Below are 107,918 nucleotides of genomic sequence, written 5' to 3'. Positions count from 1 at the left end.
ATATACAGTTTCTAGCTGCAAATCAAGATGATTGTTATTGTCTATTCATCCAACAAATATCACAGTGTTTAGACTAGGTATCTTTCAATGATTTGGATTTTAACCAAGAGCCTAGGAGTCTTAGCAGTATTGTCGTAGCACATAGCATAGGAGAACATTTTGGAGATCATTTGTACCAGGAACCAGCACACAGTTCCACTGAAATACAACTTGTTTGCTTCAATACCAAAGGCGAGAAACAAGCCTAAAATAGGCAGGGATGCAACCAAGGGTCGTAGATGCAAAAGATGAAGTGCAACACTGAGCAGGAAGATCACAAGCAATGAACATTCAGTTCCTGTTCATAGGAGAAAGAGAAACAAGAACAAAAGAAAGGGAACAATTTTTTAGAGATGTTTAGAGTGATCTGGGAAGTGGGAAATTCTAGTGCTCTGATTTGTTGGTGGTTTCTATGACCACAGAGGGTTCATATTATTTTCATGCCATGTAAATGAGAGGAAGAAGGATCACACCTTTTCAAAAGAGAGAGCAGCACTGGAAAACACCCTTTGTTTTCTATGTTAACAAGGGATGGAAAATTGGGAGATAAGGCAGGTGTCCTCAATTTAGAAATAGAATGTATGGGGGTTTCCCCCCAGCCTCCTTGTTGCAATTCCCTTATTAGGTCTGCTGCTAGGTATAGCAAAGGCTGGATCTTCGCTGTCTTTTGTTGATTTTATCCCGGTGAGTAATACTTCTTTCCTTCTAGCCTGGCATGATAGAGGGAGCGTTGTTTTAGGACAGGAATAATCTCTTCAGATCTGATGGGATGATGTTCAGGAGAGTGGATAATCACAGCTTATTCCTGATCTTCTTTTTGAAGTCCTGGGAGAATGTTATATAAATAGCTTCTGGATTACCTGGGATATAGGTGCAGCACTCCTTTCCAATTATCACAGGAACATTACCTTTGGTAGCTTAGAGAAGATCTAAAGCAATATGATTTCCATGCCAATTGTCTAAACCAGGATGTTTTCTCTGCAACCCTCATAAGGGCATCCACTGTGCTATTTGCCCCCTTTTCCAAAGTTGAGGCTACTTGATGCAAAAGAAAACCGCAGCTCCTGAGACAGCCATGCATTGTCAATTGCTTCAGCTGGTGCAGAATGCAGCGGCATGGACAGTTCTGAATGCCCCTGGGGGGCCCACATAACACCACTGTTATGTTAGCTGCACTGGTTGCCAGTTTGCTTCTGGGTCCAATTCAAGGTGCTGGTCATCACCTTTAAAGCCCTTCATGGCACAGGACCAGTTTATCTGAGAAGACATCTCATCCCTGTTATCTCAGCCCGCCTCACTCAGTCCAGCAGAAGGGGCATGTTGCAAACTCCACCAGTCAAGGAATTTCAACTAGTGGGATCTAGGAAGAGGGCCTTTTCTGCCATGGCCCCCGCTCCATGGAACAGCCTACTTCCTGAGGTGCAGTGCGCCCCCACTCTCATGGCCTTCAGGAACAGCATGAAATCCTGGCTATGCCAGATGGCCTGGGGGCCGCATGGGGGCTCACACCAGTAGAAGTGGCTTGCAGGACAATTGATGTTACTTCCCTGTCGTCTTGAATGTTTTTTAGTTTTCATGTATAGGGCTTGTTTCTGTAGTTAGACTTTTAAACTTATTTATTTATTTATTTATTTATTTATTTATTTATTTATTTTAATGAAAGGGAGTATTTATTTTTTAACTGTTTGTGGTTTTTACTTTTATTGTGAGCCGCCCAGAGTCACCCACTGGGGGAGATGGGCGCCATACAAGTTAAGAAAGAAAGAAAGAAAGAAAGAAAGAAAGAAAGAAAGAAAGAAAGAAAGAAAGAAAGAAAGAAAGAAAGAAAGAAAGAAAGAAAGAAAGAAAGAAAGAGGAATACCATGAGTCATCTGCGTATGTGTGGCAGATAGGGCAGTGATTAGGGCAGCGATTAGGGCAGCGATTCCTTGAAAATGTGAGGGGGGTTGTATCCTTTTACCCAGAAACCCAAGAGTGTCCTGCACCCGATCAGGAGGGGTACTGAGAGCACAGTAGGATCTTTGAATGTATCCTCCCTCCCAAGAATCAAAGGATACCATCAGATTTAAAGTACACAACCCTGTTTTTCATTACCCCCTTTCCCAGTTGGAAATGCCACCATTAGAGTGCTCCATTCTATCCCAGGCATACAGGAGTGATGAAGTTGGGTTTTGACTCAGTTACATTACAGTCAAAGTCTGCCCAAGCTTTCATTCCTGCTTCTCCCTTGTCATGAAGCTGCTAAGATTTCAGTGGCATGTAGAGAGGCAATTAGCAGAGGAATTCCTTCACTGATGTGAATGGGGAAGGGTGCACACACCCAACCATCGGAAGCATTAACTTCTCTGGTATATTGGGCTTCTGGTGTGGAATTATGGCAGGCTGATGCTCTCCAAGGCATGGAGAGCCACCGCAGCTGAGAATGCCGTCTGGGAGGCAGATTCTGGCTGGAACAACTGCCTCATAGAATAAAAAAAGATATAAAATATTTGCCTATAAATCTTTGGGTAAAGAATTTATTTCAGCAGATATTAAAAAGAAAAATGGAGTTGTTTGTATAATAACCCTCAACTAAACCCAGAACATGTATTAACTGATGGACATGGTAGATTTGTTGCAGCAGAAGCCAATTTATATGGGGTTAAAATGATGGTCCTTGAAATGAGTTTATGCCCCAAATGAAGATAGTGACTTTTTATAAGCAACTTATAAATGGAGTTTTCTTATGAAAGTTGATGTTTGATGGGGGATTGAATTGGAGTGCTTTCCCCCAAATGGACAGAACTTCTGAGAAAGATATTAAAATTATTCAGGGTAAATTACCAGAATTTTTTTTTTTTTAACTTGATGGACAATTTAGGGTTGGTTGATGTATGAATGGTAGTTCAAGAGAGTCAACCTATTTTCTAGAAAGACATAGATCTGTTTCAAGAATAGATATTATTTGTATTTCAAATGATTTGGCTACTAAAGTTTCTAAGGTAGAGATTTTACCTAAAACTTTTTCAAATCATAATCCTTGCATCTGGCTTATAAAAGAACATCTAGAACTTTTAGATGGAGACCAAATTAAGTGCAGTTACAGAATGATAAAATTGTTGAGGACTGTAAAAAGAAACTAAAAGAATGTTTTGAAAATAATTTAAATAAAGGCACTGATTTGAGAATGTTTTGGGATGCAAGTAAAACCTTTATCAGAGGTTATCTGATACAACATAATTCTGAACTTAAAAAGAAGAGGCAAGACAAAATAGAACCTATTTTGGATGAAATAAAAAGGAAAGAAGCATTAAGGAATTCCCCAAAGAATACAGGTATCTCCCAACAAATTCAGATTTTACGGCAGCAGTATCTACGTTAACAATAAGAGAGATGGAAATAAAGCTGAGTTACACAAAGCGAAGACATTTTGAATTTGCAAATAAACCAGGGAAATAATTGGCTTACAGACTGTGACATAAAAGAGAAAAGAAAACGATATTGAAATTACAAGAGGGAGATACTGTATTAATGGATAATGTGGCTATATAAAAACATTCTATCAATATTATTCTAATTTGCATAAGGGACATGACATTCTGTTGGAGAAAATAGATGAATGTCTCAGAAAACAAAATTTACCAAAGATTGCCGAAGAACAAAGATAAATTATGAATGGACCTATAATGATAAGGGAAGTTTCAGAAGCAATTAAAAAGAGTAAACCAGGAAAGGTGCCTGGACCAGATAGACTATCGAGCTTGTATTATAAGTGTGTTGAGGGTGAACTTTTACAACCTTTACAAATACAATGAATTCTATTCTACAAAGAGGAAAGATGCCAGAGACTTGGAAAGAGGTTACTACAGCATTAATATCTAAAGAGGGACAAGATTTGACTTCAGCAAGAAATTACAGACCAATATCTTTATTGAATAATGCCTATAAATTGTTTACAACTGTTTTAGCTGAAAGATTGAAATAATTTTGCAAGAATTTATTCCTGAGGATCCATGTGGGTTTTTACTTAAAAGACAGTTGAAAGATAATGTTAGAGCTGTGTTGGATATTTTGGAATATTTGGAACAACATAATGAAAAACAAGCCGCATTGATCTTTTTAGATGCAAAGAAGGCTTTTGAAAATTTGAACTGGACTTTCTTGTTTAAGGTTTTGGAAGATATGAATTTTGGAGGGAATTTTATAAAGTGGATTAAATCAATTTATACTTCACAGACAGCACAAATAATAGCTAATGGAGATTTAACCCAACCCTGTGAGATACAAGAAGGAACAAGACAAGGTTGCCCACTGTCTCCTCCTTTGTTTATCTGAGTTCTTGAAATATTGCATAGAGATATTAGAGGATCAGGGGCATAAAGATTTAAAAAGAATTATATCAGTTAAGAGCTCTTGCAGATGACTTGGTTTTGGCCTTGGCAGATTCCTTAAGGGAAATCGAACTTCTAATGAGTAAATTAAAAGCATTTGCGGTATTAGCAGGGTTCAAGATTAGTAAACAGAAGACAAAGATGTTAACGAAAAATATGAAGATACCAGATTAAACAGAGTTAATGAATAGAATGGGTTTTCAGATTGAGAAGAAGGTAAAATACTTGGGTATAACTATGACAAATATGAATTGTACGTTATTTCAAAATAACTATGTTAAGACATGAAATGAAGTTAAAAAGATATGTCAAGATGGGATAAACTACAGTTGTCATTGCTGGGTAAAATATCTGTGATTAAGATGAATGTCTTACCTAGAATGTTATTTTTGTTTCAGGCGATATCTGTTTTGACAACTGATGTACCATTTAAACAATGGCAGAAGGACATAGCTACATTTGTATGACAGGGGGAAAAAACCACAAGTTAAATATAAGGTACTTCAAGATGCAAAAAAAGAAGAGGATTAGATCTTCCAGATTTGAAATGATACTTTGCTGCCTCTTGTTTAGCTTGGATGAAAAGTGGGTGTTGCTAAGAAATAGACGGCTACTGGAGTTAGGACATGATCTGAGATCTGGGAGGTATGGATATCTATAGTATGAAAGGTGTGCAATCCTGGCTATGCCAAAAGGCCTGGGGGCTGGATGGGGGCTTGCATCAGTGGAAGTGGCTTATGGGGTAATTGATTTTGCCCCCTCCCCCGTCATCTTGAATTTCTTTACTATTTATATATAGGGTTTGTTTTATAGTGGTTTTTATGGATTGAGTAGTTTAATTGTTTATGGAGTATTTTAATTGTTTAGGGGCTTTTGATTTTAATTGTGAGCCACCCAGAGTCATCCATTGGAGGAGATGGGTAGCATAAAAATTTAGAAATAAATAAATAAATAAATAAATAAATAAATAAATAAATAAATAAATAAGGCCTCATCTGTCAAGTGTAAAGGTAGATCAGTCTCACTTACTCCAGCCACTACTTGATGTATCCATGGTGCCTGCCCCATGGCAAAATTTTAGCTGTTACCCCCCAATTTGCTTGCATGTCCCATAAAACAGATTAAGCAAGCAAAATACAGAAGGAAGGCCTTGGATAAAGCCGGCTGATTAGTAGGAGTAGGATTTCTCCAAACCACAGACTCAGCCATACTTCCTCTGTGTTAAATTTTTGCAGGGAGATAATATTGTATTCCAGTTCATACATTTCCGTTGCAAAGAAATTCTGAGGCCTATGGGTTCCCAACATCAACAATTTGTCTGCTTCTAAAGCCATACATTTTAACTTTAAAAAAATCAGAGAGATTATACCTGTCAGTGGAGGATCTTCTGAATTTTCCCCTTAAATAAGGATTCGATTTCATTTTTTGATTTTCCATACATCTTCAAATCATCCAAGTACAACAGGTGGGATATTTTTCCTCTTTATTACAGCAGTTCATATTCTGAGTTTTGTTTTATTCAGGACATAAGTCAAGAGGAGACTTCCGGGAGAGGCATGGTGAACTAAACACATCTTTGAAAGAGTGAAAACAATGATTGTGGCAAAGACCGAAGAACCGGTCAACTTGCCGGATAAGGAGAGATCAGGAGATCACCCACATGTGCTCTGGATGGCTGTGTGGGAGATCAAGGCTATCAGGAAGGAGGGGCAGCATTCCAGCAGGGGAAAGGAGGCAAAAGACAACACAGTCCACAGGGGGAGCATGAGAAGAGTAAGGGATTCAGGATAGCCACTCCCTAGAATCTCACAGGGTATATCCCTAGTTGCTGTAGTATAGATTTAGTCTGGCAAGATTCTGTCTATAAGGTGTAAGCAAATAAAGGAACTGTACTCGACTGGACTGTTTCATTGATGTAATTGGGCTGGGCCAGGCCTGACATAGTCTTGCCAAACTCATACTCCCAAGAGAAGGGAGGAAAATTTGAACATGGCTACGGATCCTCAGGGAGCACCATTAACTCCACAGCATCTAGCAGCAGCCTTACTACAGCACCAGCAGCAAGTGAACACACAGATCAATACTTTACAAGCCACAATGATGCAGTTGGTGCAACAGCCCAGGCAAAATGCCCAACAAGCCATAGCCAGACCACTAGTGCTCTTGTGTTCTCATGTTAGCTTGCCAGAGGAATATGGAGGGGGCGTGGACCAGTTAAGAACCTTCTTTACACAGTGCGAGATGTTCATGGACAGCAGAACTGCAGAGTTCCCAACAGACTGCATTAAGGTGACCTTTGTGTTAAGCTTCTTAAAAGGGTCAGCAGCGAAATGGGCCATCCGCAGGATAGAAGGCAACGGCCCGACGCTCAACAACTATCAGCAAAAAGCTAAATAAGATTTTGATCTAAGAAAATGATAAACATATTAAGGGTCCAGACAAACTTGGAACATTGAGGCTTTTACTATAAGATTTTGGAAATAATTAAATAAAATAAACAGCATTTCATGGGAACCAGATTGTTTTGTCTGTCTCAAGTCATCACAGAAATTTGAGACTTTATGATTTCAGAAATTGGAGACCAGAGGGGACTAAAGATTCCAGACAGAAAAGGAAAAAAAAAAATGTAAACTTGCCTTTTGTTTTTGATTAGTAGGAGGATTTACAAAATGACACAAAACATTTTAAATATTTCAGGAGATTTTCAAAGAATGGGGCTAGACATTACTAGTTACAATATCAGAAATGTCAGTAATGATGTCTGCTTTTATGGATAGGCTATGTCCAAAAGATGCAAAATCTGATGCAGAAATACTAGAACCAGAAATGCTGGATAATACTTCAGTTCCTTATTACTGATTACCCATTAGGCCATATCAGAATGCAGAATATAAATGCAACTTTTTAAATCTGACATGGCTAATATTTCCCACTTATGAAGTAGCCCAAGAAGAACTGGGTTAATTTCTGGCTGCATTTTCACAACTTGCTTTATCTGGTTATGGAAAATAAAGAACAACTTTATCATGCTGACCATAGTTGAAAACCACTAGAAAAGAAGTAAATATCCAATACATATCTATTTCAAAACTAAGTTATAAAACACCTGAGCCATACATTTATTACTTGCAGTTCCTTTTCACATTTAGTTAGATGAATACACTAAGACCCTGGATTTTTTTATCATCAGATACATACACTAACTTAACTGTAGCCTAGAGGGCACAGTCCATGTTTTCAAAACTGATCATTGAAGTCCGCAGATGCGTATCTAATACAGCTTTAAGACTAGAACTAGGAATTACAAGGATAGAAGCCAGAAGCTGGATTGTTTTCTTTAATTACTGGCTAAAACTACTGTTTAAACCAACAGGCCTGACTTTCCTCGTTAATGGAGATAATTTCCAGTCCACTTGGAAGATATCCATTAGAGAAAAACTGGCAGCCTCTGGCTTCTCCAATGAGGCAATACAAAGGATGGGAAACAGCCATGCGAAAAGATCATTGAAGGAGCCTTGATACAGGATCCGTTCGGCACCAAGGCTGCATAAGTCTTGGAGACTGTCTTTTATCACCGAGCCAGGTGATTATTCTCATACCTTCATAAACAGTGGACTGAGCAGGTCATTTGCTCTGGCTAGATACAACGCACTCCCTTCAGCAGTTCTTGGTGGCAAACACCAAAAACGTCCGTTCCGCCAACGACTCTGGCCCTGTGACTCCCACGCCGGAGAGGACGTTCAGCAGGTCCTCTTGCAATGCGGCTTCTACCTGGACCTGTGCGAGGCATTAATTCAGCCTCTCATAAAAGTTCCCAGGGAGAGACGACCGATGGTACGTCTCCTATCTTTCAGCAGACTGTAAAATCACTGCCACTATAATGTAGCCACATTTTGCCTCGCTGCTACAAGAGTGAGGCAGCAAATATTGGCCAACAAAACTGCATTTCTTTCACACCTTTAAAATTTTCTTCCCTTCCCTTCCCTTCCCTTCCCTTCCCTTCCCTTCCCTTCCCTTCCCTTCCCTTCCCTTCCTCTCTAACTCGTTTGGCTTCTTTTAATTGCCTTTTTAAAAATGTGTATATATTATATGGCTATACACACACACATATGTAAATACACATATTGGTCAACATGTGTATGGTCAAAGACCACAATAAAGGTTTACCTCATCCTTTCTTTCCTCTCCTTTTGTGAGGTACAGAGCAGGCCAAGAGGTCAGCCATGACCTTTCCCTCCTTTGGGGCCGCTTGGGTGGCAAATGAGGCTCCCAGAGAGCAGGGAAGGGCTATATGTCGCCCGCCATTCCCCAGAGGCGCTCAGAGGTTCTTTTTCTTCCCGCCATTTTCCCCTCAGCGATGTCTCTGGCTGAGGAGCTGCTCCAGTTTCCTCAGCCACTCCGAGAGGCAGCATGAGCAAGATGGTAGAGGAGAGAAGCCCTCCGGCTGGAAAGGCCTCCCTTGTGCAGCTGGGCCCCCTTTCCTGGGGGAAGAAGCCATGGGCCCTGATTTCCCCCGGCCTCTGATGCACTAGAGGGAGGCCATCTTGCTTCCCTTCTGACAGAAATCCAGCAAGAGGGAGGTTTTCGTGGCTCTGGCGTTGCTCCCACCGTGGCCTTTTGCCAGAGACCCAGGATCAGGACTGGCACCGTTGCGTTTCCCAGTGAGGCACCGACATGGTTCTTCAGCATTAATTCCCTTTATTAAAGTGTTTTCATTCCCCTCACAAAGGAACCCAAAGAAAGAAGGTGATATTCACACTGCAGAAACTCGAGAGCCCAATTTTCCCCTTAATCAGCCTTTTTCAAGAACAATCTCATAACATTGCCTCAGCCTCATAATGGGAAGATTGAAGACCTTTGTCTTTGTTAAATATATATCTCACATAACCTGAAGAGCTTCCATGGAGAATCTCCCTTCATTTGCTCCCTTCAGTTGCTGCCCACAGCAGCAGCCTTGCCAGCAGTTCATTTCCCCTAAATTTCATTCGGACTTCTTGAAATTTAGTATGTTGTAAGATCCTAGCAGCTTCAACAACTTATGTTTCATTGTATTTTGCAAATTGAGAAATGAGTTAATTCAGTAACCAGATTAACAAAGCCTCTTATATCAATGCAGCCATCACCAACCCATTTTCCGATTTTGCACAATCTACAATATACTGAGCCACGCACACACACACACAAATGAAGATTAACCCTAATCAAATTTTGTATATTTGCTACTGCAACTGTTAAGTCCTTAAATATCACAGCAAAGAAAGAATTAGTGATGAATATTAAGAAGTTATATAGCTTTCTTGCAAATTGCCCTGCTTGCGCCTATATTGATTTTGCAACTCCAGTTAATACTAAGAGGGACATTTTATAATATGTCTGCAGTAAGAACTGGGATCTCCTATAATTTCGGCTGTTTTAAAATATGAGAAAGCAACTAAAATTGCATTAGGTAACATTATATGCTATGCACATTTCTAGATGTAGAGAAACAGGAGGTTGAACTGAGTGGCTTAAATGGTCCTTTCTATCAGCATAACTCTATGAATAAAATGATGCCAGCATTTTTCAACTTCTCTTAGCTGCCAGTTCATTTAGGAAGGCCCTGAAGACGTAGCTTTGCCACCACGCTTGGGGGTCTGGTAATAGTGGAGAACTTTTACAATGGCTGTCTTGAATCTGATGTAGTGACTGACGTAGCCGCTGATTATGGCTGATTTTGTTTTAATGTGGCTTTATTGACGGTTTTGTGTGTCTGTGTGTCTGTTCCTTAACCTGTTTTTGTTTTGGTTGTTGTTTTTAACTGTTGTGAGCTGCCCAGAGTCATTTAAGTGAGATGGGCAGCTATACAAACCAAATAAATAAATAAAATATCCCAGCTGAAATAAAAATTAAATTTAATTCATTAATCTTAAGTGTGAATCTGAAACTAATTTGAGGGCACAGTTCTTAAAGAATTCTAACTTTTTTGCATTCACCAGCACCTAGATGACCATTGCTGATCACAGAAGCTAACCAGGGATAGACCTCAGTACTTGTTCAGGCTCACTAGTGCCTGGGAATTTCAGGGCTTTTCACCAGACTGAGAAATTGAAATTAATTATGGAAGAAGGCCATGGCAAACCTCTAGAATACATCCAGAATAGACGTAAGAAATATAGGGATACACTAGAGTTAAATGAGAGCAATGGTTAAGAAACGTAGCCTTTCGGTATGAATGTGACAGAAGACAATCCCACGAATTTGGTCCAAAATCACTTGCTTTCCCAAGGAACAGCCCAGTATCCCATGAGCCTTTGCAACAGGACAGTTCTGCCAAGGTTTCGTTTCAACCTCAGTCAGGCAGCAGGAACCACACAGCAGTCAGCGTGAGAGATCTAGCTTTCTGCTGCCGGGACTGGATGGGAAGCTGACCAATCCTGGGAGATGCTGGGAGGAGTCATTCAGCAAGATCTGATGAGCCAGCCTTGAAGGTGATCAATCTACAGACATGTTGAACAAGAGAGAGATCATAACATGTAACAACCAAGTCCTTCTTGTTATTTCTCCTTATTATGGCGTCTTGATACGAGGAAGAGCACAAATCTTGTAAGGAGAGGGATGCACAGACAACCCTATTACAGATTCTTCACTGAGCTTTTCCACCCCTTCTGGTGGCTCCAACCTAAACTGCCTCAGCAGGCTGGTAAACATGTTGAAGAACTCGATCTTTGCAAGGAGTTCCCCCAAGCAGGAACGAGCTCCTACAAAAATGAAGGAAAAACAACAAATCAGTAATAATCCATTTTGCCTATTCATTAAGCATTTGCCCCACTTTCAAATGATCATGTGAAGGGTATTTGAGCTGATGGGTGAAGTCCTCCTCCTTCGAGGGGAGCATCCTAACTGTTCCTTAAATGCTAAAATGCTACGTTTGGTTAGCATTCAATGTGCCCCGTGTTTCTGTGTTTTATCTCACTGTGTGAACTCAGCCAACTGGGTAATTCATGTTTTAAAAGATGAAGTGAATCTAGAAAATGGGTTAATGCACTAACCAAGTTAATCATGCTTTGTTAATGAGGCAAAATGTTGGTGGTTTTCCTTAATTCTACGGCTTGCAGTGCTGGATCAGCTGCTTTGGCAATTCATTTCTATTAAATATAAAATTTCTTAGGTCCCGTTCATAACATGGAGAATAATGGGATGTTTTTTACCCATTAGCCTTGCCTTTTTCTGTTATGCAGAGTTCAGATATGACCACAGTTCATGCCAAAAATACATGCCAGCGTTAGAGAGATTTAAAGAATGCAATGTCCTTATCTTGTTCTCCAAAGAAATCCAGCCAGAAGGTATAAAATATCTGGTTGTTTATTGAGAAAAATAAAAACTACATAAAATACAAGTTTCATGCAAAAAATAGAAAAAATCACTTCTTCTCATATACAGTATGTGGCATCCAAGATTTATCTACTACACAAGTTTAACAAAGTCTCTAGCCAAAAACTCTCAGAGAAGAGGTATACTACTTGGTTATTAGTTACTACTACATAACCTATAAACCCCTTCATGGATCACTGCCTTGTCGTGGCGAAGGGGCTTGTGTAACTCAGTGAAGCCATGAGCTATACCGTGCAGGGCCACCCAAGACGGACAGGTCATGACAGAGAGTTCTGACAAAATGTGGTCCACTGGAGAAGATTTAGAGGATTAGATTTGGTAGACAGAGTGCCTGAAGAACTATGGACGGAGGTCTGTAACATTGTACAGGAGGCAGCAACTAAAACCATCCCAAGGAAAAAGAAATGCAAGAAAGCAAAATGGCTGTCTGATGAGGCTTTACAAATAGCTGTGGAAAGAAGGAATGTGAAAAGCAAGGGTGAAAGGGAAAGATATAAGCAACTGAATGCAGATTTCCAGAGAATAGCAAGGAGAGATAAGAAGGCCTTCTTAAATGAAATAATGCAAAGAAATTGAGGAAAACAATAGAATGGGGAAGACTAGAGATCTCTTCAAGAAAATTGGAGATATCAAAGGAACGTTTAGTGCAAAGATGGGCATGATAAAGGACAAAAAAGGCAGGGACCTAACAGAAGCAGAAGAGATTAAGAAGAGGTGGCAAGAATACACAGAAGAACTATACAAGAAAGATCTTAATGTCCCTGATGTCCATGCTGGTATGGTCACTGACCTTGAGCCAGACATCCTAGAGAGTGAAGTCAAGTGGGCCTTAGGAAGCATTGCTAACCACAAAGCTAGTGGAGATGACAGTATTCCAGCTGAGTTATTTAAAATACTAAAAGATGATGCTGTTAAAGTGCTGCACTCAATATGCCAGCAAGTCTGGAAAACGCAACAGTGGCCACGGGATTGGAAAAAGTCAGTTTACGTTGCAATTCCAAAGAAGGGCAATGCCAAAGAATGCTCAAACTATCGCACAATTGCACTCATTTCACATGCTAGCAAGGTTATGCTCAAAATCCTACAAGCTAGGCTTCAGCAGTACGTGAACCGAGAACTACCGGATGTACAAGCTGGGTTTCGAAGAGGCAGAGGAACTAGAGATCAAATTGCCAACATTCGCTGGATCATGGAGAAAGCACGAGAGTTCCAGAAAAACATCTACTTCTGCTTCATTGACTATGCAAAAGCCTTTGATTGTGTGGATCACAACAAACTGTGGCAAATTCTTCAAGAGATGGGGGTACCAGACCATATTACCTGTCTCCTGAGAAATCTGTATGCGGGCCAAGAAGCAACAGTTAGAACCGGTCATGGAACAACCGATTGGTTCAAAATAGGGAAAGGAGTACGACAAGGCTGTATACTGTCACCCTGCTTATTTAACCTATATGCAGAGTACATCATGAGAAATGCCAGGCTGGAAGAATCACAAGCCGGAATTAAGATTGCAGGGAGAATCATCAATAACCTCAGATATGCAGACGATACCACCCTAATGGCAGAAAGTGAAGAAGAACTAAAGGGCCTCTTGATGAGGGTGAAGGAGGAGAGTGCAAAAGCTGGCTTGAAACTCAACATTAAAAAAACTAAGATCATGGCATCTGGACCCATCAATTCCTGGCAAATAGAAGGGGTAGAAATGGAAGCAGTAACAGACTTCATTTATTTGGGCTCCAAGATCACCGCAGACAGAGACTGCAGCCATGAAATTAAAAGACGCTTGCTCCTTGGGAGGAAAGCTATGGCAAACCTAGATAGCATATTAAAAAGCAGAGATGTCACCTTGCCGACAAAGATCCGCATAGTCAAAGCTATGGTTTTTCCAGTAGTAATGTATGGCTGAGAGAGCTGGACCATAAAGAAGGCTGAGCGCCGAAGAATTGATGCCTTTGAACTGTGGTGCTGGAGAAGACTCTTAAGAGTCCCCTGGACTGCTAGGAGGTCAAACCAGTCAATCTTAAAGGAAATCAACCCTGATTGCTCATTGGAAGGACTGATAATGAAGCTCAAGCTCAGATACTTTGGTCACCTAATGCGAAGAGAGATCTCTTTGGAAAAGACCCTGATGCTGGGAAAGATTGAAGGCAAAAGGAGAAGAGGACGGCAGAGGATGAGATGGTTAGATAGCATCACTGAAGCAATGAGCATGAAACTGAGCAAACTCAGGGAGGCAGTGAAGGACAGGAAGGCCTGGCGCAATATGGTTCATGGGGTCACGAAGAGTCGGACACGACTTAACGATTGAACAACCAACAACAACCAACGCCAGGGGTTTACTTTTCTGGGTCAATTAACTCTTTCTAGAGTTCCAGTGAACATTAATCTCTCCTTCCATTGATCCAGTTAAGCAGGTTGAGGAAAGAGAGCCCTTCATTTTACACTGGCCAAGTCCCCACATGTCCCAGACCAATTTTTCTTTTCTTTTTCATACACATCCCTCCTAAAACCATTAACTCCATTATTACAATTTACCTGCTCCAAAGGGAAGAAATGCTTCTTTTAGTACAAAATGTCCTTCTTTGTCCAAAAATGATTTGGGTTGAACTCTTCAGGTGTCTCCCAGTGTTCAGGATCCAAAAGAACAGAACGTAAGTCTGGAATAATAACAGCTCCCTGTAACGACAAAATTAGCATATTTCAACATCTGGACAAACCAATTGTTTCTGGCGATCCCATTTTTATTCTTTGTATTATTCAACCCCATATGCACTTAATTGAGAAGACACTAGCACATTTAACAGATTTGGGAGTTAATCATCCCAAATGATCCACGCATGAATCCCACCACAAACCTGGACCCAATATTTTTCCTCTATTTATAACTGTTCATATACTGAGCTGATAATAGCCTCGACTGAATCAAGTATCTTACCAGGGTGGCCAGCTGCTTGGAGACAGAAACAAATTTTTTCCATTGCAAAGGACATAGCAAGTAGATCGCTGCACCACTCTGAAAGCTCTCTTTCAGAGAGAAATATACCAACGGATACACAGACAACTCAATAGCACCTTTGTTGCTGTTAGCCCTGCCTTTGATTCAGTTGGCAGGTCCCTGTTATGGGGTAAATTTGCAAAGACAGACACCGATAGGCACCTTCTCAAACTAATAATTCAATTACAAACTGATCTCATGGCAAGAGTAAGAAAGGGCCCGCAAAGGTCTCTGTCAGATCCTATTTCTTTGGACAGAAGAGTCAAACAGGGCTGTTTACTTGCCCCTTTTTTATTAAATTTTTATATTAAAGATATTGTAATAGCCATAAAGTCACAAAGCTTTCCCTCCCTCACTCAGCGAATGGAAAATCTCAATTTCAGTCAATGCTGATCGAAGGCTAGCAGGGATGGGGCCACCTCACCTTGATGGGAATGATGTTCCCGAGGGTGGGAGCCACCTTAAAAATAGCACGTCTTCTGGGTCCCTTCAGATGGAACCTTTTAGCACACAGGACCTGCAACATATCCTTGCTGCTGGGCCTCATAGGACAGATACATGTAGTCAGGAAGAGGCAGTCCCTCAAATAACCTGGCCCTGTGCCATGTAGGGCTTTAAAGTCAAAACCAGCACCTTGAATTGCACCTGGAAGCAGCCCGGCAACCAATGTAGCTCACAGAACAAAGGTGTAACGTGTGCCATCCTGGGGACATCCATAACTGTCTGTACAGCCACACTCTTTACCAGTTGAAGCTTCCAGCTGCTCTTCAAGGGTAGCCCCATGTACAGTGCATTACAGTAATCCACTCTGGAGGTGACCAGGGCATGCGTAACTGTGAGTAGAGCCCCATGCTCCAGGAAAGGGTGCAACTGGTACATCATACGAAGCTATGCAAAGGCCCTCCTAGCCACGGCTGCTTGAGCAAGAGTCATGAACTTAGAAGGAGACCCAGATTCCATCACTAGGTCTGTCAGGTAGTGCTGCCTCATCCAGTACCAAAGATGGTAAAGTCGCAGGTCCAGAAGGCCCAAAAACTCAGAGCCACTCAGGCTTGCCAGGGTTCAGCTGAAGCCTGTCCTTCCCTTTCCAGACACTCACAGCCTCCAGGCACTGGGATAAGATGGAACAGCATTGCTTAATTCACCAGGGGCAGAGATATATTTTATTTATTTGTTTGTTTCTTTGTTTCTTTATTAAATTTCTCACCTGCCCATCTCCCCCCAGTGAGGGACTCTGGGTGACTCACATAAAACATTAAAACCATAAATACATATAAATACATAAAACATCAAAATTTAAAAACATTACTAAAAAAGAGGAAAAGGAGAGTCCAAGAAGATGAAGAATCTGGGGCTGAAGACAGCAGGCCTCTATGGGGCTAGCCATCCCCACGCTTGAAGTATTCCCTCCCCACCCCAGGCCAAGTGACAGAACCAGGTCTTCAAAGCCCTTCGGAAGGCCAGGAATGAGGGGGCCAATCACACCTCTGGGGGAAGAATGTTCCAAAGAGTGGGGACTACCACAGAGAAGGCCCGCCTTCTGGACCCCGCTAATTGGAGTTCTTTTACTGAGGGGTTCCGAAACATGCCCTCTCTGTGTGATTGGGTGGGACGGGTCAAAGTCATGGGGGAGAGGCGGTCCTTTAGGTAACCTGGTCCCATGCCATGTAGGGCTTTAAAGGTGATAACCAACACCTTGAATTGGACCTCGAAGCAAACTGGTACCCAATGCAGCTCGCGGACCAATGCCGTTACATGGACCCTTCTTGGGGCTCCAAAAATAGCCCTCACGGCTGCATTCTGGACCAACTGAAGCTTCCGGATACTCTTCAAGGGTAGCCCCATGTAGAGTGCATTGCAGTAGTCTATCTGGGAGATAACAAGGGCATGAGTGACTGTTCGAAGGGCATCCCGATTCAGGAAAGGGTGTAACTGATGCACAACCCAAAGTTGCACAAAGGCCCTCCTGGCCACGGCTGCCACCTGCTCTTCAAGCAGGAGCCGTGAGTCTAGCAGGAGCCCCAGATTATGCCCTGGGTCTGTCTAGGGCAGTGCTACCCCATCGAGCACCAAAGATGACAAAGTCCCAGATACAGAGGAGCCATTAACCCACAGCCCCTCTGTCTTACCAGGGTTCAGCTGAAGCCTGTTCTTCCCCATCCAGACCCTTACAGGCTCCAGGTACTGCAAAAGGGTGGTCACAGCACCACTTACTTCACCTGGGATCGAGATGTATCATTGCGTATCATCAGCATACTGATGATACCTCATCCCATGATGGTGGATGGTCTCACCCAGTGGTTTCATGTAGATGTTGAGAAGGAGAGAAGAGAGTACCAAACCCTGCAACACCCCACAAAGGAGGGGCCGAGGATGGGACCTCTCGCTCCCTATCACCACCGATTAGGATCGGCCCTGAAGAAAGGAGGTGAACCAGCACAACACTGTGCCACCTACCCCCACTTCCCTGAGTCATCCCAACAGGATACCATGGTTGACAGTATTGAAAGCCACTAAGAGATCAAGGAGAGCTAGGATGGTCGCACTTCCACCATCCTGCTCCCACCAGAGATCATCCATAAGTGCGACCAAAGCCGTTTCCGTTCCATAACCGGGCCTGAAACCTGACTGGAAGGGGTCCAGATGATCCGTTTCCTCCAGAACCCTTTGGAGCTGTGATGCCACCATTTTCTCAACCACCTTCCCCAAAAAGGGGAGGTGGGAGACTGGACGAAAATTGTCCAGTACAGTAGGATCCAGGGAGGGTTTCTTGAGGAGGAGGTGCACCAACGCCTCCTTAAAGGCAGCTGGAAACACTCCCTCCTGCAAGGATGAATTAACCATTGCCTGGATCCAACCACATGTCACCTCCCAAGCTGCTTTCACCAGCCAGGAGGGGCATGGGTCAAGATGGCTAGTGCTGGCCTTCACAGTCCCTAGGATCCTGTCCACTTCCGCAGGATCAACAGGATCAAACTGTTCCCAGATAACTGGGTAAGAATGGTCCCCCGGTATCTCCCCAGAGCCTGCCCCACACTTGGAGTCTAACTTGGAACAAATCCGAGTGACTTTGTCCTGCAGACGCTCTGAAAATTCCTCCACATGGCCCTGCAAATAAACCCCCACATCCCCCTTGCCAAGATGGGACCTAGTGATTTGGGACAGGGCCACCGGGCAGCATTCTGCGGACGCGATAAGGGCGGAGAAGTATTTGCGCTTCGCCGCTCTTATTGCCACAATGTAGGCCTAGATAGCGGCTCTAACCTGTGTTCGTTTAGATTCGGTCTTTGTCTTCCTCCAGTGGTGCTCCAGATGTCTCCTCACCCTCTTCAGCACCCTCAACTCCTCCGTAAACCACATGGACTATCGGGCCTGATGTGGCAAAAGAGGTCGCATAGGGGCAATCCTGTCCAAGGCCCCAGCCGCCTCCCTGTTCCAGGCAGCAGCCAAGGTAGCCATGAACTCCTGACCCGCCTCCGAGGACCGTCCCAGGGACAGCAGTTTCAAGTCCCCCAGAACTATAAGCCTGGGGAACTCCACCACCAGCCCCGAGGTGGCCTCCAGCAGCTCAGGCAGGGAGGCTGCCATGCAGCAGGGAGACTGGTACAATAGCAGAACTCCCAACTGTTCACAGGAACTCAACCTAATGAACAGGGTCTCACAGCCAGAAACTTGTGGAGCAATGCCCCTGAAGGCCACTAGAGATTCCCAGATCACAACAGCCACCCCTCCTCTCCTGCCCTGGCATCTCAGCTGGTGCTACACCATGAACTCAGCTGGGCACATTTATGAGGGGTATCGGCCCCTCGGGCCTCAGCCAGGTATTGGTAATGCATGCCAGGTCTGCCCCCACCTCGGTGATCAAGTCACATATGGGGGGGGGCTTGTTGTTAACCGACCTGGCATTAAGCAGCAGCAGCTGAAGGACAGGACTCCTACGAACCTGCTGACCAGGTCCTGGGAATGAGCCAGGAGGGCTGGAACATGCCACCGGTAACACACACCGGGGGCGTCTTCCCCAAAGATGGCCCACCCTCCAGCTCCCACCATATATAACTGGGTATCATCAGCATAGTGATGATATTTCACCCCATGGCGATCGATGAGCTCACCTAGGGGCCTCATGTAGATGTTCAAAAGGAGAGGAGAGAGCACCGAACTCTGTGGCATCCCACATAGTAGCGGCTGAGGGCAGGACCTCTCCTCCCCAATCACCACTGACTGGAATCGACCCTGGGGAAAGGAGGTAAACCAGATCAACACCGTGCCATCCACCCGTAGTCACCTGAGCCGATCCTGGATACCATGGCTGATGGGTTCGAAAGCCACCCAGAGGTCAACTAGGGCAAGGACAACGCACTATCTCTGTCCCCTACTGCCAGAGATTATCCAAAAGCATGACCAAGGCCGTTTCTGTCCCATGCCCTGGCCTGAACCTGACTGGAAAAGGTCCAGATAATCCACTTCATCCAGGACCCGCTGAAGCTGCTGCGCAACCACCTTCTCCGCAACCTTCCCTAGAAAGGGAAGTTAGATACTGGATGAAAATTGTCCAATAGGGTGGGATCCAGCGATGGCTTTTTGACAAGGGGGTGAATCAAAGCCTCCTTAAGGAGCAGCAGAACAACCCCCTCTCTCAAGGATGAATTAACCACCACTAAAACTCAACTACACAACATCCCCCAGGCAGCCTTAACTAGCCAGGAGGGGCATAGATCTAAGACAGCAGGTGGCTGAGTTCACGGTCATAAGGATCCTGTCCACTTCCTCAGTCCCAACAGATTCAAACCGTTCCCAGATAATCAGGCAAGACTGTACCCCTGGCATCTTCACTGGACCTGTATCAAACAATAGGGCTGTATTCTGAAGTCCTGGAGTGTTGCAAGTGTTAAAGAAGCAAGCCCAGGTGGGAAAGAAGGAGATGCAATATATTTTAAGGGTGTCTGCCTTTTCTCACGTCTAATCAATGTCTTTTATTGTATGACAGGTCCAGGTATCAAAGTTGGTACATAAGAACGCTTCTCCTCCCTTTTCATAACCATTCTTGGTTGGCTTTACTTCCAGACGTCCTCCACCAGTACTCCAGACACTATTTGGTGCTTCATCTCCAGTAAACTGAGGAGCTGCCCCCCAAAATAAGTTGTTTTGTTTTATTTTGTTGACCTGTAAGGAATACATTCCATGAGGTCAGTATTCCTACTGGTCACCACTGCCATCTCCCACCTTGGCAATCCCTGCCCTCACCCTCCGGCCCACAGCTCTTGGCTCACAGCTGCACGCATGCTACCTATCATAGATCTAGGCCTTTCAGAGATGATCTTTTCTGCAGATTCTCTGGCTGGAAGGATCTGCCCTTGGCAGGGGAGAGAAGCAAGGATTCCCACTCTCCACAAGACTCGTACACATTCACAAACACTTCCCTTGCAACACTTGTGGGTAGCACTTGCTTGCTGGAGAGGAAAACAGCCACACAACACTCCACCACAAAATATCTCAGCCAGTGTATCATGCCATGCAAATCCATCTGCTAGGTTTTTACCTGAGTGCTTAAACTTGTTCTGTGAACCACAGCCACTATCTGGAAAATGTATACTTGAGGTTCTGACACAGCTCTGTTCATTTGTGAAATTAAAAAATGAGTGAACATCTGCTGAGTCAATACATTGTGCTAAGTATAGTTTGCTCAACCATGTTTTACTGACTTAGCTCTAATTGCTTGGATTCACACAATGCACTAGGCCCAATATATGTATTACACACAATATATATATTACACACACTACACTTGACCTTAGCCAAAAGGCCAAGAAAGGATTGGAAAGTAAGGGCCAAAGTGGTCCCAGTGGTGGAAGGAACACTCAGGGCTGTGACTCCTAAGCTGGGAGAGTGGCTCCAACTGATCGCAGACAACCTCAGAGCTCTCTGTCCAGAAGAGTGCAGTGCTAGGAAAGGCTAAGATGCTGCACAGAACCCTCAAGCTCCCAGGCCTCCAGTAGAGGAGCTGAGATTGAGGAAGACAGATACCACCCAAAGGGGTCAGAGGGGATAGATAGATACATATATCTGTAATCCTGGAAACGCTTGGCTACACAATCTTGGAGAACAGCAGTACATACCCCTCCTGTAAAAGGAGATTGGAGGCTAAGATCAAGACAACTCAGAGAGAAGTCAGTCAGCTAGTGGAACTACAGAAGGGTGTGGAGATTAAGGATAAGTCTCGGCTACTGAAAAAATATCTGGGCCTGACTCCATCTGAACCCCAAGAGACTGCTAAACAAAGGCTCACAGCACTAAGGAGATACACTAGAGAAGCAGAGGCCAAGAAGATAAATGCCCTGTTCTCCAAAGAACCATCCAAAGTGCACTCCCAGCTGCAGTGGAACCACACAGTAACAGCTGAGCCACCAGCAGCGGAAACTGAACAGTAGTGGAAGGACATATGGGAGAAAGAGAAAACACATAACACCAGTGCAAAGTGGCTGCAGAACCTGAAAGCAGACCACAGCAATCTCCCAGCACAGGAACCAGTCACCATCACAGTAGCAGACATCCAACAGCGGGTCAAAAACATGACAAGCTGGACAGCACCTGGCCTGGACATGATCCACACCTACTGGCTAAAGAAACTAGCAGCAGTGCATGAACGCCTAGCAGCACAGATGAACCAACTGCTAGCAGCAGGCTCCCACCCAGACTGGCTAACACAAGGAAGGACAGTGCTGATCATGAAAGTCCCTCACAAGGGAACAGCACCATCCAACTACTGGCCAATAACCTGCCTCTCCACAACATGGACAGTTCTATCAGGCATCCCAGCCGCCAGAGTTTCAAAACACCAGAGGCTCAAAACACCAGTTACTCACAGATAGATAGCTGTGACTCCTAAGCTGGGAGAGTGCCTCACACAGATACCAGGAACAACATCAGAGCTCTCTGTCCAGAAGAGTGCAGGGCTAGGAATACTGCACAGAACCCTCAAACTCCCAGGTAGAGAACCAGAGATTGAGGAAGACACATACCATCGATAGGGGTGAGAGATTAGATAGATAGATAGATAGATAGATAGATAGATAGATAGATAGATAGATAGATAGATAGATAGATAGATAGATAGATGGATAGATGGATAGATGGATAGATGGATAGATGGATGGATGGATGGATGGATGGATGGATGGATGGATGGATGGATGGATGGATGGATGGAGCTAAGTCACATTTCCTACATGAGGGTGGAGCCCTTAAACTTTGCAGTAAGTTTAAACCCCAGGAACCCAGAAAGATCCATATTCTGTACCTTGGAAATGAGAAAACCATTCAGATAGACATCCTTCACACATTTTCTTGGAAGTCCATGAAATAGCACATATTTACTTCGCATGATTTCATGAATGACAGCGTTGGTGTATGGCATTCTCTTCCGATCTTCATAACAGATTGAGTGAGATGAACCAAAGACTTCTTCCAGCTCCATGTAGACTTTATCTGAGAAAAAGAGTAAAAAAAGGGGTTTAATTTCAGTCCCTTCAATTTCTCTTCCAAAAGAAAAAGGTAAACCGAGAGCTATTATTCTGCATATCAAAGGGTTTCATATGATCGCCATTAAAAGCAAAACAGCCCTGAATAGTAAGTGACCTGGAGAGTAAAATCCTGGCATCAAGGGAAACTTGCTTGCTTATGTAATTATGTAATTATTTATTTATTTACTGATTTAGTAGATGACCCTAATCAGTGAAAATTCTGGCAGTGTACAACAAAGAAATCAAACAGAGAAAATAATCTAAAAAGAAGAGGTTATAGTAAGGACCTCCTGTCTACAATGGATGCCCACAATCTACAAGACCAATGGGATGCTGAATAATGAGGAACTTCCTTGCAAAATGAAGGAGGGATGGGGGGGCGATGTAGAATGTTTCAAAGCACGGGAGCCAGGACAGGCCTCCCCACATGCCACAACCCATATACTTATACTGGTAAATTTGTTTACTCTGGTGACAATTGGATTGATCCCAGACTCAGAGACACATCAAGTCTTGGATTCCAGATGTGTTTAATATTATCTCCCTCCAGAGTAAGGGAGAATTTTATTACACAAAGTCAAGTCTGAACTTGATAAGTACTACTGTATACTAACAGATCTATATTGATTTCTAACTTAGATCTTATTTCTAATTCTTCTTTCCAGATCCCTAAAATTAAATGCTAAATCTATGTGAGAAGAATAGGAGAAGTTGTGAGAAGGATGTGCTCATGGCTGATTGGCTTTCTTTGACTTGTTCACTTTCATTGTTCCATCCATGGAATTTATTTCTATAAATCTGTTGATGGCTAATTAGTCAGAGTGCCAGGCTTTGAGGAAATCTCTTGCATTCTTAGAGCTGGTTTGGTCTAACCTGTATCCAGTTTCCCAACCTTAACTGGGGTTGCACTTGTCTATGTGCTATGAAATTAAGAAATCTTCCTCATGTCTTTTGACAGCCGAGTCATATTTATGGATGTGTTCTGACATTTTCTATCTGTTGGTCCTACAAAGTGGTTTTTGTAGTCCTTGTATTGTATGAAAGTTGAATTAAAGGTAATGCTTTCTCCTCCATAGCATTAATTTAAATAGGAACACTGTAATAAATAAACAAAACATAATCCCTGGAATGAGCTCTTTTGTTCTTATTGTCACCACTGCATCACTCTGCCTCACCTTGGATCTCCAGATGATTGGCCATGAGAAGCAATGCCCATTGGAGAGAAGCTGAGGTTGTGTCTGTCCCAGCAACAAAGAGGTCAACAATACAATGAGCCAAGTTGTCTTCATCATAGGTAGAATTGGGATCATCCTTGCTCTAGAATTAACAGTAATAAAGCTGAAATGGCATTTTCCTACTGTTGCCAGTACTTGCCAACTTAAATATCTCCCTGTTCTCCTCCATGGCCATCTTGTCTGGGGACAATGGCGCTATTGCCCAAACCATCAGGGTGGTATTGAGGAGGATGAACGTAAAATTCGGATTAGTTCTAAATTGAAGACATCAGTAGAAGGAAGCATTAGAAGCAGTTGGGACACCTTAGTTAATCTCTGAATTGAGAATGCTATACAAAATGGCTCTGGTAGGATGATCATTAGAGGAAGAACGTTTCTACCCATTTCAGTGTTCTATGTGGATAATGTAATCTTGCAGGGTGAAAGGAGATATCTAACTTAGCTTTGTATTGGAGAACCAGCCTATCCATCACAAGTGGAAGCGAATTTCATAAACATGCAGTTCCATCCCTACTGGCTAGGTTCATAAAATGCAATAAATCCTATACCCCAGCTAATGAAACAGAATACCTCTGTTCACACAATATGTTATATTCCACTGCCCACCTCCCCTGAATATTCTATATTATGGCTTAATAGGATGGTCTTATTCATATTTCATTTGAAAACAATCAGTGGATTTCATGGACCACCACAAACTTCCCAACCCCATCTAGCGTGTGAAATAATGTGTTCTTAATGTCAGTTAAATATCTAGTAGCTGCTTTCACTCAACTTGCTAATTTTGCTTAGTGTTTACCCTTGTCTGGGGTTTATTTTTTAGGGAATGCAGTAATGGTTCATCATCATCATCATCATCATCAATTTACTCAAAACCCTTTACTAAGGAACATTATCAAATGCTTTTTGTAACAACTTTATTCTTATCTTTATATGTATAGTATGTATCAATTTACCATTTTTTATTATAGCTCACCCTGGGAATCTTATGAATGATTCTATAGAAGAATGCTCAGTAATAAATGGGAGTTATGCACTGATTCTTGATCAAGCAGTATTCCCCTACAATGCAAATGCTTACTTTATCCATTTGAAATAAATAGAAATCAGTGAAGTCCTGTGGTTCATGCAGGTTCTGGTTCTCCTTATGCTGTTTAATCTCCTTCTTTACAAAAGAAATGATCAAATTCCCAGCAGATATGACAGCCTGGTGAGGACCTGGCAAATGTTTCATGATACATGGGAAACCTTCATAGAACTACAAAAGAGACAGAGGAGAACAAATCCAGTTACAACAAAGGAGGTGTTTCCACCTGGGCCATCAACCACCTTCTAGGAATTACTATATCAAGCTAAGGGGCCAAACTATACCAGATGGCCAGCAAACATTCTTGATCTTTTGTCCATGAGAGGTAGGACTCGGGGCGATCCAGGCATGAACTATGGTATTAATTACCATAGATCCATTGCTCTGGAAAGTCCTGAATAGAATGACACAGATCAGAAAAATAAGATGGAGGACGAAAAACAAGAATATTGCTACTTACTAGATAATAGAAGGTGCCTAGGAATTCTAAGGCCGTCTGAATGGCTTTCATCAACTGCAGGAAATCCTTGTCTTCCACAGAAAAGAGATGTCCAAAAACTGCAGCACAGATCACATTGCAGACTGATTTCATGATTGGTAGTGATGGGTCAAATGGCTGCCCTGAAAACAAAAAGATCTCCATTCATATTCATATCAATTCTGCTTTTCCTGGTTATATCAAAACTGGATGCTTGGTAGAGATTTGGGTCCCGATTTATTTCATTTTATTAAATAAGTTGACTTTCTGTGGAGAGTGCAAAACACAGGAAATCTAGCATGGCCAACATCATTGCAAAAAATTATCAATGTCCTTGACTAGGAACTTCATCTGAAATTCCTTGGTCACCAATATCCTTTCTCAGGCAACTTTAGATTCTACCTCTCTCTTACGATTTGCTTATACATGTGCCCAGAATGGGTAGATAACCTAACTCCATAAGGAATATGCTTTCGATCACTTTGATGCTAAAATAAAAATGTTTTTAATTAGTCAGCATGGAAGTTTAAACTGGTTTGAAGAATCTCTGTAAAATATGGCACTAGATCAAGGACCACTGGTCTTTCTATGTGTAAGGGCAGACTTGGAGTTTTGAGAGCATGTTTAGGACTTTGGAACAAGCATGAATAGCACCACCAAGTGATATTAAATTGTTTGGGAATAGCAGGTCACAAAAAGATGGGAAGAGCCTTCCCTGCATGCAGGTTTTCTCTGTGTTTCTATCACCTTTATGGCAGGGGAGACTGCATGAAAGTGTTGGGTAGTTTGTGTTTCAGCATGTGGGGAAAACTGGTGAGACATATCTTTCTATATTCTTTCTTTCTTTCTTTCTTTCTTTCTTTCTTTCTTTCTTTCTTTCTTTTTCTTCTTTTCCCTCTCTCTCTTTTACAATGGAAACTTTTGTTCATACTACTACATCTTACAACATTTTGCAATCATGATTTTCACAACTCTTGAAAGATTATGATCTTTCAATCACAATTATCACAGTCATGATCACAATGATGGACATAGCCAAACTCCCAGGTTGCCCTGTCATGAATACAGGCCAACACAAGGAGGTACAACACAAAGGCTTACAAGATTGATGTGAGCCTGACTAGGTAGACCAGATCGGGAAATCAATCCCAAGAAGGCTAAAACTACTTTTATTGACGTTGGCTATACTAACAGAATCTTGCCTGTCTGAGTGTCCATCTTGTTTAATCTTCTTGGAATAAGTTAATATCTGTCTATTGGCAACCTTTAGCATATGAGATTGAGGTTATTACCTCTTTTGGCAAGATTTTTGTCTAGGAGACCTCCATGTATGATAGGGGTGCACTTACACTCACGCCCTTACCATCTCAGATTATCACATACCCTTTATCTCTGCAAAGAATTCCACAAGCTGTTGGGCCTCCTCTTGGATTTGGGATTCCATGCCTTTTTTCCCCAGTCCCAACTTTCTCATGGTAACAACACCAAACCGTCTTTGCTGCTTCCAGGTGTGACCGTTTGAAAAGACAATACCTGAAGCCATCAAGAAACACAGAGAAGTTATTGTTCTTAAAAATACAAAGTAATTAATTTGGTTGGCAGCCTTCAAAATGAGTATGCAGTTTATGCTTCTGCATTGAAGAATCCAACCCTTTCTACCCAGCTTTTTATACTGAGTAGTAGCCTAGGTCTCAAACCAACAATCTTAATGGAAAACCCAGTCCCTTCTAAACAAAGAGAGCGTCAACTGATACAGAGAAAGTGATACTACAGAAGTTCATCTTCACGGTGTGAGAGTTCTTAGCACACTTTTAACCATATAGTTGGGCTACTGAAGCCCCACATCCTTTCTCTTTCCTGAAGGCTCCCCCTTACATCTCATATAATGTATGATAGAAACCTCTGAAATAAAAATCATAATAAAGACATGTGGCTGCCAATATTTCTGCCCTTCCTGCACCATTTTCAAATAAGATCTTCCCTGCCTTGACTTGGTCCATCAAAAGCTGCCCATTTAATGATCCTTCTCCTCATGGGAACCACCAAATTACTTCCCTTTTAACAATTAATTGCCTTCACCTTTCTGGATTCTTCTAAACCCTGATGAATAGATGATATAGCACTCTCCTTGCTTTTTAATATGGTTGACAAATGCAGGGCAATGGGCAATTCCAGATTTACTGGCAGACAGAATGATCACAAAAGACTTGTCTTCCTTTTCAGGTGATGTTTGCCTGAACAGCTTTCTCTATTTGACAGATACTTCAATGCACACCTCTGACTGTTGGCCATGCTGATTTTAACAAGACAACACAAAATAATTCCTAAGAGTTTTAACTATGACTTACCCCTTTTTCTAGTGGCAGTTAAAATGAAAGGTGTGATTGGGCGATCAACAAAGGCTTCTGAATGGTCAATCAGTCCTTCTTTCACTGCTTGGTATCCAGAGAGGACTATAATATGATAACTGCCTCCCCGCAGAGAAAAAATGTTCCCATATTGCTTTGCCAGCTGCAATTTGGAACAGAGAAGAGAAATGTTCTACATTATTACACATAATTGCAGGTCAATACGAAAACTTCAATTCCAGCTTCCCTTTCTTCTCTTACAAGATACTTTGTAAGCCCCAGTTTGCAGCATTATGTGCCATACAAGAACAAATTTGTGAACCACCAAAAACTTATTTGCTTTCTTAATTTTCATCAGCGGATAGCACTAACAGTAGAGCAGTATTTGGAGGAGGAGGCTCTTTTTTCTCAACAGGAGATAGTTGTGATGAAGTGACACATCAGAAATGGTGCAGAGTTGGGACTGAGGTGTCGGGCAGAGTGATAAGCACAAACACTCCTGTTTGTGCAGAGCGCAGCAAAAACTCCAGGAAAATATTAGCCATGATAGCAAACACAATGCAATGTCCATTTCTTGTTTCCCAAAGAAATCCAGTCAGAAAATATATACTAACTGGTGTTTATTGATAAAAATGCAAAATTCCATAAAATGCAAATATCATACAAAATATAAAGAAAAACACATCTTCTCATTAAATGTAGCATCCAAGACTTATTAGCAACACAAGCTTAACAAAATCTCTAGCTACAAACTCTTAGAGAAGAGGTACACTACTTGGTACTTTGTTACAACTACGTAGCCCATAAAACCTACATAGTGGCTAACACTAAAACAACTAACAACTACTCAGAGAGAGTGAACATTTTCCTCCCCTTGTATTATAGCTCTATGCCAACCCCACTGGGTAACTAGCATACACACGCCAATAGGTGGCAGTAGATAGCACAATACACAACACACAATAACAGGTGTTTTTCACATGATCTCTGTAGTCAAAATATTGTTATTGTTGTAAAGATAACGGGATAAATCCTTTCCCATGAGAAAGAAAATCCTGACATGAGGATGGTATGTTCCAGGACTTGTGGACTGTCTAAATCTGTTCACCTATCCAAAGGGTTTGGGGGGCCTCTAAATAGAATAAGTGAAAGAGTCAAGCTGCTTTGTGATCTCCCCTTGCTTCTCATTGGATTAAATAGTGAAAAAGACATACCTTTCTGAAAGTCATCTCAGAATATATACGAATCCCAAGCAGGCACCACATGTTTCCTATCACGGGAAGAGGAAAAGGCCCTGGCGGATCGTGTCTGCGTGAGCAGATATGTTTCAGATAGCAAAGAATCAGGCATGGAATCCCAAGGATCAGAACAAACAGTAGCTTCAACATTCTCCTGCCTCCTCACTCTGGCCCTACCCTCTGCTGTAGAGGTTGTGCCTGGACTGCCCTTCTCTGCTGGCTCTTCGCTTCCTTCAGAGATGTTTGTCTAATATTTTCACTACTACAACTTCTATATTCTTTCCTAATTAAGAACCTTCTGCCATCTCATGCTTTTCTCTGCTGGCTCTTTGCTTTCTTCAGAGATGTTTGTTCTTTTGATGTCTTTGCTAACACACCCTTCTTAATTCTTTCCTAATTGGCGTCTGATTTAAACAGTCCTGGAACATGTTCCTCCATGAATGTGTGAGGCAAAAAGAATTTCGTAATTCTTCCATAACCCTAACCCTCCCCCGGATATGATGTAACCTCCCTCCTCCCCACATGATGCAGGACTCACAAGGTCATAACCCTAACCGGACATGACGTGTTGAAGCTAACCCTATCATCAAGAAAGGTGTGATGGTAACCCTAGGGTGTCTGAATAGCTTAACCCAAAGCCTAATTCTATAGGTGTTCAAATCAAAATCTAAGTCAAGTGAATAATTAACAGACCCCTAGGCTGCGCTGCATTTGGGAAGCAGACCCTATTTGGGCCTTGTGAAATAAATAATAGCCCAATGATGCTTTTGATTTTGTGGAGTTTTAAAATCAGCACCTTGAAAAGGAGATCCTAAAAAGGCTTTATTTCAATGCAGTTCTAAAATCACTGGCAGCAACTGCTTGGTGGTGGCCAGTTTTACAGTCTTCCCACTACCCAGGAGGTCTTATTTCCTGACCAACTTGCCTTTTCCTTCCCTTATTTCCTCAAGTTAAAGCAGTACAGAGGAAGAAGCAAAATCTGGGACACTGTGAGCAGATACCCAAAAGGTCTTGGTAGAGCATCCTGTTGAATCTTCCTGATACTACCATTGTTGGAAGAGCATGCAAGCGTGCCAGTGTGAAAGACCTCCTACCTCCTGGAACAAGAAGATAATAAAAATATTTAGGGATAATGAATGGAGGGCGTGAGAGTTCATTGCAACAGGTAAGTGAAATGCTAATTGTGTTCTTTGTATACCGAGATTGAAATTTATCTGCTTAAAATCTCTCCAGGCTTTGTTTAGGCCCAACACAGATACAAATGGGGGGGGGGGGTGTGAGCCACTGTAAACCAAATTGCCTGCTATATGTTTCTTCCAGAAAGGCTGGGCTCTATCTGTCAATTAGGCTAAAGATTCACTCCCAAAGAACTGCTTGAGCCAGTACTTTAAACAGCAAAGATGCAAATAGACCTTGACAAGTTCTAGACAGAAAAGTACATTAGCAATTCAATGGGAACACTGGAGAGAAGATCTCCGAAATTTACCTTGGACTGCTTCCAGTGCATGGGTATCCTCTTAAATGCAGCACTGCACCTTACAGCAAATGACTTAACCCTTTGCCTTTAAAGAGTCTGATTGCTGCATTTACAGCAGCTGTTGCCCAGATGGGTTGTGAATCTAATTATTGCCCTAGCACCTGTTTGCGTGGGTAGAGAGAGGGCTGAGAATTGCAGTGGAGATTGGTTTTTAATTTATGAATGGGTTGTTTTATGTTTGGCACCTATTACTAGTGAGAACTTTCTTTGTGCACTCTTTCTCAGACGATACTCATTGTTGACTTGCTATATTTTGAGCATCATCGTTTTTTTCTTTGTCTTTTAATCTCCTACGTTTAATGGTTTAAGCTGTCTTGCTTTATGTAATAGAAATTTCAGGTGTTAGATCACGTATGATTTTTCTAAGATGAACAGGCAAAAGCAAGGTAAAGAAGTTTATAAAATGGATGAATCTCAGTATGATTCCTCTGCCCCTTCACAACGCAAAGAATTTCTTGCATGAGAGGTACATACAATAGAGGACAATCTTTCCAAGTTGATTCCACAAACAGGAAATACAAGTACATTTTGATGCTCTGAAGGTGGATATCTATGCTAGTTAGCCACTTGAGTTAGTGACTCGAGTTAAATCTTGGAATAAAGACTTTTCTATGGCTCTTTGCATGTGGGCAGCATTGTGACTTATACGTACTGGGTTAACCAATAATTTTTAGTTTCAAGCTCAGTAGAGACTCAGATTTTGTTAAGCAACTTGTATGATGTTGCTCTTCTCTGCACTCTTTCCAGTTCTTCAGCATCTTTTCCATATTGTGGTGACCACAAATGGAAATAGAAATAGTATTCCAGGGGTGGACTGACCAGTGCAGCACAGACGGGCAATCATTTCCTGTAATCTTGACGCTATAGAATTTCTTCCAGGAATTCTCCTCAGGGATACCCAGTTCATGTACTTAACCAAGTTCCCTCCACAGAAGTGAATTCTGATGTACTATTGTGTCTTCCGGAGTTCTGAAACCCTTCTAAATATTTTTTTTTTCAGCAAAAGTAACAAAAGGTCCTGTGACATTTCAAGGACCAACAGATCTCTCAGTGCCTGAATTTATCAACCTGAGAAGCAACGATATCTGTCATGCTGTGAGGAAAATAGGAAGGAACTTGTATCAGAAGAGTCCCAGCTTGAATTTGAAGAAAACAGTTCTTGTGGGAAACATGCCCACTTAAATTAGGAGCCAAAGAGATGGATGCACAAAGTATGTTCTGTTGGCATGCACAGACTACCACGATCAGTGGGCCTCACCAAAAAAAGCTGTAGAAGAGCCCCGTACAAAACGAGGTTGCAGTTTACGTACATTTGGTTTGTTACACTACAAAATAAAGATAAAGAAAACATTGTAAATCATAGTGTAAGCCTTACACCGGAATGCCTTTGATAAGCTATTGAGGTTGACCTTACTACCTGCGTCCCTTCACGCTATAAGGATCCTAACCCACTAGATACTATCACTCAGTTGCATAAACAGTAGTGTTTACTGTGTCCGTATACCTTTCACGTATTTCATTCACACTCTAAAGAAGAACAACAGCCTGGTTTCCGTTTATCTGTTTTCCCCTTTGCTCACTGAAAATAATGACCTCGTGTGCCGGCTCCTGCAGGTCCTCCCGGAGCCTCCTTCAAGGTTTCAAGGGACCTGGGAACCTCTGGATCCTCATGCCACAGTTAATCTTCAGGGCCACAGTTAATCCGCACAGCCCCACTGCATCCCACGATGCGTGGGTCTTACATGGCCTTTGGTGGCTCAGCCCCTGTTCCAGGTGAAACCTTGGAAAGACAGTGTTGCAACACTTCACCCGGAACGCCAGGATGGGGCGGCTCCATTGGCAGCGATTCCCACCTCCTCCCACCTGCCTGCTCCTGGCTCCCCCCTCCCCCCGTACTCCTCAATACCCCAATTTTTTTCTGATTACATTTCTTTCTTTCTCCAAAATCCGTGCATGAGGAAGGAAAGAAGGCAGAAAGGGCATGGCTGCTTGTTGTCCTCTTTTATTCTTATACATCAAGGAATAAAACAGACCAAAGAACAAACAGAATGAAACCACATCTTGGTCTGGGTTCCAGGTAGGAATTATCCAAGTCATGTCAAAAGATATGTGAGAAAAATATATCGTTGGGTGAATCTTTGGGTAAAAGAAGCAAGTTTTTGGAGGCCTCACATGAATGGGATCGCCTTAATAAAATTGAAACATAAAGGAATGTACAGCGCCCTTGAAGCTGGCGTGAACTAGGCTGATTGTAAAGCCCTGATCACAAACATCCAGATAGCAACGTAAGGGAGGATGCCTTCTTCCTGGCAGTTGGCACCCTGAACCAATTTGTTTCTTCCCCTCTGACACTGTTGCTTTCCTTATAGATAGATTTTGCATTCGTGTCCTGCGTTTTGGTTCCACAGATACAATGAGTACTCAGTAAAGTGTTTTTTATAAATCTGCAGTTGATGTAACTGTAATACAGTATTTAGTTCTGTGGAGTCCTTGGAGTTCTGAGTTTGGCTGTTTTCTTGCAAACGTTTCATTACCCGGCTAGGTAACCTCTTCAGTGCTAGAATGGGATGGGGTTTGCTCTCTGTTTATATACTGTGGCATGCCCTGCCAGTGTTGGTGGGGCTGAGGGTTTGGTTTTGTTCTATTTTTTCCCTATTTAGTTCTCTTAAAAATTTGTTCAGTCTGTAGGTTATTCTACCGAATGTGCCAATAACTAGAGAGACAACTTTGCAAGATTTGTTTTCATAATCTATCCCCTTCAATTGTTAGGTCTCTAGATTTTATAATTTTTTCCAATTGTTTTTTCTCAATTCTGCTATCACTGCGTAGTGCCACGTCGACAAAATTGACTTGTTTTCAGGTATCTCATGTAGCGTGTTCTAGATGGCAAACTCTATATGAAAATCCCATAACATTTTAATATTATCCTTTTTTACCACCTTTTTCCATTTGTGAACATACTACATTTGGGAACTCAAAAATTATAATTTTTGTGCAGATGCCAATGGATCATAGTGGCTGCACTGTCATGATGTTCTTTATAGTCAGCCTCAGCAATTTTGTTGCATCTGCTAATTTTGTGACCTACCTTGTTTCATATTTTCCTTACAAAGACTGCATTTGTGGCTGTTTGATATGTCCTGAATCCTTGATTTCATCACGTTCGTTGGTTATGCTTGTTCTCGAGTTGCAAAAATTAATTGTTCTGTTTCCTTCTCGATGGTGCCAGCTTGTAACTGTTGCCAATTCCTGCTCCTTTCCACTTTATTTTCATTTTCTTTCATGTATTGGCCATATAATGGTTTACTTCTCCAATTTTCTAAAGTTTTTTCCAATGGCTCACTTTTATAGTTATCTTGTGCTTCTGCTGCATTTTTCCTTGCAAACTTTGATGATCAGTTTCTCATTGGTTGCCTTGAGATAATCATTTGATCCATGTTTTCCTTCTTCAACTTTGTGGATGCAGTCGTTGTTGGTTGTTTGGTTGGTTTTGTATCTCCCTAGTGTGACTAGGGCAGACTTTTTATTTTACACGAGAATATTTTACAAAAGGGAACTGCAAGATTGTGACTTTCTTCTGCTATTATATAAACACATACATTAGTACTAGCATCCTCTCTATACCTATGCCTTAATCCTACTGTTTTTATTTGATCTAGTTGTCTTAATATCCTACTCTTAAATCAATATTCTTAGTGCTAAGCTTACATTCTATTGTTTTATCTATTTTCCATAGCCTCTATATCTACATTATACCTTTAACGTCCTATTTCATATATTGTGTTACTCCACAGTCTATATCGCTACAATATAGTTCTCAATTTGATAGCCACTATATTTCTTTGGTGCTAGACTCTATAGCATTGGTCCTTGTCTCTATATGTTCCTGTTGTTACTCTTTAAGGGTCTCTATTCCTCCTCTGCAGATTTCAATCATTTGCAAGAAATTGTCTGGTGCCTGCAAACATCTGCAGGAAAACAACCAAGCTCAGAGAACCCCAAGGACTCCACAGATTTCCATCTGTCTCTCTGCTCCATTGTAGCCTTCAATGGGCAGCGGGTAGAGATCTGCCACCTTTTCAGTTTGCTTGTTTCCCTGCTGAACGACTTTACTTTTCTGCTCTGCAATTCTTGCTTCCTACAAGGGGAAAACTCCTTTTTTTCCCTGAGAGAGAAGAGCTTTTCTCTCACTCCAACTCTGAGAGGAATGCCTCTCCCACTCCAGTTTTTCCCAGCTGCTGCCTCCTAAGACAGTTGGGCTCGCACAGCTATTCCAGATTCTTTCTTGAACAGATTTTTTTCCAAGGAAGAAAACACATGGATGACGCCATGGAACAGGAATACACAACTGTAGAAAATGTCTGTGGAATGCTTTGCCAAGGAGAGATGTTAGCCCCCTGCCCCAATCCATTGTTTAGGAAACATTCATCTCTTTCACTAAGCTTCAAATTGTCAATTATGGTAAAGATTGTTGAAGTATATTGATATAAATCTTCAATTTTGATTTTAAGTGCATTGAGTATATACTTGTATTTAATATTTTGTAGCTGCTAAACAATCAAGGAGGAAATATTAACCTAATCAAGGAACCATCAAGAAAGAAGCCGTACCCAACCAAGATCGACAGGGCAATATTACTATAGATAAGTAACTAACAAACTCCACTCCCCTCTGCACTGATGACGATACTTAGTCTAGTAACAGAATGCCTACAAGAAAACAACCAGGCTCAGGAAACCCAAGAATTCAACAGTTCAGCCCTGAGCTACGTAGCTTCTCAAATATTGGAATATTCCAACATCTTGGAATATTTTGTAATCAAATGTTGTAAATCACCGTGAGTGTTGACATGATCAGAAAGGTGTGGTGTAATATTAAGAACAAATAAATCAAAGAAAATGTTCTGAGCTTTTTCTAAAATTCTGTTTAAGGGTCAAGTCAATGGTAGGATCAAAACTTTGTCTAGATGCAGTTCAGGTGAAGAAAAGGGCAAATCTCTACAAATGGTGAACATGTAATTGCTACAATGTTCACCATTTTATACATCTACAACGTTTAACTGTTGTTGACATTTCAAAGGAAAGAAGAACAAGTGAAAGAGCGTGTGATAACATGGGTTAAGAACTTTGGACGTAATATGTTGATGGCCCAATGGGAAAATATGTGGCTGAGACTTCTGGGGCAGTCATGGCGCGTTGATCATCTCTGAGACCGCGGAGACAGCATCTTAGCTGTTACTGCTCAACGGGTACCACAGGATGCTTTAACTTCCTTCGGACAAAGGAAAAAGCTTGAAGTCATCCTATTTGATCTCCAGATGGCTGTTCCTTGTGAGTAAATTGCAAATATGGAGGTTTTTGTGAGAGGCTTACGAGTGGAGTGGCTTGGGGGCGACGATTACATCTCTGTTCATGGTTGAGGTGCAGCCTGTATAAGGACACTGGAACGGGCTGACTCCCATTTCTACAGTGCTTTTGGATTACATCTATTTTTCAGTTTAAGAGAGACGTCTTTTTACAGCAGGTCAGTATTTCTCTTGGTATTTTTCTCATTTTTAGGGGGAACTATAAATTTTGGGAAGATCTGGAGATTTAAAGTAATTAAACCACCAGAGTCACTTCCTTGTGAGGTGGGCAGTGACCAAACGTGAAATATACATACATACATACATACATACATACATACATATGTTTTTGAAACCTTTGCAAAAAGCAGGATAATTAAAGTGGTATAAGAAAGTTAATAATGGAGAAAGGGGAAGATTTTCTTTTAATTTTTATTTTTCATGAATCTGTATTGTTAAAATTATAACTACTTTAATGGGACTCTGTTCTTTGGCCAGAGACCCAGGATCAAGAATGGCACCGTTGCGTTTCCCAAGGAGGCACCAACACGGTTCTGCAGCATTAATTCTCTTTATTAAAGCGTTTTCATTCCCCTCACAAAGGAACCCAAAGAAAGAAGGTGATATTCACACTGCCCATTGAAAGAGGAATAGCAGAAACACGAGAGCGCAATTTTCCCCTTCTATCAGCCTTTTTCAAGAACAATCTCATAATATTGCCACAGCTGCATAATGAGAAGATTGAAGACATTTATTTGTCTTTCTTAAATATATATCCCACATCACCCTCAGGAGCTTCCATGGAGAACCTCCCTTCAGTTGCTCCCTTCAGTTGCTGCCCACAGCAGCAAACTTGCCAGTTCGTTTCCCCTAAATTTCATTCAGACTTCTTGAAATTTAGTATGTTGTAAGATCCTAGCAGCTTCAACAACTTATGCTTCGTTGTATTTTCCAAATTGAGAAATGAGTTAATTCAGAAACCAGATTAACAAAGCCTCTTATATCAATGCAGCCATCACCAACCCATTTTCCGATTTTGCACAATCTACAATATACTGAGCCACGCACACACACACACAAATGAAGATTAACCCTAATCAAATTTTGTATATTTGCTACTGCAACTGTTAAGTCCTTAAATATCACAGCAAAGAAAGAATTAGTGATGAATATTAAGAAGTTATATAGCTTTCTTGCAAATTGCAGTGCTTGCATCTATATTGATTTTGCAACTCCAGTTCATAATAAGAGGGACGTTTTATAATAAGTCAGCAGTAAGAACTGGGATCTCCTATAATTTCTACTGTTTTAAAATATGGGAAAGCAACTAAAATTGCATTAAGTAACATCGTATGCTATGCACATTTCTAGATGTAGAGAAACAGGAGGTTGAACTGAGTGGCTTAAATGGTCCTTTCTATCAGCATAACTCTATGAATAAAATGATGCCAGCATTTTTCAACTTCCCTTAGCTGCCAGTTCATTTAGGAAGGCCCTGAAGACGTAGCTTTGCCACCACGTTTGGGGGTCTGGAAATAGTGGAGAACTTTTACAATGGCTGTCTTGAATCTGATGTAGTGACTGACGTAGCCGCTGATTATGGCTGATTTTGTTTTAATGTGGCTTTATTGACGGTTTTGTGTGTCTGTGTGTCTGTTCTTTAAGCTGTTTTTGTTTTGGTTGTTGTTTTTAACGTAGCAAATAAATAAAGTATCCCAGCTCAATTACAAATTAAATTTAATTAATCTTAAGTGTGAATTTGAAACTAAATTGAGGGCACATTACTTAAAGAATTCTAACTTTTTTGCATTCACCAGCACCTAGATGACCTTTGCTGATCATAGAAGCTAACCAGGGATAGACCTCAGTACTTGTACAGGCTCACTAGTGCCTGGGAATTTCAGGGCTTTTCACCAGACTGAGAAATTGAAATTAATTATGGAAGAAGGCCATGGCAAACCTCTAGAATACATCCAGAATAGACGTAAGAAATAGAGGGATACACTAGAGTTAAAGGAGAGCAATAGTTAAGAAATGTAGCCTTTCGGTGTGAATGTGACAGAAGACAATCCCACGAATTTGGTCCAAAATCACTTGCTTTCCCAAGGAACAGCCCAGTATCCCATGAGCCTTTGCAACAGGACAGTTCTGCCAAGGTTTCATTTCAACCTCAGTCAGGCAGCAGGAGCCACACAGCACTCAGCGTGAGAGATCTTGCTTTCTGCTGCCGGGACTGGATGGGAAGCTGACCAATCCTGGGAGATGCTGGGAGGAGTCATTCAGCAAGATCTGAAGAGCCAGCCTTGAAGGTGATCAATCTACAGACATGTTGAACAAGAGAGAGATCATAACATGTAACAACCAAGTCCTTCTTGTTATTTGCCCTTATTATGGCGTCTTGATACGAGGAAGAGCACAAATCTTGTAAGGAGAGGGATGCACAGACAACCCTATTACAGATTCTTCACTGAGCTTTTCCACCCCTTCTGGTGGCTCCAACCTAAACTGCCTCAGCAGGCTGGTAAACATGTTGAAGAACTCGATCTTTGCAAGGAGTTCCCCCAAGCAGGAACGAGCTCCTACAAAAATGAAGGAAAAACAACAAATCAGTAATAATCCATTTTGCCTATTCATTAAGCATTTGCCCCACTTTCAAATGATCATGTGAAGGGTATTTGAGCTGATGGGTGAAGTCCTCCTCCTTCGAGGGGAGCATCCTAACTGTTCCTTAAATGCTAAAATGCTACGTTTGGTTAGCATTCAATGTGCCCCGTGTTTCTGTGTTTTATCTCACTGTGTGAACTCAGCCAACTGGGTAATTCATGTTTTAAAAGATGAAGTGAATCTAGAAAATGGGTTAATGCACTAACCAAGTTAATCATGCTTTGTTAATGAGGCAAAATGTTGGTGGTTTTCCTTAATTCTACGGCTTGCAGTGCTGGATCAGCTGCTTTGGCAATTCATTTCTATTAAATATAAAATTTCTTAGGTCCCGTTCATAACATGGAGAATAATGGGATGTTTTTTACCCATTAGCCTTGCCTTTTTCTGTTATGCAGAGTTCAGATATGACCACAGTTCATGCCAAAAATACATGCCAGCGTTAGAGAGATTTAAAGAATGCAATGTCCTTATCTTGTTCTCCAAAGAAATCCAGCCAGAAGGTATAAAATATCTGGTTGTTTATTGAGAAAAATAAAAACTACATAAAATACAAGTTTCATGCAAAAAATAGAAAAAATCACTTCTTCTCATATACAGTATGTGGCATCCAAGATTTATCTACTACACAAGTTTAACAAAGTCTCTAGCCAAAAACTCTCAGAGAAGAGGTATACTACTTGGTTATTAGTTACTACTACATAACCTATAAACCCCTTCATGGATCACTGCCTTGTCGTGGCGAAGGGGCTTGTGTAACTCAGTGAAGCCATGAGCTATACCGTGCAGGGCCACCCAAGACGGACAGGTCATGACAGAGAGTTCTGACAAAATGTGGTCCACTGGAGAAGATTTAGAGGATTAGATTTGGTAGACAGAGTGCCTGAAGAACTATGGACGGAGGTCTGTAACATTGTACAGGAGGCAGCAACTAAAACCATCCCAAGGAAAAAGAAATGCAAGAAAGCAAAATGGCTGTCTGATGAGGCTTTACAAATAGCTGTGGAAAGAAGGAATGTGAAAAGCAAGGGTGAAAGGGAAAGATATAAGCAACTGAATGCAGATTTCCAGAGAATAGCAAGGAGAGATAAGAAGGCCTTCTTAAATGAAATAATGCAAAGAAATTGAGGAAAACAATAGAATGGGGAAGACTAGAGATCTATTCAAGAAAATTGGAGATATCAAAGGAACGTTTAGTGCAAAGATGGGCATGATAAAGGACAAAAAAGGCAGGGACCTAACAGAAGCAGAAGAGATTAAGAAGAGGTGGCAAGAATACACAGAAGAACTATACAAGAAAGATCTTAATGTCCCTGATGTCCATGCTGGTATGGTCACTGACCTTGAGCCAGACATCCTAGAGAGTGAAGTCAAGTGGGCCTTAGGAAGCATTGCTAACCACAAAGCTAGTGGAGATGACAGTATTCCAGCTGAGTTATTTAAAATACTAAAAGATGATGCTGTTAAAGTGCTGCACTCAATATGCCAGCAAGTCTGGAAAACGCAACAGTGGCCACGGGATTGGAAAAAGTCAGTTTACGTTGCAATTCCAAAGAAGGGCAATGCCAAAGAATGCTCAAACTATCGCACAATTGCACTCATTTCACATGCTAGCAAGGTTATGCTCAAAATCCTACAAGCTAGGCTTCAGCAGTACGTGAACCGAGAACTACCGGATGTACAAGCTGGGTTTCGAAGAGGCAGAGGAACTAGAGATCAAATTGCCAACATTCGCTGGATCATGGAGAAAGCACGAGAGTTCCAGAAAAACATCTACTTCTGCTTCATTGACTATGCAAAAGCCTTTGATTGTGTGGATCACAACAAACTGTGGCAAATTCTTCAAGAGATGGGGGTACCAGACCATATTACCTGTCTCCTGAGAAATCTGTATGCGGGCCAAGAAGCAACAGTTAGAACCGGTCATGGAACAACCGATTGGTTCAAAATAGGGAAAGGAGTACGACAAGGCTGTATACTGTCACCCTGCTTATTTAACCTATATGCAGAGTACATCATGAGAAATGCCAGGCTGGAAGAATCACAAGCCGGAATTAAGATTGCAGGGAGAATCATCAATAACCTCAGATATGCAGACGATACCACCCTAATGGCAGAAAGTGAAGAAGAACTAAAGGGCCTCTTGATGAGGGTGAAGGAGGAGAGTGCAAAAGCTGGCTTGAAACTCAACATTAAAAAAACTAAGATCATGGCATCTGGACCCATCAATTCCTGGCAAATAGAAGGGGTAGAAATGGAAGCAGTAACAGACTTCATTTATTTGGGCTCCAAGATCACCGCAGACAGAGACTGCAGCCATGAAATTAAAAGACGCTTGCTCCTTGGGAGGAAAGCTATGGCAAACCTAGATAGCATATTAAAAAGCAGAGATGTCACCTTGCCGACAAAGATCCGCATAGTCAAAGCTATGGTTTTTCCAGTAGTAATGTATGGCTGAGAGAGCTGGACCATAAAGAAGGCTGAGCGCCGAAGAATTGATGCCTTTGAACTGTGGTGCTGGAGAAGACTCTTAAGAGTCCCCTGGACTGCTAGGAGGTCAAACCAGTCAATCTTAAAGGAAATCAACCCTGATTGCTCATTGGAAGGACTGATAATGAAGCTCAAGCTCAGATACTTTGGTCACCTAATGCGAAGAGAGATCTCTTTGGAAAAGACCCTGATGCTGGGAAAGATTGAAGGCAAAAGGAGAAGAGGACGGCAGAGGATGAGATGGTTAGATAGCATCACTGAAGCAATGAGCATGAAACTGAGCAAACTCAGGGAGGCAGTGAAGGACAGGAAGGCCTGGCGCAATATGGTTCATGGGGTCACGAAGAGTCGGACACGACTTAACGATTGAACAACCAACAACAACCAACGCCAGGGGTTTACTTTTCTGGGTCAATTAACTCTTTCTAGAGTTCCAGTGAACATTAATCTCTCCTTCCATTGATCCAGTTAAGCAGGTTGAGGAAAGAGAGCCCTTCATTTTACACTGGCCAAGTCCCCACATGTCCCAGACCAATTTTTCTTTTTCTTTTTCATACACATCCCTCCTAAAACCATTAACTCCATTATTACAATTTACCTGCTCCAAAGGGAAGAAATGCTTCTTTTAGTACAAAATGTCCTTCTTTGTCCAAAAAATGATTTGGGTTGAACTCTTCAGGTGTCTCCCAGTGTTCAGGATCCAAAAGAACAGAACGTAAGTCTGGAATAATAACAGCTCCCTGTAACGACAAAATTAGCATATTTCAACATCTGGACAAACCAATTGTTTCTGGCGATCCCATTTTTATTCTTTGTATTATTCAACCCCATATGCACTTAATTGAGAAGACACTAGCACATTTAACAGATTTGGGAGTTAATCATCCCAAATGATCCACGCATGAATCCCACCACAAACCTGGACCCAATATTTTTCCTCTATTTATAACTGTTCATATACTGAGCTGATAATAGCCTCGACTGAATCAAGTATCTTACCAGGGTGGCCAGCTGCTTGGAGACAGAAACAAATTTTTTCCATTGCAAAGGACATAGCAAGTAGATCGCTGCACCACTCTGAAAGCTCTCTTTCAGAGAGAAATATACCAACGGATACACAGACAACTCAATAGCACCTTTGTTGCTGTTAGCCCTGCCTTTGATTCAGTTGGCAGGTCCCTGTTATGGGGTAAATTTGCAAAGACAGACACCGATAGGCACCTTCTCAAACTAATAATTCAATTACAAACTGATCTCATGGCAAGAGTAAGAAAGGGCCCGCAAAGGTCTCTGTCAGATCCTATTTCTTTGGACAGAAGAGTCAAACAGGGCTGTTTACTTGCCCCTTTTTTATTAAATTTTTATATTAAAGATATTGTAATAGCCATAAAGTCACAAAGCTTTCCCTCCCTCACTCAGCGAATGGAAAATCTCAATTTCAGTCAATGCTGATCGAAGGCTAGCAGGGATGGGGCCACCTCACCTTGATGGGAATGATGTTCCCGAGGGTGGGAGCCACCTTAAAAATAGCACGTCTTCTGGGTCCCTTCAGATGGAACCTTTTAGCACACAGGACCTGCAACATATCCTTGCTGCTGGACCTCATAGGACAGATACATGTAGTCAGGAAGAGGCAGTCCCTCAAATAACCTGGCCCTGTGCCATGTAGGGCTTTAAAGTCAAAACCAGCACCTTGAATTGCACCTGGAAGCAGCCCGGCAACCAATGTAGCTCACAGAACAAAGGTGTAACGTGTGCCATCCTGGGGACATCCATAACTGTCTGTACAGCCACACTCTTTACCAGTTGAAGCTTCCAGCTGCTCTTCAAGGGTAGCCCCATGTACAGTGCATTACAGTAATCCACTCTGGAGGTGACCAGGGCATGCATAACTGTGAGTAGAGCCCCATGCTCCAGGAAAGGGTGCAACTGGTACATCATACGAAGCTATGCAAAGGCCCTCCTAGCCACGGCTGCTTGAGCAAGAGTCATGAACTTAGAAGGAGACCCAGATTCCATCACTAGGTCTGTCAGGTAGTGCTGCCTCATCCAGTACCAAAGATGGTAAAGTCGCAGGTCCAGAAGGCCCAAAAACTCAGAGCCACTCAGGCTTGCCAGGGTTCAGCTGAAGCCTGTCCTTCCCTTTCCAGACACTCACAGCCTCCAGGCACTGGGATAAGATGGAACAGCATTGCTTAATTCACCAGGGGCAGAGATATATTTTATTTATTTGTTTGTTTCTTTGTTTCTTTATTAAATTTCTCACCTGCCCATCTCCCCCCAGTGAGGGACTCTGGGTGACTCACATAAAACATTAAAACCATAAATACATATAAATACATAAAACATCAAAATTTAAAAACATTACTAAAAAGAGGAAAAGGAGAGTCCAAGAAGATGAAGAATCTGGGGCTGAAGACAGCAGGCCTCTATGGGGCTAGCCATCCCCACGCTTGAAGTATTCCCTCCCCACCCCAGGCCAAGTGACAGAACCAGGTCTTCAAAGCCCTTCGGAAGGCCAGGAATGAGGGGGCCAATCACACCTCTGGGGGAAGAATGTTCCAAAGAGTGGGGACTACCACAGAGAAGGCCCGCCTTCTGGACCCCGCTAATTGGAGTTCTTTTACTGAGGGGTTCCGAAACATGCCCTCTCTGTGTGATTGGGTGGGACGGGTCAAAGTCATGGGGGAGAGGCGGTCCTTTAGGTAACCTGGTCCCATGCCATGTAGGGCTTTAAAGGTGATAACCAACACCTTGAATTGGACCTCGAAGCAAACTGGTACCCAATGCAGCTCGCGGACCAATGCCGTTACATGGACCCTTCTTGGGGCTCCAAAAATAGCCCTCACGGCTGCATTCTGGACCAACTGAAGCTTCCGGATACTCTTCAAGGGTAGCCCCATGTAGAGTGCATTGCAGTAGTCTATCTGGGAGATAACAAGGGCATGAGTGACTGTTCGAAGGGCATCACGATTCAGGAAAGGGTGTAACTGATGCACAACCCAAAGTTGCACAAAGGCCCTCCTGGCCACGGCTGCCACCTGCTCTTCAAGCAGGAGCCGTGAGTCTAGCAGGAGCCCCAGATTATGCCCTGGGTCTGTCTAGGGCAGTGCTACCCCATTGAGCACCAAAGATGACAAAGTCCCAGATACAGAGGAGCTATTAACCCACAGCCCCTCTGTCTTACCAGGGTTCAGCTGAAGCCTGTTCTTCCCCATCCAGACCCTTACAGGCTCCAGGTACTGCAAAAGGGTGGTCACAGCACCACTTACTTCACCTGGGATCGAGATGTATCATTGCGTATCATCAGCATACTGATGATACCTCATCCCATGATGGTGGATGGTCTCACCCAGTGGTTTCATGTAGATGTTGAGAAGGAGAGAAGAGAGTACCAAACCCTGCAACACCCCACAAAGGAGGGGCCGAGGATGGGACCTCTCGCTCCCTATCACCACCGATTAGGATCGGCCCTGAAGAAAGGAGGTGAACCAGCACAACACTGTGCCACCTACCCCCACTTCCCTGAGTCATCCCAACAGGATACCATGGTTGACAGTATTGAAAGCCACTAAGAGATCAAGGAGAGCTAGGATGGTCGCACTTCCACCATCCTGCTCCCACCAGAGATCATCCATAAGTGCGACCAAAGCCGTTTCCGTTCCATAACCGGGCCTGAAACCTGACTGGAAGGGGTCCAGATGATCCGTTTCCTCCAGAACCCTTTGGAGCTGTGATGCCACCATTTTCTCAACCACCTTCCCCAAAAAGGGGAGGTGGGAGACTGGACGAAAATTGTCCAGTACAGTAGGATCCAGGGAGGGTTTCTTGAGGAGGAGGTGCACCAACGCCTCCTTAAAGGCAGCTGGAAACACTCCCTCCTGCAAGGATGAATTAACCATTGCCTGGATCCAACCACATGTCACCTCCCAAGCTGCTTTCACCAGCCAGGAGGGGCATGGGTCAAGATGGCTAGTGCTGGCCTTCACAGTCCCTAGGATCCTGTCCACTTCCGCAGGATCAACAGGATCAAACTGTTCCCAGATAACTGGGTAAGAATGGTCCCCCGGTATCTCCCCAGAGCCTGCCCCACACTTGGAGTCTAACTTGGAACAAATCCGAGTGACTTTGTCCTGCAGACGCTCTGAAAATTCCTCCACTTGGCCCTGCAAATAAACCCCCACATCCCCCTTGCCAAGATGGGACCTAGTGATTTGGAACAGGGCCACCGGGCAGCATTCTGCGGACGCGATAAGGGCGGAGAAGTATTTGCGCTTCGCCGCTCTTATTGCCACAATGTAGGCCTAGATAGCGGCTCTAACCTGTGTTCGATTAGATTCGGTCTTTGTCTTCCTCCAGTGGTGCTCCAGATGTCTCCTCACCCTCTTCAGCACCCTCAACTCCTCCGTAAACCACATGGACTATCGGGCCTGATGTGGCAAAAGAGGTCGCATAGGGGCAATCCTGTCCAAGGCCCCAGCCGCCTCCCTGTTCCAGGCAGCAGCCAAGGTAGCCATGAACTCCTGACCCGCCTCCGAGGACCGTCCCAGGGACAGCAGTTTCAAGTCCCCCAGAACTATAAGCCTGGGGAACTCCACCACCAGCCCCGAGGTGGCCTCCAGCAGCTCAGGCAGGGAGGCTGCCATGCAGCAGGGAGACTGGTACAATAGCAGAACTCCCAACTGTTCACAGGAACTCAACCTAATGAACAGGGTCTCACAGCCAGAAACTTGTGGAGCAATGCCCCTGAAGGCCACTAGAGATTCCCAGATCACAACAGCCACCCCTCCTCTCCTGCCCTGGCATCTCAGCTGGTGCTACACCATGAACTCAGCTGGGCACATTTATGAGGGGTATCGGCCCCTCGGGCCTCAGCCAGGTATTGGTAATGCATGCCAGGTCTGCCCCCACCTCGGTGATCAAGTCACATATGGGGGGGGGCTTGTTGTTAACCGACCTGGCATTAAGCAGCAGCAGCTGAAGGACAGGACTCCTACGAACCTGCTGACCAGGTCCTGGGAATGAGCCAGGAGGGCTGGAACATGCCACCGGTAACACACACCGGGGGCGTCTTCCCCGAAGATGGCCCACCCTCCAGCTCCCACCATATATAACTGGGTATCATCAGCATAGTGATGATATTTCACCCCATGGCGATCGATGAGCTCACCTAGGGGCCTCATGTAGATGTTCAAAAGGAGAGGAGAGAGCACCGAACTCTGTGGCATCCCACATAGTAGCGGCTGAGGGCAGGACCTCTCCTCCCCAATCACCACTGACTGGAATCGACCCTGGGGAAAGGAGGTAAACCAGATCAACACCGTGCCATCCACCCGTAGTCACCTGAGCCGATCCTGGATACCATGGCTGATGGGTTCGAAAGCCACCCAGAGGTCAACTAGGGCAAGGACAACGCACTATCTCTGTCCCCTACTGCCAGAGATTATCCAAAAGCATGACCAAGGCCGTTTCTGTCCCATGCCCTGGCCTGAACCTGACTGGAAAAGGTCCAGATAATCCACTTCATCCAGGACCCGCTGAAGCTGCTGCGCAACCACCTTCTCCGCAACCTTCCCTAGAAAGGGAAGTTAGATACTGGATGAAAATTGTCCAATAGGGTGGGATCCAGCGATGGCTTTTTGACAAGGGGGTGAATCAAAGCCTCCTTAAGGAGCAGCAGAACAACCCCCTCTCTCAAGGATGAATTAACCACCACTAAAACTCAACTACACAACATCCCCCAGGCAGCCTTAACTAGCCAGGAGGGGCATAGATCTAAGACAGCAGGTGGCTGAGTTCACGGTCATAAGGATCCTGTCCACTTCCTCAGTCCCAACAGATTCAAACCGTTCCCAGATAATCAGGCAAGACTGTACCCCTGGCATCTTCACTGGACCTGTATCAAACAATAGGGCTGTATTCTGAAGTCCTGGAGTGTTGCAAGTGTTAAAGAAGCAAGCCCAGGTGGGAAAGAAGGAGATGCAATATATTTTAAGGGTGTCTGCCTTTTCTCACATCTAATCAATGTCTTTTATTGTATGACAGGTCCAGGTATCAAAGTTGGTACATAAGAACGCTTCTCCTCCCTTTTCATAACCATTCTTGGTTGGCTTTACTTCCAGACGTCCTCCACCAGTACTCCAGACACTATTTGGTGCTTCATCTCCAGTAAACTGAGGAGCTGCCCCCCAAAATAAGTTGTTTTGTTTTATTTTGTTGACCTGTAAGGAATACATTCCATGAGGTCAGTATTCCTACTGGTCACCACTGCCATCTCCCACCTTGGCAATCCCTGCCCTCACCCTCCGGCCCACAGCTCTTGGCTCACAGCTGCACGCATGCTACCTATCATAGATCTAGGCCTTTCAGAGATGATCTTTTCTGCAGATTCTCTGGCTGGAAGGATCTGCCCTTGGCAGGGGAGAGAAGCAAGGATTCCCACTCTCCACAAGACTCGTACACATTCACAAACACTTCCCTTGCAACACTTGTGGGTAGCACTTGCTTGCTGGAGAGGAAAACAGCCACACAACACTCCACCACAAAATATCTCAGCCAGTGTATCATGCCATGCAAATCCATCTGCTAGGTTTTTACCTGAGTGCTTAAACTTGTTCTGTGAACCACAGCCACTATCTGGAAAATGTATACTTGAGGTTCTGACACAGCTCTGTTCATTTGTGAAATTAAAAAATGAGTGAACATCTGCTGAGTCAATACATTGTGCTAAGTATAGTTTGCTCAACCATGTTTTACTGACTTAGCTCTAATTGCTTGGATTCACACAATGCACTAGGCCCAATATATGTATTACACACAATATATATATTACACACACTACACTTGACCTTAGCCAAAAGGCCAAGAAAGGATTGGAAAGTAAGGGCCAAAGTGGTCCCAGTAGTGGAAGGAACACTCAGGGCTGTGACTCCTAAGCTGGGAGAGTGGCTCCAACTGATCGCAGACAACCTCAGAGCTCTCTGTCCAGAAGAGTGCAGTGCTAGGAAAGGCTAAGATGCTGCACAGAACCCTCAAGCTCCCAGGCCTCCAGTAGAGGAGCTGAGATTGAGGAAGACAGATACCACCCAAAGGGGTCAGAGGGGATAGATAGATACATATATCTGTAATCCTGGAAACGCTTAGCTACACAATCTTGGAGAACAGCAGTACATACCCCTCCTGTAAAAGGAGATTGGAGGCTAAGATCAAGACAACTCAGAGAGAAGTCAGTCAGCTAGTGGAACTACAGAAGGGTGTGGAGATTAAGGATAAGACTCGGCTACTGAAAAAATATCTGGGCCTGACTCCATCTGAACCCCAAGAGACTGCTAAACAAAGGCTCACAGCACTAAGGAGATACACTAGAGAAGCAGAGGCCAAGAAGATAAATGCCCTGTTCTCCAAAGAACCATCCAAAGTGCACTCCCAGCTGCAGTGGAACCACACAGTAACAGCTGAGCCACCAGCAGCGGAAACTGAACAGTAGTGGAAGGACATATGGGAGAAAGAGAAAACACATAACACCAGTGCAAAGTGGCTGCAGAACCTGAAAGCAGACCACAGCAATCTCCCAGCACAGGAACCAGTCACCATCACAGTAGCAGACATCCAACAGCGGGTCAAAAACATGACAAGCTGGACAGCACCTGGCCTGGACATGATCCACACCTACTGGCTAAAGAAACTAGCAGCAGTGCATGAACGCCTAGCAGCACAGATGAACCAACTGCTAGCAGCAGGCTCCCACCCAGACTGGCTAACACAAGGAAGGACAGTGCTGATCATGAAAGTCCCTCACAAGGGAACAGCACCATCCAACTACTGGCCAATAACCTGCCTCTCCACAACATGGACAGTTCTATCAGGCATCCCAGCCGCCAGAGTTTCAAAACACCAGAGGCTCAAAACACCAGTTACTCACAGATAGATAGCTGTGACTCCTAAGCTGGGAGAGTGCCTCACACAGATACCAGGAACAACATCAGAGCTCTCTGTCCAGAAGAGTGCAGGGCTAGGAATACTGCACAGAACCCTCAAACTCCCAGGTAGAGAACCAGAGATTGAGGAAGACACATACCATCGATAGGGGTGAGAGATTAGATAGATAGATAGATAGATAGATAGATAGATAGATAGATAGATAGATAGATAGATAGATAGATAGATAGATAGATGGATGGATGGATGGATGGATGGATGGATGGATGGATGGATGGATGGATGGATGGATGGATGGATGGATGGATGGATGGATGGATGGACGGAGCTAAGTCACATTTCCTACATGAGGGTGGAGCCCTTAAACTTTGCAGTAAGTTTAAACCCCAGGAACCCAGAAAGATCCATATTCTGTACCTTGGAAATGAGAAAACCATTCAGATAGACATCCTTCACACATTTTCTTGGAAGTCCATGAAATAGCACATATTTACTTCGCATGATTTCATGAATGACAGCGTTGGTGTATGGCATTCTCTTCCGATCTTCATAACAGATTGAGTGAGATGAACCAAAGACTTCTTCCAGCTCCATGTAGACTTTATCTGAGAAAAAGAGTAAAAAAAGGGGTTTAATTTCAGTCCCTTCAATTTCTCTTCCAAAAGAAAAAGGTAAACCAAGAGCTATTATTCTGCATATCAAAGGGTTTCATATGATCGCCATTAAAAGCAAAACAGCCCTGAATAGTAAGTGACCTGGAGAGTAAAATCCTGGCATCAAGGAAAACTTGCTTGCTTATGTAATTATGTAATTATTTATTTATTTACTGATTTAGTAGATGACCCTAATCAGTGAAAATTCTGGCAGTGTACAACAAAGAAATCAAACAGAGAAAATAATCTAAAAAGAAGAGGTTATAGTAAGGACCTCCTGTCTACAATGGATGCCCACAATCTACAAGACCAATGGGATGCTGAATAATGAGGAACTTCCTTGCAAAATGAAGGAGGGATGGGGGGGCGATGTAGAATGTTTCAAAGCACGGGAGCCAAGACAGGCCTCCCCACATGCCACAACCCATATACTTATACTGGTAAATTTGTTTACTCTGGTGACAATTGGATTGATCCCAGACTCAGAGACACATCAAGTCTTGGATTCCAGATGTGTTTAATATTATCTCCCTCCAGAGTAAGGGAGAATTTTATTACACAAAGTCAAGTCTGAACTTGATAAGTACTACTGTATACTAACAGATCTATATTGATTTCTAACTTAGATCTTATTTCTAATTCTTCTTTCCAGATCCCTAAAATTAAATGCTAAATCTATGTGAGAAGAATAGGAGAAGTTGTGAGAAGGATGTGCTCATGGCTGATTGGCTTTCTTTGACTTGTTCACTTTCATTGTTCCATCCATGGAATTTATTTCTATAAATCTGTTGATGGCTAATTAGTCAGAGTGCCAGGCTTTGAGGAAATCTCTTGCATTCTTAGAGCTGGTTTGGTCTAACCTGTATCCAGTTTCCCAACCTTAACTGGGGTTGCACTTGTCTATGTGCTATGAAATTAAGAAATCTTCCTCATGTCTTTTGACAGCCGAGTCATATTTATGGATGTGTTCTGACATTTTCTATCTGTTGGTCCTACAAAGTGGTTTTTGTAGTCCTTGTATTGTATGAAAGTTGAATTAAAGGTAATGCTTTCTCCTCCATAGCATTAATTTAAATAGGAACACTGTAATAAATAAACAAAACATAATCCCTGGAATGAGCTCTTTTGTTCTTATTGTCACCACTGCATCACTCTGCCTCACCTTGGATCTCCAGATGATTGGCCATGAGAAGCAATGCCCATTGGAGAGAAGCTGAGGTTGTGTCTGTCCCAGCAACAAAGAGGTCAACAATACAATGAGCCAAGTTGTCTTCATCATAGGTAGAATTGGGATCATCCTTGCTCTAGAATTAACAGTAATAAAGCTGAAATGGCATTTTCCTACTGTTGCCAGTACTTGCCAACTTAAATATCTCCCTGTTCTCCTCCATGGCCATCTTGTCTGGGGACAATGGCGCTATTGCCCAAACCATCAGGGTGGTATTGAGGAGGATGAACGTAAAATTCGGATTAGTTCTAAATTGAAGACATCAGTAGAAGGAAGCATTAGAAGCAGTTGGGACACCTTAGTTAATCTCTGAATTGAGAATGCTATACAAAATGGCTCTGGTAGGATGATCATTAGAGGAAGAACGTTTCTACCCATTTCAGTGTTCTATGTGGATAATGTAATCTTGCAGGGTGAAAGGAGATATCTAACTTAGCTTTGTATTGGAGAACCAGCCTATCCATCACAAGTGGAAGCGAATTTCATAAACATGCAGTTCCATCCCTACTGGCTAGGTTCATAAAATGCAATAAATCCTATACCCCAGCTAATGAAACAGAATACCTCTGTTCACACAATATGTTATATTCCACTGCCCACCTCCCCTGAATATTCTATATTATGGCTTAATAGGATGGTCTTATTCATATTTCATTTGAAAACAATCAGTGGATTTCATGGACCACCACAAACTTCCCAACCCCATCTAGCGTGTGAAATAATGTGTTCTTAATGTCAGTTAAATATCTAGTAGCTGCTTTCACTCAACTTGCTAATTTTGCTTAGTGTTTACCCTTGTCTGGGGTTTATTTTTTAGGGAATGCAGTAATGGTTCATCATCATCATCATCATCAATTTACTCAAAACCCTTTACTAAGGAACATTATCAAATGCTTTTTGTAACAACTTTATTCTTATCTTTATATGTATAGTATGTATCAATTTACCATTTTTTATTATAGCTCACCCTGGGAATCTTATGAATGATTCTATAGAAGAATGCTCAGTAATAAATGGGAGTTATGCACTGATTCTTGATCAAGCAGTATTCCCCTACAATGCAAATGCTTACTTTATCCATTTGAAATAAATAGAAATCAATGAAGTCCTGTGGTTCATGCAGGTTCTGGTTCTCCTTATGCTGTTTAATCTCCTTCTTTGCAAAAGAAATGATCGAATTCCCAGCAGATATGACAGCCTGGTGAGGACCTGGCAAATGTTTCATGATACATGGGAAACCTTCATAGAACTACAAAAGAGACAGAGGAGAACAAATCCAGTTACAACAAAGGAGGTGTTTCCACCTGGGCCATCAACCACCTTCTAGGAATTACTATATCAAGCTAAGGGGCCAAACTATACCAGATGGCCAGCAAACATTCTTGATCTTTTGTCCATGAGAGGTAGGACTCGGGGCGATCCAGGCATGAACTATGGTATTAATTACCATAGATCCATTGCTCTGGAAAGTCCTGAATAGAATGACACAGATCAGAAAAATAAGATGGAGGACGAAAAACAAGAATATTGCTACTTACTAGATAATAGAAGGTGCCTAGGAATTCTAAGGCCATCTGAATGGCTTTCATCAACTGCAGGAAATCCTTGTCTTCCACAGAAAAGAGATGTCCAAAAGCTGCAGCACAGATCACATTGCAGACTGATTTCATGATTGGTAGTGATGGGTCAAATGGCTGCCCTGAAAACAAAAAGATCTCCATTCATATTCATATGAATCCTGCTTTTCCTGTTATACCAAACCTGGGTGCCTGGTAGAGCTTATCAGAGGTAAAGATTTGGGTCCTGGTTTATTTCATTTTATTAAATAAGTTGACTTTCTGTGGAGAGTGCAAAACACAGGAACTCTAGCATAGCCAACATCATTGGAAAGATTTATCAATGTCCTTGACTAGGCACTTCATCTGAAATTCCTTGGTCTCCAATATCCTTTCTCCAGGAACTTTAGACTCAACCTCTCTCTTAGAATTTGCTTATATATGTGCCCAGAATGGGTAGATCAGGTAAACTCCATAACTGTCAGAATCTTTGCAATCACACGTAGGCTTGATTGAAGAACTCCAAGAGACAATGCAAATACAGTTCTGTTGCATTTATTAGTTTCCAGCTCAAGACAGAATCTCACCAGACTCAACCCAAGTTCCCAAGCCAGCCAGCCACAACACCGTGAATTCCTTAGGGAGGTGCCAGCCTCATCTTCTTGAACTTCCCATGCTCCTGTTGGGGGCTAAAAACACGCTTATCTCCCTGAGCATGGCCTTCATAAGTCCATTCCATCACACAAACCTAGATAGCGAGGAGGGCGGAGCTGGCGTCGCGGCGGTACGGCGGGCGATCCTGGGCTCCCAGGATCGCAGCCAATATCTCCCCCCCCGGACAGTCCCGATGGACCTAAGCCGTCCCGTAGAGATGGCGATCGCAAAGGGCGCGTCCCGCGGATCTCAGGGCCGCCGCAAGTCCCAGATTGATCCCGGGAGAAGCTCTTGAAGCCGGCGGAGGAGAGGCAGCCAAAAATGGCTGCGAAAGCCGGGACAGCTCCAAAGGAAGAAGAAAGAGAGGGGTGTCAACCGGGTGAGATGGACCTTTACTATTCAACTATTCTTAGAGAACACCTTAAGTAACTTAAAGAGATTGTTAAAAGTGAAGAAAAATGGATCAAGCGGCGAGATTGAGCCTTATAAAAAAAAAAAGGGGGGGGGAAATCTTTTTTTTTAACTTTCCCTTTTTAGTGGAATTGGCAAGATGTTTTTTCTTTTAAAAAAAATATATTTTTAATTGGACTGGCTTTTTCTTTTTAATACTCAATAATTCTTTATCTTAAGCCTCTTTTTTGACTAAGATTTCTTTATTGTTATAAGAAATTTATATTTTTTGATTTTGAAATGGGGAAAGTGGAGTTAAGAGAAAGTAAATGAAAGAAAGTTGCACTGCCATCTAGAGGCTCGATATAGTGCCTTTTTTCTTTCATTGTGACGCATGCTCAAGGACCCTGGGCTTTCTAAAAAGATAGTGGTGTCAGAAAACGACAGACACGGGTTCGGTTATCCAGTAGACAGAAGTTTTTATTGGTCACGTTTGCAAAGGTGGGTCCCTCCCGCAGCAATGGAGGAACCCCGAAGCAAGGTCTGACAGGTTTTTATACCCCCTATCTGTCCTCCCCCTCCTACGAGGGCTTGGCTCACAATCTCACCTTTTTTACCGCTCCGGAGCGCTGCTAATTAACCGCAAAACCGCAGACATTCCACTTTCCGAATCCAATCAGCGCAATACACATTCCAATACCCACTTGACCCGACAGCCGCCCCCTGCCATTTCTCTTCACTCTGGAGCGAACGTGCCTCTTGCCTGCAGTCTTTCCTCCCTCCTGCCGTCCCTCTCCACTCTGGTGCGAGTGTGCCTTCTGCCCATCCTCCCTCCTGCCACCCCCCCAAGGCTGCCCCATGGTGCACAGCGCTCTCCCCTAGCAAACATGGTTCGTTTGAGGCCCTCACTTCTCCCTGCCTTCTCACAATCCCCCCTTTTTCTTTTCACGCCTCTGTTGGGCCTCAAACCTGGCTAACAGGATTGCTCCCTCGTCCCGGACCCGGGGCTTCACACACTGGGACAGGTAATTCCCACAAGCAGGGAGGCATTGCATTAAGCAACATACTAGGACCAGTAAGGCAATGAAGCCAATGGCTAGTACAAAAAGTTGTTTTAACCAAGCAAAGTTAGGTAACCAACTAGTGAGCCACGACCAATTCCATCCCTCTGGATCCTCGGATATGCGAGAGGCTAAGGTCTTCAACTTGGCTAGTTTTGCTTCAATATAATTCTCATTGTTGGTTAGGTTAAAGCAACAAAGACCTTGAAAAGATTCACAGCCTTGTCCTGCCCTTAATAGGAGATAGTCTATAGCTATCCGATTTTGAATGACCGCCCTCCTGATCTCAGTGACTTCTTCAGTGAGGGCTGCAATAAGAGAGGATGTAAGGTTGACACTTTTAGCCAGGAGGCAGGCCACCTTCCTTAGGTCCAGATAAGTTCTTCCGCTCAGTGCAGGAACCCCTACTAAGGAGAGGGCCAGAGCCATGGCTTCTGTTTCAGACAAGAGTGTCACATCACTCTCACAATCAGATGGCAGCTCCCTTTTTCTTTTTTCTTTTGATGGGTGCACTTGTATTGGAGGCAGGGCATATAGAGAGGTCAGGCGCCCTATGGCACAAGGGCCCCCTGAACTATAGGCTGGAACATAGGTGTAAGCTTCATGTCCACATAACAAAAAGAAACCTTTAGGTAGGTATAGAGGGGTTGAGGCGTAAGGGATATTATAGACCCCTCCACAAGTGAAAGCAGGACCTTTTGAGGGCAATGGGGGGGTACGGTTCTGGGTATTGTTGAAATATACACATTGAGTTGCATTGGTTATCCCCAAGAGATTTAGAGCCATTTGCCTTTGATTAGTCCAGGGTCTTGGAGTGGGAGAAGACCCAAAATGATAGAACATCCCCCCCCACGGGGGATCATCCCCAGTGATCAAAGCTGTCTGTGCCAATTCTACGCCTTTATGTTGGTCATCTCCTCCCCTGCCTTAGTTCAGTTCCTTTTAAGTTTTACTTTGAGTCCGTCTCCCGGTTGGGCAGTCCATGGTCGGGGGTCGGGAGCTCGCTTAACCCGATGGTAGTGGGTCCAACCCCCCTGTCAGGTCCGAACCGCTGATTCAGTTGTCAGGAGAACTTGGTATGGTCCCTCCCAAGACGGCTTCAGCTTCTCATCCTTCCACGTCTTTATCAGGACCCAATCCTCTGGCTTGTGGGGGTGTTGGTCTTTCAGCAAGGGGGGCCGTTGAGCGAGGAGTCCCTGTTTTCTTAGAGACAAGAGAGATTGTGACAGTACCAAGAGATACTTTCTCAGGAAGGCATCCTTTAGCTCGGGGATAGGCTCTCCCATTGGAGCCAGGAAAGGTCTTCCCATCATCAGCTCGAATGGGGAGACCCCCACATCCTTGCGAGGGGCTGTCCGCATTCGAAGCAGGGCAACCGGAAGTGTCTTTGTCCAAGGTAGCCCTGTTTCCAATCCCAGTTTGGTGAGATGTTGCTTCAACACCCCGTTGGCCCTTCCCACTTTCCCACTGGAGTCAGGATGCCAAGGGGTGTGGAGTTCCCATCGAACCCCCAGGCTCCAGTACCACGGCTTTACAGTGTCTATCAAAGCCTGCACCCCAGTGAGACCCTTCGTGCAGTTTCTCCACCATCCCCCTCATGTCAGCACGGCTCACTACTGGGGTCCCCTCAATTGTAACCCAATGACCTGCTTCCTCCCTGCAACCTTCCCTTTCCAGCAGCTGTGAGTAAACCCCGTTCCAGCCAAATTTTCCCGAAAGTGTGCACTACTCCCCAGGCGTATCGCGAGTCTGTGTAGACGGTGAGGGACACTCCCTTTCCCAACTCTAGTGCCCGTTTCAAAGCGTGCACTTCACACAGCTGAGCCGACCAGTCCGCTGGTAGTGCCCCCTTCTCTATTGTCTCTCCCTCCGCCGTCACTATCGCATATCCTGACTTCCTTTGTCCCTGCTCTACTCGGCTAGACCCATCCACAAACCAGACCTCACCCTCCTCCAGCGGGACCTCCTGCAGGTCCTCCCGGGTCTTTGTTTGCAGCTGCAACAGGGTGGAGCACTCGTGCTCCGCCGGCTCCCATTCTTTCCGCTCCCCCGCAAGAAACTCCGCTGGGTTCAAATTCCTGTCTGTTCCTACCACCACATCAGGACTTATCCGGAGAACTGTCTCATATTTCAACATCCTTCCTTCTGTCATCCAAGCAGCCGCCTGCTGACTAAGCACACTTAAGATCTGATGGGGTGAATGGACAATCACGGGGCTCCCAAAAGTGAGTTTTTCCCTTCTGTCACTAGCACAGCAGCGGCAGCCACTGCCTGCACACAAGTCGGCCATCCCCTCACCACTGGTTCTAGGGCTTTGCTCAGGAAGGCCACTGGTTGATATTTCCCAGCCCGTCTCTGAGTCAGCACTCCAATGGCAGTTCCCCCATGGGCTGTAACGTATAGGTGAAAGGTGGCCAAGTTCGGTAGAGCCAGAGCCGGGGCCGTCACCAGGCTCCTTCGTAATTCCCCCACTTCTCTGTGTCCCCGTCTGTCCATTCTACCCTGTCAGATGATCCTTTCAACTTCTCATACAGAAACTGAGCCTTGCTCATGTACTCATCTATCCATAGCCGGCAATATCCTACTAGACCCAGAAACCGCCGCACCTCCGTTTTAGTATGAGGGGGCTTCAACTGCATTATCCCCTGTATCCGAGAAGGATCAATCAACTTCTCGCCCTTCCGGAGTACATGTCCTAAATACTTGACCTCCCTTTCCACAAATTGGACCTTCCCTTTTGACACCTTCAATCCTTCCTCAGCCAACCAGTTCAATAAAGCCACTGAGTCTTCTCTCACCTTTACTTCCTTCTCTCCAGACACCAACAAATCATCCACATACTGCAGCACCCGAGAACCCCCAGGGGCCCGGAACCCCTGGTTTCAAGGGGATGCTAATTGGGGCGATGCGAAACCGACCCGCCCCCCCCTCCCCTGCCCATACCTCAGGGTTCACAACCTCCACGTCCGCCTCTCGCAACAAACACATCCTTTCTGCCTGTTCCACATTCCACAGCTCCACTACTAGACTACCCATTAGATCCCTTCCCAGCAAGTTCACTCTCGCCTGTGGGATCAGTAACACATCTGCAGTTACCTCCTTCCCATTCCACTCCAGTCTCACTCCCTCCAGTACGTCTGCCTTGACCGGAGAGCCTCCCACCCCCATCACCGATACCGACGTGCCCCGGGATTTTCGCAATCCCTGGGATCGGTTGGCACAGCGATGTTCGAGAGGCTCCAGTGTCCACGAGGAACTGCTGTTCCTCGCCAGTGGGACCCACCGTGATGTTTACCAAGGGTTCCCCGTGGGTCCCGGTTGGGGAACCATGACCCCCCTAGTCGTACAGGGGAAACTCCTCTCATGTTCTCCCGATGTTCAGCATTATTGGGATCCCAATTTGGGTCTGCCAGAGGGAATTTAGTATCTGCGGCCGGGGCATTTGGGACATTTGCATTCCTTTGCTCCCAAGCCCCGAGCGCAGCTCGCCAAATCTGGCCCCTCTCTTCTGGCGTATAGAGGTGGGCTAAAATGTAATTCAGTTCCCCCAGGAGTATTCCACCGGGCCGAGAAAAGTTCCAATTGTTCGGCGGCGGTATGGGCGTTCTCTTGCATACGAGGGAGGGTCTTTTTAATTCCCTCAACTCACTGGGTTTGATGGGAACTGTTACGTAACTGGTGACGGTCACCCCCTGTGCGTTCGTTCCGTTCGGGACTTCCCGGACGGGGAAGGCACTGGCCGACCTTAGAATAAAGGGCAAGTTCTGAATGTCTTGGTTCAGCTGGTCCAGCTCTTTCCGCAGCCCGGGATAGGGTGGGGGCGCCGGAGGGGGAGCGGTAGGAAGAGGAGGAGGAGGAGGAGGTGGCGGCCCCCATTGAGGTCCAGTCAGCCAGAGGTCCTCCTCATCTTCCTGTTCTTTTTGGACAAAAATTTTGGCTAACTTGGGTCGAGGCCCCTCCCAATGAACATGGAACCAGACTTCCACATAGGGTTCCTGTGTTAACATTTTATGCTCCACAATGTAGTTTTTAGTTGGGTCACCCAGTAATTACTGGGGATTCCAAGAGTATCCCAATGGTAGGGGAATTCGGGGTCCACTAGTGGATATTTTGGCCATTCTTTAGTGCACAAAGTTATCATGGTCGGTTTTTCCAGACCCCTGGTGAATGGACACAACCAGGGTGTCTCCCATTGTTGCAACAATTGTCCTAATGGAGAATCCGTGGGGATTCCCCCTACTGCGTTTTTCCCACTGGCCCCTGGCCTTACACTCTTACTCTGCGCCTTACCCATCCTTCCTGACTACGTTTCCCACCTTACAGAAGGTCCCGGACTCTTCTGTCCCCTTGCGGCGTCCAACGCCTCGTAACCACGCTAATCTCCCCGAGATTATGGGTAGGTTGTACTCACCAGACCTCCCAGAGGTCCCCTCGTCGGCCGACTTCCTCTTTACTTCTGTCTGACTGGCGATTGGAGTCCCGTCCTGGACCCGACTCCGGGGAAAACGGGAGACACCTCAACGGGGTGTTACGGCCGATTACTCACCGGTTCCCCACAGTCCGGTCCACGTCGAGGACTCCTGCCTGGCTCGCCAATTTTGTCAGAAAACGACAGACACGGGTTCGGTTATCCAGTAGACAGAAGTTTTTATTGGGCACGTTTGCAAAGGTGGGTCCCTCCCGCAGCAATGGAGGAACCCCGAAGCAAGGTCTGACAGGTTTTTATACCCCTATCTGTCCTCCCCCTCCTACGAGGGCTTGGCTCACAATCTCACCTTTTTTACCGCTCCGGAGCGCTGCTAATTAACCGCAAAACCGCAGACATTCCACTTTCCGAATCCAATCAGCGCAATACACATTCCAATACCCACTTGACCCGACAGCCGCCCCCTGCCGTTTCTCTTCACTCTGGAGCGAACGTGCCTCTTGCCTGCAGTCTTTCCTCCCTCCTGCCGTCCCTCTCCACTCTGGTGCGAGTGTGCCTTCTGCCCATCCTCCCTCCTGCCACCCCCCCAAGGCTGCCCCATGGTGCACAGCGCTCTCCCCTAGCAAACATGGTTCGTTTGAGGCCCTCACTTCTCCCTGCCTTCTCACAGTGGGATGTGCACGTTTATACAGGTGCCATCCGAATAACAATAAACAAGAAAGTGGAGTTGAAAGCAACTTTGAAAATATCAAGATGGAAAGTTTGAGTTAGTCACAAGAGCCTTGATTAGTGGCAGTAGCTCTTCTTTCTGCTAGAAGCTCTGCTTTGCTCTCTATTCCCCCCCCCCCCAGTTGGATTTTTAAAGAGATCCAGCCTTTCCTCTCCTCTCCTCTTTTTTTTTTTTTTTTGCTTTTTTTTCTCTTTCTCTTGGCAAGAACAAAGATAAAGAATCCTTTGACTCAATGAAGGTTTATACAAGATAATAGACTATACGAGAAACACAATGCAGAAAAAGATTTTTAAACTATCGAGGATGATTATAAAAAACTGGAAGAAGAGCTGCAGAAATTCCTGCAAAAAAAAGAAAAAAAAGATATTAAAGCTAAAATGGACTTAATTAAACATAAAACGGGATCAATGGAAAAGGAAGAAATAGCACAAGAAATCAGAGACATTAAACAGAATTATTCTGAGGCTTATAAACTGAGAATTAAAAGGGTTTATCAACTGATAAATGAAGAGGGACAGACTTGTTCTTGGTACTGAGGGTGAGAAAAAGATTATACAAGATTATAATGGAAAATCGTACTAAGAGAATGTATAAAAAGAAGAAGTAAAACAATATTGAAAGAAACTACTTCAGATGCTTAAAGAAAAAATGAGGGGAATACAACAATGATGGAATTGACAGAAGCTTCAAAAAGCAGAATGTTTGAAAGGACATTTATTATTGCTTTCTCTTATCCAATAATATAGAAAAAGGAATAAACAGCTAGATGTTTTGGGATATTGAATGAAAAGGGTGAACTTAAAATTATGCAAGCGCTGGAATAAAGTATAAAACTGAGATATATAGTTAAAAATTGTATTTGATCATAAATGTTTTAAGAGATTAGACTAAAATTTATACATGGTTGCATATAGTAACATATAGATTTTAAACTAGAGACATTTTTGTTGAAACATGTAGTGAAGAATTAAGTATGTTTTGATAGTGGTTAGAACTGTAACTTTTAAGAATTGGAAGAATGAAAAAGTACCTATGCAGGAGGAAGTTATTGAAAATTATGGAATGTGCAGAGATGAGTTAAATTGAGATTTGAAATTAGAATAAGAAGATAAGTAATTGTATATGACACGGGATTTGTTTTATTAATGATTGGATGAGAAAATATAGTAATGTAATGGATTAGGAAATTTTACAATAGAAATTTGATATCAATTATTATATACACATATAATCGATAGATGAAAATGTACTACTAATCCTATTGAAAGTTAAAATTTCTTGTAATAAATGATTCTATAGACTAGCTATGAATGATTAATAATTGTTAATTGATGAGTACACAAGTATATTTTGAATAGATATGAGAATTTAAGATTATGAAAGGGGCACCAACGAGTTGGTAACTGGTTGACACACGGTATAAAATGGAAGATTTTTTTTTATGCTTTTCTATGTTCTTGTTTGTTTATGTATGTTTTGTGTTTGTTGTAAAAAATAAAAAATTTTATTAAAAAAAAAAAAAAACCTAGATAGCGAGAGGAGTTGAATTGTGTGTTTGTTTTCTTTCCTTTCTCTTGTCCTTCTACAGGATCCCTCCATGGAGTCCGGATCTGTACCTCTTTTTGTGGGGGAGGCATGTCAGTATCCTTGCGATCGCACGTAGGCTTTAATCACTGCAGTTCGGCCATTCCGGCAAGGGGAGGGGGCAAATTGGAGCAAGGACTGCTCTTTGCTGACAAGCTATTTCCCAGGCCATCAGGGACAATTAGAAACCTGGCAACAGCGGAAATTGGAGAGCTGCAACCCTGGAGCAAGAGGGACTCGTGATTGTGGGGGAGGGAGGAAAGGAAAGAGATTTAAATTTGGGGGTTTGGCTGGGACACTTTAGTTCCAGCTATTTTTTTCCTTTTGCCAGTTTAAAGTGTGCTTCTGTTTTTCTTCAATAAAAAATTCCTATTCTTGAACCTGTGTTGGTTTCAATGACGATTTCCTTTATTGAGAATTGGGCACAACCTAACAATAATGAATATGATTTTGATCACTTTCATGCTAAAATTAAAAATGTATTTAATTAATCAGCATAGAAGCTTAAACTGGTTTGAAGAATCTGGGTAAACTATGGCACTAAATCAAGAACCACCGGTCTTTCTATGAGTAAGGGCATATTTAGAGTTTTAAGAGCATGTTTAGGACATTGGAACAAGCATGAAAAGCACCACCAAGTGATACCAAACTGTTTGGGAATAGCAGGTCACAAAAAGATGGAAAGAGCCTTCCCTGCATGCAGGTTTTCTCTGTGTTTCTATCACCTTTGTGGCAGGGGAGACTGCATGAAAGTGTTGGGTAGTTTGTGTTTCAGCATGTGGGGAAAACTGGTGAGACATATCTTTGTATATTCTTTCTTTCTTTCTTTCTTTCTTTCTTTCTTTTTCTTTCTTTCTTTCTTTCTTTTCTTCTTTTGCCTCTCTCTTTTACAAGAGAAACCTTTGTTCATACTACTACACCTTACAACATTTTGCAATCATGATTTTCACAACTCTTGAAAGATTATGATCTTTCAATCACAACGATCACAATCATGATCACAATGATGGACGTACCCAAACTCCCAGGTTGTTCCGTCATGAGTACAGGCCAACACAAGGAGGTACAACACAAAGGCTTACAAGATTGATGTGAGCCTGACTAGGTAGACCAGACCAGGAAACCAACTCCACAAGAAGGCTAAAACTACTTTTATTGAGGTTGGCTATACTAACAGAATCTTGCCTGTCCGAGTGTCCATCTTGTTTAATCTTCTTGGAATCAGTTAATATCTGTCTATTGGCAACCTTTAGCATACCAGTTTAGGTTATAACCTCCTTCGGCAGGATTTTGGTCTAGAAGACCTCCATGTATGATTGTGGTACACTTACACTCATGCCCCTACCATCTCAGATTATCACATACCTTTTATCTCTGCAATGAATTCCACAAGCTGTTGGGCCTCCTCTTGGATTTGGGATTCCATGCCTTTTTTCCCCAGTCCCAACTTTCTCATGGTAACAACACCAAACCGTCTTTGCTGCTTCCACGTGTGATCGTTTGAAAAGACAATACCTGAAGCCATCAAGAAACACAGAGAAATTATTGTTCTCAAAAATACAAATTAATTAATTCGGTTGGCAGCCTTCAAAATGAGTATGCAGTTTATGCTTCTGCGTTGAAGAATCCAACCCTTTCTACCCAGCTTTTTATACTGAGTAGTAGCCTAGGTCACAAACCAACAATCTTAATGGGAAACCTGGACTATTAATCAGATAGAAAGCCTCAACTGATACAGAGAAAGTGATACTACAGAAGTTCATCTTCATGGTGTGAGAGTTCTTAGCACACTTTTAATCTTATAGGTTGGCTACTGAAGCCCCATATTCCTTCTCTTTCATGAAGGCTCCTCCTTACATCTCATATAATGTATGATAGAAACCTCTGAAATAAAAATCATAATAAAGACATGTGGTTGCCAATATTTCTGCCCTTCCTGCACCATTTCAGATGAGACCTTCCCTGCCCTGATTTGGTCCATCAAAAGTTGCCTGTTTAATGATCCTTCTCCTCATGGGAACCACCAAATTACTTCCCTTTTAACAATTAATTGCCTTCACCTTTCTGGATTCTTCTAAACCCTGATGAATAGATGATATAGCACTCTCCTTGCTTTTTAATATGGTTGACAAATGCAGGGCAATGGGCAATTCCAGATTTACTGGCAGACAGAATGATCACAAAAGACTTGTCTTCCTTTTCAGGTGATGTTTGCCTGAACAGCTTTCTCTATTTGACAGATACTTCAATGCACACCTCTGACTGTTGGCCATGCTGATTTTAACAAGACAACACAAAATAATTCCTAAGAGTTTTAACTATGACTTACCCCTTTTTCTAGTGGCAGTTAAAATGAAAGGTGTGATTGGGCGATCAACAAAGGCTTCTGAATGGTCAATCAGTCCTTCTTTCACTGCTTGGTATCCAGAGAGGACTATAATATGATAACTGCCTCCCCGCAGAGAAAAAATGTTCCCATATTGCTTTGTCAGCTGCAGTTTGCAACAGAGAAGAGAAACGTTCTACGTTATTACACATAATTGCAGGTCAATATGAAAACTTCAATTCCAGCTTCCCTTTCTTCTCTTACAAGATGCTTTGTAAACCTCAGCTTGCAGCATTATGTGCCATACAAAAACAAATTTGTGAACCACCAAAATCTTATTTGCTCTCTGAATTTTCATCAGCGGATAGCACTAACAGTAGAGCAGCGTTTGGAGGAGGAGGCTCTTTTTTCTCAACAGGTGATAGTTGTGATGAAGTGACACATCAGAAATGGTGCAGAGTTGGGACTGAGGATGGTGTGTTCCAGGACTTGTGGACTATGGACATCTTATTTTATAAATGGAAAAATTCTTTTCCCGATCTTGGGGAAACATTTCCTGTTCAGAGGAAATGGGACCTTGATGGGATTTGCTTCACTAGACACAGCACTTATGAGTACTTGAAGCACAAACCTGTGCTGACGATAATAGAGCTGAAGCTCCAGTTTTTTTCTTTGTAAACTCCAGTAAATTCTGTGCTCCAAAATAGGTCAACATTTCGCATTTCATGTATCCATAAAGGAGATGGAGGAGGGTGGGAAGGAGACCATGTTCTTTCATAATAATTTCTTACGATCTATTTTGGAAACGCCAAAGCACAAATATTCTGAGAAGAGTGCACGGAGCGGCCACTCAACTGATTGCACAAATGACTCAGCAATGCTGCAAAACGTTTCTCCCATGTGAGCCTTTGGACTGGCCCTGGAGGCTCCCTGGGTATCCCACCGCCACTGGATTCAAGCAAATAAGCAGGGCTCAATTCTTAGCAATGGATTGTCCTCACAGAAGAGATTGGCTTATTCTTGTCTTTGCTTGTCCTTTAAAGAGAAATCAGGACATTTCTTTCAGCAAGCCTTGGTGTCTGATGTATTCTTCTCTGCTATTTTTCTCCTGTGGTTTACGTATGGAGAGCTCAGGGTGAACAAGACACCCCAAAGCCCTGCAGTTGGCCCAGCGGATATCAGGCCAGAGAGATGCAGCCGATCGAAAGGTTGGCTGCCCCAGGTTGGGGACACGGTGGAAGGCTGAGGGGAGCAAAGGATCCTCAGACCCTCCCTCCCGAGTGCATTCACGATGGGGGTTTCTGAGATCAGGATTTCCTGACAGAAGAAGAACTCCAGTCTCAGAGAACAGAAGAATTATGGAGAGGAGAACCGAAACAGCCTATAACCCCTGGACCCTATGCAGCTTGCTGGCTTTCCTTCCTTTGCTGTGATTGGAAAAGGACAATCTCCCCAACTAGGTTGAGAGAGAGCATTTCACTCATGCATAAAGTAGGCATAAGAGGGTGTGACAGGACACTGTGTTCTTTTATAATAATCTCTTACGAGCTGCATGTTATGTTGAAAAACAAATATTTTGAGAACAGAACACGGAGTAATGGCTGCAAGTGATTGTACAAATGTTAACAGAAAAACTGACACACAAACCTCAGATATCTTTTTATGTCTCATTTTCCGGCACTACTGGCTCCCTGGGTATCCCAGCCCCACTGGAGTCAAGCAAATAAGCAGGGCTCAATTCTTAGCAATGGATTGTCCTCACAGAAGAGATTGGCTTATTCTTGTCTTTGCTTGTCCTTTAAAGAATAATCAGGACATTTCTTTCAGCAAGCCTTGGTGTCTGATGTATTGTTCTCTGCTATTTTTCTCCTGTGGTTTACGTATGGAGAGCCCAGGGTGAACAAGACACCCCAAAGCCCTGCAGTTGGCCCAGCGGATATCAGGCCAGAGAGATGCAGCCGATCGAAAGGTTGGCTGCCCCAGGTTGGGAACACAGTGGAAGGCTGAGGGGAGCAAAGGATCTTCAGGCCCTCCCTCCCAAGTGCATTCCCGATGGGGGTTTCTGAGATCAGGACTTCCTGATACGAAAAGATCAGAAGAATTACAGAGAGGAGAACTGAAATAACTTTAGCCCCTGGACCCTATGCAGCTTGATGGCTTTTATTCATTTGGAAAAGGACAGGAAGTGGGGAAGTTTGGGATAATATCCTTTCCCTGTAAAATTCCATGGAGGAGCCAGGGAAATTGTACACCCAAACACTCGCTAGGAAAAATCCACAGTGTCAGCAGTTTCGGGTATACCTAACAGCAGTTGAAATAAAAAATACAATATTCTTAATGAATTCTAGTGCTCACGTGAACATCCTATTCCTGACTGGGAGCATGTTTATGAGGGATGATTTTAACTTGGAACAATGGAGACTCTCTCTCTCTCTCTCTCTATATATATATATATGTGTGTGTGTGTGTGTGTGTGTGTGTGTGTGTGTGTGTATATATGAAGAAATCTAGTCCAGCAGTAAACTGTTGCTGTGGAAACAGTAATAATTATAACACAATAGATGGATTCACACAACTTAATGCACCAGTTTACTTTTTAAACAAAACACAGCAACACATTTATGTTACACCACATTGCTTAAATACAGACTTGCTAACCGGGTTCAGGGTGTTGTATGAACAGAGCTCCTGGGTAATACACTGAAAAGGAGCCCATAAATTGGTATTGCTTCAGAAGAGACAAAATTATGTTTCCTGAGAGGTTCACTAGGTGATAAGTAGCATTCAACTCAATCTGGATGGGATTTTCATTCCCATTATTGTTGAGGAGCCATGTGGTGTAATGGTTAAAGTGCTTACTTAGGAGCAGAAAGACCCCGGTCTACCCACAGCTATGGAAATTCACTGAGTGACTTGTCCCAATCAGTCTTCATGGCATAGGGCCGGGTTCTCTGAGGGACCTCCTCTCCCTGAACACTGTTAAGATTTTTTTATTTAAAAAAGTGTAGCTTGTTATCTTTAAAATAAATTGTTATAGTTAAATAAGTCATATAAAAATTGTTATTGTTGGTTTACACATATACTGCTATTTGTTGCCACCTATTGACATATACATGCTAATTAATCAAGGGATGGCAATAAAACAAGAGGATTATATGCCCAGCCTCTCAGTAGAGTTTTAGCCACCATGTAGTCATTTTTATGGGTTATATAATAATAACTAATAACCAAGTAATATACCTCTTCTCTAAAAATTTGTTTAGCTAGAGACTTTGTTATACCTATATAGTTGTTAAGTCTTAGATGCTAAATACATGAAAAGAAGTATTTTTTCCTATATTTTATATAAAACTTATATTTTATAAAGTTTTACATTTTTATCAATAAACGATGAGATATTTTATATTTTCTGGCTAGATTTCTTTAAAAAACAAGATATGGATATTACATTTTATAAATCTCTCATACTGGTATATATTTTTGACAATTTCCTGAGAGTATTGCTGCACTCTGCACAACAGGTTATGGGCCCAGGTGTGAGGTCCCAGGAGTGCTGTCCCAGGCGTGAGGTCCCAGAGTGCCGGTCCCAGAGTGCTGGAGGCCAGGACTGAGGTCCTTGAGTGGAGAGAGATTTATGTCTGGATTTATTGCCCTGCCTGTGAACGTCTGGTACAACCTTCTTGTTTGAGGTTCGGATTTTTTCTCTGTGTTTTTGTGTGTGTGCCTATAAAGTGGAACATGGCAACCACCACGACGGCAGTGAGCCTTCCCTTTGAGAGATTAAATTCGAAGAATTACCAGACATGAAGTATAAAGATGAAATCTTTTTTCCTAAAGGAAGGTTTATGGCAGTTTGTCAACAATCCCCCACCAGCAGCACCTACGGATGCAGAGCAGGTTATGCTGGACCGTGCTTATGATAACTTGATCTTGGGACTTGAGTCTTCAGAATTAGTGCATGTTCGTAATTTAAAAACTGTTAACGCATGCTGGGTGGCTTTGCGTGATATTTATGCGAGACAAACCTCAGCTGCTATCTTAAGTTTGTCAAAACAGTTATATAACCTTAAATTGGATCAAAGAGCTAATATAATGGAGCATTTACATAAGATAAAAACTTTGTTTGCTGAGCTGAAAGATCGTGATATAGAAATTCCGGAAAGACAGAAAGCATGTATAATTCTTTCGAGTCTGGATGATTCTTTTGCCATGCTGGTGGAAGCAGTTCAAGCTTTACCCCCTGACGATCTTACCGTTGATTATCTTACCAATCGCTTACAGAAAATTCATGGTTCCCGTGATTTACAGCAAAGTTCAAAGAAAAGGCTTGATAATGTGAGGCAGCGACCTTCTGCTGGCATAGAGACTACATGCATAATAAAAAAATGCTTTCGCTGTAATTCTACCAAGCATCTTCTAAAAGACTGTCCTATGAAAAATCAGCCAACTGATAGTTCTAGAAGGTTCGTCCGTCATGAAAAGAGACAGTTTGTCAAACAACAAGCAAATACTAGGCTGATATCTGCTTTGATTTTTAACAGAGACAAACGTTCTTTTGATATGTGGTTACTAGACTCTGCTTACAGTGAAATCATTATAAATAATGAACAGTTATTACTGACTAAATACAAGCCTAGAATTCAACAACTTGTCTTGGCTGATGTTCTATAGCTAAAGTAACTATACAAGATAAAGTGTTCATCCCTTGTTTGGGGGAAGTGGTTTCTGATAATGTCAGAGTCTGCACACTCAATCCCAAAGTTCAGTAAATCCTCTGGAGTCCAAAGAGTTCCATTACAGATTTCTTTATTTAGGAGAAACGCACAGCATCATAGTTTGTTGAGTCTGCCTGAACATAGCAAAGCCTTGTCTTTTTAAGCCCAACTTCCCCCCCTTCTAGGTTTCTATTCCCACTTGCAGCTCTTCGCGCCTTCCTCCAGTTCTCACACGTCCTGGCCTTGGATGTCTGGCTCAAGATAGAGATAACGGCACCTGGCCTCCTCTTTCCCCTTCTTATGGCAGGTCAAGCAAACGGTTAGAATAACATTCCCAGCATTACACTATTGATCTATGTTTAGCAATTAAAGCAAAAGTATAATTAGTAATTAAAGCATATTAAAACAATCGAAGAATCTGGTTTGCATAGATCCTGACATGCCGCCCTCCAACAGAACGAATGTGCCTACATTCGGAAGAAAATCTGAAAAAGAAAATAGAAATACAACAATGAACATCAAAATGTTTACTTAGGCTTGTCAGGGTACTTTGAGTGAAAACGATGAAGTAGTTCAGGTGCTTTAACATTAATACTGTCCACCCATTCGTGATGGGTTTTGGGAAAATGTTTCCATTGAATCAGGTACTGGAGTTTGCCTTTATGTCTTCTAGAGTCCAAAACGTCTTTTACTTCAAAGTGACTTTGTCCTTCAATCATGATAGGTGTTGGTGGAGAAGGATCAGGATGCCATGTTTCAGAGGGTTTGAATGCTTTTAACAAATTTGCATGGAAAACAGGATGAATATTTCTATAATGTTTTGGCAAAGATAACTTAAATGCCACAGGGTTTATAACTTTTTCAATTGTGAAAGGTCCCACATATTTTGGAGCAAGTTTTTTGGATGGTTGGGAAGATTTTAAGTTTTTTGTAGAAAGCCAGACTAGGTCGCCTACCTTCCAAGGTGGGTTTGCAGTACGTTTTCTATCGGCGAATTTTTTATGCTGGCTTTTTGCTTTTTCTAGAGATTTTACAATTAGTGGCCATAAAGTTATAATGTTGTTTATCCATTGGTCTGCTGAGAGTTCAGGCAGGTTTTTAAGAGGCAATTCTGGGAAAGGTGGAAAGTCCTGGCCAGATGCTATTTTGTATGGTGTAAATCCAGTGCTTTGATGCACTGTGTTGTTATAAGCTACTTCAGCAAAAGGAAGCTCAGACCAATCATCCTGCTGATGATTTGTGAAACATCTTAAATATTGTTCCAATAAAGAGTTAATTTTCTCGGTAGATCCATCAGTCTCCGGATGAAAACTGGAACTCAAAGCTTGATTAGATCCAAGTAATGTAAGAAATTCCCTCCAAAATTTGGAGGTGAACTGTGGCCCGCGATCTGAAATCACCCTCTTGGGGGCGCCATGGAGGCGGTAAACGTGTGCAATGAACAGTTTAGCTAATTTTTTAGCAGTCGGAATTGATGAACATGGAATAAAATGTGCTTGTTTAGAAAATAGATCCACCACAACCCAAATCACTGTGTTGTGATTACTCAGAGGTAGGTCCACAATAAAGTCCATGGAAATTTCTTCCCAAGGTTTTTTTGGAGATGCTACAGATTGAAGAAGGCCAAGAGGTTTTCCCCCTCTCTTCTTTGACATTGCACACACAGGGCATGTAGAAACATAGTCAGAAATGTCTTTTCTCATTGTTGGCCACCAAAATTGCCTGCGCAGAAGGTGTAAGGTTTTTATAAATCCAAAATGGCCTGAAGTCTTGTCATCATGTCCCCTTTCTAGAATTTGTTTACGAAATGAAAGTGGAACATAAAGCTTGTCTCCCATCCACCAAGCTTGGTCTTCATGGGTTAAAGTATTTTTATTATTCTGGAACCATTCATCAGAATCCAAAGCAGCATTTATCTTTCGGAGTAGGTCGGTGGTAGGTTTTTGTTTTTGGAGTTTTGCTTGATTTATCTTTTGGAGTAGGTCGGTGGTAGGTTTTTGTTTTTGGAGTTTTGCTTGAGATCTGGTTAGAGCTACTGAGCCAGGTTCTAGTTGAGGTGGTGCTTTAAAGATTACCGGGGCTACCACCTGTTCTCTTTGGCTGTTATGCTGAGGCAATCTTGACAATGCATCAGCTAAAAAGTTTTTTCCTCCTGGTATGAATTTTAAAGTGAAGTTAAAGCGACTGAAGAATTGGGCCCAGCGTACTTGCTTAGGAGACAACTTTCTTGGAGCTGTAAGAGACTCCAAATTCTTATGGTCTGTCCATACTTCAAATGGCTGGGCTCCTCCCTCTAGGAGATGCCTCCAGGTCATAAGGGCCCAGCGTACTGCAAAAGCCTCCTTTTCCCAAACAAGCCACCTTCTTTCTGTCTCAGTAAATTTGCGAGAAATATAAGCACAGGGTTTGAGTGCACCCTCTTCATCTTTTTGAAGTAACACAGCCCCAGTTGCTACGTCTGAGGCATCGGCCTGTATTACAAAAGGCTTGTCAGGGTCTGGGTGTTTCAAAATTGGCTCTGCTGTAAATAAAGCTTTCAGAGCCTCAAAAGCTCTTTGGCACTCTTCTGTCCATGTTATCGGGGCCCCGGGTTTTTGAGCTTTAGCCACCACTTTGCCTTTTGTTTTTAGTAAATCTGTTAATGGCAAAGCCACTTGTGCAAAGTTTGGAATGAATTGGCGATAAAAATTGGCAAAGCCCAAGAAACTTTGCAATTGCCTTCTAGTTTTAGGTGGTTCCCAACCCAAAACATCTTTTACTTTAGCAGGGTCCATTTCAATTCCTGCCTTAGAAATGCGATACCCCAGGTAGTCTACTTGTTTTTTATGAAACTCGCATTTTGACAGTTTGGCATACAATTGAGGTTTCAACAATTTTTTCAGAACAGTCCTTACTAATTTTACATGGTCCTTTAGGTTGTCAGAGTAGATCAAGATGTCATCTAAGTAAACCAGTACTCCTTGATATAAATGCTCATGTAGCACTTCATTAATTAGTTGCATAAACACCCCGGGCGCTCCCGAAAGCCCGAACGGGAGGACCTTGTATTCATAGCAGCCAAAGGGAGTTGAAAAAGCAGTGAAATGCTCGTCTCCTTTGCGAATTCTTACTCTGAAATATGCCTCCCTTAAGTCCAATTTAGTAAATATTTTCCCTTTTGAAAGTTGAGCAAGCAGATCCTTCATTAACGGGAGGGGATATTTATTTTCTTTGCAGATTGCATTGAGGCCCCTGTAATCCGTGCAGAGCCTCAAGCTTCCATCTTTCTTTTCCCGAAATAACACGGGAGCTGCCATGTGTGATTTAGCTGGCTGTATAAATCCCCTTGCCAGGTTTGTGTCTATAAATTCCCTCAGAGCAGCAAGCTCTTTCTGGGTCATTGAATAAGTTTTCTTTTTGGGGAATTTAGCTCCTGGCTGAATCTCTATGGCACAGTCAGTGTCTCCGTGGGGAGGCAGTGTATCTGCTTCTTTCTTGCTGAACACAGCCTGTAAATCCCTGTAGGGTTCAGGAATGTCTTTAAGGGACTCTGGGTCCAAATCTAGTGATTTGTTCATGCTGCTAGCTGTTGCCGCAGTTTCCGTTCTTCCTGACTGCTCAGGTCCCACATAAATTCCATCTGCAAATTGCAACTGCCCCGTCTTCCAAAAAACACGGGGATCCCACTTTTTCACCCAGTTCGCTCCGAGGATCAGGGCGTAATTCCCTAAAGGAGCCACTAAGCATTTAAGAGTCTCTTTGTGGGTCCCCACTTGCAGCTCGAAAGGCTCCGTGCGATACAGCACCGCCCCTCCCCCTGCTTTGGAACCATCCAGCTGGGTGAACACTATCGGGGTCTTTATTCTTTTCACCCTTAGCTCCAACGCGTTCACCAGTATGGGACTGATCAAACAGCGTGAGCCTCCGGTATCCATTAGCGCGGTTAGCGTGGCTTTGTACTCTGTTCTGAGCGCTGAAATAGTCACTTTAAGGGTGGTAACACTCACCGACTCATCGTCATCGGAGTCGTCTTCCTCCTCCTCCGGCTCCGCCTTGGGTTCGTGAGCAGGCTTGTCGATCTCGACGCTTGCCTTTTGATCTTTTCCAACGGATCCATTTTTGTAGATGACGAGGTCTGGGAACGGCGATTCTGTGCCTGCCGCCGCGGTTCCTTTTTTCCCTTTCGCGCCGGCTTTTTTCGCTGCTCCAGCGGCTTTTTTCGCCTCCCCCCCCCGTGCGGGTGGCGGCTTAGGACAGGAAGGCGCCAGATGCCCCGGGTCGCCGCAGCGGAAGCAAACGCGATCGCCCGCTCTAGGATTTCTCTCGTCTCCTCCCCTCGATGGTTGTCTTCGGGACGTCGGCGCTGGGCCTCCTGCCGAAGTCCGGGTCCACTCTTTTCCACCGGGCTTCGACGTTCCCCGCGTGCTGGATCCATCCGTCTAGGGAATTCGGGTCTCCCCGGGCGAACGCCAACTTCCAGAGATCGCGACGCATCCCTTGCTGGAAGCAGTCAATTTTGAACTGCTCCGCCAATCAGGTAGCAGCCCCGCAACGCCGCGAAACTCCAGGGCGTACTCGCCGAGGCTACGGGTTCCCTGACGCAGCGTGCTCAGTTGCGCCCGGGCGCGGGTGACGACCCCGGGGTCCTCAAATCTCCTGCGAAGGGCGGTCAGGAACCCCCCCAGGTGGTTTAGTTCCGGCGCTCGTGCCGCTCGGAGCTGGATCAGCCATTCTCCCGCCTTGCCGGTGAACGCTCTGCAGATGTAGAGTACGCGCTCCCGGTCGGAGGCGAAAAGATGCCCCGTTTGCTCCATGCATATGGTGGTCTGCGCCATGAAGTTAGGTACTTCCTTCGGGTCCCCGCTAAATTTTTCGGTCAAACCCCAGCGCTTTAAGAGGGCCTCTTGCTGGGCTTGGATTGGGGCCACCCTCCGAGGTAACATCGGCGCGGCCACAGGTGGCGGGACTGGGCCTGCCGGAGGACCCGGTGCTGCCGGAGCTGGGGGGGTGGCAGGTGTGGTTGGTGGGGCTATCAGCGAATCCTCTAGCCCTCCTTCTTCGGCCTCCCCCTCTGCGCCCGGGCTTTGGTACAGACCTGAACGACGGACGAGCTCGCTCATCCTCATCAGCTCCCTCTTCATCATGGGGATTTTCCACTTTGGCATGAATGGATTCCTTCACTCCTGTCTCAAACCACCTATCTTCTTTGTCCAAAATGTGAACATTATTGTCCTCAAATGAGTGTCCTTTTTCTTTTAGATGAAGGTAAACTGCTGATCTGGTCCTGTATTGTTGCTCCTCCTGTGCTGGGCCATCCTCTTGTGTAAAGGCTGTTTGGTTTCCCCAATGTAGAGCTCTGAGCATTCCTCACTGCACTGAATTGCATATACTACATTGCTCTTCTTATGTTTTGGTGTTCGATCTTTAGGATGTACAAGCCTCTGTCTCAGTGCGTTAGTGGGTTTGAAAAACACAGGTATGTGGCATTTTCCAAAAATCCGTTTTATCTTCTCTGACACCCCAGCCATGTAAGGAATGACAAGATTCTTCCTTTGACTCTGGTTCTCAGCTCTGTCTGCTGTTTTTTTGTTGGATTTAGAAGTAGATTTAATAAAGGCCCAATTTGGATACCCACAGGCCTTAAGGGCTGTCCTCATGTGTATGTTTTCTTTCTTTTTTGCATCTATGGTGGTGGGGATGGTTTCTGCCCTGTGGTGTAATGTCCTGATGACTCCTAGTTTGTGCTGCAGTGGATGGTGGGAGTCAAACTGCAGATATTGATCTGGGTGTGTGGGTTTCCTGTAAATCCCTATTTCTAACTTACCACAGGTCCCAATTGAAACCTCACAGTCTAGAAATGCCAGACTGTTGTCCTTGGTGTCCTTCCTGGTGAACTTAATGTTTGGGTCTATGGTGTTTATATGATCTGTGAAAGCCTGTAGCTCCTGGACTCTGATTTTAACCCAGGTGTCAACCACATACCTGAACCAGTGGGTTGGGGCTATTCCCTGGAATGAGCTGAGAGCTTTCTTCTCCAGTTCTTCCATGTATAGGTTGGCAACAATGGGTGATACAGGGGAACCCATGGCACAGCCGTGTTTTTGTCTGTAAAAATCTCCTTTGTAAGTGAAGTAAGTGGTATTGAGACACAGGTCCAGGAGGTGGCAGATCTGATCTGGGTTGAGATTGCTTCTCGTATCAAGGGTGCTGTCATCTTCGAGTCTCTTCCTAACCGCTGTTAGGGCATTGGTGGTGGGAATGCTGGTGAAGAGTGAGGTGACATCAAAGAATACCATGGTTTCATCTGTATTCGGTTTTAGGACTCTTATTTTGGAAGCAAATTCTTCTGAGTTATGAATGTGGTGGTCAATGTGTCCAACCAGAGGTGCTAATATGATGGCAAGGTGTTTAGCAATATTGTATGTTGTTGAATCTGCTGATAATGGGTCTGAGGGGTGCTCCTCCTTTGTGGATCTTAGGAGTCCTTAGAGGCAGGGGATGGCTTCTCCAGGATATAGATGGTGGTAGGTTGCCCTGTTGATGGCGCCCTCTTGTTCCAATTGTTTCAAGCAGTCTATCACCTTTTTCTTATAATTGCTGGTGGGGTCTCTTTTCAGTTTTTCATATGTGTGGTGGTCATCCAAGAGTGAATTAATTTTATTGTGGTAGTCTGTGGAGTTCAGGACCACTGTGCATCTTCCTTTATCTACCGGCAGGATGGTGATGGTTTCATCTTTGCTGAGGGCTGTCAGGGCTCTCCTCTCTTGGGTGGTAAGGTTAGATGGAGGCAGCTGAGCACTTTTACACTCTTTCTTTCTCTTTATTCTTTTTTTCTATTCTCTTTCTTGATTATTAGTTCTTGTTATTTTTTATCATTCTGATTTTCTTTAATAAAGTTATTATTTAAAAAAAGGAAAATATGTGGCTGAAAGGACTAAAATTTACATTATGTTAACCAGAGAAGCCAAAGAGCACTTAAAGGAAAATATATATTTTAACACAATGGAGGAGTGTCCTTCTTTCAAAGAAGAATTGTCAGCTGTTTGGAATCAATGTGTCCAGGAACTACTTCTAAAATTGGGACTAAGAGGTTGTAGAAGAAGAAAAGATTTCATTGGATAAAATAGAAGGTGAGGACAACTTGAATAAAGACTTTAAAATGGACTTTAAAGAAATGCCAGATTATGAGAGAAACATGGAACATGTGGAATAAGATGCTGTGGATCTGAAGATGGACTAAAAGTTGCTTGATTATGAGAATGATATGGAGAAAGAAGCTGTAATGGATCAGAAGAGTGACTTTGAGAGTTTGGTCCCACAGACCAAATCTCTGAAACCTTTTCTGAAAATAGACAGGGGGAGAATAAGAGACTACCATCTGGGATTTTATTTGGAGAAGAGACTGAAGACTGAGCCTGTCAAAAAGAAGAGAAAGGAATTCAAGTGGATTTATCAGATAAGGGTTAAATTGTCTGAGTTTTGATAATAGATTATTAATATTGAATTTTCTTTTTCTGACCAGGAGTGTAGGACGATGATTTATACCTGTAAAAGTGATTTATTGGTTTAGTTTACTACTACTACTATTATTATTATTATTATTATTATTATTATTATTATTATTATTTTATTTTGTATGCTTAAGAGAAGAGATCTTTTAGGTTTTACTTTTTTAAAAAAATTAGAAGTTAAAATGCAAAATAGAGTTGTTTGTTTAAGCTTAAAATATATAGTTTATTATCACTGGCACTCTTAATGGTTTTGCTGATTAGACTGATTGTTGAATATTTTTTATAATTTGGTTATTGTTTAGAGATGAGAAAGGGGATGAAGAGGGCTTTTCTCAGTAATCTTAGAGAAAGTGTTAAGTTACTGTTATACTTATGCATATACTTGTTTGGAGGAAGAGAGAAGTCATCTTTTATATTTCTTTCTTTCTTTTTTGGTGGTAGGTCTTTTAGTTTTGTATTAGTTTATATATATATAAACTCTAATAAAATATAAAAAAAAGAAAGAAGAAAATTATCTTGTAACTTTAGAGAGAAAGGGTAAAATATAAATGTACTGTGACTGCTGTTACAAAGATCGGAAACTGCTTTTTAAAACAGTTTTCTTTTCTTTCTTTTTCTTCTATATTTCCTTTTTTGCACTTTTTTCACTCATTACTTGTTGCATTATAACACCCCATCACATGCTAGGCATTTCTGTTAGTGCAGACTAGTAAAATCAGTTGTACGCTAACAAGGAAACTAGCATGGAAAAGTACCAGCAACAACATGGGGTAAAGCCTCAAATTTCAGGAGGCAAGCCCCCGCAGCTTGTCACGTGCTCAATCAAAGCACATGATCCCTTGCGCTTCATGTATTACCATATATAGTCATGGGCTTGTATTAGGTAGTGTGACGTATATATGCTTAACCCAGCCCTCTGATGTATTAACCCAGCCCTCTGATGTACTCAATAAAAGAGGTTTCCAGACTCTGGTCTGGGCGCTCTCACCCCCCTCGAAGGAGAATCAGTTTGGTGTCTTCTTTCCCCTCACTCGTGGGAGGCCCGCAGTAACTGCGTGAATGTTACAACTGGTGACCCCGACGTGATCCCCAATAACTGGGTAATCGTCCGTCGCCCTCCGCCTGAGACCTCCGATACTCACGCCCGGGAAAAGGGCTCGATGCGTCCCAGCCGCCTGCCGGCTCTCTCGTAGGTATCAGAGGCGGGTTGTCCAAGCCCCAGGTTGCGTACCTCCACGAACTTGGAAACCTTCTCAAGGCCCCTTCTCCCTCCGCCTGAGACCTCCGGTGCTTACGCCCGAGAACGGGCTCAACGCATCCCGGCCGCCTGCCGGCCCCCTCGTAAGTATGGGAGGTGGGTTGTCCAAGTCTCAGATTGTGCACCTCCACGAACTTGGAAACCTTCTCAAGGCCTCTAACATTATTCTTTCTAATCGAGGCACCCCATTGCCTCCAATTAAGAAAAAAAGGCTAGCTGGACTGCTAAAATATGTCTGGCTCAAATGTCCGGTCTATCCTGAGACCGGGTCAACAAAAGCCACATTGTGGAGAAAGATTTTGAAGTATTTAAATGAGCCACCAAAAGCTCCACAGCAAATTATTGTCTCCTGCCGTATTCTTTTAGAAGCTCTGGAAGTTTACGATGAGGAGCCGAGGATGGCTGCTGCTGAAATCACAGCGCCTTCTCTTTACGAGGGCCATTCACCATCGGCCCCCCCTCTCCCTCTAACATCAAAAGGAAAGGGATGAGGAATTTAGGGCCATTTGCCATCGGCCCCCCCTCTCCCTCTAACAACAAAGGAAAGGGATGAGGAACTTTTCCCTCCTCCAGCAACTCCAACTGCCGGACCCCTGGTACGCGCCATGATAGAGGCTCGTGCTAGAGGGGAATTAGATTTGGAGGATATGCAATCTTGTGCTGCCTTCCCTGTCTCATATATTCCCGATCCCAACAACCCCAATAACCCTCCTACCCAAGTGTTTGCTCCTTTGTCTTATAAAGTTGTAAAGGATATTAAAACTGCTGTAACTACTTATGGCTTACAATCTCGCTATTCTATGGGCTTATTTCTAACACTTGCAAATTCTTCTGACATGATGATTTCTGATTGGCAAATGCTGTGTAATATGATTTTAACTCCTGCTCAGTATGTTGTGTGGTGGTCAGAATATCAAAAACAAATTGCCCTTATTGTGCAGGATGGTTTCTCTGCAAATGTAACCATTGATCACTTGCTGGGACAAGGAATTTTTACAACTGCTGCCGCTCAAATCAACTCTCCAAGGGCTTCATTTCCCTTGGTTTCACAAGCAGCTGTATCTGCATTGTGGAAAGTTGATGATTCCTCAGCCACCCCCACACAATCCTTTTCAAAAATCATGCAGGGATCTATTGAAAATTATTCTGAATTTCTTAGCCGTTTCCAATTAGCCATTGAGCGTCAGATTGACAATGAGGACGCTCGTAATGAATTGTTATTAAAACTAGCTTATGAAAATGCAAATGCTGATTGTCTGGGTCTCTGTGTATTATAAAGAATCTCTCGTGCCTCAGTGCTCGGTTGGAAGTGATTTGTGTGTTTCCCCAATTATTTCCACGCTGTTGACCAGGGCTGTGTGTCTGTCTGCTCCAGCCGCACCTATCTGGAAATCCAGGTAGAAAGCAAAGGGGGCTGACAAGATCCGTGTGCCTCAACAGGCTGTGAGTGTGTGTGTGAGTGACCATAGGCTGAACCTGGGAGCAGCGTCTGTAACATACCCATTAGACTTGGCCACTTTGGAAACAGATCTGCGAGAAGCAAGGAAAGCTGTTGGAAATGTTGGAGAGGAAAGTAAAGTAAAGACTGTGGGGGAGGTGCGAATAATAAGAGATAGGTGGAAAAGAAGTGGGGGAGACAGCAGGAATAGGAATTTGTGGAGTAATCAGGGGCAGAGAGTAGGGAATGGAGAGGAGCGTGTGCAAGTGTGGCGAAAGCTGAAAGAAAACATGGAGAGATGGGATGGGGCTCCTACTAGAAGCTTGTAGGAGCGGGTGAAGCAGTTATAGAGAAGTCAGGGAGGAAAGCATGGATCAGAAGAGGAAGATGTAGGGAAAGTTAAGGAGAAAGAGCAGTTTTTTTTCTGCTCCAGCAGGAACTGAAGCTGGAAGGGGAGGATATGTGAATTGGAATCCTGAATGGCTTAAAAAACCTAGCAGAACTAAGAACAGATATAGCTAAAGTCTTAGAACAAACTGATGCTGTTTCCAAAGAATCCACAATTACATTAAACCAGGGGATCAAGTTATGGTGAAAAAAGGAAAACCAGGAGGAGCCCTGGGACCACGATGGAAGGGACCACATACAGTCCTTGATGTAATTTCACCCCATCTAGTGTACCTGGACACAAACAGATGGTGGCACCGTTCCCAAGTTAAGCCTGTGTAACTTGTGTAAATAGGCTAGGTTATTTTTCTTTTCTATTCCCTTTTTTTTTGTTTGTTTGTTTTTGTTCCCCCCCCTTTCTTTGTTTTCCTTTGCTTTTTGTTTGTTTGTTTGTTTTTGTCCCCCACCCTTTTGATTTTATCCACAGGATCCAAGCATGAAGATCTACAGTACATCCAAATTCTCCTGCTGGGACAATGCCTAGAAGCTCTGCAGCACAGTTCTAACAACAATTTTTTTGTAGAACTGGCACAAACAGCTATGAACAGCTCAGCTTTTGCGTAGGGTGACTTTTGGCAGTGGGAGGAATCACATCTACCTGTTTCTTTGGAATACCCTCCAGCCTAGAGACATTAAGAGATGTTACTGTTTTAAAGAATTTCACTAATGACTTGTGGGAGGGAATGTTTTTTCACTTTGGATCTTCTCCAGAACCTGAACCATGGACAAACTAGAGGAGAATGACCCTGAATCTTTCAGGTGTAACCAATGAAGAAGTGACTGATATTAGTCCTCCAAAACCGTGTAGCTATTGACTATCTATTATTAAGAGCAGGACAAGGCTGCAAATCCTTTCAATGTTTTTGTTGTTTTAACCTTGTAGGGCATTATTTTGATACACAATTTTATACTCTATATATACACAAATTTATATATTTTATATATGCTTCACATAATGTATAACCATACCTGTAACAGTGCACTCTATTTTATTTCTAAAGGGTTAACTTGCTTTTGCTTTGTAAAGAGCACTGGTTTCTTCCTCCCCCTTATCTCTTTGCTGAATGCCTGATTGTCTTCGAATAAGCAATTAGCCGAGTACAAGCTCAATGTTGTATCAAGCTTTTCGCAACAGTTGTGAGGCCCTGCATTCCAGAGAGAGATAAGAAAAATCTTGTATGCCATTCCCTTGGTAACCAGAAGAAAAAGTTACATTTAAGTTCACCTTCCTAAGAACCACCTTTCACTTGTTCAGACCGTCCCAAAAATCCCTTGTATGAGGGGATGTATTATCTGATTATAGATTTAAATGTCTATAAAGCCTCTGATGTTTGTGTTGTGAGGTGTGATTCCATCAACATTTTTTGTTAATGTGTTGATTGGGGTCACCCAGCTGTGTCTTGATCAAACTACATTTGCTATTCATCAGAAGTCTTACATTGAGACAAAACTAGCCAAGCTTAAAAATTCTAGCCTCTCACATTTCCCAAGATCCAGAGGGATGGAGCTGGTCATGGCTCACATCTTGGTTACCAGACTTTGGATCTTGGGGAAGGAAAATTGCTCAGACCTTGTTGTTTGTATTATTTGTTTTTATATTAATTTCTTCAATCTTTTAATGTGTTAAAATTGTTTTCTGGAAATATTGTATTTCCATGTCAACTGGACAGCAAACCTATTGGCAAGAATACCTAAAAAAACCTGTAATGCTCTGAGTGGGTGATGAGTGAACCCCATTTTGTGGCATCTCCTGTTTAACTCGATGCCAAGGGGAGGAATAGGTCAGACTTGGTGGCTTCCGTCCCTCTAGCTAGTGCCTGGCAGCCTGGTTGGGAAGGATGTGGGTAAGTGTGTGTGTGTGGCCTTGAAGGAAGAGTGCTGCTTCTATGCTGACCATTCTGGAATTGTTCAAGAATCCATGACCAAACTGAGAGAGGGCCTGAATGCCCGCAGGCGAGAGCGTGAAGACCGACAAGGATGGTTTGAGGGATGGTTTAATCTCTCCCCGTGGCTCACAACCTTGGTTAGCACTCTCACTGGACTATAGCGAGTACAGTTATAGCATGTACAGTTGGTCCTTGTGTCCTTAATAGGCTTATAAGGTTTTTTCAGGATAGACTGGGTACCATAGAAGCACAGGTCAACATGGTCTGCACTCATAAATACCTGCCTCTCCCAACCACGGAACCAGTGGCACCTGAACAGCTTTTTTGCAAACCTCAGCTCACCTTTATCAGTGATGAGGAGGAAGCTGCTCTTTAAAATAATAAAAACAGAGGAGATGTTGCATTATAACACCCCATCACATGCTAGGCATTTCTGTTAGTGCAGACTAGTAAAATCAGTTGTACGCTAACAAGGAAACTAGCATGGAAAAGTACCAGCAACAACATGGGGTAAAGCCTCAAATTTCAGGAGGCAAGCCCCCGCAGCTTGTCACGTGCTCAATCAAAGCACATGATCCCTTGCGCTTCATGTATTACCATATATAGTCATGGGCTTGTATTAGGTAGTGTGACGTATATATGCTTAACCCAGCCCTCTGATGTATTAACCCAGCCCTCTGATGTACTCAATAAAAGAGGTTTCCAGACTCCGGTCTGGGCGCTCTCACCCCCCTCGAAGGAGAATCAGTTTGGTGTCTTCTTTCCCCTCACTCGTGGGAGGCCCGCAGTAACTGCGTGAATGTTACAATTACTTGTGTTTTTTCACTCATTACTTGTATTCACACACATACACACACATATATAAACAATTTCAGCAAGTAAACCTCGACTACTTATACCATAAATGTTTGCCCAAGTCTGCAGCAGAAAATAATTAAGCTCTAGGCCCTTGAAAATCCTTTCATAACTTTCTCATCAAAATAATCTAACCATCTCTAGTCCTAGTTTCCTTATCTGTTCCTTTATCAGTGACGCTTTAATTTGGATCTCTGCTTTCCCTCCTATTTAGGATTCTATAGCCAATCATCTAAGGATATTTTGGCTGAGTTCACATAGCACACTTAATCTGGTTATTGAATTAAACCATCTTTCTGGGTCTGAACAATACACAAAATCATACATTAACCAGAGAAGGTGGATTTCAATACACACTACAATACACTGTCACAAAAACCAAACCAAGATTAAAACCAAAGAGGGATGTACCACCACCATCCCAGCTCCACCACAGATCATCTGTAAGTGCAACCAAGACCATTTCCATACTAAATGAGGCCTGAAACCCAACTGAAATGGGTCTGGATAATCAGCTTCCTCCAGGGTTCTCTGCAGCTGCAGACCGACCACTTTTTCAACAGTCTTTCCCAAAATGGGAAGGTTGGAAACAGGACAGTGATTATCCAAAACGGTTGGGTCCAGGGACAGTCTCCTGAATGGGGGTGTATCACTCCTCTTTCCAGACTGGAGGCACACCTGCTCCCTCGAACAGGCAGACACCACAGTGTTGCCTGAAATTTTAGGCTTCATCATTAGTTTTTTAATGAAGGTGATATTAGCATTAAAAAAAAAACCAATTTGGGGGCTCGTCCTGGGATAGTAGCAGGGCATCCCTTAGGGCTCAGATCGGCCCACCTCAGTCACAGAACATGCGATAGCCAGCACAGGTTGAATTCACCTTGTGTCTTCAGAGGAGGCGGACAACCAAGGAGCCAGGAGGGGGTAAGCACTAGCTGGTAGTCCCTTGGGAGAGAACACAAGGTAAGAAAATGGGAGAGGGGAGGAGCACACCCCTGGAGACCCTATTGGGGCTCATGATCCAGTTGTGGGACCAGGTAAACCTGTGCGTCCAGCAGGGAGTGGTCAAAGGAGAGTGCTCATTCTGTGCATGTGGAAGTGGACAAGGTACACTGGACTCCTTTCACGGGAGGAGAGGTGGCCAAAGTGGGGGTCCTTTTGACTTGTGACTGCCAGGGACAGATCAAGTGCAAATTGAGCAGAACCATCCCTCCCAGATGCACTTTTGGGTCCTGTGGGCTGATGTGGCTGAGCAACAAGGCGCCCAGAAGATGTTTCAAAAGACTATTGCCCTCCATCCCTTCCCTTGATCTGCCATTCCCATCCTACTTCTGAAGGGATGAGGATGACCTCATTCCAATCTCGTGTCCTCCACAGAGGAGCTGTGGGAGAGCAGAGTGAGATTGCAGGACCTGCAACCGTGCAGGCGCTTTCACCTGTGAAACCATCACCTGTTGGAGAAAGGGTGTAACCAGTTCTGATGGAGTAGATCAGGTATTTGAGAGGGAGCATACGGGCATGGGGGGAAGCCTCAGGGACTCCCTGCTTTGTGAGAAAATCAGCTAGACTGCAAACAATGGAATCACAAAAACAACATGGAAAGCTAGCACAACTGAAAGCGGCCGACACCACCACAGGAGCAGCTGGGCTGTTCCCTCTTAGAAACATACAACAAGCTTACTTAGAAGAATTCCTGCAGGCTTGGGGTGCCAGAAAGCTCCCGGTTCAACTTGGAATTGGTAAGAGGCAAGCTATTTTTTTTTTCTAAACAGAAACTGGCAGAGATTTTTGGATAATTAGGGTAAACAAAATTGGCCAGAATGGTGAGCTTTTAATAGTTGTTAACTGAAACTTTTGAAACTTTTTTTTGAGAGAAGAAGAAAATATAATAAAAATGGGCTATTGGTATTTTAGGGCACAACGTTTGGATGAAATTTGTCCCTGCAATCCAGTAGTCAATTGCAAACACTGTCTCGAGATCTTCTCCTTGTAATTCAGCCAAAAAGCAAAATTAATCCCATTAAGAGTACTCGATGAAATACCAAAGTTCAAAGCTCTGATGAAACTCATGATGCATTTTACACCAAACACTGAAAGAGCTTTTAAGCATGTGCAGCTTAGTGCTAAAAATAAAATGTTAAAAAATCTTAAAGCTATAGCAGTTGTCTTTTTCTGAATTAATTTGCCACTGACATTTGGATTTTTTCTTTTTTATAAATATTGCTCAGGATCAAGCAGTGAGCCAATTGGAAATATTAGGGTAACTATTGCAAGACTGTAATTTAAAACCATCGAAGCTAATAGAAGATTTGGTACCTAAATAAATACTACTACCCTGCCATTACAGTCAAATTAATCAGCCTTTCTTTTATTCAAGAATATGTAAGTAATAGAACAATATATTTGTTTCTGTTTGTCTGTCTCCCTGTTGAATGGCTTGATTGAGTTCCACATGAACCTTCCTGCCTGTACATCAGGACTAGACTTCTCTTTCTCCCCGCTGAGAAGCAGGGAGGATGAATTCCTGTGTCCCTACAAGGCTGTGACAGATTGCATGCAAGAACAAGCAGGGAGGTGCTCTCTCCCTTCCTTCCTTCCTTCCTTCCTTCCTTCCTTCCTTCCTTCCTTCCTTCCTTCCTTCCTTCCTTCCTTCCTTCCTTCCTTCCTTCCTTTTTGGGAGAAAGAGATAGCACCAGTATTTTCTGTTTGTAGGCATTTATCTGTGTTGATTTGTATGTGCAGGTGTATAAAAAAAGTCAGGTTGAGAAAATGTATTGAGTTGCAGAAAGAAAGTTTAAAAATTATGTGATTCTGTCCCTTTAAAAGCTGAGTCTCTCTGGTGTGATAAAGGAATGTTTGGGGGGGGGGGGCGTAAATGCAGGCTCTGACCACACCCGCATCCACCATTCATTCCGGTCTGTATAAATCTTGTGTATAACTTGAGCATTGTGATTTGTGTAAGTTGCATGCACATTAGAAGAAAATTAAGAGGTTTCTATGTATTGTCGAAGGCTTTCACAGCTGGAATACGATGGCTGAGGTGAGTCTTCCGGGCTGCGTGGCCGTGTTCTGGAAGTTTTGGTTCCTAACGTTTCGCCAGCATCTGTGACCGGCTGTGATGGAATGGAATTATGAAGGCCACATTCAGGGAGGCAAGCATCCTCTTTCGTCTCCTGAGGGGCGAGGAAGAGATAAGAGGATGAGGCTGGCACCTCCCTGAGGAATTCATTCTGTTTTCATAGCTACTGTGGGAACGGAGTTTTCAGTCTGGGAAGATTCTTGCTAGAGGTTGTAGCTAATAAACATTGCTGAACTGAATCTGCATGGTCTCCTGGAGTTCCTCGGGCGAGGCCTGACACCGGCATCTTCAGAGGAGGTTGCTGTTGTTTATTATCTGCCGTTTATTCAGAGATATGAAGCAGTGCAGGATATTCAAGATACCTGGAGGATTCCAGATGGGAGGGGATGCCTATCTAGAGCTATTTATCCCATAGCAACTGAACAGTACCATCGACATTCAAGGCAAAATGGGGGAGAAGCACTGAAAGACTTCATTACAAGAACCTGGTTTGCCCCCAGGATTGGAGACAATTGCCACAGGGGGGCCACAGGCTTGTGATATTTCCCAGCAAAACTTTCCCTCTCCCAGAAAGCCCCAGCTGCCACTAGGGGGGCCGCCAGTGCCCACAGCCCCCACACAGCATTTGCAGCTGGACTTTGCTGGACTCTTGGAACTTGCCTGATGAACTCTTTGGTGAACTTTTGTGGACTTCTTACTTTTAAGCAACCATGGCTTCTGTTGGACTTTTGCTTCTTTTGCCATCCTTTTATGCGGCTAATGGGGCTGGGAGAGCAATAAGTTCCATGCAATCGAAGATGCTGATCTGCAAAATAAACTTGTTGGATTTTCTCCCTGCAGACATCATGGAGGTAAGGGATATCGTAAGTACTGAACTGGTGGGTAAGTCTCATTATTGCATTTGACAAGTCCCCTTTATTTGGTAGACAGGACTTCACGATTAGGCAAGAACACTCCAATGTCCCAATCTGTTTTCAAAGGTTTCTCCCATACTTGTATTGATCCAGCTGATAGTGAAGCAACTTGGGGTGTTAGAATACAAACCAGCACAAGGGAAATAGAAAACTTTACCGACTCCTGTTATTTCTAAGCACTTGATAATCCAGGCATGTGGCAGGGAGTCAAATGCCTCCTTGTAATCAATCCAAGCTACATTCAAGTTGCTCTTCCTTCTCTTAGAGTTTTCCAAAATCATCTTGTCAATCAGGAGCTGATCTTTTATTCCTCTGCTGTTTGGGGAGGTTTCCTTTCTCCTCAGATGGAAAGAGCTCGTTTTCAGCTAGATGCTGTTGGACTGTATCAGCTATCACACCAGTTAGCAATTTGAAAGTTGTTGGCAAGCAGGCAATTGGCCTGTAGTTGCCTGGTGCTGCCCCTTTTGTTGGATCTTTCATTATCAGGTAGGTTTTGCCAAATGCTAACCAATCTTCAGTTTCACCTCCTGGCAGCATGTTGTTAAACTGCTTGGCAATGACTGGGTGCAGAGCAGTCAGATGTTTCAACCAAAAACCATGCAGTTCATCTTCACCTGGTGCTGACCAATTCTTGATCTTCCTTGCCCTTTTCTCCACCAGTTCAGCCTCTTATCTCCCTCCTTTATCCAAGCTGCATTCTTGTTGTATTTCTTTGGCTGCTGCTGTTGTTATGATAATGATTATTGCCTTGGTACTCCTTGCTGTACTTGGATGGTGTCTACTGCAATGCATTCCTTCTTTATCTTTGCCTGCCGCCCAATGCTGCCACTACCGTTTTAAATCTGCTCCAGAACACACTGCAACCCTGGACCTGTGCAGTTTCAGATATTGACTACTTGCTTGCTGAGTAAATACAAAAGTGGTTCAGCAAACTTTTAATCATTTGAGAACCAAACGGGGGAATTGTTATCTGGAATTTTAGGTTTCATTATTAGCTTTTTAATAAAGGTGATATTAGCATTTTAGCATGTTAGGATTTTCTCATGGGAAGGATCCATCTCGTTATCTGCAAAACAGTTTTGTTATGGCTAAGTAAACCGTGTGACTTAGTTTAGTTTTTTAGTTTGCACATATACTGCTATTTACCGTATTTTTCCGACTATAAGACGATACTTTTTTCTAAAATCCTTACCCTAAAAATTGAAGGGCGTCTTATTCAAGGAAGTCAGCCGAGAATCGCGCGTTTGCAAAACTGCCCATACTTTGTCTCTGCAAACAGGCTTCCTCCTATTGCTAGTCTCCAATCACGAGTGAAATAGCTTGTCTCCCAAACAGACTTCCTCCAATCACGAGCCTTATGTAACTGACGTCAGCTGATGCTGAACAAACCAATTGGAGGAAGGCTGTTTGCAGAGACAAGCTATCGGCAGTTTCACTCATGATTGAATGTAATCAGTTATGCAAAAGAGCCTGGAAATAGAGCTGCAGAGAGACGGTTTGGACCTCCTCCCACCGAGTGTATCAGGTCAATGTTAACTAATTACTAAATAAAAATGTGTTCTGCACTATCTTTAAAATATTGATTTCTTAATTTTGGGTTGGAAAAGTGGGGGTTGTCTTGTACATGGGGGCGTCTTATTGTCGGAAAAATACGGTACTGCCACCTATTGGCGTGTGTATGCTAGTTACCCAGTGGGGGGGGTACATATTGGCAATATAATGGGAGGATTATATGCCCAGCCTCTCAGTAGAATTTTAGCCACCATGTAGTCAAGGCCTCTTTTTCTAATTTTAGGAAACCAGTTTTTCAGCCAAGGCCTTTTCCTTTGATGCGTGAAAGCTAGCCTTTTCAGAAACTGAATAGGGAGCATATTCTGAAGTCCCTGAATATACTTGCAAGTGTTAAGAGAGAAAGAAACTTGACTGGGGGGGGGGGAATTGCCGCTTGTGGAACGTTATCTAGGATCAATGTTTTCTATTGCTTAATTCTTATTTATTTATTTATTTATTTATTTATTTATTTATATTTCGAATTTAGACACCGCCCATCTCACGAGGAAGTAAGACATGTCTAATCAATGTCTCTTATTGGTTGATTTGTTGCTTCCTGATGCATCACATATGCTGAATGTATGTATCATTTGTTTCTGTACCGTATATAAAGACTTGGCTCCCCCCCCCCCTTAATAAACACTTTTCACTTTGCCTGAAGAACTTGTGGTGCATACTGTCAGGGGGACGAAAAAAAACATTTTGCAAGGGTATTGAGTGTCTCTTTCTCAAATTCAGGGTTCTTTCCAGCTCCATGCCACTTGGGTACCTGAGTTTCAAGGCAACAACATCATGGACCCAACTACAGGTTACCTCCCTGGCCACTTTCACGATCCAGGAGGGACCTGGATCCAGCAGACAGGTGGCCAAGCTAACAGCACAGAGAACCCTGCCCACTTCCTCAGGAGTCACTGGTTCAAACTCATCCCAGGCACTTCAACTGGACCTGTCCAGTCAGAGTCCAAGTTGGAGTGGATCTGAGCAACCCTATCTACCAGATAGCCAGAATATTCCTCACAGTAGCCCTGCTATGGCCCGTCCCTACCCAATAGGGACTGGTCATCCTGAACAGAGTCTCTGGACAGCTATTGACTTTTCACCACCATTATTGCCTCAAGGTAATCCCTAAAATGGGCTCTTATCCATGTTCAGTCATACTCCCTCTGAGTCTTCCTCCAATGGTGCTCCAGGCATTTCTCCTGGCACTTCATCTCCCAGAGCTCTCCAATAAATCAAGATGAGCCCAGGATTGGCGCACAAGGAGAGCCCACATAAGGGTGATACACTCCGTTTCCATCACTTGCCCATCCCAAGGCCTCACCCAAATCTTCAGGGAAAACCCAACCTCCCGCTGGAACCCCATCAGTCACCCAAATGTAACATGCAACCCCCAGTATGCATTGGGCCATTGATAACTTGGGACAGGTCCATGGTTGCCATGGAGGCCATGGAGGCCATGAACTCCTGTGCCACTCCAGACTCTATGCCACTGGGTGGCAGCCTGAAACACCTGAGCACCAACAGCCTCAGGGACTCTATTCCCAGCTCAGCCACAGAATCCAGCAGGGGATGATGCTGGCAGCAGGGAAGGCAGCACACCAGCAATTACCCCAAGTCTTCCCTAATAAACTGTGTGTTTTTTGCTGTTCTTGTTATTTTTCTAGCCTACTCTTCCTATTTGGAGGAATCATCTTCAATCTGAGTCCTTCATCTTGGATAAATATGGCAATGTGTGTATGAAGACTTCATAAATATATATCATGGAGCAAAACTATGAAATGGAGACATCAGCAGTAACTGATAAAATTAAGCCACAGGAGAATCAAAACCCATTGCAACAAATCCACCACTGATGGTGCTGCAGGCTAATGAGAAATTGCACAGATTTTCAGTGGGTGAAGTTGCATCCCGCCCCCTATTACAGACTCCATGTTAACTTCCTTCATTCCTTCTGGCTGCTGAAAGGTGAATGTTTTCATAAGGTTGGTAAAGAAAATGAAGAGCTCCATCTGGGCCAAAGGCTTCCCCAAACAGTCACGGCACCCTACAAACAAACAAACAAACAAATAAATGGAAGATCAGGAGGTTCAGATTTGAACCGCTATCAGGATAACTATTTCACACATGATTTAAGAACCAACCTGGGTGCAACACTTGATGTGTCTATTTGTTTAGGTAATGCAGTCATGGGGTGGGGGAAATGTAATGGTATGTGGAAAAGACCTTGGCAGACTGGGCAAAGAGACTCTGCCAAGGGAATAGTCAGATAGGAGACAGCATAGCCTGCAGCTGGATAGTGGACAGGGCAAGAGGCTCAGAAGAGACCCTCCCTAGTTTCTCGGGCTGTAAAGAAAACCAGGAAAGGATTGTACTTTCTGTAATGGAATGTGAGAATGACCTTGGAAAACAGGGGGAAGAGATGCTGCATAGGGAACGGTCAGATAAAAGGGTGAGGAGCCCACAACTGAGTAACAGGCAGAGAAAGTAACTTAGAAAGGATCCACCCTAACAAATCAGGTGGCAAAAAGGGACAGTGGGAGATTTGTACTTTCAGACTTGCAAGCTTCTGTTAACATAGCCTAACAATAATGTTGAACTAGGTCATCTGGGTGTGCTTCCTGTCTGTTTACCTGAGAGGGCTGACATCAATCTTCCAAGTTTGAAAGACAATGCAGGAAATCAAATGTGTTCAGAACGGGGGACATGGCTGCCTTTGAAATTTAAGATTTAGATTAGAAAACTCAGTGCCAATGTACTACTGAGATTGCTGGATTGAATTGCCTGATGGAATTTGCTCAGAAAAGACAAGTATTTGCCATCAGTTGGACAAGGTACTCCACAGGCAATGAGAGTCCATACACCATTTTCTCCAGGAAACATAATTTTGTGGCAGCAGTCTCCTATTTTAGAAAGAATCCTATGACAGGATTAATTAAATCTTCCAAACTATTGTGTGCACCCACAATCCAGTTTGGGCAGATATAACAAAATTAATGGAAGCTTTACTTACTACTGATGAAAGAGCAGCCATTTTAGAATCAGCTGTTAAAGTAGAACAAGAAGCTGGAAGTAATGCTTCCCCATGACCACAGGCCAAACCCAATTGGGATTATAACCTAGATGCAGATCGGTAAGCATTTTTAAAAGCTAGGGAAACTTTGTTCTCAGCCATGGAATGAGCAGGTTAAAAAGAAAAATTAATTAGGAAAAGTTCAATGCAATAATACTACTGGCCATTCACTCCCTGATGACGGCTTCTTTACAGACTTTATAGATTTCTGCAGTTGCCAATTTTGGCTGTGTTCTTTTTTTTTCAAATAGTTTTATTAAGAATTACAAGTAGAAAGAATAAGAATTAATACAAACTACAAAAAATGTAGGAATACAAAAAGAAAGCGGAAAAAAAGTGTGAAAAAAAAAAGGAAAGAAGTAACTTCCCCCTTCATCCCAGCAAGTAAAAACAATGTTAGTAGTTTATCACCATCTCTTAATACAACATATATTCTCTTCACCCCATAACTCATCTCTTGACTAAAGACAGAATCCAAAAGCCTTGTCATTTGTTCCTTATCAACAAAATTCCAGTAAGGGATACCAGACATAATTATCTATTTTAACCTTGATCAAATAAGCCAACCCTGTATTCCTCCCCTGTACTTTTAACAATCTTATTTTTAACCCCTGCAAATATAATCCCAGAGCTTGATTTCTGTTCATCTTTTTTCCCCCCAAGAATCTTTCAAAACTTGAACAGACTTTTTTGTTCATCCAATAAGAGAAAGTTATCCAAATCAGTTTTCTGGTTTAATAATTGTACATCTCCTTTAACCTTTAGGTCCTTTTTATCACAGCCAGTTGCCAACCACAAACCATTAGAGGATCATTATTTTACTAGATTTATTCAATTTTCTGCTGAGTATGCTAACATTTCTAATTGTTGGCTGCCCAAGGGGCACCTGTGCTTACATTAACCCTACTGAGTGCTGCTGTTATATAGATAATTATAAGATTAATAGTAGTTAGCCAAGCTTACAACCATATTGAAGGATGTATCTTGGTGGGAATCTTTGTGGACTTCACTACCTGACTTTGGTTGGTTATGACAATTAGCAGTTATAGCCATTAGTATTACTGTAATACTAGTATTGCTTTGCTGTTCCATACAATGTATCAGTATTATGATTTCTATGCTCATAGGTTGCTTTCAGAAAATGATTCCAGTATCTAAACAGTTTACTGTGATGACACAAAGGGAAATTGAAGAATGTAGGGGAAAATTAGATGAAAAATATTGAAAATGGTGATTCATTTGTGTACCATTATTAGAATCAAGTGGAGTATTGAAAGAAAAAAAATAGGTTTTAGTGCTTCTTCCCTTCTAACAAGGGCATTTTGATTTTGAAAGCATGCTTGTGCAGAAGCTGATATTAGTCAAAGCAAGAAAGGTACATAAGCAATAAGACTTAAAAAGAGAAAATATCCATATAAAACTGATAAGAATAATTCCATTTTAATACACATGTGTAGCAGAAAGCTGACTGCTCATTGGAAGGATTGATAATGAAGCTCAAGCTCAGATACTTTGGCCACCTAATGCAAAGAGAGGACTCTTTGGAAAAGACCCTGATGCTGGGAAAGATGGAAGGCAAAAGGAGAAGAAGACGGCAGAGCATGAAATTGAGCAAACTCCGGGAGGCAGTGAAAGACAGGAAGGCCTGGCGCAATATGGTTCATGGAGTCACAAAGAGTCAGACACAACTTAACGACTGAACAACAACAACAAAAAGCAGAAAGCAGAAATGTTGTAATGGTATGTGGGAATGACCTTGGGAGATAGGAAAAGCTGCAGACTAGAGAACGGTCAGATAAGAGGCAGCTGAGCCCACAAAAGGAATGGGGGCCTGGCAAACATCTCAGAAGAGACCCTCCCTAGTTTCTCGGACTGTAAAGGTGACAGGGGAGAGATGCACTTTCAGACTTGCATGATTCTGTTAATGTAATCCTACAATAAAGATAGAGCTAGTACTTCTGGGTGTGCTTCTTATCTGGACTACCTCGCAAGGCTGACAAATGTACAAAAAGTTTCTAAACTCTTTGTTCAGGCATGCACTCTGCCAGGAGAGTGATGCCTGTCCAGCTGGCCATGAATAAAACCTCTTGCTGAGAAATCAATCCTGTTTGGAGTCTTTCCTTGGGGAGACCCCTGACCTGCGAACATTTTACCTAACAAGATAACAAAGTATGTTGTGTGAAGACAACCCCTAAAATGAAATGAAACTGAATGATGGTGAACTTAATACATCAGAAGAGTGACAGAATGGTTTCATTTATGGCACGATTGCAAGGCACAGTGTTGTCCACACAACAAAGAAGGAGTTGGAGAGGCTCGGCGAACAAATACAAAACTCTTAGCTTCAGAAACCTGTTGCAGAACCTTTGCAAAGCTTAAGCGTCATTCCTTTTTCAAAAGCAGCCAAAACCATGGTTCAAAGCTACTGTTAACGTTTGGCCATAAGTCAATAAAATTGTCAGTGCATTTACCTGCCCCAAAGGCAAAGAATTCTTCTCTGGGTGCAAATTTTCCATCTTCATCCAAAAAGTGGTTAGGGTTGAACTGTCGCGGTGTCTCCCATTGTTTGGGATCAAGCAGAACAGAGCACAGATTGGGGATTACCAGGCTACCCTGCAAAAGGAGGAGAACTCAAAACTATTTCTTAACTGCTATATTCACAAAGCATGCTTAGCTTGATGATGGACTTAATTCATTTTCTGAGGCTCTGTGTGTGTGTGTGCATGCGCACATGCGCGCATGTCTTCCAGTTAGTGTTAACTCCTGGTGACTGCCTGGACAAGCCTGCAGGTTTTTGGGCAACATTTTTGTCAAAAGTGGTTTGCCATTGCCTCCTTCCTAGGGCTGAGAGAAAATGACTGGCCCAAGAACACCCAGCAGCTTCATGCCCAAGGTGGGGCCAGAACTCACAATCTCCTGGTTTCAACTGGCTATCTTTCTGAGTATTCATGAACTATATACTACCCCATGGGTAGGGCTTGCACAGCACACTAAGCCACAAATAAACATAGCCAAGATTAAACTACCTGCATCGGCATGTCCTCATGATGCCTACAGCTGAAGCACTTAAAGCTGTCCTCAGCTGTTTGAGTTTCGAAGAAGTGTTTTTTGTCCTTTGGCAACAGGATTTTTGCCACGGGCATGATCTGGCAGGCTTCACTGGCCCCTTCGTTACTGACACAGTCAAAGCTTACATCTGCTCCTATTAGCCACCTCAGGCTCCTGCAGTCGTGCCTATCCCCTTCATTTTGGGGCATCTGCCTGACCCATGTTTTCCATAGAATTTATCAGGTCTTACCTGGGCCCATTATGACATGGAACTGAAACACCACGGGCTTAGTGCTCTCTTGAAAGAACGCTAGTCCTGTGCTGCACAGAAGGCGAATTGCACGGGGGGAAGTTGTACGTTGCTAATTCTGTCTTCTGGTAATTCTAAATACATCCCATAATTAAATAATTAAATAGAAGTTGTAATTCTAGATACATCCCAGGTTTTCTATTGCTTTGGCTGACGCAGTTTTTTGCACAGCTGCACTGTTATTCTGTACCTTTGGAATGTAAAAATCAAATATGTTCAAATCTGTTGTGCACAACGTAGACAGGGTGTAAAATAGGATACTGGTGAGGCGCTGGATTTCATGAATTACGGCCTGGGAATAAGGCAATTTCTTCCGATCTTCATAGCAGATTGTTTTGGAGGCATCCAGTGCATTTTCTATCTCCTTCCGTACTTTCTCTAAAAATAAAACAAATGTATTCTGATTGACAAGCAAGAGAATAACCTCTTCAGGGGACCCTCAAGAAACTAAATTTCTACTGAGTTAAAGCTCAGGTCAAATTTCAGTTTACCAGCTAATCTTGTAAAAGCTGTAACTAAAGGGAATATTAATGCTATTATGCATACTTGGATAAATGAAATGATAAATGAATACAGGTAGCCCTTGCTTAACAACCATTCGTTCAGCGACCATTCAAAGTTACAATGGCGCTGAACAAATGGTACTTATGCCCGGTCCTCGAAGTTACAGCTGTTGCAGTGCCCCTGCAATCGTGTGATCAAAATTTGGACACTTGGCAGCCTGCCCACATTTACAACCACACCGTGAGCTTCAACTCCTCCCATCTGCATATCTCCCCCTCTTCTCTGCCCTTTTGGCTGCCCTGCACCCCCACCACCCTGCCCTCCACTGACCCTGCCACCCTGTTGTCTTGCCACCCTGATGCCCCACACTCCACCACCTCTGCCACCCTACACTGTGCCACCCTTGCCACTACCGCTGCCATCATGCTGCACTCCACCCTGCACCCCCACTGCCCTGTACTCCACCATCCCTGTCGCCCTGCACCCCTGCCACCCTGCACTCTGCCCCCCGTTGTCCCCAGATGGCCTTCACTGTCTTCTTCCTCCCACTGTTGACGAGGTGCACTCGGCCTGGCCCTTCTCAAGGCAGCTGACAGCAAGGGTCAGTTGGGGGATCCAGGGCAGCGGAGTGCAGGGCAGTGGGGATTCAGGGTGGAGAGTTGGGTGGCAGGATGGCAAGGGTGGTAGAGCATAGGGCAGCCAAAAGGGAGATCGGCAGGTGGGGAGAGTTGAAGCAGAGGCGAGTGTGCCAGGGCAGGAGAAGCACGAGGTCCTCGCCTAACGATGGATAGTCCTAGCCTAACAACTGCAACTGGACTACCAAAACTGCCTTTGTTAAGTGGTGCAGTCACATGATGTTTCCCCAGCAGCCGTATCGCTTAGCGATGGAAATTCTGGTCCCAGTTAGCATCGTTAAGCAAGGACCACCTTGGGGATTTATTTTCCCACACACACAGCACCTTCATATCTTGGAGCTACTGCTTTTAAGCGTTTCCAGATATGCAAATCATATAGCTGCATTTCTGGAGCAGAACAAATTCTGGCTCCAAATCTGGCAACTATCCAACATCTTCAGGGGAGGCTAAAAAAGGAAAAAGGGAAATAAATATGACTCCAGATAAGGAACCTGTTGCAGTACAAATGTTCCTGCTCTGGATTCCAGCCAATTAATTATGCCTTGGTTTGCTTTAACTTTTCCCCCAAGGGTCACTCAACGTCAACTTGCTACTTAACTCAGTTGTTCATCATCATCATCTCCTTGGAGCACCACAGCCACTCAAGGTAGTGCCTCACTGGGGGATATGCTACCTGACTCTCGGTGATTCTGGGCGGTTTACAAAATGTTAAAAACATTTAAAAACAAGAAACAATATAAAAAGGCAAAACCAACCCAAAGCAAAAGAGCAGAAATTGCAGAGGAAACTAACCCAGATGGGAACAAGGAAAAAGAAGAAAGGGCAGCCATCATCCTCGCCTAAGGCCTGGCAAAGAATCAGGGCTTCAAGGCCCTTCAGAAAACCAGCAGGGTGGGGGGACCTTGTCCCGGAGCGCAGGCACTGCTACAAAGAACACACACTTCCGGGGTCCCAATAGGTAGCACTGTTTAATCAACGGAACCCGGAGTACCCCAACCCTGCCAGATCAAACTGGCTGAGCAGATATTCTGGGAGGCAGGCAGTCCCTCAAGTAACCAGGCCCATTGCCATGTAGTGATTCATAGGTAGTGACCACCACGTTGAATTGCACCTGGAAGCAAACCGGCAACCAGGGCAGCTCACAAAGCAGAAGTGTTACATGGGCATACTGAGGCATGCCCATCACTGCCCATGCCATCGCATTCAGGACCAGCTGAAGCTTCTGGGTCATCTTCAAGGGCAGCCCCATGTAGTGTGCATTGCAGTAGCCAAGCCATGAGTGATCAGGGCAGAAGTGACTGTCTGAAGGGATCCCTGATCTACAAAAGGGTGCAAATGGCACACCAGATGAAGCTGGGCAAGGACCTTCTTCCTGGCCACAGCTGCTACCTGCTCATCAAGCAGGAGCTGTGAGTCCAGGAAGACCCCCAAATTGTGGACCACCCTTGAATGAGGAACTGCAACCCCATCCAAGGTCAAAGTTGGAATATCCCCAGATCTGGACAGTCCAAACACCCACAGCCACTCAGCCTTGGTAGGACTGAGTCAGAGACAGTCCCTCCCCATCCAAACCCACACAGCCTCCAGGCACTGGGACGGAACCTCAACAGCCTCACTTGGCCAGCCCAGAATTGAAAGATATAATTGTAGATGTTGAAAAGGAGGGAAGAGAGAATAGAACCCTGTGGCACAAAGAAGGGCCTAGGGGATGATCTCTTCTTACCAACCAACACTGATTGGAACTGGCCCTGGAGAAAGGAAGAGAACCACTGTAAAATGGCATCCCCAATCCCCAACCCACAGAGCCAGCTCAGAAGGATACTGTGGTTGATGGTATTGAAAGTCACTGAGAGATCAAGGAGCACAAGGATGGATGCACCACCACCATTCCGGATCCACCACAGGTCATCAACAAGCATGACCAAAGTGGTCTCAGTTCTAAATCCTGACCTGCAATGTGACAAATGGGTCTAGATAATCTGTCTACTCTTATCTACTGCAGACCAACCACTTTCTCAACAACCTTCCCCAGAAAGGGAAGGTTGAAGACTGGTCAATAGTTATTGAACACCTTTGGGTCCAAGGACAGCCTCTTAGGAGGGGTACACCACTGCCTCTTTCAACCTCTGACTTTGGTTGTGGGAAGCTAGCCTTTGGCGTTGCCTCGCCAAAGGACCATGTGATTCAGTTAATGACAGCAACCAGGACTGCATGGATTGCTGTTGCTAAGCGATGCAGTCATGCTTTATGACCATATCACTTAGCAATGGAAATTCCGGTCCCAATTGCCATCATAAGTCGAGGACTACCTGTAATCACTGCCCTGCTCTGAGCTGCAGGAAGGTCTGGAGCCACAAAATTACCCTCACACCACAACATCTTTCCCTTGAAAGATATGCTAGGATGGGCTGAAGCCTGGCTGAACCTCAGAGTTCCTACAAATGGGAAAACCCAATGCTCACAATTTCTACAGGTTACAGTTGCAGCATTTAGAGGGGAAAAATAGATTTAGTGCAGTTTCAAGCACACCCCAGCTGGGTCAGAAATAAATTGGCTCAGAAGCCAGACACAGATAGAGATCACCTAGAAGCTGATTCTGGACTGAGTGCTACGTGGAAATACCCAGGGATGGAATAAGATTTCTATGTACACCCACCACAAAAGCTCTTCTCACCTTGAATATCAGGATGAACCACCATAAAAAGCAGACCCCAAGAAAGGGTGACAGCTATTGTGTCTGTGCCTGCAATGAACAAGTCAACGATAACTTGAACCAAATTGTCTTCATGAAAAGTAGATGTGGAGTCCTTTTTCTCCTATGGATCAGAAGAACAAAATTGAAGTCCAAGATGTTCAGAGTTATGAAGCTTTAATTCCAACTATTGCATTGCATTGTCACTTAGAAGGATGTATTCCTGAATTATAAGCCAAATCTATCCATGAGACAAGGAGTAGGACCTTCTCACAGATCTTAATACATAAGGTAGATAGTACTGGAGAAAAATCTTTTAGGTCCTAAGCCACTTAGGGCTGTGTAGACTAATGTTAATACTTTCAATTGAGCCTGATAGGTGACAGCAGGCATCCAGCCCTTTCAGGACCATTGATACATGGTTCCATTTAGCAACCCCACTTAGGGACTGAGTAGTCCCACACAGAGTTCATTGCAGTTACCAGATCAAGAGGTTTTTAGGGCATGGATCACTGAGGCCAAGCTATTCCAGTATCGTACAGTCATAGCTAGAACACCAGCTGAGACTTGGCAGATGGTCTCCCTTTCCCTAAACCTACTTGTACCTCTATTGTCAGACTGGATTCAAGGAGAGTGTTCAAGTTATGCACCTATTCCTTAGGAAGGAATGCTAGTCCAGAACAGGCCACTTGCCTCACTCCTGTCCTGAGAACTCCTTAGTCACAATACTTCTGTCTTATATGGATGGATCATATGGTCTATATTTCTTGGTGGCTGTTAAGCAGCTGCATGACCTTTCAGGTGGAAAGGAGAAATAGAACCAAATGCCAGTGACACTATATTCCAAATCTCTGGATGGTCACCCTAGAAGCTTCTTGGGTCTGAGCAGAAGTCTCCCGTTGCTACTCTCTGGGTGTTATTTATGCACACAGGAACAGATCCTCCAAAACACTCTTCCGTCCTATTTGCATAACTGTGTCTCCAGTGCCTAGGAAGTATCAAAATAACTGAAGTTCACATGATTTTGAATGTTGCTGTCCATGAAACTCCTCTAGAAGAGGTGGGCGAAGTCTGATTGTTTGGGGGCTACAACTGAGCCTGATGACCTTCCAAACAGCTATAATTACATCCAGTGATCTAATTATCATTAGAAGGGATGGGGGTCAAAAGACTTCAGCCAATTTTTTTCAAGGGCTTATGGATAGGCATGGCCTCTAGAACAACTTTTCCCATCCCAGACTTAGTCCCCCAATTCCTAACCAATGGCACCAAATTACACATTTTGGTGTGTTTTGGGTTGGGTTGGGGGGATTGTTTAAAGCAAGGATGAAAGCAATTTGCTTCCCAGGCACCTCCTCTCATACATTCCCTCTAAAAAAATCAAATAATGAACCATTTTGGAGAATTGGGGGGTTCAGAGTGGAAATGGGATTAAAGTTCCACCCTTATTTGCATCATTATTTTTTATTCCATCTTCCATTTGTTTTTAGCCAAATCCATTCTGCAAGTAACCATATGTTCATACTTTTTCACATTCGCATGACATATGATGACACTCCTCCATCCTTTCTATTCCAAGTATTCTTCCTGAACACATTGCACCCTTCAGAAGCTACATTCCAACTGTGGGAATTACTCTACCGCAGTGTTTCTCAACCTCAGCAATTTTAACAGGTGTGGACTTCAACCCCAAGAATTCCCTAGCCACACTGTGGAATTCTGGGAGTTGGTCCACACATCTTAAAGTTGTTGAGGTTGAGAAATCCTGCCCTACCAAGTCTCACAAACAGCCATTGTGTTGGAATTACCTCCCTGTCCCAGCAATTTGGATGCCTCTGTTCAATTTCCTAGTTTGTGTTTCATATACAGAGATATCAGAAACCTTGTTTATACTGTTCCATGACTCTCCAATGATTTGATTTCACTTGTAGGTGATTTCTGCCCTACAGGGAATTGGATCGTTTTAAATCTCAGTGGAGTCAAATTAAGTCTGAACTGCCATGTCTAACATAGCATGGTCCCAATAGACTTGCCAAATGTTTAGCAAATCTCACCTGCAATTGCAGACAAAACATAAGGGGCAAGCTCACACTTCATATGAAATTTACAGTTCATAAGTGCACAGTTAGATCCCAGTGTTGTATGAGGTCTCCTGCTCAAATCCAGGAATTCTAGTCCCCGAAGTGTTTCCAAAACATTGTTGCTTAACTATAAATGTTAGAGTGAGGACGAAATTATAAAATATATGGGCCATATACATTAACTGCATTGAATTTGATTCAGGTTGGCTTAAATTTAAACTAATTAAGCCAAATTCTGGTTTTGTCCTGGCCCTGCCCTCGCTGCTCCTGCGTTGGAAAGAAGTTTTGTATCCCTGTTCTACTGGGCTAATGTACCTAGCTGTAGATGTTTGGGGCTTGGTGATTCAAAAACTAGACAGGGCTGAGCAGGTGTTGCATATTAAAACACAGAAACTTACTTTGTCCATATGAGCTAAATAGAAGTCAATGTAGCTTTGTGGTTCATGAGATGCCTGAGAATTCTTATAATTTTCTATCTCCTTCTTGATTAAGGAATGTATACATTCACAGGAGGAAAGTGCCTTCTTGTGAGGCCCAGGGATGTATTGCACAAGTGAAGGGTAGATGTTATACATCTGCAGGGAGAGCAATAATCATAATCATAATTGCCAATATTGTTAATAGCTTGGGCATGTAATATCTAAGTGATCATGTGGAGTTCTTGGTACTCTCTGAGCTTGTTTGTTTGCTTGCAGACATTTCATCACCCAACTAGGTAACATCATCATGATTTTCCCTCTGTGTTGTAAGATACATTATCAATGCCTGATATAGATAACATTGGACAAGGTGGATCAATGAAGCATTTCAGGGAATTATAAGGCAGCACATTGTAATGCAGTAGGAGGGGAAAAAACCTCTTAATTACTTACCATCTCTCCAAAAGTGCCTCTGAATTTTGTAATATTAGTAATGTGTTCAATAAGCTTTTGGAAAGCATCATCCTGTGTGAGAACAGGCTGTCCAAAAACTGCTGCATGAATTATCTTGGAGGCTGAATGCATGATGGGCAATGAAGGATCCAAAGGTTGTCCTATACACAGAAGTTAACAATCTGTTACAAACACAACAGAGCAAAATGCCTACCATTGCTAAATAATGAAACAGTAGGCAGGTTAACCAGAGAAAGCCTGCCTCCCTAACCTTTCAACCATTAGCCTGCGTACCCTTTTTGTGGGCAAAGGTCTCCACAAGCTGACAAGCCTCCTCTTCTATGTGATGTTCCAGACCCTTCTTCATTTGTCCCAACTTCTGCAGGATAGCTTTTCCAAACTGTCTCTGCTGCTTCCAGGTTTTTCCATTGGAAAACATGATGCCTACAGCAAACAAGAACCATTAGTATGCTTTATTAGAAATTTATTCTTTTTTATTAGAGGCATATCCCACCTTTCATTCAGGAAATCAAGTCAGTGTACATCAGACCTTCTCTTCCAGTTTTTCCCCATAGCAACAAGCCTGTGAGGTAGGTTGGGCTGAGAATGACTGGCCCAAAATCACCCAGTGAGATTCAGCGGCTGAGGGTAGATGAAAACCTGGATCTCCCAGATCCTATTCAAACACCTTAACCACAACACTACACTGGATCTCAGCAATGGCTGGTCTACAGCAAGATCTGAGATCTGGCTTCCAAAGCTGTTTGACCTACCCATCACCCAAATCCCCATCTCCCCAAACTTTTGTAACCAGCCTGATCTAATCTTTCACCAAATATCATAAATATACATATAAAGTCCCTCTCATTTTATGTTGGTGGCAATAAGAAATAAAGATCGACCCCAATATAAAACAACTGGAAGGCAACAGACATGTATTTTTCTGTCCACTTACCCTTTTCATTTCCCAGAATTTTAAAGAAAGGAAATACTGGTCGCCCAGACATTGCTTCAAGATGGTCAATTAATCCATTTCTCACAGCTTTGAATCCGGTTAGTACAACCACTGGTATGTGTCCTATCCATAAGGTGAAGACGTCTCCATAACTGTTTGCAAGCTGTAAGTGGAGTCAAAACATCTGACAAAGTCAGGGCAGGGAAAGAGTTAAACGTAATGGGAAAAATATTGCTGCATTTCAAATATTTGTGGTTATTAATTTCAAAGCAACTGCAGATATAGTTTTTTCAGCCTGGATCAGAATTATAAGGGATGGTGGTTGGGAGAAAGTTTACTCTCTTTGACCGTGATATGGTTTGGATAGAAGTCAAACATACATGCATCAAAGCTACAGATCTCCATGGGAGGGAAACTGTCCCTTGTGCCAACATTTCAATGATGGTTTGTCTGCAGCAGAAGGTCCTGTGGAATTTGGCAGAGAAGGAAGAACAGAAGGAAAGAAAAGATGCCAGGATTATGTGGTTAGTTATTTAGTTAATTATTTAATTCATTCGTTGGTTGGTTTCATTTCCGTACTGTTGTGGGCTAAATGGTTGCATTCATTCACTGAAAATAATGAGATTTGAGTCTGTTCTTGAGAGAAGTAGTTGTCAGGCTGAAGATCATTTTGTTTAGTCCTACCTTTCACCAGCTTCATTTTTGTGTGTGGCTGAGTTCAGAACCACCTTTCTGAAGAATCTGGGCATTTCCTGGACAACGTTGCTCCACAACAATCTCGGCTGCAGCACTCAGGCCGAGCCCATCCATTTCTAAATCCAAAAGGAAATTTCTCTGTGCTTTGAAATCATCCAAAATCAGACTGATAGCTGCAAATGCAACTGATTATACAGTATTCTTCACAAGGGGGTCCATTACTCACACAAGGCACATTGAGTTAGCAGTGAGCAAACTGAGTACAGGTTTAGGAAGGCAAAATATAATTTCTGAAAGAAACTGAGTCTGTTTCTCAAGGGCTGAAGCTGAAAAACGAAGAGACCAAATGTTATAATCACCACTTACTGTGGCTTTGAAATGCCCTTTTGCATAAATGTAGGTTCTAATTATATTGTATATCATTCTTTTATGTTCTATTACTGTTTGACTCCAAGATTTGCAATTTTCCCTTTCCACCTGTGAATGTAGTCATACCACAAGACATTCCAGAAATTCTGGATTTTACTTGGATTTAAATTCCTTAGACACCTTGTCTCCCACAGCTCTCAGTATTCTCATTACCAGATTGAAGGAAGCAGCTATTGGGCACCCATTCTGGGACCCACCCGTTGTTCCTGCCCTCAGTGGAAGTTTTCCATCTCTGGAGATCAGGCACATACTGTCAACAATACCTGGAAGCAGGAAGAATACTCAGTACCAAAACCATTCTAGTTTGCAGACGAAAGGTTTTTCAGGTTGGTTGTTGGTGTGTATGTGTGTGTGTGGCAAATGAGAAGAAGTAATAATAGCTGGCAATGTTGCAGATGCTGAAACAGTGATGATAGCGAAGGGTAAAACACTCTCATCTATTTGGAATTTTAGCAGGAGTAAGAATTTTCCAGCTTCTGATGAAAACTCCGTTCAGCAAAGCATTCATCACAAAAGTAGTTTATAAAATAATGTAAAGGTGCAGTCTGGAGATCTGCTTAGTAAATATCAGAATTGCAAAAGAGCCTAACCTTGGTTGACAGGTTCCACAGTAGTTGAGGCTTCTACCCCCAGCCCTGCCTCTTGGAATGTCCCATCCACTTGCCCTTGTCCCCATGGAGCAGCCAATTGAAGGGAGGGAAGGGAGTGAAGAAGAAAGTGGTGGAGAAAAGTCTGGAAATTCCCCACAAACCACACACACATGAACACACACAGTCATGCTGATTCTGTGCACAGTCCCTGCCAGAGCAAAGCTGAGGGCAACTGAAGCAGAGACAGAGGTCTGGTTGCAAGCTTTAAATGCACAGAAAGTGTTTAGCCAAGCTAGGTGAAGATGAAGGAGAAATGCATTTGCATAACAGGCTATCTTTAGTTAATTCTCATGGCTTTGAATTTTGTTGGACTGTCCATTTGCTTAGTTTATGCATTGTGGGAACCCACAAATGGGCTAATTCAGTGACAGGTTAAATGTGCTGCCTGAGTGCAACCAATTTTGCAATCATGGAAGATCATTGTGATCCTTCTTCAATTTTCTATAAGAGAAAAAAGGAACAGTGGAGGGATTTCTCCTGCCATCTATGCTATCATTGGTCTCCCACCTCTCAGCCATAAAGTTATTTAAGGAATGATAGGCCATTCAGAATAGTGAAGGAAACACCTTTTTGTTTTGCTCCCTCTAACTTTGCAGTGTGTCTAATATATATCTACTGTTTTGAGTACAAAAAACAACAATTATTGTAGGATCAACAAAGAACAAAATATAACATATAGTTTTGCCCCATTTCTATTCAGCATCTCACACCACATGTCTTTCTCAATGCTGACTTTCCCCACTGTGGATTCCGTATCTGTCAGCCCTTTGAGGTAGCCCATGTCAGGAAACAGACATCCGAAAAATACTAGAACTCAGCTTCATTGCCATAAGCTATAATAACAGAGTCCTGAAAGCTTGACAGTGTTTCTCCTTCTTTCCCTTTGATACCAAAGACAGTCAAGGCGGAGCTATCTTGAGCTTTTCCCTCACCCCACCCTGTTTTTCTGGGCTAGGTTTGTGTTTTCCTAATGGCTGCCAGATGTCTTCTTCAAGGCTGCCTCCATGCTCCTCTACAACAGGATGCAAGTCATTCCAGATTCAGCAGCATAAATAAATAAATAAAGTAATGCCAGGCACCTTCATCTCTCCAAGTAACTATCGAATGTGCAAAGGGTAGTAGTAGGAAGTAAAGGATAAATCTAAAAGAGGAAGGTAATGACAAACAAAGACCATGAAAGATAAGGAGACTGATAAAACAGTAACAAAAGAGTTAAAGGAATGGTGATCCCACCAGCAATGTATGACTGAAAGCCGCCCATTGAGAAAGAAGGAGCGAAAGAAGGTAATTTTGGAGATAGTTACTACTGTGTGCTGCAAGAAGAACCAATCAACTGGTCCTCGATCAAATGAAGTCTGACTACTCCCTTGAGGTAATGATTAGCAAATAGAAGCTTACATCCTAAGTACATGTGGTACAAGCAGATGATGGACTAGACAAAAATATATAATCATGGTTGAGTCCAACTCATCTCATGGAATTTTTGTTCTGGGGAAAATAGGCAGGAGCATTATTACTTATTAGTATTAGTATTCGTTGCACAGCTTAGTTTCACAAATAGCCCTATTTTATACTAAATTGGGTTTTTTAAATTATTTTATTAATTTATGTTTAATGGCACTCCATGATTCTCTTCATCTTCTTCCTTTTTGACTCACTACAGATTTTTGTATCAATGTCTGATAGTCCAGTATTGTGGTCCTTGGGTTAATGAACTACTCCTTGCATGTCCCTTGTGATGATTTGTTTGAGGCCTCTGAGGTAGATGGAGCGATCAGGGATATCACAAGATATTCCTGGAAGACCTGTGGATTGTCACCAGGAACATATGTCTGAGAAAGATCTTAACTTATAGGTTAAGATGGAGAGCATTTGCCCATATGGTCACTAAGAGTTTGCCCAACTTTTTATTCTTGGACATAATGTGGCTTTTGGTTAAGGGAGCCTTCCTTCCTCCACACTCATGGTTCCAGAATCTATCTCTGTAAGTTAAGATCTTTCTGAGGCATGTGTAGCTAGGAAGGAAGATAGCCAGTTAGCTGATGTTGTTGCTAGCTTAACCTGCTCCCTCACTCAGTGTACATTTCTTAGAATCGTGAGCCCTTGCAATATTAAAGACTGGGGAGAGTTATTTTCTTTCCCATAAGAACTTTATTATATTATCTTACCAAGTACAATTAAAATAGAAGACAGAACAGAAAGTACAGCAAAGAAAGAAGATAGAACTAAAAGAAAAAAGATAAAAACTAAAATAGTGAGGATAGATAGAAAATTGAAACAGAAAGTGACTTCTGACTATCTCCAATACAGATAGAGACACAAATTAAAAAAAGTTAATTTCTTACCACGAATTTGTTAGGATTTTCTCATGGGAAGAAATTCATCTCATTATCTTCACATCAATGTTGTGTCTAGAGAAATCGTGTGACTTGTGCATTAGCACGTATACTGCTATTTACTGCCATCTATTGGCGTGTGTATGCTAGTTACCCAGTGGGGGGGGACATACTGGCAATATAATGGGAGGATTATATGCCAAGCCTCTCAGTAGAGTCTCAGTAGAGTTTTAGCCACCACGTAGTCGTTTTTATGGATTATGTAGTTGTAACTAATAACCAAGTAGTGTACCTCTTCTCTGAGAGTTTTTTGGCTAGAGACTTTGTTAAGCTTGTGTTGTTGATAGGTCTTGGATGCTAAAATACATGAGAAGATGTGTTTTTTCCTATATTTTGTATGCAACTTGTATTTGATGAAGTTTTGCATTTTTTATCAATAAACACCAATTAGTATATATTTTCTGGCTGGATTTCTTTGGGGAACAAGATATGGACATTGCATTTTATAAATCTTTCATGCTGATGTGTATTTTTCCTGGGCACACTTTCCTGGAAGTATTGCTGCACTCTGCACAACAGAATTAACCCAAATTCACATTATTTCTATTAACGCAAACCATCTAATCATTAAAGCCCACAATCAAAACCTCATTTTTTTCCCACACAAGCAGATAATCTAAGAAAGGTTGCCATGAGGAGACAAATTTAGAAATAGTATTATCTCTTATTAACGCTGTTAACTTCACCATTTGAGCCAAATCCATTAATTTAGTGATCCATTCTTCCACTGTAGGTATTTGTGGATCCTTCCACATATAGCAGTCTTGCAGCTGTGATCATATATAAAAACAAAGTTCCATGTTGTTTCTCCAATCCTTTCTCCATCAAGCCCAATAAAAACAGTTCTGGTTTTTTGTGAATGCTCACTTTAAGAATCTTTTGAATAGCAATACATATCTGATCCCAAAATTTTTTAGCCTTTTCACAGGTCCACCAAAGATGATAAAAGGATCCTTCACCCTGCAAACATTAACGTTGGGGAGAGTCCTAAGATGACACCCATCCCCTCTCCTGCCATTGTGGGCAATCCACAAATGCCTTTTAAAAAGGACAAGACATCCCTTCAGACAATTCATACCATTAGGAAATCTCTCCTAAACTTTTGCCTGATCTTCTCCACCATTCATACAAAATGAATATATCTAAAAATTCCAGTCATGTTCCCCTGAATCTTCAGAGTCAACATATCCATCTGCTTCCAAGTCTTTTATCATAGACTTGGTTGCAGGACCCTCCTTGTCTTTGTCATGCTCATCTGAACATACCTGCTGCCATATGAGGATTATTTAGAAAAATACCTTTATGAAAGTATCCTGGTGAACCTTCCATCCAATTCTCCAAAGGCTTCCAAAGATAGGGAAAGGAACAGGTCCAGGAGGAAATTTTCGATGTGCCCAAAGCAGCTTTATGAACTGCACCGTCAGAAAGCAGATACCTACAGCAATCAGGAACTGACTCACTTCCATCTTTAACTGACAGCACTCTGTCTTAAATGAATTAAAATATTGTTCTTCCTTCTTTTCTGGTTTATGTTCTTGCAGGATTCTGTTGCTTCATCTGGACAAGATGCCAGCTAAGTATATGTGATAATTAGCAGGCAAAACAAGCAAGCATGTTGGCAACCTCTCAGACTCATTAGAGACATTTGCCACATAGGAATGTGTCCTTCATCTTATGTGTGTGATTTGTACAGAAAGACAAGCTTAATTGCAATGACTGTAAGGATTTTGGGGGGATATGGGAAATGAGGAAGCTATTAGTGCCACTTGAGTTCTTAGAGCAAGTGTTGCAAGGACTCACAGGACTAGTTACAGGCTACCTTCACAGTGATGATGTGTGACCTGTTTGCATAAATAAGCCATTTTCTTGGTTTACACAATAAACTAAACCAATACAAACAACCCAGTATGCCAACCTGCCAAAATTATCTCACCAAGGTTAATACCGAAGTTGCTATACAACTCATGCTGACCTGGTTAAACACGTTGCACAAACACTGCCTGGGGGAAATAACAAAAGTTAAAAGATAAATTGTCTATTATATAGGGGCCAGGGAGAAGCATTGTGATGCTTACAGGCACCAAAAGGCCTGTGCTGGATACCTCATTTGACATCCAAGTGTGCCCTCCTCTGATTGTCTTTAATTTTGTTTAATTAAAATGAGTAAATAAATGTGAAGCTGAACTGCTGCAAAGCATCATTCTCCAGAAGCATCTTTATTTAAAAGAATGCCCCCAGTTTACATACGCGAGCCAGTTTGTTGTAGTGGTTAAGACACCAGGCTAGAAATCGGGAGACCGTGAGTTCTAGTCCCACCTTAGACACAAAGCCAGCAGGGTGACCTTGGGCCAGTCCCTCTCTCTTCACCTTAAGAAGAAAGCAGTGGCAAACTGCTTCTGAAATCTTGCCAGGAAAACTGCACAGACTAGTCCTGGCAGTCATCAGGAGTCAAAACTAACTCGAAGGGACCAAAAAAAAAAAAAAAAGGTTCTATATGGTCACCAGAGAAATTGGTAGGAAGAAAAAATGGTGGCATGGATAGCTGCATGCTAGTGCTCTGTTGAGCATTCAGCCCATTGCCCAATTCTCTTTCTAAAAAAGGGAAGGAAGCTAGGGTGCCTCCTGGTACAGAGAAGATGAAGAACATCCGTATCCATTTGCCTTCTGTTCTGGGTTTTGTGCCCCACA

General features: G+C 43.1%; 2 protein-coding genes, 1 long non-coding RNA gene and 2 pseudogenes across 7 annotated transcripts; 1 reads left to right on the top strand and 4 right to left on the bottom strand.

The window, feature by feature from the left end:
- Positions 1-10,871: 10,871 nt before the first annotated feature.
- LOC103056933 (cytochrome P450 2J5-like) lies at positions 10,872-28,831 on the bottom strand (annotated as a pseudogene).
- A 7,298-nt stretch (positions 28,832-36,129) lies between these two features.
- Positions 36,130-86,637, bottom strand: LOC103060703 (cytochrome P450 2J5-like). Of its 2 annotated transcripts, XM_088132360.1 has the most exons (9): positions 86,534-86,637; positions 63,263-63,425; positions 62,299-62,448; positions 52,071-52,231; positions 51,605-51,781; positions 50,467-50,608; positions 49,069-49,256; positions 41,312-41,453; positions 36,130-38,141 (listed from the first exon to the last, which is right to left on the bottom strand). In XM_088132360.1, the coding sequence occupies exons 3-9, from the start codon at positions 62,387-62,389 to the stop codon at positions 37,951-37,953; spliced, it is 1,092 nt and encodes a 363-aa protein (XP_087988486.1). In that variant the 5' UTR covers positions 62,390-62,448; positions 63,263-63,425; positions 86,534-86,637; the 3' UTR covers positions 36,130-37,950. The 2 variants fall into 2 exon arrangements, with proteins under 2 accessions (XP_087988486.1, XP_087988485.1); XM_088132359.1 differs by lacking the exons at positions 63,263-63,425; positions 86,534-86,637 and having other exon boundaries at positions 62,299-62,458.
- Positions 72,817-76,128, bottom strand: LOC103055864 (uncharacterized; annotated as a pseudogene).
- On the top strand, positions 79,657-92,316 carry LOC148213507 (uncharacterized). Of its 4 annotated transcripts, XR_015794468.1 has the most exons (4): positions 79,657-83,730; positions 84,360-87,471; positions 88,557-88,857; positions 91,420-92,300. It is a non-coding gene; the product is annotated as an uncharacterized LOC148213507 (long non-coding RNA). The 4 variants fall into 4 exon arrangements; XR_015794467.1 differs by having other exon boundaries at positions 84,360-88,857; positions 91,423-92,316; XR_015794466.1 differs by having other exon boundaries at positions 84,360-88,874; positions 91,420-92,316.
- On the bottom strand, positions 88,758-106,696 carry LOC103055637 (cytochrome P450 2A3-like). Its single transcript, XM_007442906.4, has 9 exons — positions 106,529-106,696; positions 101,060-101,222; positions 100,399-100,548; positions 100,105-100,265; positions 99,631-99,807; positions 97,134-97,275; positions 93,511-93,698; positions 92,434-92,575; positions 88,758-88,936 (listed from the first exon to the last, which is right to left on the bottom strand). Exons 1-9 carry the CDS (start codon positions 106,694-106,696, stop codon positions 88,758-88,760), a joined length of 1,470 nt encoding a protein of 489 aa, XP_007442968.1.
- Positions 106,697-107,918: the final 1,222 nt, after the last annotated feature.

The sequence above is a fragment of the Python bivittatus genome, unplaced genomic scaffold (assembly GCF_059951505.1).
Source record: "Python bivittatus isolate LINGU-HERP-01145 unplaced genomic scaffold, Pbiv_v1 ctg000980_np1212, whole genome shotgun sequence".
NCBI lineage: Eukaryota > Metazoa > Chordata > Lepidosauria > Squamata > Pythonidae > Python > Python bivittatus.
Note: the sequence above shows the minus strand (reverse complement) of the source record. Positions and strands in the feature narration are given on the sequence as shown.

What these genes read in the sequence shown, in the direction of transcription:
- LOC103060703 (XM_088132359.1), bottom strand. Translation starts at nt 62,458, where the DNA reads ATGGCTTCAGGTATTGTCTTTTCAAACGATCACACGTGGAAGCAGCAA. An exon ending in ATTCATTGCAGAGATAAAAG is followed by an intron (nt 52,232 to 62,298) that starts GTATGTGATAAT and finishes TTTTGTTTTCAG; the next exon opens with GGCAGCCATTTGACCCATCA. An exon ending in CAATCATCTGGAGATCCAAG is followed by an intron (nt 49,257 to 50,466) that starts GTGAGGCAGAGT and finishes TCTTTTTCTCAG; the next exon opens with ATAAAGTCTACATGGAGCTG.
- LOC103055637 (XM_007442906.4), bottom strand. Translation starts at nt 106,696, where the DNA reads ATGGAAGTGAGTCAGTTCCTGATTGCTGTAGGTATCTGCTTTCTGACG. An exon ending in GAGGCACTTTTGGAGAGATG is followed by an intron (nt 99,808 to 100,104) that starts GTAAGTAATTAA and finishes CTCTCCCTGCAG; the next exon opens with ATGTATAACATCTACCCTTC. An exon ending in GGTTCATCCTGATATTCAAG is followed by an intron (nt 93,699 to 97,133) that starts GTGAGAAGAGCT and finishes TTTTATTTTTAG; the next exon opens with AGAAAGTACGGAAGGAGATA.